The sequence below is a fragment of the Cyrtonyx montezumae genome, unplaced genomic scaffold (genome assembly GCF_038088225.1).
Source record: "Cyrtonyx montezumae isolate F1298 unplaced genomic scaffold, pur_monq_1.0 scaffold_25, whole genome shotgun sequence".
In the NCBI taxonomy this organism is placed as follows: Eukaryota; Metazoa; Chordata; class Aves; order Galliformes; family Odontophoridae; genus Cyrtonyx; species Cyrtonyx montezumae.
In genome coordinates, this window is record NW_027071992.1 from 13,004,892 (window position 1) to 13,149,070 (window position 144,179).

Sequence of the window (144,179 nt, forward strand, 5' to 3'; positions counted from 1 at the left end):
TGAGCAGCCACTTGGGCACCACGTTTCCTAGTCCAACTAGTGATGCCCATAATTCCCAGCCAATCCTCCTGGGGAGAAGTGGATGTTGTCACCACCTGTGTTGGTGAGCAGGAGGGACAAGAGCATCTGATGCTTCTCTTATCTATCCCCTGAGCTAAGTGTGGCTGTTTGCCACTGAAAGCAGGTGGTGCTAAGAAGCTGTTCTAGATCTTCCTTTTTAACTGCAAGTCAAGTGTCACCCATCTCATGGGGAATTACTGTGCAGCTTAGACAGTGAAGGTAGAGTGCCACTTTGTCTGACTACCACATTTAAGAGACACACAGAAGTTTGTGCATCTCCAGAACAAGCCCTGCAGCAATTTCATGCACAGAAAGACTTGACAGACAGAGCTCTGAGATGTCTGGGCAGACAAGTAGCTACAAAAATGTATATTACATATAATTATATATTTGAGGGTAAGAGTGTGGACACACACACATACGTATATATGCATATCTATATTGAAAATTAAAGGGACAAAAATTGAGCTGAAATGAATCTATATAAAAAGTGAAAAAAAAAACCAACCAAAACTAAACACTTTTTAGATGGATACACTCAAACTCACACACTCGTTTAAAATTTCATCTACACAAACCCAGCAGACTAGCTTATTTATATTCACAGCTACCTCAAGATAACACTGAAATTTATGAAGTAGAATGACAGATCTTATCTTAATATAATAGAAATACACTGCTGTGTATTTTTTTCATATAAAGATCATATATATCATACTTCATACAAACACACAAAATGGAGAAATATTTTAAAAAGTAGCAGATCAGAATATTTTTTTCAGCTATCTGCTGCAGTTTTGCTGAAAACTGACAAAAATTTCAAGTCTATCTTTGTCAGTCTCACTGTAAATTACGCAGTTCCAACTGTCATGTAATGTTTAAACTGCACAGAGAGTCTTTGGTGCTGAGCAGAAGGAAAACTTACCAAACCTTTTTCACACTGAACTTTCACATAATTGATAATGTGCTTCCTTATTCATTGAAATAATGTCCTAATCATAGAATATATCAGGATTAAAGATTATGAATGAAGTATGAAATTTGAAATGCTTTTCCTATGTTTTTTTTTTTTCCAAGGACTGAGTAATTCTTTTCGACGTGATGTATATATGTGCATCGCCTCAGTTATAGCTCTTCCCTAACCCTCAGAAACACAGCATGCTCATTTGTCCACTACATAAACAGTTTCAGTAACTCCAACACAAATCACATTGCAGAGGACTTAACTACATAATTAAAAATTTACAATATTGTAGTTTTTTCTCTTTGTGAAGCCCAGACCAAACTGATACCTGAACCTGGCAATGCTGAAATCAAGACAGGGCTTGAGATGGAATTATTCCACTGTGAGAAAAACTGCTCTTAGCAGAAATGGTCACCCTTTGGGTTTGGCTAACATCCAGCAGAGAGGTGCAAATCACAGCAGTAGTCTTGCAAGCCTTTACCAAGACTGCTAGCAGGGGCTACTCTTGTGTGTCAGCTTTATGCTTTGAAGCCACTAGGACTAACCACAATGTGTAAAATTGAAGGCACTGATAAATGCTGCAGGTTCAGTGACTGAGTTTGCAAAGTCAGCAAAGTGACCATCTCCCTGAAGAGAGCCCTAGCACTGATGGCAGCAGACAGCCCATCACCTAGACTTAGGGCTGATTTGATTCAGGGAGGACTTGTTTTTGTACCAATAGTTTTGATGTGGGTTGCACTGTCCAAATCTGAAGAAGGCCACTGATGCCGACCATCCTGATTACTCTACCTGCCTGTGCCCACCTGCAGGTTCTTGTCTGTCCCAGTGTAGTTTGCCTGTGGTTGCTCTTCCATGTCAGAAACAGAGGTGAAGAAGCACTTCTGACAAGACAGCCTGCCACTCATCAAAGAGGAGGAGATGAAGGCAAGTGCCGTTTCTTCAGTTTCATAAAGAAATCATAAAAGCTGGTGATTGCTCTGTGTGGAATTTCTGAGCATCTTTCTCTTTAATTCTGAGCAAAATATTTGTTATGGTTTACTGGAAGCTAGTGATAAAACCAGGGAAGGTCTTCTCCTCTCTGCTGCTGGGAAGTCCTTAGCATGTCAGTGACAACAGCTATAAATCATTGGCATTGACCACTCACCACTGTACTGCCTTGTAAAATCTGAATAAGAATATTCAATACAGAATACAAGATTCTAAATAAGAAGATGCAGATTGTATAAATAAAATGTAAACAGAACAGAAACAAAGAAGTTTGAAAACCTGCAATTCTGAGCTCTTTTCTGTTTTCCACTAACTCAAAAAAAAAAAAAAAAAAATACCATGCATACCCTATGTCTATATAAGAATATATGTACATATACATACATACACATATTAATGCTATATAATACATGCAAACCAGGCAAGAGTTTCCTTGTCATTAAATCTGTGAGAGAATATAGTACAGATATACAACCTTCATAATAACCAGAACATTCTTTTGCTCCCACATTATGATATTATGTCAACCCAAAGCTAGCACTGAGTGACTGTCCATGTCCTTCAGAAAAATGCAATAATCTCTCTCACTGTTGTTTGTTACTATTAGACAATTAAGCATTTAAAAGATCTGTTACAGAATCTGTACGTGCAGTTTTTGAGATTCCTTTTGAGAAAAGGGATTGCAGACTAAAAGACAGTGTATTTTATCATTGATTTTTAATGTTTTATTTTTTGATTTTGATGCTTCCAAACTTGTCCAAATAAGATAATGAAATCCGCAATAAGCCTGAATTTAAATTGTTGAGTTAGTTTATAATTCTTTTTCATGTAAGTGATTAATATTCTTAATGATGGACTGTGAGAAGCCCCTGGTCTCAGATGCTGCATTGACAAAGAATGGAACTATCCCCAGATATAACTTCCACAACTGTTTAAAAGAAAAAAAGAAAGTTTTTATTTTGAAAGGGAGCAGGTTAGGCCACACTTGAGGAGCATTAAGACATTTTCTGTGGAGGAAAGTGCCAAGAGAAAGAGAAGCCAGAACCTTAGCCTTCTCTGATGGCAGCTCAGAATGATCCTAGCCTGCAGAAGAGTAAAGAAACACACAACTCATAGGTGCAACTCCTCACATAAATACTAGAAGCAACAAGAAAGAATTAACAGGTCTGATCTTGATTGCTCTCTACACACAGCTATCATCTCCTTCATTTCATACATGTTTGGATATTACAAGGACAAAAAAATTGGGAATGAAACAGATAATCCTTCAGCTCTGCATACACCTCTGGTACTGGCACCAAAAGAAAGAAATGGAGGCTAAAACATTAACATATTCAACCCAGCAATTGCATTTTTGTGCTCTTAGTTCAGGTTGTCAAGATCATACAAGACTGCAAATATGAACATGAAATGACTCACCATCACCATCTGCTGAGGTGCAACCACTTTCCCCAAAAGTGGTATGAAGAAACAACGTGAAAATGCTCAATACCATACCCATCCGTGTCATTCTGAGCACACTGCATGTGTGCAGGACGTGTGTATGTGAAATCCTCACTCACTGACTTTATACGAGATGCAGAACAAACCCATTGCTTGATAAAGAGACCGCAGGCAAGGGAAATGTAAACATGCTGGCAAGGATGACTAGTGGCAGAGAGCAGGAAACCAGAGAGAAGATAGTTGCAGAGCTTTTACTTTGAAACACATTTCCCACTTCAAAATTAAGGACCTTCTGGATCAGTCCCATTGAACACACTGATGAAATCCAGTGGGTCAAGAGCAAGCCCCTTGGACCATGCTCTTATTCAAGCTAGTGGGACTTTTGCTGCTGATTTTCCTGAGAAGATGGTTCAGACCACACAGCTGCTTTCCTCTCAAAGGAGATACACAGGTCCAAGAGAGAAAAATCTTCTATCTATGAAATATTAATTATAATTACTGGTTTATATTCATCAAGTATTGGTGAGGTGATCCTGCTCCTCTACTCTGGGCTGGTGAGGCATCACCTGCAGTACTGCATCCAGATGTGGAGTCCTCAGTACAGGAGGGGCACAGACCTGTTGAGAGTGCATCCAGAGGAGGGCGACAGGATTGTTCCATGGGTGGAACACCCCTCCTACAAAGACAGGCTGAGAGAGTTGAGGCTGTTCATCCTGGAGAAGAGAAGGCTGCAAGGTGACCTGACAGCAGCCTTTCAGTGTCTAAAGGGAAGCTACAGAAAGGAAGGGGCCAGACTCTTCAGGTGATAGAACATGGGGAAATGGCTTCAAGCTAAAAGAGACTAGACTTAGGTTGGATATAAAGAAAAAGACTTCTACAGTGAGGGTAGTAAGGCACTGTTGCCCAAAGATGTGTTTGATGTCCTGTCCCTGGAGACTTTCAAAGTAAGTCTGAATCAGGCCCTGGGAAACCTGATCTAGCAGTGCATGTCCCTATCCATTGCAAAGGAGCTGAACTAGATGATTTTTAAAGGTCCCTTCCACCCCTAAGGATTCTATGATTCTATGATTCTAAGGCCCGAATAAGGCAATGTTGGACAAAAAAAGTTGTGATTTACAGGTTTAATTCTGTAAAATCCTGTTCTGAGAACAAAAGTGGCATATCACAATTTTTTTAGGCTTTTGACATAGCAAAGGCAGAAAAAAAGGAGACGGAGTTGGGGTCAGATATTTTCTTTGCTCACTTTCTCTGCATGTATACACCAACATACTCTGGTATGTACTGCATACAGTATTTAGTTGATTGATGTGACTAGCTAGAAATGAGCAGAAGACCTGAAAGAAGAGAGCAAGCTCCAGCTCAGCACTGGCTGCACCAAAAAACCCCTTCATACTGTAGACATGAAGGAAACTGAGGGCTAAATTGGTAACAATGCCCAAGCAAACTGAAAAGTCATAATACAATAAAAAGTGCAACATACAACCCACAGTGGTTTTTGCATTTCATTTTCAAAGAATTTAAACTACTCACCAAAACGGCGAAAATTCAACTCTCATGTCTAGACCAGTGTGCCTTTCAGCTGGGTGTTAAGGCCTATCCTCCGGTGTAGCTCCCTACCCTAGGCATGGGCTCTCTAGTTTCGTTTTAATGGGAAGAAATGGCCTCTTTTGATGAGGCATTCAAAAGACAAAATTAAATCCTCTAAACACATTAAGTTCTCTCCACTGAACATAAAAAGAATCCAAGGTGATGAGGAGGTAAACATCTACTACTTAGATGTCCATGATCCATCCCACTCACCGGCACAGGAGGGATCTGCCAGGCTGCAGCTACTTCTTGTACAAAGCAGAACCAGAGCTAGAAGAAGGGACATGGAGCCACTGGAAATGGAGTCTTCTTGGCCTAACCAGGCCCACTCAAGAGGGGTCTACAGAGTTATTTGGGGAACTTCTTCATTCCTGCTGTTTCACCTCAAGAAATATGCCCCTTCAGTGGTCCCAAGCTTATTTCGAATGCGTTTTCAACTAGAAATATCAATAAAGGAGGGCTTCCCTGGGCAAATTGATTGCTGTCCAGAAATGACACCTTTTCACTTTAAATTTGTCTTGTTTATAATTGAGTGGGCTATCACTTCGATCATTTTTTTTCTTTTTTCCTGTTTCAGCTGAAGCAAACTAAAAGAAAAAGACTTTTCAGAAATAATATTTTAGCTGAACCTCAGACAATCTTATTAGCAGAGCTGTGCTGCTGAGGGGATTTCCATGTTGTCATAGCTGCATTTTGTCTGGGTGGGGAAACAAGGGACCACAATGAAAAGAAAAAAAAATAAATCTAGTATAAAAACAAAAAAACAAAACAAAACAAAAAAAACAGAAGCAAAAGTACATTTTGTTTTACTTCTCAGTCTCTGCTTCAAAAAAGCATTTGATTTCTAAGAAGTATTTGAATCCATCAGTCTCACTTTGGTGTCTTTCTCTAATGTACTGGAAATAGGAAATCAAATTTGTGAGAGTCCGTATTTTAGAGTAGCTGAAGTGTTAATACTCAAAGGACTGAAAGGAGATTGAAAGGAGAATTAAACTTTTCTTGCTATGAATTTACACTGCTACAAATTTACTCTGCATCTACCTCCTAGTTCAGTCTCAGCAAGAAAGAAAAATAACTTTTCCTAAATCTAGGCTTAACATTTGAGCAGAGGGATATATTTGTTTATTCTGTTGGAACAGTATTAGGCCCTCTGAAAAGCTGTTGGATCAGGAAAACACTAAATTTTATAAAAAAAAACAACAGTTTAAGGTAATAACCATTTAAACAAGTAAGACTTTTGATGTCACAGTAAGAATGTACCAGTCCTTCCCAGTGGTGTGCCAGTAATCACTGAGTCTCAACACTGAGTTTTTGAGTTATCCTAAGCATTCTGACATTTTTGGCTATAAACAAAATCCAGCATATAATCCCAGTGTGGAAGGAATTTTTCCTGTGTCCTGTGGTTCGTAAGTGCATGCAGTCATGCAGTTCCCCCTGACTGCTACAGGTGATCTTGTAACTTCCTGTGCTACTGCTTGCCTTTCAGCTAGTGATTATGACTAATCAAGCAAGTCATTTACAAATTTTCACTTTTTATATAACTTGTTCACCCATTTTTATTACATTGAGGATGCAATGCCTGTTTAAATTCTGTTTCAGCTTCAGAAAAAAAAAAAGAGAGGAGATTTCTGAATTTTACTTTTTTTTTTTTTTTTTTGAGTGTCATAATTTTACCATCTACCCATTTCAAACATATCAGTTCAAAGAAATCTGTCAGCATGTGCATATGCCAAGTTAAATGAGTCCTTCAGACACATCTCAGTATGGGCACAGGTCATATAGACAGTGACAGTCAGAAGATACAGGCATCCTTGTGAGCGAAGAGTTCATTTTGTGTGTTCTAGTCAGATATTTTTGTGTAAAATCACAATTCAGATTGGGTTTGGGAGGGCATACTTTTCCTGTTAATAAGATTTGTCAGAAGTTATTGGGTTTCTTGGCTCTCTCTATGGCAAAGGACACGTGTTTTTTTCAGTTCCCTAGGCTAATAAATTATGTAATTCCATTACAGAACAAGAGTGCTGGTCCCTCTGCCACACCTGATCAGACCTGCTCTGCCTTGCAGCTCAAGTAGATGGTGGGATGGGGAAAAGGATAGCACAATATCTTTTCCCTTCAGTGAGTCACAGGTGCTAATTCAAGACAGATTTTTGACACATATTTAGGCCCATCCTCTTTCAAGATAGTATTTAAACTTGTGCATAAATTCAACATGCTTGTAAAACTTCTTCAGCACTTTTAAAAGATCTGCTACAGGCTTGTTTTTTCTTTTTTCTTTTTTTTCTTTTTTTTTTTTTTAAGATGATTATCAACAGGAAAAAATTGGGGAATTCATGCTCTGAAACAAAATTTTCTGAATTCAATAAATACATAATCCATGTGCCAACAAATAACCATACATGTAAATTACACTTATGGATTGCTGAAGACTATAACACATGGTTATTATTATTTTGTTTTTGCTGTTCGGAAAGAGTTTGGTAAAGCTGAAGTGAGAATAAAGCAGACTCTTTCTAGATGTAGTAATTATTTACTGAAGTATAATTCAGGTTTTTTTTTCTTTTCTTACCAGATTTGCTCAAAAGTAGAAACATCCAACCAGCTTCAGCAGTGTAGGAGGACTTTTACATGAGAAATTTAGATTTTTTTATTGTTGCTTCTTGACATTTCTCATTCTGACCTGCTTTGAGGAACTTCTCTTTTGCCTCGGGATTATTTTTCTTGGTACTTTGCTCATCCAGGAGCAGGAGCATGTGGGAGTTGTTTTTGTTTAAGGCAACATCAACATGCACAAAAAGACTTGAAGCCTCAGAGGAAGAAAAAGCTTATGTATATATGTTAGATAAGAAACCAGTTCTGGCAAGAATTAAATTCTGAAATTGAATGTAGTTGCTCTGGAGGATGTTTTGCTTCCTCCATCACCAAATTACTTTGATGAGATTTAGAATAAAATGACCGGTGCAGTTAAAAATACTTAGTCCAATCCCACATTGTCCTGAAAAAAAGAGCAAAGAGCATAAAATTTTCAATTTTCACTTCCTTTGTCTTCAATGTATTGATGCTTGAAATTATTGCTTTAAATTTACTACCAGAGAACTAATAAATTTATTAACAAAGGAGCCCTGTGATACTGAAAGAAGAATAAAGGAAAATAAGAAAAATATTACTAGGTGAGGTGCAAAACAGTAGTGACAGGTGTACACTTCAGTCAGGCTTTCAAATATGAGGCCAGCCCCTAAAGCTATGGGAAGGGCTAAGAATAGTTTTTATATTCCCCATTTTTGACAAATACAGCAACAACAGTAACAAGAACAGACCTACTTTTGGGCTTCCTTTGCTTGCCTTCAAGTTTCTATGTATGCCTTTAGGGAATGCTGTGAAAAAAAAATTCATCTGTTTACTACACCAACCTGAATTAAAGCACAGTTAAAGAAATGAAATCTTGGATTGCCTTTACATTATTTTCTCTAAGTCTGAAAGAAATATATGAAGTATTGCCAAACATAATGTTCACTCAAACCAAGTTTTCTCTACAAAAATTTTTGAACACAGTGTTGGGAAAAATACACGCAGTTTCAATGACAAATAATGTTGAATGCATTTTAATTCTGCAAAATACATTAACCATATTCCTGAAAATTTGAAATAAAATATGCTTCAAATCACAATTAGTTATAAGCATTTCCTTTATTTTTTAGTTCAAAAATCTGAACTATTAAAAAGTGACTTGGATTTGGCTAAATATGCTTTTTAGGCATATAATAACTGCAGCTATGGCTGTTTTTGATACTTAATATTTAGCCACAGAGTTTCTGCATGCTGATCCCATTCCACAAATAAAAGACAAAGGGATGTAGGAAGCTCCATGTCAAAGTGTGACTAGACCATGACACAAACCTGAACTCTTTTCTGCTGTCTGAGGGAGCTCTGCACATAGGTACAATGCAGAACATATCCTTTGGAAGTTACACCTTCTTGTAACTTTGGAGGTGACTACAGCTGCAGTATTGCAAAGCATTTTCCTTGCTGAAAATGCAGGTCAGGTGAAGAAGCAGCTTTTTGTTTGTTGTTTGGCTTGCTGGGCAATAATGAGCTAACATGCAAAAACACTTTGTGGACAGGGAAGATGCACATGCTTCAGGGAGAACTGGCTACTTGCAGCCCCTTAACCCACAGTGGTTTTGCTCTTTCCTCTCAGATCCTGCAACAGCTCCAGACTGCACTCTGTCTTTCCTATGGCCTTCTACCTGCATACAGTGCTGATTTCTCTCCACTAAAATAGCTGCAGGAAAGCTGGATATGTGCTAGATCTTATCAATTGCCAGCGAGATGGAAGGCCTACAGAGGGATCTGAACAGGCTGGACTGATGGGCTCTGAGCTTCAATAAGAAGCCTGGTTCAGCGCTTTTGTAACAGCAGCTCCATGCAACACTACAAGACTAAGTCAGAATGGCTGGAAAGCTGCATGGAGGAAAAGGATTTGGTGTTATTAGTCAACAGCCAGGTGATCACAAGTCAGCAGTAGCTAAGAAAACCAATGGCGTCCTGGCTTGTACCAGCAATTATGTAGTCAGCAGGAGCAGGGAGGATGCAGTCACTCTGTACTTGGCACTGGTAAGATCTCATCTTGAGTGCTGAGTTCTGCTTTGGGCTTCAGATTACTAGAAAGACACTGAGGTCCTGTGGAGCATGTCCAAAGAATGGCAGTGAAGCTGGGAAGTGTCTGGAGAGCAAATCTTAGTAGGAGCAGATGAGGGAACTGGGATTGTTTAGACTAGAGAAGAGAAGGATCAAGGGATATGTTATTACTCCTTATAACTATTATAAAGAATGCTGTAACGAGCTGGGTTTTGGCCTCTTTTCACAGTAACTAATGATAGGATGAGGTAATAGGCTTATGTTGCTCAAGGGGATGTTCAGGTTGGACATTAGGAAAAGCTTCTCCTCAGAAAGAGTGGTAATGCTTTTAATCAGGCTGCCCAAGGAGGTGATGGAGTCATTGTCCCTGGAGGTTTCCACTAAAAGTGAAGATGTAGCAATTAAGGACATAGTTTAGTGGGCATGGTGATTATCAATTTGTGATTGAACTAGATGATCTTAAAGGTCCAACCTTAATAATTCTGTGCTTATATGATTAGCAGATTAACATTAAATACTGTAGTCTGGATTTATAAACGGGGCACTGAATTTTTTATAAAAGGCAAAATTTTGTCTTAGATTTCACTCCACATGGGTAAAAGGAAGAAGTGTTGCTTTAGAAGTCCAGATGAAGGGAAAATGCCATAGACACATCATAAATCTGTTAAATTCACAAACCTGTGCTAAGGCTTCATGTGAATGTTTAGAAAAGCTGGTGAAAAGCAATAAACAAAGGATTGCTTACAGGCTGTGGAAGTTGCCCAACCTTTCAATGACCTTGGCCTGAGGTGGAGTTTGAAACAAAACATGAAAACAAGCATATCTCCTCCCCTGGTTTCACTTTCAATGGAAAACACTACAGGCTGAGTTTCTCAGTGTGAGATAAAACTGGGAGCTCTTGGCCTCAAAATGTTGATATTCACAACTAGAATGTGCCAACAGTGCCAACCTGCACTGAATCACCTTGGCTGGGGAAGAAAGCTGTTGGAAAAAAGAGAAAGAGAAAAGAAAAATAAGGAGGGAAACAAACATTTGAATCCTGAATAAACAAAGAGGAAAAACAACAGGTTCTGAAATGCGCATATGTTTCAAACTGAGATTCAAGAAGGAAAAAGTTTCAGTAAGAAACTAAGTGCAAGTAGAGTAGAAAATATAATGGTGGCTTGAGGTCACTATTAGCAGGCTACTACCAAATGATACACTGCAATAGTCCTGGAAAGAAATATAAAAATTCAGCAGACAATCTTAGCTCAAAAAGATAAAATTCAGTCCTTTTTCTAAGGAGTCTCCTTTGGCAGGGGGGTTGAACTAGATGATCTCTAGAGGTTTCTTGCAACTCCTACAATTCTGAGGTTCTGTATGGAACCATGTACATCTACCTAGGATCAATACTATGAAGCAGTGCCCATTGTTTCCCTTCATGGTCAAGCCAAAAGTAGCACCCACAAAGCACTTCTCTGAAGGGGACAGTGATGAAAACCAAGCGAGTCTGATGGTTTGGGCTCTCTGCCCACATGACTGACAAGAAGAGAGGAGTCAGCACATCCAAAGAAGATGTCAGCATCTTGGTGTCTGCATCTTTCAGACCCTCCTTTCATGTGACACAGTGCCGTCCCTCACTCCCTGAAGCCTTCCAACGTGATCAGATCTTTACTTGGGTAATTCAGGACTTAAGCATTTATATTTTCTTACTTGATTGTTCCCATTCCCTGTATGTTTCATTTCCCTGCAAGTCTATCAGTAGAATTTACCAAAGTATTCTCTAAAGACTTAAACACACTTGAAGAAAAATCAGGAGAAAGTTCATCTATTTGATATTATAACCACTGAAAAACAAGATAGCATCATAATCCACAATCATAGATACACCCAGGATTATTATGTTAATGTATATGGTGCAATATTATAATTCTCTGTGCAGACTTATTCATATTTATAACATCAACAAAAGTTTTCCATTACTTGTCAGTGCTTTACATTTGCTTCTTCCACCAAAAACTTATTTTGCAGGCTAAAGTATTCATCATTTCTTTATATTTGATGTGAAGAAACCCTTGGAGGGACAAGCAAGGGTCTTGCATTGCAAATGTTATTAGAATTGTAACTTTGCCCTTCCTCAGCTGTTACATTTAAATTTCTCAGCTTTCAAATTGCATAGACAATGTTTTTCAAAATTGAACCTTTCAGTTTAGCTCCCACTCTAAGGTAAGATTTTTGAACTACAGAAGTGACTGAGGAGAAAAGATGACTGGAATGACTCTGTGACTGGAAAGCTTTGGAAAATCCCATCATAAACATTTTGTTAATTAGTATTTAGCTTGATTTTCACAGCTCTTCAGCATCTTACATAGATCTCTTAGAAGCTGATAATTACTTCTAAATATTTTTCTGTATATTTGGGTACCTAAAAATTGATTTCTGATTTTAAGGAGTTATTTTAGAAGACTGTCCATAGTTTTTTCTGTGGAATAGTGTACACCAAGGTGTTGCTCTAAATAGTGTTATTCTCATCTCACAGCCTCTTTGCTCAGCTCCTGGGTTACATGTGACAGTTTTACTGATCACTTGTAATTCTCTCAACAATGGTGAGAAATTGAATGTATAACACTTTACAGAAACGCCCTGTACTGTAAGTGGTCTTGCGCTGACTCTTTAGAGACTTAGACTATGTAAGAGGAATGCTGATTTTATTCTGAATTCTTTTGAAAGAATTTGAAAAGCAATAGCCAATAAACTATTTCTGTCTGTTTTCGTTTAAGTGCTGACATTGCTAAGTGCATATTTATGGGCATTCATGGTATGGACAGGGTTGTAGTCAGTCCATGCTAGCAATCCTCTACCCAGCGCAAGTTGGCTGCACAGTTTCACTTTGTCTGTTGTATGTACCTTAAGCCTCACAGCAAAGAAGATGTAGACATGATCCCAAACTTGCTTTGCAAAAACAAAGCAAGTAGAACCATTGTATTTACAACACACTGAACTGAGATTTTAGATAACAAAACCCACAAACCTTATTTTTTGAGATAAGGAAGCCCACTTAGCAGTGTGAACTGTGAATCCTGCCAGGAGCCTGGCAACTCAGATCTCAGCCACCTATTCCTTTCATTTGTACATCAGATTCAATGAGCTGAAATGGCTCAGAAGTGGAGTTGGACAGTTATCATGGTGGGTTATGGAATAAGATTGGAAAAAATGTCAATGTTTTACCAGAACTGCATTTTTTTGGAGTAATTTCTACTTCTGCCACACTGTATACTTAACGAAGGCAACCTCACTTGCAGTAATTAGTAGTTGGAATGAATGAATGAATGAATGAGTGAGTGAATGAATGAATGAATGAATGAATGAATGAATGAATGAATGAATACACCTTTTCACTGAAGAAATAATAGATGTCCCAAACGCAAGTGGTAGCTCATGAACCATAATCTTACACTGAATAACAAATATAATAACAAAACCTTTCATTTCTGCTCACTTTTGAAACCATATGAAGTCTTTACCAAAAATTCAACTTCTTAACCTTATGAAATTTGGATTTCCACTTTTATCTCAGCTTCACTCTATTTTCCCTAAAATTGTTCACTTGTGTAAAATGAAAACATGGTCTGTGGATTTTAGTTATGCAGCTGAGGAGAGCATCAATGGATGTAGTGCAGGAACCATAGCATGAGTCAGAGCAGGACATTGTCTCTGCCACAGATATGCAGCTCTTGGTCCTCTATAGTTATGTTGAGTCTGTCCCATGTTCCTCTGCTATCTAACAGTGGTTTACATTGTCACAGAAGTGGTATTCTAACAAACACATGCAGAATCTTGAAGTTTCCTGGCAGTCGACTTATACACACATGCAAACAAGAAAATGGTTCAGATAGGAAGCTATCAAAAAACTGTGTTTTCCTGTTTACAGAGCACAGTCAATACCAATCACTTGAAAAATTTATCATATAAAAATATTAAAATGTTGTTACAACTATAAAAATTACAAAGTTAATGTGAGTAGAATACTTGAAATTTTCTGTTCTAGTGTAAGCACACTCAGCTACTGAAACAGAGGGTTCAGTGATAGCGATCAGCAAAGAAGATAACAGACGAAGGACTACAGAGAGTTAAACCACTTGAACTGGTTGGAACTAGTTATGTAGTTAAGCTAGAAAGCCTCAGAACAGAGATTTTGGATGCAGGAGATTGATAACTTATTTGTCAAAGCTGTTTCTCATGCTCAGGGTAGTGGGATGCTGCAACACTGGGATTTTGTCATGGGCTTTGGTGAGAAGCAGACTCATCTAGCTTTCTTTTTCTCTTTGTGTATTATTAACCAATAGTTGTAGGAGCAATATTTGTTTTATGTAAATATTTGAAGGTGTTTTTTTTTTATAGTTCCTACAAACATCTGTACCTGGATGTGATGGCAATTATTATTAATGTATGAACCAGAACATGTGTTACTCATTTCCCTCTCATTTTATCCACTTGCGTAAAAAGGAATGTATGTGTCCCATGCAAATTATTAAATGTGCATAGGACTGAAACACAAAATTGAAAACTGCTAATTCAAAGTGAAAATGGAGTTTATGAATCATAAGTTCTTTTCCATGTCTTTGGATAAGTTTATGATTGACTGGCAAAAATGAAATTGGCTACGTTTTTATGAAAACTTATTTGAAAATAATAATCTCAGTAACTACATAATAGTGATGGATCTTAGAACTCTGCTAATATTTGTCATGAAGCTTATTCTGAAAGCCTTTCATCTACAGTAAACCCACAAAAAACTAGAGCCTCCAAACCAGCTGCAGGAATTTACTACTTCTGAAAATATAGTCAATGACAGCTATTTCAGATGACAAGCTCCAGTTGATTTCCTCAAATAGCACATAACATCTTTTATGCAGTTTCCTATCTTCAGAGATACAGAAATACATGTTACTGTGTTTTGTTACACCTCTTTTGAACTCATCACTTGATAAACTGCTTTGTTCTGTAAATATAAACAAGGATACTTCTGAAAACACATTTACTAGTGTAGATTTTTTAGTTATCCTGATGATGCGCAAGTGGTTCACTTAGGTGTGGGCGCAGTGTGACACTTTTGCTTGTGGTTATGTTTAGAGCTGTTTCATCTAATGAGCTACTGAGCTAATGAGCATGCAGGCAACCTGCTGCTGATAGTTCACAATGGGAATGAATGACTGTGGTCTACGTGTTTCTCATAGTTCAGCACTACACATTTATTTAATTGCATATGAAGAGAAATTTCTCTTTTGAAGTAGTTTCAAAGGTAAAAATGCACTATCGCATGCTTGGCAGGATACAAAATCTCCTCCCTTCCCTTCCCCTCTCCTCCCCTCCCCTCCCCTCCCTTCCCCTCTAGACACTTTCTTCCAAATGTACTAAGTTGGAAAATCTAACTGACATGTGCAATGCAGACTAATTCTTCAGAACTCACTTGTCATTTCTTTACATTTTTATGCAAATTTTCCTAAGAACCAGGTGTCAGGCTGCTTTGTCTCTATTCACCTGTCCTGGAGATATTGGACTGAAATGGAAGAGAAATGTTTGAAGATTAGTGCTCAGAATTAACATTCCCAGTACTACAGAGATACAGAATGTGTAGCAAAACCAGTAATATTTAAGTGCCAAAGTCAGGCAAGGTATATTTACAATGGTTTTGAAAGCTTGGGAGAGAACAGTTTGAGAACTGCACATCAGACCTGCCACTCTTCTGACTTGCTGGATATGTTCTGTGCCCTCTCTATGGCCACCGTAATGAGCTCTCATATGACACCCATCCACGCTGCACTGTGGGACAATGCCAAAATAATATCTAGAGATTTATGAATGCAATTACAATAATTCTGATTCTCCACAGTTTTCCAACACAATATCAGTTGCTATTTCATCTTTAGATGCCACTTCATGCTGCAAAGGATAGTAGCTGGAAGTATTGCAAGATGTATCTCTAAGGTCATGATCCAGAGATACTGCTCTGATGGGCAGTTGCACAAAACTCTTTGAACTGAAAAAACGCAAAGGTATCATGTGACTCCTGGAACAGATTTATGCTCAAGTGTGATGCATTGTGGAGGCAGCTCTTGAGAGATTAATCCTGAGCATCTTGATTGCCAGCCAGCCTGTGTTTACCACCAGGTCAGGATGGTCTTTGGCCTTTATTTAGCAGTATAGACACAATCTGTGTGTCTTTCTGCTGCCCTGGAGTAGGACTCAACCTCTTCTTCAGTGCAGTGTCTGAGATATGACAGCTTCTGTTTCTGTCCTTCCCCATCTTTTTCTCCCACTGATATTCCTCAGGAGCACTACTCACTAGTTTTGCTCAAAATGCTATCTGTAAGTAATGCTGTAAGTATGGAACAGCAGCAGGATTGAAGAAAACAAAAATAATGGCTTCCCCCTGCAATGGCAGTATCACTTTTCAAATAGTCTTCTAAACTGAAGGGGCTACTGAACCTAGCTTCATGTTCCAGACCTCCAGAATAAGTTACAGACACAATGCAGAAAGAGAGGAAATAAAGGAAAACTTGCTTTGGAACCAAGAAGGTAAAAAAAAAAAAAAAAAAAAAGGTCCTAATTAATGCAGTTGACTTTGCATTTGAAAACACAGATTACATGAATACACTGAAAATGTCCTCCAGCACTGCAACAGACTCAAAATATCTTTGCCATCTTTTGGGAAAAAACTGACCTTATATGGATATTTTAAACACTGTTTAAACAGCAAGTAGAAACACAGTGTTTAAAGCATTTGTGTTAAATTCAAATATGTCATTATATCTGAGTCGCTGCTGCTTCAGCAATTACTGAGACATAAGCATCATTCATTTTGTCTGTCTCAAAAGTTTTCACATCACCTTACTCTCACACAAGCATGATTATCAGGTTAATGCAAGGACCTTTTCACCATAGTAATGGATGATCTAAATTAGGTCACTCTTGTATTTATGGGTGTACTGGGAAGTGTAACATACTCAAATCAGATTAGGTCAGCCTGCAACGTCCTCCTTGCCAAAACATGCCTCTAGAGCAAAAGATACAAGGTCTGTTGAAAAATAAATGGAGAAAGCTAGAACAGGGAACGTGCCACAACATGTTTCGCAACAGTATCTAAATTTGGCCATTACAAATGGAAGGAAGAAAATACCTTTTCAATACTCCTCTCCTTAGACAATGTAATATTATTTTTATCCCATACCCCAGTATTGTGCATCTCCTCTCCAATACTAATTATCTATTCTATTTCTGTTGGATGTCCAGCTGAATACATTTGTTAAATTAGCCAGATGAAAATTAGTAAAGATATATTGTCTGCTTACAATATAGAATTTGAAGTTTTTCATCTCTAATTTTGTATAAGTATTCCCATCTTTTAGCTGTCTACTTTTCATGTTCATGCACTCTTGGGCTAAGGAGGAACAATATCAACATATATTGGAAGTTTTTTCTAAGGTATAAAGTTTCTTCCCCAACTAAACTTGATGCTTTTGTTTCCTGAAACTACTTAAACTGCATTTATTGGGCATTTATGCTATACCATGTAACATCTCTAATAACACAGTACCGCTAGAATAAGATTGATTTAGTATCTTGCAAATTCAAACTATTAATTCCCTATAAAGGTTCATAAAATATAAATGTATGATAAGATTAATATTTTGTCACTTCATGGTAGAAAAAATGTGAGATTCATCCCATAGCATCAAGCTATTTAATATAAATGTCCCTCATGCCTGCAATAGAAATGAACAATATTTTTCCCAACCTTCTGAAATTCTTCCTGACTTCTGCTATGAGAACCATCTGAGCTAAAAGCCTAATCATTTGCACTTGCCTGAGCTAAAAACCTAGTTGGACGCAATGGCTTAACACAGGATAACCTTCTTCATTAACCTAACACCATAACAATGTTATCTCGAAAACCTCTGGTAAAATATTTTTCAAAATATTGTGCAACTCCTGTAAAGAAAATCCGGTTCTGTTTGATCTAATGTAAGAACTTTCAAACCTGTACTAGATGAGAATAATTTTGTATTTCAAAATATAGAACAGGTGAGTAAGTCCATCCAGTTCTGGTATCAGCTCTTGCCTCTGCATTTAAAACCACCAATAAATAATGCGGATCTGAAAAACCCATTTAAAGCACCTAAGTCTGCTTAACAGCTAAGCTATCCTCTAAGACTGAGAGTGCTTAGCCTGCTAATATTGCAAGCATAAAACCAACAAGAGTCACAAGCTTTGTGTTTCATAACTAAGCCTCCAAGAACACTGATGTGCTCATGACCAACTCTAAATATCAAGGGGATTGAATTAAGCTGCTAGAAGATAGCGCGTTTCCCAAACTCTCGCCACGTCCAAAAGAGCACAGTTGGTGTCAGTAGCACATTTTAAAGTAAACGGGGTCCAGTGTAATAATGTCTCAGTGGTTATTTTAATCTGCTGCTTTGTTTCCAAACTGCATACCTTTTTTTTTTTAAATGACCTCTTCTACTCTAAAACAACATATCAGAAAGTTTTGTTAGTGGTTTATTTATGAGAAGATGAGAGAATTGTGAATATTAAATCATAACTGATTCATAGACAGGTTAGCATTAGGCAAACTGTAGATGTGGCCAAATACCCAGGATGACTGACTCCCAAACATGAACTCAGTAATGTAAAAGAATGCCCACATAGACATAGGTGGAGATGCACCAAAACTGCAGATCATTTGTTTTCTTATAAGTGAAAGACTGAGAAAATATTTGGTTATTGCATCTAGTTTCCAAAAGAAATAAGATTTTTCAGCTTAGAACACAAAGTGAGTGAGTGGGCACTAGAATCTGAAGGTAGAAATCTGAAGAGGGAGTACATATTTTTAATATTGAGAGTATTTAGCTATTAGTATAAATTAGTACATGATGTAAACTTTGTCCTAGGTGTATGGACACATGGACACTTCTAAAACCATCAATAAGAATTATTTATTTTAAATTCAATAATTTACTTTTTGTTGGTCACTTCAGGGTGAAATCTCTTGTAATCCAAAGGTAAAATCTCCTTATGTATGCTAGGCTTAGTTTGAGACCAGTAACACAGTCCACTGACTTTAATATAGGCAAAAAATCATCCTATGTATATAAATGCACAAAAACAAACTGAATGTAAGAAACAATCTTTGATTTTATCTGAGTATCAGCTTTTTTTTTTTTTTTTTTTGAGTTTGTCATCATTTTGTTCCTTACCTTACCATTGTTTTTGTTGTTTGTATGTTCAGATGTGGGTAGTGGTATAGAAGAGGAAATCTGTTTCTTACTTCTAATTCATCTGTTTCTGAGAAGCAACCCTAGCCCTTCCTTTGTTCAACTTTGGATTGTTTAAGGAGCTGCTTGTTTTAATGATTTGTGCTTACAAATGAACTTGGCAAGAAAGAAGAAAGATTTTCTCTTTTCCTTCACTCCTGATTCAAGAAAGAGCTACCCACGTTAGAATAGTTTACTGGAGGAAAAGAGAAGGTTGTTTTAGTTATTGAGTAGCCTAAGTAATTCAGGCAAAAAATACTCTATGGGCTAAGCCTCAGAGAGTTCATGTAATTCAAGAGATTTTCAAAGGAAGTGGTAAGGGAGTAAAAAAAAAAGCCAAATAGGCTGAGGTACTGAAGAAGTATTTCTTCTAAAATAAAAGTTAATTCTTGCTAAATGAGATAGGGAAAAAAAGAAAAAAAAAAAAAGAAGAAGAAGGAGAGTTAAACATTTATCTAAAAACCTTGAATATATTCTTTGAGATTCCAGATAATTCTAAGCTGATAACATCTGTTATATGATGCAAGAACAAAAAAGATGAGAGGCATTTTTTCAGAAAACTGATTTTTGTCTCCTAGGAATGCATACCTGCTGCAATACATGATATGAAGTTCAGGTGCTCTAAATTTAGTGATGGCACTACAGTAAAATACCAGCCTCAGTAGCAGAAGGACTGCTTCTAGTGCCTAAATTAACCTACTTACTGCCAGCTTTGACACCTCTGTATTACATTTCACTTGACAAAGTAGACGTATCTTTATTAAAGAGCCCTAACCACAAGACTATCCTTCTTCCCTTTCAGACTTCCTCCTAGAAACAATGTAAATGATATGCCCAGTATTAAAAAAAAAAAAAAAATTAATTAAAAAAACAGAATTCATTGTGTCTCTATTATTTATTATGAGGCTCAAAAGGAAAATACAATTCTAAATCAAGTCCAACATGTAATACTTGATCTTAAGCTGTCACAGTAAAACAGTTCTGCTGTTTAATTCATTCAAGGGTACTCAAAAAACTGACCTATGTCACCATGTGATCTTTCTCAATTACTTTTGAACAAGAAGTTCCAATCAACAGGATGCTGGCAAGGGTTATCTCAATTTTCAAGTGCGGAAGACCCAGGCAATGACAGGCCTATCAATTTCACTACAGAGCATGGTAAAATCAAGGAGAAAATTGTTCTAGAATTTGAAAAAGTCCTGAAAGATAATGCAGTCATTATTCTGAGCCAACATAGGTTTACAAGGGGAAAGCCTTATTACACAGTATAAATTTTCTGAAGGAGTAAGTGCTAGATTCCGAATCTGTTACTCTACAAACCCTGGCTATATGTACAGACTGGGGGATGAGAGGCTGGAAAACAGCCCCATGGAAAGTGATTTGGGGTCCTGGCTGATGGCAAATTCAGCCTGAGCCAGCAGTGTTCCCCTCAGTAAAAAGGGCTTGGAATTCATACAGATTTCAGAACTTTTTTTTAAAATGCTGGCAACAATTATTTGATTTTTGTAGGCATTGCTATTTGTATTAATCAATAAGAAAGTAAAATAATAATTATGCACTGATGAAATTAAATACTGTTTCTTTAGACTTAGCAATGATCTAGAACAGCTCCTATGATCTGTCTTAAGGCAAAACTGGAAAACAGACAAGCCTTGAAGAACATGGCCTCTTACTTCAGAACACCACCATTTTGCCTATGTAATTTTGTGTTTCTGGCAAGCTCCTTTCAGCTTTGCATAGGCCTTTGCTTCCTTACTTGCTCAGTTACTGCTGTTCCAGACTTTGTGGCCTTCCGAACTGTTTTAGGCACTCTGTACCTTTGTTAAATCTATCTGCACAGAACCAGCTGTCCTTGCTGCAGAAAATCACCGTCATGCTTAAACTACGGAAGAGTAAGCTGGGATCCTGGCAATCCATTGCCCAAGTTTGCTGCAGACAAAGATGTTCTGGCACTCTCCTTCTGTTCCTCAGCTGCCTGTGTGCAACCAGTGAAGCTGGTTAAGAAGTACTTAATGTATTTCTTGTTTTCCTGGTCATTCATTAAGAGCCTCTTCTTACCTCCCCTGTAGAGATTTCTACCCAGCAATTCCAGATACTTTTTACTCTGTGAATGAACCTATTTCTCCCTTTTCAAATTCACCAATTTTTATCTTATTTTATTTTTTATTTTTTGCTACTGCTACTAAGATATAGCGTCCATGAAATTCTTCAGAGGATCAGATTGTGAGTTTAACAGTTAAAATGCTGCAAATAAATATAATATCAAATCAAGCATGGAGTGTCATTTGCTGGAAAATGAACAGTTCATAATTAAGATATAATTAAACTTCAGGAGATAATTTACAATTATCTATTATTCCAACTGTTTCAGAGAATTTTAAAATTATGTATAGAATATTCAAATTTCAGGAATTTTCCCCTACAATTATGTTTGCAAAATGAATGCTTCCAGACAAAATGTATGAAATGTTTCTAAGTATTTCTAAGTTCTGAATCAACCTAACCATAGAGTGCATCTATGACAAGGTTGAAATTTAAATCTAGCATACATTTAAAATTGACATTAGAAAATAACTTTTCTGCTTTACAGTGGTGCTACCTGAAGATAGCCAGTCATACCTGTTTACTTTTTCTTTCTTCTCATTTGTGCTCATGAGATAAGCAATAACACTTGATAGAGCTCTTATCTATTTTTATACTCAGGAGAACTATTTATTAAGAGAGAATTAGTTTCGCTTGTGTGACGTCAATCAAGTCAGTGATTTTACATATTACATCTGAAAATAATAAATTTAACGTTACAGAATAATTCAGAAGGATCATCAAGAGGTCAAATAGTCCAGTCTCCTATTCAAGTATCATCATCATGAGGTCAGCCCAGCTTCCTCGGGGCTTTCTGCAATCAGGCATTGAAAACTTCCAGGAACACAGTTTGCAAAACCTGTCTTGGCAACCTGTTCTGCAGCAGGACTGTCATCACGAGAAAAAGTTTCTTCTGTCTGCTCAGAATGAGTCATGTTTCAAATTGTGTCCATTATCTCTTGTCCACAGTGAAGACTGACTTAGTCTCCTTGATAACTGTCACAGGTGTTTTATAACTGCTATCTGATTCCCTCAAAGGCTTTTCTCCTCTAGGCTGAACAAACCCAATTTCTTCACACTCTCATCTCCTGGAAAGTGGTCAATCCCTCAAACCTCTTGGTGGCCCTCCACTGAACCCTCTACTGTTTGATGATGTATTTCCTGTGTTTGGAGGCCCAAAACTGGACACAGTATTCTGGAGGTGACAAGTGTTAATTGTCTAATGGGAGTGATTATTCTCAATTTACTATGTATGTTCTTGTTCATACAGGTCAAGGTGCTGTTGGCTTCTGATGTCTGGGCATGCTGACTTATTCTCTGCTTTCTGTCCATGAAGATTTTGAGGTCCTTTCCAGCAGAGATGCTCCCCAGCTAGTAACCACTCAGTGTTTATCAGTGCTAGAGGTTACTCCTTCCAAAGGCATAGCCTTTTGCCTCTGTCCTTGAAAATACAGGGATAGCCACTGAAAACATGCCAAACTACAGAATCTTTGTTGTAGATAATACTTAAAAATAAAGGAAATAAAACATTTTATATTATGGTATCAAAGGGAGTTTGTAAAATCAGAAATGAAATAAAATTCATTTTAATTATGATTGTGCATATTTGCCATAGAGTCTGTTGGAGATAACAAAGGCAGTACTAAAGCTGGTAATTTGTACTAATAAATTGAATGACTTCTTTTGATTTTTTTTTAATTGCTGTCGCTTAAGTTTCATAACAATAATATTTCTTACCAACGTGGTATGCTTGATTTTCATTAATGAGATTATATCTATCATTCTGTGCCCCTTTCAATGGTTATGAGAACTTTGGCAGGCTACTGACATCAAGAAAATTCAGTGTAGCTAAGAGGCTTTTCACCAAATGGCTTGCTTAACTTGTGAAGAATATGAAAAGAAAACAAATGGTGAACCTCATGTTCAGTGGAAATTTTGAGGTATGGACCACAGAGCAGATTGAGGAACTTGTTAGTATGGTGGCAAAGTGACATCATGTAGCCACATTTTAAAGTAAGTAAAATGCTGTTTTTTTAAAGATTCTGGTTACTTGTAGAATATTTCTACTCTTGTGCCAGACTGCTTCCTGAGAGATGTGCCTCGAGGGCTTTTTTTCTTGCAGTCTGGAATCATTACTGAATGATATGTTGAGACAGATTTTTACAGTGAGTTTTCATGCCAATAAGTGTTAAGAGAATACCTAAGTCAGCGGTATTTTCTAGTTAGCTGATTTTTTTGAAGGGACATATTTACAAGGATGAAAAGTAAGTAATTTTAATTGTGATAAGAATATTGTTAATACAAACTCTCTTGCATCTTTTCTAAGACAGGCTACCCATTTCATTTTCTAAGCGAAATGAAGGAGTAAAGGAAATAAAATAGTAAAAGACAGAAAATACGTTAAAAGAAAACACAGTCAAAGACAGGACCAAACAAATTATATACAATCAATTCAAAGCTGAACTAGTTTTTCAGGTTTTTGGGTTTTTTTAATTCTAATTTATTAATATTAAAAGTGGAGTTATTTCTTATCTCAATTTCCATCACAACATAGATTTAAAAGGATTATTCATCTTGACTTTGTGGCTCTGTGATGAAGAATTCACCATGACATTTAGCTAGTTCCTTCAACCCTTAAACTTTCCTGCGAAAAAGCTGTGCTGTTTTGAAGCCTAAAATTCCAGCCATTGAATCTTGCTATGCCTTTGTATACTGGAATGAAGACACTTTACATGGATCTAAGTGGAAGCCTGATCCCTTTTCCTTTGTTGAAGCAAAAATATTAAGTTCCTTGAATTTTCTGATACAAAACATGATTTGCCATTGTTCCTGTGATTCTTCTCTGAGTGCTTATGAGTTTTCAACATCGTGCTTGAAGCACAGATACCATAATATGATACAACTCCACTGCCAAGTTTGAATGCATTGCTACTCATCCTTCCCCCTTTATAAGTACAACCACCTCTTTTATGCTCTGAGCCCTGTGGTTATGGAGGGAACTCCAAGTGTAACGAATATCCACTGTGACACTCGATTGTAATAAAGTAATATCCATTAAGAGAAATAATCAGAGTCTACACTCTTTGCTTTTAAAACTATGATTTTGCTTTAACCATACGTACTGTATTACACTTGCATTGTTTTATAATTTGTCATGCAATCCACTTCACTTTCTATTATTCATCACTAATTCAAAACTCATGCATACTCTCAAGTTTTATCAGCAATAATTCTTTGTTCTATTTCAGGCCACCGATAAAGCATATAGTGTATGACAAAATAGTGACCCTGTGAGAATCCTAACTGAAAGAGCAATTTACGATTTCTACTAGCTGATGTTCCTTCCTAACTCATTGGTAGCTACAGATCTTGGGAAAGCCTTTCTGAAAAGAATATATTTCTGTTTTTACATGGAGAACTTTAGTACATAAATCTAGAATTTAACACTTAGTAATTGAACCTAGCTTTTATTAAAGAGACTAGATATAGAACAAAAGCAAAAAAAAAGACTCAAAGTTCTCTGCCTGGGGCAGAGAACTGCACTATGATTTTTTTAATATTCATATAGTAGTTTTCACTGAGAAAAAAGACAAAATCTTGTGTGAGTGAGTATATATATGTAATATTTCAAGAATATTGGGGATAAAAAACAATGAAAAATTGATTGAGTTATATGTGCTATGAAAATAATTTTAAAAAGCAGATTAATTTGTATGCATCATGCAGCTTGTTGTCGTAGGTAAAACGAGGATGTTGAGGTTTCAACATGGTTTGCGGAGGCACAGCAGGGTTATATCTGTTTCTAAGATTGTACTTAGCTACAATGTGCCTGTGTGGTTAGCACAAAACATGTAGACTGAAGAGATACAACATTATTTGCCTGAAGTGTAAGCTTTATGAGTTCTATTCTGAATTTGTGTATCACGGATTCTTTGATCTGCTGCAGTAGTCTATCAAGTTTCCTTTCAAAATTTGACTGAAATCAACAACAAAAAAAAATGAGCTTACCATTGGCATCAGGAAGTTTTACAATTCTAACAAAACACATTATTTTATCTTTACAGAAAGCAGAACGTATTTTAGGGGTTAGTCTGCTAGACACTGTCTAACTATGCCAGTTTCTCTTTTTGTTGCATCCTGCTATTACTTTGTACATAATTATTTTATAGTTCAAGCAGAAACTTTAGTCATCTAGGAATATCAAGACACAGTATGCAAATACTATATTGTGTCAAGCATACTTGGCTAAAAATTGATGAATAATTAATAAAAATGTAAAATTGTTCTGTACAGAGAGCTTTCCTCAACAAAGGTTTGTGGTTCCTTACAAGCTAGCTGTCTTCAGTTGGATGATTTGTATTCTTAGAGAGCATCGTTTGTTTCAGTACTTTGTTGAATCAAACCAAAGAAAGGAAGCTTTAAATGTTTGGTATGCTTGTTACTAGGATGCTGCCAAAATGCAGATAAAAGTATCCCAGAATGACGAAGCAGTGTTCTGCTATGAGTGGGCATTTTGAAGTGTCTACTTATTAATCATGTTTCTAAGCAAATCATAGAATATAGAATACAAAAATTTAGGCAGTTGTCAGATTGTAAACTATGCAAACAGCCCCAGAGCAACTTTCAACAGAGTGACAACCAGAGTCTGAGTGGATGTAGAAAAAAAATAACACAACTTCAGCAGTAAGTAAGGAGGTTTAACTAAGTTTAAACATGACACCATGCTGTGGCTGTCCCCTGCCCTGTGCCATCATGGCAGCAGCTCCTCCCTACTGAGCAGCCTGGGTGCACACTTATTTCTCTCTAGAGCCAAACTTCACCATGTGACTGGCACAGCCTGTGCTTAAAACAGGATGCAGGGAAGGTGCAGTGAAGTGTCAGCCAAGATGATGTCAAATAATTGTATGCATTTTGATACACTGGCTAAACAGCCCTGTGAACAGTGAAAAATATTAGTTATGCTTTCAATTCTGATGAAGGAGTTTCAGAACAGGTTTCCAAATTGCTGAACATCAATCAAATTATATATCTTATGAGGGCTGCTACGAAAATAATGTCTCCTATTTTATTATGCTGACCCATAGTGTCAGAGGCAGATGTTGATGCAAAGGCTAGATAAAAAACAATTGTCATCTCTGCTATCAAAAAGCACTACGCTTCCATGTACATCACGTTCTTCTGGTGATTTATTGTGATGTGAAAGAAGACCATGTTTTCATTTACTTTTTTTTTTTTTTTAATAGAATTGACACCTTTAAAAAAATTAAAGAAAAATATTTATTTAAACAATATATACATTAACAAAATTTGGACATATACACTAGCTCACAAGAATATGATGTATATTATTCTTCTACCATTTCAGTAAACACAGTCACCTCTGTTTATGTTCAGAAACCAGTTTTATTTTATTTGAAACGTCTATCATGTTGTTTAATACAAAATAGCATATTTATTTCCCTGTTTTCAACATTTTTATTGTTTCTGGTTGTTGTGCTCTTTTTTGTGTGTTTTTTTTTAATTATTTTTTTATTTGAACTAAATATATAAATGTGTAATTGCTACAGGATTTTACTCTTGCTACAGTAAATGAATGAATCTTTTCAATGGAAAATAAAAGTAGAGATCAAGCACTCATTCGCTGCATACACAAAAAATGTATTCTTTTATAAACCACAGTTTTTCATACATTGTTGTCTTTTCAGGTAGTTTTCTCATCAATTGAATGTGCTTGTTCATCTCCTTGAAGAAAGATTAATATCCTAAGAAAAGGAAAACAAAAAGTTAAAAAGGATCATTTGATGTAAAAGCCTGATCCGTCTTAAAAATTCAGATAATAGTGCCTGTCAAGCAAGAATTAGCAGTGGCTAAGAGTCCAAGAAAAAAATAACTTCAGTGAAAACATATTACTATAAATTATACATTTCCTAGCTAACATGAAATGTCTTCCCACTTTCCAGCACTATCCTTCAGCTTTAGCACTAGGTATGCTCAACATGCTTGTGAAAAAATAACGATACAGTGGCAACTGCATGAAGAACATTCTTCATGGCAAACTCTAGAAGAGTAAATGATGCCTCCTTCATATCACTGAGATGATGCCTTCATGTTATCCACATAATACTGCTGGTTCTGGGTTTTATGAAACTTAAGTATATTAAAACAGTTCTCAAAGTAAGCAGAGATCTTAAGGATTTCCTTGTACTTATCACTGAAGAGTGATGTAAATACTTTTTGAACATGGAATATTTGTTGTTTGAACCAGAAATATCTTTCACAACACAATGAGATGAAATTTTCAATAAAGATTCTTCTTATACATTCATATTTCAAAATGATCATAGGAACATAGAATTGTTTGAGTTGGAAGTGACATATAAAGTCCACCTAGTGCAACCCCTCTGCAATGAACAGGGACACCTAACTCTCAATCAGGTGCTCACATATCAAAGAAATACAATAAAATAAGTAACTGCAACTTGTGGAAAAACACACATCTACCTGTAGACATTATAGACTTACACGCATTATGGCATTTTTTTTAATGCACTGAATTCACAGATTCACAAAATAACAGAACTGTAGGGGTTGGAAGGGACCTCCAGAGATCATGGAGTCCAACCCCCTGCCAAAGCAGCTCCCTAGCCCAGGTTGCACAGGTAGGCGTCCATGCGGGTCTGGAACGTCTCCAGAGAAGGAGACTCCACCACCTCTCTGGGCAGCCCGTGCCAGTGCTGTCACTGCACTGTGAAGCAGTTCCTTTGTATAATGATGTGGAACTTACTATGCCCAAGTTTATGGCTGTTTCCCCTTGCCCTGTCCCCACAGACTGCTGAAAAGAGTTTGACCACATCCCTTTGACTCTCACATTTAAGATATTTATAAACATTAATAAGATCACCTCTCGTTTTTCCTTTTTAATTTCTCACTTCAATAGTAAACAAGCAATTTGTAATTTAAAAAGCTAACATTCTGAATGTTCACACCAAATATTAATAGTGATAATTTAAAGTGATAAAATAAATTTTTCAAATTTTATTTGAGAAAGTTATTGTTGTCAGTAAGTACATTTTTCCATTACAGTAATAATTTGTATTCAGGATTTCTATAAAATAAATAAGTTTAAATTAAAATACATATTCCAGTATGTATTTTGTGCCAATTTTTAAAGATAGAGCTCTTTTTTTTCCAGAGCATGAACTGCCTGTATTAAATGATGTCTCATTTTACTTGCTATTTATGAGGAGCATTCCACTAAATACCAAAGAACTGAAATAAAGGATAAATTTTGCCAGTCCTTTGTTTTAGAAGGTAGGGCTAACATTCATCTTTGACTCTAAGAAGTACTGGATTTTAAGAAGGCCTACTTCTGTACACTGAGTCAGAAAAAAACGTTTCAATTTCAGTTGACAAAAGCAAATGTTAGCAAATGGAACCTGCAGCAAGCTTGCTATCAGCTATTATCACTACCACACAAAGCAGATGATGATCTCAGTAAACCATAGTGCTGCTGGCATGATTATGAGTTTTTTAAATATAAGGCATAAGCATATATTCTTGTAAAAAATAAGCTTGAGAAAGCTACTGCTAATCATCATGGAACAAATTATTTATCTAGTAATTTCCAGTACTGCTGCTGTGTTCATGTGTGTGGGAAGTGAAAATCTATGCTCTAGCAATGCCACAGAAATACAGTTAAAGTCAGTAAAAAAGTAAGAATGATATAATCAAAAATTATAATTTGATGCAGAACAGAGATTGATAGAACAGCATTTAAGCAGAAAGTTTCCTCTGGACAGATCTAATTTATGTAACTACCAGTTTTGCAAAGGAAATCAGAATTGAATAACTTCAAAACGCTAGTGAAGTAGTTCCCCCATGGTTTTACTAGGGCTGTATAAGAGGAAGTAAACATCATTTTTCTGTTACATTAACAAATATATTTAGCACTATTATGTCAGAAATGTGATATTTTTCATGCATATTTTGCATTTCTACTGGTATTTTTGATGGAATACATGATCAAAAGAAGTTTAACATAGGTCTCTTATTTAGACTAGGTATTTAAATAGTGTTAAACATCTCATTGTGCACTGGGACATTTAAAACACCACATGAAAAAGGTTTCTCAAGTTTCCTAAGTATTACAGCTGCTGCCTACACACAATGATTCAGCAACACTTTTCCTCTAAAGCCCTAAGTATTGACTATGAACTATATGCTGTGCCTTGTAAGACTTAACTGAAAGAGTTTGCATGAACTCTGTGTAAGACAGGACATGTTTTTACACTGTGAAATAATATGTTGAGTTCTGAATCATGTTGAGTTCTCTCACATTAAATGAATGCTGTGAATATAAGCAGGATTTTTTAATAATTGCCCAGCTTACAATTGAATGTTTGTTAGAAATATTTACTATACATCATAAGAAATCCTAACCCAATGGAACTCCAGTTGAAGTTAATATCTAGGCAGTGTCACTGAAATGATTAACTAAAGTAAAAAAAACAGCAGTTAAAATATGATAAGTAATTTGGAAGCCTAAAGCCTAAAACAGGATCCTCTATCAAATGCATTCTGAAACTAGACGTACAGAAATACAGCACGGTCTCCCAGCTTTCAAATTTAGGTTTATTTATTTATTTTTAAATGCAACTAGTGATAACTATACTATTCAGGAGTTGAAAGAAGAATAATAAAATGTAACATAGCATTAAATACCTAAAAGTGTTGAAATTACCAAACAATGTTTCTCCATTTAATTTTCAAACTACATTGTTATCCTCAGTAATGATAAGAATGTAGATTACTGAAAATAATACATTAATTAAAGCATTAAGAATTGTAGATTATATTACAGACTACTTAATTTATTGCAATTGATCCTTGCTCACAGGAAGGCTGTCATTATGCAGATTGTTGCCAGCCCACTGATACACAAATTGAAACAACAAATTCACTTCAGAAGACAGCTACATATCTCACCTTCAGATAATATTCTTTTTCAGAGATCCTATTGGTTAGAACTGAACAGGTCATCAGAAGGACAAAGGAATCTGGTGTTCCAACACAATTTTTACCAATTATAAGCTAAATATTTGATTTATATTTTTCAGCAGAACATTTCCACTGTTTATGACCGAAGTAGTAGAAGCATTTGGACTTTAGAAACCACACCCTATCTTTGCTATATTTATCTTCTAAAAGATCTCAAAATAACAGCACTGTGGTTGGATTTCCATTTTATAGAGATTTTTATAGTCTTGGGAGATTTTTGAATTTCTAAAACGTAATTGATGCTAAGAATATTGTTTTGTTATATTGGAATTGTGTAAAGACTGAAAACGTTACCAAGTATAGTTACACAAATTGTCAGAGGAAAACTACTTCTGAAGTACATGTGCTTTTGACCAGAATCCTTTCCTATATGAAAGAGTGGCCACTGGCTCCCTATGTATGTTTTCTGGTGCATATAACTATTTGGTGTAAAGTTGAGTAAGAGCTTACGGTCTTTAAGTCTTCACTACTAAGTCAGAATTTGAAAGTAAGACTGAAAAATGGTGATTACATGCATAAAATAGCAGTCAGTATTTATCAGTGCAGTCAAGGAACATAATTTTGTCTTCTTAATCATAGAAACTATGGAATACTATATCTGAGGTGATCTCAGTATCAACGCTTACAAGAGGAAATTCTAAGCATAACAAATACTAAAGCTCTTCATCCTCTAACTATCAAGTCAGGAGACACAAGCATCAAGTGAGTATCATATCAACAAAAAAAGGTATTATTTAAATGATCCCAATATCAAATAAAAAAGCTGTGAAAATTACTTTTGGCTGGAGTATGAACTCTGAAAGCCCAGCTACTGATCAGATTGATGTATGGTGGTTCTCACAGACAGTGACAAATTTTATAATTATTCTGCCTTGAATACATCCTACCAGGCACAAATAACTTAGGTTACTGATGGTAGCTAATAAACTTTAAATGTATACTACAAGTCACCCTTTAGTCACTATAAAATAGTTTCTTCTTAAAGTGGTTCTAGAAATCTTGGTTAAAAGTAAACACTGTGCTCTTGATATTCAGTTTCTTGTTTGTGTGAAGGTTTTCAAAAATAATTCCCCTCCTTGTAAATAGCAGTGTATACACATACAGCATTACTCATTTTACAGCCTTGTTACATTTTATTTTTGGTTGTGTAGTGGGTTTTTTTTGTTGTTTTTTTTTTCTTTTTATGGAGAGACTGCAGTATGTTGAGTGTTACTAAGTCAGTGAGGTGTTTATGTAAAGAGTAGTTGTTGAGACAGATCACGTAATGAACAAAGAGATCATTCCAGAAATGCTGTGGCCTATGAGAAATTCAGTGAACTTGGAAAATAGTTCAAATTAGGAAACGTATGCACAATTAAATCAAAAGGGCCAGGGAAAGTAGAAAGGGAAGTAGAGTGGGTAAAGATGTTTCTATCTAAGATGCATTCTATCTTCCCACTTAGGCTGACACTCTTTGGTTGGGTGGGTTGGGTGGGCCCTCTGAGCAACCAGATGTAGTGGAAGGTATACCTGTCTATGGCAGGGAAACTGTAACTAAACAGTCTTCAAGGTTCCTCCCAATTCAAATCATTCGGTGATTCTATGATGATTCTATGATTCTTTCAGCACACTCTTTGATGGACAAAATTTTCATGTCTAATCTACTTGTCTGATCTACAATCTGTTATGTTGTATATCTGGTCCACAATGCAAATTGGCAGTATATAAATTAATTACATTTCTAGGATAATGCAAATTTCTATTTGACTACCTAGGAAGTCCATAGTTCTTGAAGTCAGTACTTACATGAAGTTTGTACCCTTGGTACTTCTTAATCAAATCTTGAATGAAACAGTGCTTCAAAAGGAGTTCAACTGGAAGAGGTGTCAGATCTTCATTGCCTAGTTCTTTGTATATTCTTGTGAAATGCTTGAAGAAAAAAAGAAGTATCTGTTGAATTTATTAGGTAAGTGCTTAAAAAAACATCTGAGGAAAAGCAAAAAGATTACAAGAGGCATTTCTGTAGCATACAATGTAAGGTACAAAACATCTGTTGAGTCACCATCCTACCTTATCATAACTGCCTTCCGTCTCCAGCCTACTAAATCTATGATAATCTTCATCCCTACTTCCTCCATCGTGAAACACTTTGAGCAGAGTTGCCAGTGAAACTGCTCCTTCACCTCTGTAATTCAAGGATTCATTTTCATCTTCTTCTATTTTGGTATAAGGAAAAGTCTAAGAAAAAAAGAACAAACTAACATGAAGTGATAATCTGTCAGTAAGATGTGATTCATTTAGGAGTCAGTTGGTTATATATCCACACTTCCAAAACTTTCGTTTTGCAGAATAAAAATCATCAACATATGTAAAATCATTCACTGAACTATAAGATGAAGGAACTGATACTGAAAATGTAGAAATATCTATAACACTGACATTAGTAGAAATTGAATAATCAGCTCTTTCCAGGAATCTCAACAATGTTCCTCTGAGAAATTAATATTTTCCAAAACAACACAACATAGTAGTACTTAATAGATACAATAAACAATATTTACAACACTCTACCAAGAACTTTGTATTTATGTGCAGAGCGAAATTGTTAATTCATAGAATCTAAGAATCATAGAATCATTGAGGCTGGAAAAGATCTTCAAGATCATTAAGTTCAACCATCAGCTTAACTTACCAAGTTTCCATCACTAAACCATATAACTTAGTTCCCATGTATATACGTCTCTTAAATAGTTCCAGGAATACATATTCCTCTGCTTCCTTGGGCTGCCTGTTCCAATTTCTGACCACCCTTTTTGTGAAGAAATTCTTCCTAACATCCAATTAACTTCCCATAGTGCAAATAGAGATAATTTATATGTCATATCTCTTGCCACCTGATAAAAGAGACTGACCCCAACCTTGCTGCAGCCTCCAATCCAGTAGTTGTAGATAGCAATGAGGTCTCTCCCCAGTGTCCTTTCATCCAACACCTTTTCCCTCATACATGCCATCTTTTTTAGCTAATCTCTTTATTAGCTTCACTGTTTTTCTCTGCACATGCTTGAGTAACTCCTTGCCCTTCCTGTAGTGAAGGGCCCTAAACTAAACACAGTACAAGCAATTAGTTGTCTTCGTGGTAACGTTAGAGGTGGCCAAACTGAAGAAAAGAAAAGAAAAAAGCACACCACTCTAGAGATTTCTGAGCATAAAGATAAGAAAGGACCTCACAAAGGTCACTTTGTCTAGGTTAGTTCATTCTGCATAGGATAACCACTAATTTTTTCTTATTATTGCAAAGGACAGAGTGCTGAGTTTCCGCCATATTATATATCTTAGCCTTTGATGCATTCTTTATTTTTTACAGTACAGAAGGAGAAATTACTGAGCCAGCTTTTTAATACTTAGTGGAGAATATAAAAACATCTGCTCTTACGTATAGCGCTTCCACTCAATCATTTACATTTCACGAAGTATCTACACAAGCCAAATAGTAACCTTTTTTAGACTGAAAAGCTAAGCATTTGAAGTCAGTACAAGTGACTGAAATCTCTAATATGTGTTTTGTCTGTTCTCATCTCATTTATATTATTAATTTTTTTTAGGCAACTACCAATCAAGAGTCACTAAAATCTTAGTACAAAATGAGAAAAAGAGAGGGACAAATTAAAAAAGTTGTCTTTGTGTGTTGGTTTGCAAGCTGGGAATGAATCAGGCAGCTCCTTATGTTCTACTGATGAATATTCCACTGATAATATGTACTGGATTTCCAGTGGAAGAAGGTAGTCTGGAGATTTAGATACCATGTAAGCAACCACTGGAAGATGATAGTTTAGTTTCATATTTTTAAGATGAATGTTATTTTGGATGTCTTCAGGGATTAAGCTTTTCTATTTTATAGAGATTATCTGAATCAAAGCTGACACAAAACCAATTCAGAATTTACTTTTTGCCCCCTTGTGGTTCTTGAAAATCCTACATGAAATGCTGGCTGTACTGAAGCTAGTGGTTTAAACTCTCATTCCCTTTGGAGAAGCAGTTTTATAAATTCAGGTTATTTCTTCAGTATTGAACAGGATTGTAAAGGGCACACATATGAAATTTACGTACATAAAATGTGGGGTATTGATTGATGCTTGGCTGAACATGAGCCAGCAGTGTGCCCAGGTGGCTGACATCTTGGCTTGCATCAGAGATGGTGTTGCCAGCAGGAACAGAGAGGCGATTGTCCCCCTGTGCTCTGTGCTGGTGGGGCTGCACCTTGAGTGCTGTGTCCAGTTTTGGGCCCATCACTGCAGGAAAGGCATTGAAGCCCTGGAGTGTGTGCGGGGGAAGTGGGGGCAGGGCTGGAGGGAGGTCTGGAGCACGGTCTCTTCCACCAGTGACATGGTCAAAGAATCCTTTGACACACAGGTGATGTGCAGTTAGTTAAGAGAAGTCCCAACAAGACAGTATCAAAACAAACAAAAAAAAACACAGAGAAGAGGTTGTGTTGTTTTATATCCAGTGACACAAGATCTAGAACTTTCCACTGGAATATAGAATCCTAAGTTCCTAGAATCATTGAATCATGGAATAACAGAATCACTAAGATTGGAAAAATCTAAGATCATCCAGTCCAACCGTTCACCAACACTTCTCCACTACCATGTCCCTTACTACCACCTCTAAACATTTATTGAACACCTCCAAAGACAATGACTAATCACCTCCCTGGGCAGCCCATTCCAGTGCCTGACCATTCTCCTGGAGAGGCAATTTTTCCAAACTGAGCCTCCTATGATGCAACTTGAGATCATTCCCCCGGTCCTATTGCTACTTATGCAGGAGAAGAGGCCACCACCTACCTTACCACAATCACTGTTCAGGTAGCTGCTGAGATCAATAACGTCTCCCCCGAGCATCTTCTTCTCCAGACTAACCAATCCCAGTTCCCTCAGACACTTCTCATAAGACCTATGCTCCAGACCCTACATGAGCTTCACTGCCCTTCTCTGGACATGTTCCAGAGCCTCAATATCTTTCTGGTAGTGAGGGGCCTAAAACTGAACAGAATACTCAAGGTGTACCCTCACCAGTGCTGAGTACAGAGCGACAATCACTTCTCTGCTCTGGCTGGCAACACGATTTCTGATACAATTCAGGATGCCATTGGCCTTCTTGGCCACCTGGACACACTGCTGGCTCATGTTTAGATGAGCACTGACCAACATTCTCAGGTCTATTTTTTCCACAGTCTTCCAGCCAATCTGCACAAGACTGCACAAGACAAGTGCTGCCTGGGGTAGTTGTGGCCAAAGTGTAGGACCTGGCACTTGATCTTGTTGAACCTCATCCCGTTGGCCTAAGCTCAGCAATCCAGCCTGCTCAGATCCCTTTACAGGGCCTTGCTAGCCCCCAGTAGATCGACACTTCCTCCCAACTTGGTGTCATCTGCAAACTTACTTGCACTCAATCCCTTCATCCAGGTCATCAGTAAAGATTCTGAACAGGACTGGCCCCAGTATCAAACTCTGGGGAACACCACTTATGGCCAGTCATGAGCTGGATGTGACTCCATTCACCACCACTCTCTGGGCCTGGCCCTCCAGCTGGTTCCAGCCAGCAAAGAGTATACCTGTCCAAGCCAGGGGCTTCCAGCTTCTTCAGGAGAATACTGTGGGAGACAGCATCAAACACTTTGCTGAATACTAGGTAGACTGCATCAACAGCTTTTCTCTCATCCACCAGCCAGGTCACTCAATCATAGAAAGAAATCAGGTTGGTCAAGCAGGACCCACCTTTCATGAACCCATGCTATCTGGGCTTGATCCCCCAATGTCCTGCACATGCCGTGTGATCTCCCTCAAGATTATCTGCTCCATAAACTTTTCCTTGCACTAACTACAGGCTGACAGGCCTGTAGTTCCCCAGATCCTCCTTACAACCTTCTTCTAGATGGGAGTCACACTAGCAAGTCTCCAATCCTCTGGGACATTCGTAGTTGACCATGAACACTGATAGATGGTATAAAGCAGCATGGCAATCACCTCTACTAGATCCCTCCACACCCTTGGGTGCATCCCTTCTGGCCCCATGGTCTTGAGACAGTCCAGGTGGAGTAGAACATCTATAGATAGTTTCACCTGAATAGTACGGGGAGGTTATTCTGTTCTCCATCCCAGACTTCCAAGTCAGAGGGTGGTAGAGTACCCCAAGGATAACTGGTCTCACTTCTAAAGACAGGTGTAAAGTGAAAAAGACTTACTCATATTCAGATTCACTCACTGACAGTTTTAAAAATTCTACTGCCTCCCTCTCACTCTAGTCAATTGGAACTAATGAAATATTTTATTATCTAAAGGACTGAGTTTTTTCCAAGGTGTGTACAGATATGCATTGTAGGCTTCAGAAAGTGTACCATATTTCAGTAACATGTAGGTGATGCATACAGTGCAGTAATGGCAGTCCTGAGTCCTTAAAAAATGGTAACAGAATAACATGCTCCATAAACAATAACAATGTTCAAAAGCTCATTTTCACTTGACATGACAATACATTCATCATGGCTCTAAAAACAATTTAAAACATATTTAATGTTAAATTGATTTACACACAAACTGGAAAAACAGAAAATAATAACGAAAGTGTATGTACTTTTAAATGTCCCAAAGAAATATATAGTGGGAAAGAAAGTAAGAATGGTAATGAAATCAGTTTCTGTATCTCCCGATGACAACATCATAAGTCACATCATAGTCTTATTCCTTCGGAGTCATAGCTGGACCTAATTGTCTAAGATTAGGTAAAAAAAATGTTCTCAGTTCATCTTTGCAATGGGCAGTTACCAGGAAACATCTTAAATTCATGTTATTATTTAACAAGCAAAATTTAAGACTTCAGGAAGAATACTTCTAAGTATTATTTATTGAAGTTTGTGGGAATATATTCAGAGTTCCCAGGAGTTCCCTGCTTATGAGGGTAGGAGCTATTCTCATTACAAATATTTACAGAAATGTAACTAATCAGTGATTTGCAAGCACCACTATATATGTATATAAATATGTATAATTTTATTATAGTATTTTACCTCACATAAAAGAGAAGTTTCTTCTTTTCTGTGAATATATGTTCCAGTAGCTACACTAAGTGCTCTGTAAACACCTTCAATAGGATCAGAGTGGGAAGCAAAATAAAGTAGCATCTCAGAATAGTTGAGCAGTGCAGGACTTCTTCCAGTATCAGCAAATAAACTGAAGAAAAACTGTAAAAGGACAGAAATACATTAATTTCTGCAAGTGACACTTCATCAAATACTAATCACAGGCTGTACAGAAAAATTGAAATTAAAACTGCTGAATGTTGATAGTATTCTTAAAGACGTGCTTAAACTGAGATAAATCAAACTTTTTTCTCAAGTGAGAACTTTCAGAAAACAAGGAAGAAATTCACAAAATGTGATATCATGACAAATTAGCTGAAAACCTATTAGCTACATTCAAATTATAACTACACTTCCACAGGTATGTCTTTGAGCTTAGACAGAAGTTTTTATCATTTGTCTCTTATTCTTTACAAAGCTGGTCACTGTGTAGTGAAATTAATGCAGTTCAACAGAAAACAGGAATTCTGAATTCTGTGTTTTAGAATACTGAAGGATAATTCATGGATTCCTGTTCCTCCCTTCTACATTTCTTATTACATTTTTATACATGGAAATCAGATTCTGAAGCACCATCACCTGACCTCAAAAGCCACTCAAGTATTGCTGCAATTATGAAAGAATAGACCCAAGAAAGAACTGTAGAATCCTGGGGTGCATTAAAAGGAGCATGGCCAGCAGGTTGAGAGAGGTGACCCTCCCCCTCTACTCTGCCCTGGTCAGACCTCACCTGAAGTACTGCAACCAGTTCTGGTACAAAAAAGACAGGGATCTCCTGGAGAAAGTCCAGCAGAGGGCCACAGAGATGATTAATGGCCTGGAGCACATTTCTTATGGGAAAAGGCTGAGAGACCTGGTGTCATGGTTTTGTGGTTTTTGTTGTGTTGTTGATATTCCACATCATGACATCATGTGGTATGTTGGGAGTTGAAGAATTAATGCTCCAGCTCCGTGGATCATTGATAGTTATGAATATACCTGTCTCAGAAGAGAAGAACTACATTCCCCAGAGGACTGTGCGATGTTTTGTATTTTTACATGTTTCTGCCCAGAGGGAAAGATAAAAACTGCAGTCATGGGACACTCTCTTCCCTTTGGGATGGACTCAGCAGTGGGTGCTCGCTGCCGTCCGCCTTCAGCGTTAGCGTAAGGCCTTCAGTTTATTGGACACTCTCTCTTGCTCATTTTATTTAATTTATTAGCTTCAATTCCAATTATATTGTATTACGTTGTGTTATTTTGCTTTCTGATATCTATTTAGTAAATTAGCTTTCCTCCTCAAATTGTTGCCACTGTTTTGTTTCTAGGCCCATCTCCCTTTTCCCTTTTCCCTTTCCCCCTTCCCCTTTCCTGGGGCGTGGGTCCGTGGGTCCCCCGCACCAATCATCACAGAACTGGACCGAACCTGCCCGTAAACCATTGACACCTGGGTCTGTTCAGCCTTGAGAAAAGAAGACTCAGAGGTGATCTTATCAATGATAAAATATTATTTATAAAACATCTTAAGTGTGAGAGTCAAAAAGACATGGCCAACCTCTTTTCAGCGATCTGTGGGGACAGGACAAGGGGAACTGGACACAAACTGAAGCATAGGAAGCTTCACACATATATGCACGGGAACCTCTTCACAGTGCAGTGACGGAGCACTGCAAGTGAACAGGCTGCACAGAGAGGTGGTGGAACAGGCTGCACAGAGAGGTGGTGGAGTCTCCTTCTCTGGGTATGTTCACGCCTGGACGCCTACCTGTGCAACCTGGGCTAGGGAGCTGCTTTGGCAGGAGGACTGGACTCCATGATCTCCAGAAGTCTTCTCCAAACCCTACAATTCTGTGATTCTGTGATTCCTGTGAATCCCAGAATCCCATAATTCCTTGTGTTGAAAATTACCTCAAGGATTATCAAGTTCCAACCCATTGCCACAGGCAGGGTTGCCACTTGCTAGATCTAGTACTAGAGCAGGTTGCCCAGGGCCCCATTCAACCTGGCCTTGAACACCTCCAGAGATACAGCATCCACAACCCCTCTGGGCAACCTCAGAAAGGAGTTCTAACAGCTAGTGGTTTCTTCCAAATGGCTATGTTTCTAAACTTACTTTCAAGAGTTGCCCTAGCCTATCAAAACACAAATGTTTTGTGCAGTCTTCTGTCATGTTTAGATCTTCATTTCCCTTAAACCATAAGCCAACCTAAAAAAAAAAAAAAAAAAAAAGTCATTTATTTTCATATATTACAATAAAACAGTCTTCATGCTCTAAAAATTTTGAGACAATACAAGGGCTACTCTGAAAGTAATGCCTTCTACTTTATTATGCTGGCACAGAATGTCAGAGGCAGATACTCAGTTATTTTTATTTGCCGTGTAACAGATGGCAGCATAGGGGGCAGTCTGACAGAACTGTGTCTGACATGGACATATGTATGTAGCAAAGGTGTGTCAGTGAATTCCTCTATGCAGAAAAAAATGGCACTCATTGACTTCTATCAGCACCTGCTGAATGTTTATGGAGACGAAACAGTGGATGTGAGTACAGTGAGGGCTAAGTGGTGCTTAGCAGCAATGGTGACAGTAACACATTCTGAACAGTCATGCAGATTTTTATGAGTGTAACATGCCAAGCTCTTATTCATTGCTGCAAGAGTGCATATCTAATGGTAGCAACTACATCGAAAAACAGTATTTAATAGCTGAGAATTTGCTCTATCAAATAGTGTTATTGTGCTCCTTGCATCTGAAGCAGTTTCCATGGAAATAAATAGGAGGTGTTATTTTCATTGTGCTCTACGTATATGCTGGATTTAATCAAGCTGAATTTGTTACTAATTTACAATGATATCAAACAAAGTAGCTCTTTCAACTTATTATGGATAATTTCAGAACTATTGAAAGTGGAGTGGCATAGATGTGACACTACGTTCTTGAAAACTGTGAAAATGAATAAGGTAGTTGTAAAGAAACTTCAATGAGATCCTACCTTCTAAAATGGGATGGCCAGAACCAGACCATCTGCAAAAAAACTCACTTGCTCATTACTGAATCTTGTTAAATCAAGCTAGAAATGGGCAAAGAATGTCACAGTAAGGTCAATTGAGTTCCATCACCTTGGGATGTTCTCTAGTGCTACATAGTGTACTAGTAGAAGTGCAGATACTGAGACACCTCAAATTCCCCATGGAAGTCTCTTCCTGTTATCTTCACTGCATGTTGCTTGCCATTGTTCTTTGTTTAGACAGTAAAATAAAATTAATAAATCAAAGTTTCATGAAATTTTGCTTGCATGTAAGTCTCAGTATTAAAGCAGAGTCAAGTTCATTTTCACTTTTATCGATCGATGTTATCCTAAAATAGTGTAATCAGTGTAATCCTTGTTTTGTTTAAGGTGCTAAAACAGGATTTTCAAATCATTGTAAATCTTATGAACCATAGGTACTAAAACAAAGGTGCAACAGTCTTTCAGTGTTGACATTGTTAACATATTGTGATGAAGATATGTATTTTACTACCTACATTCTTTTCCATAGTTCAGATTAATTACTAAAATCTTGTTTATACAAAATATTGCACTATTATTTTTATGTGCTTTTTTTACAAAGCATGGCAGTGAAGGAAAAAAAATCAAGAGTTTTTAAGATTTTTTTCTGCTTATTCTCCATGCAAGGTAGTAGAGAAAACTGAGCAAATCAACAGCAAGAAAGTAAATTTTTTGTTGCTTCTGAGATCCTTTTCTAGAAATAAAGCAGATGGTAGATGATGTGCCTATGAGGTGGTTGAATAACTATTTTTCTTACTCTGCTATTGTTCTATCCTTATTTTTATGGACTGCACTGACTCATTAACACTCTAGTGCAGCATGTTCTACAGAACATGAATCATTTTTTTCAAGCATGAATTTATGAGAAAATGGCATTAGTAATGACCTAGTGAAATTTGACATTAATTGCTCTAAATTGATATTAAAAATTGCAATAAAAGCAATTCATATGTTCACAATAAATTAGCGGGCTAAATTTTACTTAAATCCAAAATATACTGTTACTGTTCTTTTAATGACAGTATACACAATAATCCCATATTATCCCTTGGAATTAAATAGTGCCAGTTAGTAGTAGTGACAATTCATAGCAGTTAGAATGGTTATTGAGCAATTTCTTTAGAATGTGAATTATTTTCACTTGAAATTAATTTATGCCTCAAAGAGGAAATGGAAATAAAAAGTAAGCTTTATTACTCTGATTAGTGTACCTGCAATATATGGATAAGTCAGATGTCTGGCCCTTGATTCCCTGAAGAATATTTTCACCATACATCACCCTCAAATAGCAAAACATGTTTTCAGGCTGAATGTTTGAGTGCGAAAAAACCTTACAATACATTATTTTACCCAAAGAGATTAACAATAGAATATTATTGAGAAAATAATTATAACCTGCATATAGTTTTCCAGTGTAACAAAGCCTGATCCATCTACATCAACTGACATAAAGTCATGGAGGGTCTTGAGAAGCTGTGTCACAGATGGCACTGGCCAAGGCTGTGCTGCTGATAACATGAATCTGCGCCAGTCAATCAGTTCTGTGTTCGTTGTAAATGAATTTGTCAGATTTTGTATCTATAAAAATGAAATAATAAATATTGTCATATATACATGCATAAGCACACATAAACATGTAAGGTTCTGCAGCAAGATTTCAAAGATCTATAATGGTTTGGGAGTTCTTTCTACTTTATCCTTGCCCACATAGTGCAGCTACACCAATAAATCTATGAAAATTACAGCTTATAGTGACTTTACATTGCGCAAGCACAACCATAATTCTACTTAGTAATAACATTTTATATATATATATATTATAAAAAACGAAAGAGCCTTTGTATAGTAGAAACACTGATGTTCCCTCACTGCCTTCAAGTACATGTGCATGATGTCCTCATGAGAAGCATCTGAGGTTCACTCCAAACCCTTGGAACAATATTTCCCTCAAACATGAACGTATTAAGTGACTACCTCCCACTTCTCCCTGTACAGTGATGCATGGAGGTAAGAAATCTGTCACAGTTTATTTTTTGCATTATTGATCCAGTGTGAACCTACAACGTGCCTCTCTACAACTTTCTGCTCCATATAAATATGTCTTTGTCAAATGTCTGGTTTGCTCCAGGCTGAAGTTCCACAAGAAGAAAATGTATTTATAGGGATTAGAGCCTTAGGCAATGCAGACTGAGTCAATTTTATTGTGTAGATGCCATCTGCCTACTATTGGCAGATATAACACTGCTTTCTATAATTTGAAACCTTATGTGCAATTCTATTGTCACCCACTGAATAGATGAAATGGTGAGTTCCGTTCAGTACAGCTTGTGCAGAATAAACATATGCAGTAGTCTATGCTTCATTTGTTTCATTTAGCATAGAAATTATTGCTTTCCCTATAAATGTACAAGTCTCCTTTTAAAGCCATGCTACTAAGAAAACTCTGTAAAGGTAAATCCAATTATTAAAAAAAAACAACACTTATAAGCACTAACTGTTATTAAGGAATAGAGAACATCAAGATACATGTACAAGTGCTCTATTATCAAACTGAATGTTTGACTCATATTTTCCCCTTATAATTGATTTCCTGTATTAAGGTTAGATTTTTTACATACCGAGGATATTAGTGTCTAGTTTTCACAAAAATCAGCAATTTTAAAGTGGTTTACTCATGCAATTCATCTGCGTGAAGAATATTTGAATGAAGCTCTTTCCCCATCTGAAGTCCAGTTAAGATCTTAATGTGAATTGTGACTTTGTCTCAGAAATAATTGTCAAAATATGCTAAAACTAGCATATATTAGTTTTTAATCTCATATGCTTACCAGCAACATCTCAAAGTAAAATTAGCCAATGACTTCTGTGATGAAAGATTAGGAAAGACTGAACTACAATTTTTCATATTTCTAAATCTGAAAATCTTGGATAAGTAAGTTTAAGGTCATGCAGCTCCAAAGTTCATTCGCCAATCTTGGAATAAAGAACATAAACCATCTTACTTTAACATCTGTAAGTGAATTTTCCATGGTTTCAAAGGAATTGAAGTGATATGAAAATTGTAAATAATTTTGATGTATAAAAGCATTTCATTACCGTCTCACTGACTTCTAGAATCTTTCTCTAAAGAAATATAAGATTTTTAAGGAAGAACTGATAATAATGCATAATTGACTTTGTCAGAGGAAGACGAATGCTGCATTTTCTACGCGAATAGATCTGTTGAAATGAAAGTAGTTAACTTACATCTGGAAGTGTTAGGTTCATCCATGCATTGGGAAGGTAATTTGTTCCAAGATTTGAATTAATCAGATCTATAAAAATTTCAATAAATACTTCCTTGTGTATAAAACCTAATAAAATAAAAGTTAATATAAGAATTATTTTTGCAATTTAAACAGCCTCCTTTTGCTAAAGGGAACCTATTTTTTATTTTAATGACCACATGGGAAACTTATTTGTTCTGCAAACATGAGTTAAAAAAAAAAAAAGAAATAAGTTTCTAGTGTTTGTTTTTTGTTTTTGTTTTTTTATTTCTTCTGGAAGGGAGCTCATGTACACATTCTGTAGCTTAGATATATTCATCTTTGAAGTGAAAGAGTAAAGAGAAAATTTTTGAGTTACCTATTTTGAGAAAGTAGACCTTTTTAAAATCTTTTGACTTAGGATACCTACTGAAACACAGTGGATTGTTGATTTATGTATTTTAAGGTGACCAGAAACTTGCTGTAAAGGACCAACAGAAAGCACTTTCTAAGTTCTGTGGGGTGTGCTTGTTATAGCTTAAACACTTCCAGAGCAAGGCCATCACCATGACAACAAGTCAAAGGCGGGTATCAGAAACTATGATATCCTGTTCTCTCATAGGTTAGTCCTGCTTTGCAGACAGACCAGCCTACCCTTCCTGCAGGAAAGTTTTGGCTGTAAAATTTATTTTTGACAAACTTGTTAGTGTGAGCTCCCGTGTTTATGACTTGACACGGAACATCTGCAAACATAGGAAACACAGCTGTGAAATGTAACACTCTTAGAAAAAAATACTGCACTCAGAGATACCTGTTAGGAGAATACTAAGAACACAGTCTTGAAAATATAAAAAGCCTGTAATAAAATACATTTTTATCTTACCTTTAGGTGCCACTTGTAGAAAATGTTTATGAAGTGTGTTAAGTTGTGAAATAGTTAGAATACTATCAGAAGTCTCTACTAGTGGAACTTGTGGAGGAACACAATCAGGAATCACTTTTACATCACTATTGATGAAGAAATCTGTGTCTTCTAAATTCATTTCGTACTGAATTTTGCTAGAACATTCAATATAATGCCGTCCTACCTCAATCAGCTTTTCAACACTGAAAAAATTTAAATGCAGAAAATAATTATTTTTCATTGAGAATATTAACAGATTCATTTTTTAATGTGTTTATGCTCTGAAGCAAGAATTACAAATCCTTTGTGACTTCAGGACTCAGCAAAATTGCTGTCCTCCTCTGGTAGCAAGAAGTTTCAAGACTGCTAAGAAATTTAGGCAGATGCTAGCCATAGAAGAGAGCTGATAGAAAAATATGAAATGTTTATACTTTTTTTATTAAATTTCACATCCATGTTCCTTTAGGTTCCATCCTGTAGGATCCCAATACCTTGCCCTCTGCTCTGCCAATAAATAAATACTGGATAGAATACTTTCCAAAGTAACGTTCTGGAGGGGCACATGGACTCCTATTAAAAATGTAATGGCATGCTCTTATTGTTCATCAGTTGCTATCTTTGTGTAAGTCTTTCGGTGTTGTTGTTGTTATCTACGGCCATTGTTGTCATCAGGAGAGCCAACAGAACAAACCAGCACATAGAGCTCTGCTTCTTTGAGTCTGTTGGAGCTTTCACATCCTATATTCCTTCTCTTTGTCATGGACCTGCCTTGGTGTACCATCTAGCACTGTACCAAGAGGGCCTAAGGGTCATATAGTGGCCCCAAGGGTATTTTAATCACTAGGACAGAAAAATAGCCAAGATTATGATTATTTTTTTCAATCAACCTTGAAGTATTTTTGAGAAATGTTACACATGGTGGTAATAACAGCAGCTAGATGTTTCTGGTATATGTAAAGCACATAAAACAAACAAACAAACAAAAAAACTCCCACAATCTACAACCCATAGTGGCAGAACCCACTGATACTGTTAACAAACAGAATATCCAGGTGTCTGTTGATGCTCATAAATCTGCTAAATCCTTAATGTGGAAAAGCAGAAGAAATACTCATACCTCTAGTATAGTTGGCAGAAGCTGTTAATCATCCAAGAAAGACATTATTACTATTCAGCTATTTAAGTTAAAATTAAATTCTAGCTCATGAAATGAAACTATTATCTTCTAGATACATTTTGCACAATGTCTGTTTCTATATTGACATCTTTAATAACCCTTAAATTAAAAAATATATTTCTATTCAAAATTGGATAGATATTACCTGGATATTTCTGCTAGGAACCTCGCTGCAAGCCACTTTTCCATATCTCTATAAGCTTCTTCTGCTTTCAGTGTCAACTCTTCAACAAATGCTAATGCTTTTTCTTTTATAAGTTTTAGCCGAGTTTTTGTGGCTTTCTCTGTTAAAATATTGTTATTATTATAAGCAATTACTATTTATAAAATTTTGAAGAAGACAGTTTTAAGCATCTGAAGTTTACAACAATAATCTGCATTTATTCAGCTAAAAATTTCTTTAGGATCTCAGAATTTGAATAACTAAATTTTCAGAATATCCTAGTTGCACCACATGTTCTACAAAAGTGTGTATTCTATAAGCATTAGAATTCACAAGGTAAAAAGAATCTTGATAAAACTAATGTCGAGCTTCAGGGTATCTTTAATCACATGTGACATCAAACTAAATAAATGCTACATGGCAGTGAGATCTAGAAGTTTAATGGTGTGGATGTATCATGTTACAGATACATTTTAAAGAAAACATTTCAAAGTCGTTATATATTTTAATCATGATAAAAATATTTTCTTCTTTCTTTTTCTTTCTGCTAACTTCTAGTTGTTTAAAATCAAGCTCATTGTTTGTTTGTTTCTTGAGGCTTCCTGCACACATTTTATACTCTAAATCTCAGGTTGAAGAAGAGTGATTGGCTACTGAGCACTAAGAAAGAAAATAATCTCTACCAAGATTATGTGGAGTATTTTCATCAATTTTTTTAAAAATACTGAGAATATCAAAATTCAGAATGTGAGGAACTGATAGCCTCTCACTGAGACATTAATTTAGAAAATGAGTAGAAGGTACAATGTCCAAGGAGAAAAGGATATCAAGTGGATGAAAACACAGCTTACTAATGTATTGACAGAGACATGAAACAGGCACTGAAAGGCATTAAGAGCCTTAGGAAGAGAAGAGTAAGAGTACCAGAAGCTATATATTATTATCAACCTTGAAAATAAGCAATTTCAATGTTGAACTTTGTATTAATAAGTATTTAACCTTCTATTCTGCAGAAACTTGACTATCACAATACCTTAAATTAGAAAGAATTGTCACCACTAGATAGAAACATACCCTCATGTTTCAGGGCAGCAAAGTATTCTTGCTGTATTTTAAGTGTCAGTTCCCGATTCTTCAGTTCAGAGGTTGAAGGAACTGGACTTTCTTCAGCCACAGGTGAAACAGAATGAGGTCCTGCAGAAAAAGAGACTACCTCAAAATCTTTGGACTTTGATGGTAAATTTGTGTCTGCAGTCAGGCACTCACAAGATATTTCTGAAATGTTACTTTCCATCTTACCTTTTAAGCATACAAATACAAGGCTACTTAGATGTCTTACGTTAACGTAACACCTAGATTTCTTCAAATCTGATTTATATTTGCAAGACATGCTAAAACTGCAAAAAACTACTCCAACATCTGCCTCTGTTTTAAAAATAGCTAAACAACACAACAAAACATATTCCTGAATATCATTACTGAATGCATGTATGTAGGTCTCTGTTGTGAATCAAAATATATCCTTTGAGCTTAACATCTACCAGTTTATAAGAACCATAAACAAGCTTATTCTGAGTGATAGCTGTTCCTTCTGCAGTGGATCTTGTTTTAAACTACGCAGCTATGCACAGATCTGAAACAAGTATTATTTTATCATGTTGCTTCTAGAAGTTGCATTAAATTATGCATGAAAGACTACATACCAACTTTCAAAGTTCTGTTTTGAATATTAACTCCTAGATAATAGCAAAAATATTACATATAATTAAAGAAACCGAGCGGTCATTCAGTGGCTTCTGCATTCCTTTATCACCATCAGTTTTTCATGCTTTTGTATCACATTCAACATTTCAAAGAAGAAATTAAATGCAAATTAAATGTCATAGGTTATCCCTTTCCAGATGACTGTCACATCTACACTTCAGTAATCTCAAGCAGTCCTATAACAGAGTCAGTATTTCAAATACCTTTCTTTTTGGTAGGTGACTTGGGAGATTTTTGGGGTTTTTTGGCATTTTTCCCAGATTTGCCAGACTTTGTCTGAGAAGACTTCAGTCCTTCTTTCACTTCTAGCTGCTTTTCTTCTTTCTTTATCTCCTTCAGCTCTTCAGCTCTTACCTTTACACCATATTCACAGTCAAATAGATGTTATCAATACTATGCAATCATTGTTTTAAATAGCCTAAATTTACTGCAACTACTTGCTATGACATACACATATAAATAAGAAATATTTTAAGTAATGAATTGGTATTGTTCTGATTATTTATCAAAAATAAAATTGTACAGGAAAAATTCAACTGAAGAAAAAAGTGTGAAATGTAAGAATCGGATCTGAAATTTAAGAATGTAAGCAAAGGAACAATACAGTTACACCGTAAGAGTGTAAAAGTCTATGTGTCTAAAAATGACCAAAACAGACAAACAAACAAACAAAAAAATATATTGGAACCAACCACTTGATAAGCAACAAAATTTACTTTTAATTATGTATAAAAGAGAACGTAACCACAGCTTTTGAAGTTGTGAAAGTTTTGAGTAAAAGCTGCATCCCATGATTAAACATGTTCTCCTTATATTTCTATTGAGGAATAAGGTAAAACATTCAATAATGAAAAAGCACATATATAGAGCCAAAATTCAATGTATTTGAAAGGCTGCAGAATGAAAGGGTTTATTGTAAAAACAATATAGAAATGCAAAGATGAGGTTAACTTGAGGCATACTCATTGCTAGTTGAAAACTCTTCTGTGATTCAGTAATAGAGGTGAAACTTTGTAAAGGCTGTGTGTTAGGCTACATGTATGCTGAATGGAAGGCCTTGACTATCTTAGCCATATATATTTATTTTAAAAAAATAATCCTACCATTTCTGATACTGCTGTTACAGCTTTCTGCCATGTATCAGAAATAAGATTTTCATTTTTCACAGAAGTGACCAATACATTTTCAGAATTCTCATCCTTAGCACTCTTCAGTTGAAATCCCTTGTTTTTTGACTTTGCAATATCTGTTTCCGGTGAAGGTAGTTTATAAGAAACCAGAGGCATCCTGAAAAATAAAATATAAGGCATAAATCATAAATCCACCTTATAAAGAGGTAATTTATATGTACAGTGGAGAATAGGTCAAGAGAATGAGAATGCTATTTTCAATATTTGCAGTAATAACAGAAAAGAGGATGAATTTACCTTACGACCAAAAGTGGTAAAATTTGTGGATGACAGGAAAATTGGCTAGTTTAAAGACAGAAGCTAAGGATTAATAGAATATGGATAAAACTATGTCAAATGGAAGTGTGATTCGATTATATATTCCAAATAAGATGGAAGTATAACCTCATTACTTTCTAAATGAACTGTAGGTATCAAAAAAAGGTGTTACTATTGACAGCATTTCTGATATTTTGAAATTATTTAATGGTATTCCTTACCCTTAATACAGAATTCAGTTCAGTGAGCCTTTCTAGGCTGTTCTGATTTATATTTGTTATTACCTGAATCATTTAATTATGTTTGTTTGTGCGAATTTAAAGCCTGTTGATGTTCTAAAATACTATTTCTCTTCATTATGTGATAATTATGCTGAAAGCTGCCAGCAGTACAGAGGGAAGTAGGAAATATTTCTATAGCAAATTTATTTCTAAGGCAGCTTTTAAAATGCTTTATAATTCAGAGATCTACTAGTGAAAATGATGAGGGTAATTCAAGATCAGTCATTTAACTGTGATCACTATTTAAACAATCTTATTTCTATAACCTTTGAAATATACCCACATTTATTTCAACATATTAGCACGAAGCTATGAGTGCATGATAATCATTTATATTTGTATAATTTAATAATGTATTTCTACCTTCTTGATTCATTCTGAACTTCTTTCTGCTCTTCATTAATAATACCTAGCAATGGGAGTCTAGTGAAACCTCGTTTGTCCTCTTCTGGGATTTTTCCTTCCATTGCTCCATAATAGTCTTGAAGAAGCCCTTTTGTATCTTGGAAACGATCCAGTTCAACCTCAGTAAGAAAGGACAGAAAGAATGAAATTCAAAACAAGTTCTATTACATTGTTAAACATATGATGGCAAAAGCAATTCCAAATAATAAGAGTTACAGCGAGAACAACAAACAACTACATTTGTTTGAATTTTTATAGCATATTTAATGCATATTTTTTCATGCATCCAATTGATTTGATTTCTTGATTTCACACAAGTGTTTCTAAGGATAATAAAAATCTTGTTAGAATAAGAAATTTTTTTTACAATAAATAATGTTTGATACATTAAATTTAAACATAATGCATTTGGATTTATATTTATTTCTATACTAGTAAGTATACCAGTACCAAAAAAATATAGACATTGCTCTGTTTGAAATAATTATAATCATTAGTGACATAAAATAAGAAGAGTTAAGTGATGGAGAAAACAATGTAAAAAGCCATACAGTTTATCCTGGTCAAATAAATCAACAGGCTTTAAAGAGCTAAGTATCTTGAAGATATTTTTCTGCGAATTCTCTCAGGAGAAATCAAGTCAGATTCAGAAAACATTTAACACCTGTCATGTTTTGATTTATTGATACAGACAAGTGTTAGCTTCTAACTGTCAAAACAGTACCAAATATTCATGGGAAAATGCACAAAACCACATTCACAAAACAAAGAATAAAATCTTTGTGGTGTAAAACAGCTTTTATCCATAAGCTAAGGAGAAAATATCTTCTGTTATGACAATGCACAGAGAAAGGTGGAAAGTAATTTGATTTAACCTTGCTAAAGTTATGACATTCTTAAGAGGAATTTGTACAAATCTATTGTTTATAGAGTAACAGAATCATTTAACTTCCCACAGAAAAACCCACAGAAGGAGAGCTTAAAACTGAGGAAGTCCATTTTTGACTGTTTCTCAAACCATAACTTTTAGTTTTCATTTTTAGTTTTGTAGCTCTAGTGTTAATTATTAATTATTTAATTTTTGTAATGTGTACTAGCTTATGAAATTTTTTTAAAAAGTAGGGGCCTTTTTGGGAGGCAAAATATAAATATTATATATTTTTAATAACTTATCTTCTCTAACAGCTCTTTGGCCACTGATTTAAACCCAGTGATTATTTTACTTTTGCTTATTTATGCATCTATTTTAAGACAAAATTTTTAATAGATAATCATATAAAAAGCCTGATTACAGGATAGTAAATGATTATTTGATATTTAGATGTTTATTTTTTTATCCAGTGGCCTTAGTCTTCATTTATGGCATTATTTAGGCTCCTTTAAAATTGATTTTAAAATAGAGTTAATAATTCTCATGCTATTGCAGATGAATGTACGACAGATTTTATTTAGACTACTCCAACATTCATGTGAGGTAAAAGAGTGGTTTCCTTGTTTGATAAACCTGTAAAAATAAGACAGACTTAAAGGCCATAGAGGTTAGGCCTGACTTTTCAGCCAAATTAGCATAACATGTAATGTGTTCCAAACAGTTTTTTAATTGCCTTCTTTAAAGCTGCACAAACTTTCACAATAAGGTCACCTCATTTACAGACCTGTCCATTCCATTCCAATCCTATGTCCAATTTACGCACCTACAATGACAGACACAGGGAAATACATCTTTCTTTACTTCAGGAACTGAAGTAATTCATGGTCTGGCTCAATGAGAGGAAAGGCTTAATGTGGGGAAAGAGAGATCCAATAAAGTGAAGGTGGTTTCATGAAAAAATTACTCGTGAGATATTTTAATGGATTTTCTCAAGAATAAAACAAGCATAATTATCTCAAAAAAATTCTTGCAATATATATATATTTTAACTTTTGGTAACATTTCAAGCTATAACTGATAAGACTGTTTGATTTGGGAAACACAAGCCAACCTTAGCAGAAGGTAGGTCTGCAACAGCAGTAAATTTTGTAATCCAGAAAAAAGAGCTGATGTAAATATGACTGCAGAAGTATAAACAGTTCTAACACCTGTTACAAAACTCAGAAAATTCACCCGACTGATAAAACTGAAAGAACAGCACTCTCCATTACAGATTGAAAATACATGACAGTAGAGAACAGTAATTGTATTCTTCTTAAAGTGTTCTGCCTTTAAAACGGTTAAACACATGGAATGCAATCTATTCCTCATCTCTTGACTAAATGTTTCTAGTCATTCTAGGTTAGAAGCATGAGCATTTGCTCATCTAATTCTTGATCCCTGACATACTCAGAGCCAAACACATGACACTCCTCTGAGGCTTACTGTCTTACAAATCTAATTCATTTTCTCCTTCCAGTGCAGACTCCACAGTAGACCCCTGCACCATACCTGCATAAGTGAAAGAAAATGGTTTATTGCGATCCCATTGTGATCTCGCAACCAGCCATCATTCATTATATCAGTACATTCCTGCTCTGCTTCTTCCCTTCTTTTATCACAGATATCCCAGAGAAGATCTCTTAAGTCCTAAAATACAAAATAAAATATGAGAAATAACTGAAAAAAACTGTAAATACATTTTTTACTATTTAAAACTATATTATTTGCCTGTGCATTAGACATATTCTCATTTAATGTAGGCTTTTATTTTTTTTAATTGTTGTAAATGTCAAAGCCTGGTCCAAGACTTACTTGATTGTAAGTAAGTAAGAGAAATGACAGAAAGCAGCTTTACAAATGTGGCAGACAAAAGTGTCCATACATCTGTGATAAATATATAGGATAGAGTTAGGCTGCATTGCTTTCCCCACATAGCTATCTAAGCTAGACAAAGAATTAGAATACAAATAGCTATCAATACCAGCAACTTAAGTGGTTTGAAACCTGCAATATAAGAATGGGGATGTGCAATACAAACAATTCTAAGAAAATTATGTCACAGTTTAAACCTTCTGTTTACAAGGCTCCATTACATTTTTGTTTTAACATGGACAGTACTTCACGACTAAGTGCTTTTCAGCTAGTAACTATTTCTGACAACACCACTGTGGCTCACTGTCAGCACTGACAACACTGTCTGTGGCTCACTGTCAGCACTGAGAACCTAGTAAGAAAATATAATACACACAGGCCCTGTTCCCACTGCTAACTATGCATGGAAGTGGCATGACAGTCCTCTGTTTAATAAGAGGAGACAAGAAAAGAGGAATATTATTAAATGCAGTGGTATGATTAGAAGAAGTCTCTTGGCCTCTAAGCATTCTCTAGCTTACCTGATCTGTTCTGGAATAAAGAGAAAAGGTCTTCCAAGCTACTGCCCCTACTATGATGAGGTTATGCATCAGGCAATAAGTAATTCTACATTCACCAGGTCTTGGTCTCAGTCTAAAAGGCCAGATCATTTTTCTCCCGGTGTGTCCAAAGTTCTCTGTTGGACAAGAGCCACAGGGGTAGTGGCAAATTAAGAGTCCTTGAGCTACAGTACAAATCAGTGTCATAGACAGAAGGAAGCCAAAAAGGAGGCTATCAGATATTCGGAGTTGTCCCACACTGTAGGACACATACATAAGGATCTACTGATTAAAAAGATGTAAGAACAGAATTTATATGTTTTATGGATACAAATTGGAGCATAGCTCCTTCTAGATCCTAAGACATGTAATGAGAAGCATTTTCTTCTTTGTCCTCATCTTACTCAGGTCTGTTACTGATTTACTGCAAGCAGTGCAGAAAGATGGAAAGTTAGGTGGTGTGCTATCTTCTTCAGGGAGAGGATGAACGCGTTTTATGTATTTCTTTTCTGCTCTCGTTGTTTCTCCTCCTTGAAAAATGAAGCAGCTTCTCCAGCCTTATTTCCTTGTACTCCGGATGAGGGAAAATGGATGCACATGCTACCCTCAATTGGAACAAGGGATGTAGTGGGTTTCATTGACTGACTATGTTAGTTGATAGTAATGTAGTGAAAAGAAAGTGGGAGAAATACCTAAAAGATAGTTTAACAGAAATTTTATCCATAGTGATTCTGTAATGAGTTTAGATGACAAAGCCTTGCATGTCAAAGCCTTGGTCTTTAGACACTTGGGGGATTTTTCAAACATGACAAGATGGGCTGTATTTTACACTATCCATTTTGAGACACAGAAATTTGGTGTTTTGGTTTCACAGCTTGTATGGTGTTTCAGCAAGATGACATAGGTGAACAGTCTTGGAAAGCTGAAAAGTTTGAGAAAAAGCATTCCATAGGTTTGACAGATTTCAATTGTTCTGATTTCCCCTCTCTCCTTTTCTAATATCAAGGAAGGATGGATGACAGAATTCTCACATTGGAAGAGATACAATGGTCAAGCTTAAAGGCACAGAGGAAGCACCATCTTCACATTCACCAAGGATTTGGGATCCACAAGTACCAGAAGGAGTAATTTGGAAACAGAGCTCCAGATAATCATACATATAAACATGTATATCAGAAATTGCCTTACTGGCAAAAAAAAAAAAAAAAAAAAAAAAAGAGGAGAAATACTTGTTCTTCAAATGCTTGTTCTATGGAGTGCCAGAATACTACAATATTCTAGGTAATTACCTAAAGAAAAAAGCAAGGCATAAGTAAGATATGCCCAAAAATACAGAGGAATAGTTGTGAAGAATCCTCTTTGTATAACTGAGAGATAAATAGTATAAGAGACAACGCAAAAATAAAAAAAAATTAGTAAATAATAATATCATGTTACCACCAAGATTGTATATAGTCAATTAATACTTTAAGACGTGCTATTTCCTCTTAAATTTACTTACAGTTACTCTTTGGTGTAGTTCTGCTTTTGTTTCCTCATCTTCCCGCAAGTCATCAGAAATTGAATTAAAATCTGATTGCCACTGGGATACAAACTCTTGCTTAAAATCTGGACGCTTTAAATAATCTTGGAAATTTTTTCTGTAAATTATGGTAAAACTAATGTTACAAGACAGACAAAATGCCAGAGGAAAAATATAAAATATGGATATTGAAATACTAATGAAATACCATATAAAATATGGATATTGAAATACTGTTTCTACTCACCTAATATCTGCTAAGTAATGTATCATAGAGTACTGTTCGTCCCTTAGGCATCTAAGTATAGTTTTGACAGTATTCACATACACATTTTCTACCACTTCCCAATAAGGTACTAAAAAATCAGGTATCTCCTGTGAATATTTTTAAAAACAACAAAATTAATACATTTCTCAGCAACTCATTTAGATGTATCATTAGCAAATTTAAGAATATTTCATGATATCATACTACTGACTTGTATCGTTACGTATTCATTTTGCTTTAGAACCATTTTCAGCTAATTATAAACACTGTTATTATGTTTTTATGATTTTTGTTGTATTATTGATATTCCACATCATAACATCATGTGGTGTAAAACCGTAACGACTGTACCAACAAACAGGTTACCTGGTGCATTTCTTTGAAAAAAATATGGCAGCATACAAAATGATTGGGAAGTTCCCCCAAAATACTGCTGATATCTGCGTTTTTTGATACATTCATAAATTTAGCAAAGAAGGATCAGTAGTTAGGCTCTACACAACTGTTTAAACTAGTAACATTTTGAAGTGACTGTCAAATGTTTCAAAAGCAAAATTTTACTAACCGACCATCAAAAAAAAGCTAAAATAGTCCATGGCAAGTGGAAAACCAACAAGTTGAGTTGCAGAATTTAGATACTCAGAAAGAGATTCATAGCATAAGCCAGTGAACTCCAGTCACAAAGTCAAAACTGGTAAATATAAGGAATAGAAATACAGAACAAAATACAAAGCATCAATAAGAATCTTTCAAATCTTTATCTCAGTTACTGCATGCAATCCCATGTCCACATCCAAAAAAGTCAGTAAAACTGGAACAGACAGGCCTAAAGGCAAAAGTCATGACTGAATATACTGAACTGTTTCTGCATGAGTAGAGCTAAACATTATGTCTGGTTTACAAAGCAACACTAAGGCAAAATGAAGAAAGGGTATGTGATAGATGCTTGTAACATCACAAATATCTTCATAGGGTGAATACAGAATTATTATTCATTGAATCTCACAATACAAGAACTTAGGATCATCCAGTGAACTAAGTAAACAGATTTGAAGCAAAGTGTTAGTATTATTATTATTTTTGCTTCACAAATAGCATAATTATAAAGGCTATATTATGCTGACTATGAAGTAAATTACTTTCAAAAAAAAGCAAATAGACAATCATTGAACAAAATCCTGTTGAGATTTACTAAAATCAAAGATGTACATTTAACTTATCTCCGGAATCCCATAACTTTCACTTTACTAGGAGATAGAAAGATGTCCTGGAGCATATTAGAGGAAAGTATCCAGGGCAAAATATCAGTGCACACTTCTGCCATTCTTACATTCTTTCTCCAGGACCAGTGGCTATCCATTGTCAAAGACAAGAACCTCAGTAGATGGGTCATGACCTAAGACCGGTAAGTAAGTCTGTGCTCATATTTCTTATATTAGAAAGCATTTTTATTTTGGCCTTTGTTTGCTATTCTTCAACACCACTGCAAGTTAATAAAAGCCAATGACAATTTTCAGGCATGTTTCTTATATATTTTGGTAGTGAAAGCTGTTTGTATTACCAGGTATTTATTATAAAGCGCTAGTACATTTTTTACTGAAAAAATATTTAAGAAAATAATGTGCAGAGAAAAAAAGTTTGGGTAGAATACGTACAAAACACTAAGACAAATGTATACTTTGATATCTAAGAATATAATGAATTAACGTACCTTGGGAAGTGGCTCATCTACATAAATACATTCATCTGTGGTTGGTTTAATCAGTGGTGGTGTCACAGAAATAGGAGAAAGGAAATCTTGAGGTGTGACTGGCAAAGCCTTTTCTTCTGGTGATTTTTCTTGTACAGACCCTGGTATACAAACATACTATTGTACCTCCATACATATTTTAAATATCAGTAAACAGGAATAAGACATCTGTGACAAATTCAGACTAACAAAATGATTCGGATTTTCATTATTTGAGTATTTAGAACATTAGAACATATGCTGATCAAATATGTGACGTCATAGTTATAAATCTGTTTCCAGTTACGTTGTATTTTGCAGGATTGTTAACTTTTTCAAAACCATCTCTGTGAGAGAAACAGTAACAAAATGATTTAGTATGATTATACAAAACATTTTTTACCAGGTAAAGCAAGGTTATTGGTATTTATACAATTCTGAGATTCATTAGAGCTATACTGATTTCAAGGACTCTACTTAATTAATGAACATTTGTAAGCACTTAATGTTTTCCATGTGAGATTCGAGAAAGAATAATGTGAAGGACACATCAAGTCTTTCTTCTAAAATTCCTGAAGAAAAGAAAATAGTTATTAAAAATTTAATCCAGGTTTACTTGATTCAACTGTTTCTTCGGGATTAACCTTTTTTCCTTTTTAAACAATTATATTGTGTGGGGTTGTATGCATGTAAGATAAGTGTATGGATTAAGAGGAAATGCAATAAGATGCATTGAGTTATCCATGTTTTTACACTTACAATAAATGAACATATGTTGAAAATTGCAAATTATCCTTCCTATTCTGTCATTACACTATCCAACACAGTGCAGATCCTAGCTGTAATAATTAAATCTGGAAGAAATGACTGAATTTAGTAATTCTTTACATTAGTGAATTTAAATATATCCAACTCACAGTTTAAAATACTTTAAAATATTTCTTCCAGTTATCCTTGTAGCTGTGTGAAATTGGTTCATATTCTGTGTAAAGGTAAAAACATGACAGCAAATTTCAAAATTCCAGTGCAGTTATCACTAACTCATAAATTCCAAAAATCTTGCAGGAATAGTGAAAATGGCTAGTGTTTCCACATAGTTTTATATTTTAATTATTAGTGTTATCTATAAAAAGCTAAGTCTTTCCTTATTGAACTGTAAAATGTAGGAAAGGAAAAACTTACTTTTCTGCTTTTTGTCAATTTCTTCGATCAGAATTTCCTTTACAGTTTTGCACATAATACTTTCTTCTGTCTCTGCATTGACTTTCACTACAGTATTTTGATGGACTGAAAGCCAGTTCTCTAATTTTGGCCATGTGTCTTGGAAGCCTGAAATTCTGCAAAAAATCATATTAATAAATGTATACCCCTAAAATAGAACTACTGAAGTAACTACAAAAAAATAAAATATTTTCCCAAAATAAACAGAAGAAAGGCCACAATATCTAACTCAACACTAAAGCAAATCCAGGCAATACTTACGAATATATTCAAGTTTACGTCCACATCAACTCACTCAGAGTAAGAAAATAGTTCTTACCCTTTCTTATCACAAGATAAGCCTATGTTTTCTTGCATCACAACAAAAATGACAACCAACAATATAATAGTATAAAATAGTTAATATTATCAAATATTTAAAAGCTAAAGGTGCTGCTCTTGATTTTTCTCTATATGTAAAATTAAATATATTATAAAAAAAATAATAGAATATATAAAACTACAAGAGCTGCTCTGATATACATAGATAGATAGACAGACAGATAGATGTAGAAATACTTTATTTTTTCAATTCATATCTGGAAAAAAATTTTCCTTGAAAAACTACCTTGGAAAAGCAAAATGTAAGAATTCCTAACTTCCAGGATTCTTTACATTGCACCAAAAGTCTAAACACCCCTTAAAGATCCAGTCAGAGAAATTCTAAAGGAAAATCTTAACATAAGGCATCCCAGTGCAATCATAGACCACATATGAACTTCAGATTAATTAGATGCCTAAACATGTGGCTGAAGTTAACTTTTTTGTACTTAATATAGCATACCTATGCAGAATCTGATCTCTTACTAAGTCTATCTTCTGTTCTACAATTTTAGCATCTGAATTTTGATTGTTGTCCTCCTGTTCCATTTGAGAGGGCTTTGATCTATCTGTTGTGTGGAAAACAGCATATATGAGCATACACTGAAAAAACAGCTGTTGTACCTAAATAAGATAATTACTTTAAAAGAAAGATTCTAGCTTTCCTTGATCTTACATCCCTTCGTTTAAAAATTTAAAAGCTTCCCAAAGGAATGGAAAGAATAGAAATAAATCAGAGAAATACAACATAGAGACGGGTAAGGACTTGGACACCTCTGTTTGAACGCTAACTCAGTTATAATGGTAACATTTCCTGCTGGACCCCTTGCAGTTATAGAAATCTGTGGTTGTAGAGATGTGATGGGTAGACTATTTCAGGCATACTCCTAGGGTTTTAAGGTGTTTCTGTTTTTTTCCAGTCTAGCCTGAATCTTCGAAGTAACTACTCCTTTCCAAAACAGCAATGCATAGATATACCACTGTATCTGAAGACAAAGTATTCTCTATCTCATATTCTCAAGATTAAAAAAAAACAAACAAACAAAAAAACAACCTCTATTGGAAATAAGCAAATCTGTATAACTTTCTGATGTTTTTATTGTTCCTTTGCCTCTTTCTATCACCACAAGACATCCTAAGAAAGAAATTCTTTTTAGGATTCCTCAGACAATATCATGTATTATCACATCTTCAAAGTTTTTTTATCACAAAAGGTCTTAAAACAAACATAAATATTAGTGTCCATACATTTATCTTGATGGTATAGTTAGCAAAACCTATATCTATTTTGTCTTGTCTTCATTCCTACCAATCCATAAAAGCTAAAGATAAACAAGGTTTAATTCAACCCATGTGCTATGCAAGTGCAGCAGTGAAAACAGTGAAGAGTAACCTCTCTATAATCAGGACAATATGGGAAATATTTGTGAAATGAACTTCTATTTTCTTAAGATGAAAGAGAGCAATGAAAAATAAGTAGTCTAGAAATAAAACAGCCACCAAAAAGCCTTTGTTGCTTTTGCTATTTTTGTCCAAAATCAACTATTTTTGGTTTTCACTGCTTAAGATAAGAAATGCAGTAATCAGTGGGAAATTAATGTTGGCATATCTCAGCAAATGAAAGTTATCACATCCTTTTATTTACCCTTTTTTGTCTCTTTCCAAATGTATCTCCTGGAGAAAAACATTATTTGGACATGCTCACACTTGGAATGAGTCATATTTCTGCATCTGCTGTTAAGTTACACTTTTCCCAACTGTTGCTTTATACAGTAGTTAACACTAGCAACTATGCTGCTTCAGCTTTGGTGAAATTTCAGGACAAAAAAAATGAACCCAAAAACACACATGAATTTGCACACCAATAATCAGCCTTTGACTGAAACAATATAAGTATTCAGGATAACATGGAAGAATTCAAGATGATAATGCAAAATTAATGGATGAGATAATGTGAGATACAAAGAAACTGAAAAATAAAGCTGCTTTGCTCCAATTCATATAATGTAAGGTTAAAACTGTTAAATACAAGTAAAACCTGAAATAATGCTTGGGATTAATGTGTTATTTATTATTAATGTATTATTCAGTCATATATTTTTAGACAAGTTAACAAAGTTAGAAGAGGTCTTACAAATCAAAGAAGAGTAAAAAAATAAAAATCCAACTTCATAATTACAAAAAAATCGACAAATATTGGTATTTTAAATTAAAATACACATTGCTAACATACTGCAAAGTACTCTCTATTCTGAAGTTCCCATATTTATAACAATCTTTATATTCCCCTTACATCAACATGTGCTTTTTACTAGCTTTGTTTAAATAAATATAGAAACTTACGCTTCAACCTAGCCACGCGTTTTAGTACTGTGGTGTCTGAAATAGCCAATAGTACAACAACGTCAAATGCAGGTAAGGAAACAGTAGGCTCATTAGACATCATAGGATTTGTAACAAGTTTGGGCTTTCCACAGTTCACATATTGTGGCTCCATTTCATCTGGATCATTCCCTGTGTAGGCTTTTTCAAATAGCTTTGCCTGATTAACTGTCATCGGAAATCCATCCAGAATCCATCCCTTCTCTGGCGGTGTTTGTCTAAAATTAAATGAAAAATGACATTTGTAGAAAAAATTGATAACATAAAATTAAACCTTAGGAAGAGCTCATCCTAATAGTCTTTCATTCTCCATTCAGTACATTAGATATTATGATGAACTCAGAATATAACAGACAGCATCATGATCAATATAGTGCAACAATGGATTTTATACCAGAAAAATGCAACAAATATAGAAATTATACCAAATATAACCAAACAAAACTTGCTTCTTGATAGAGTTTTCTAGAAGTCTGTATACAGACTCTGATCAGAGATGTAATTTTACTGTTTTCAAAAAGTGCTAACTTCTGCACTGAAGAAACAAGTAGTAAAAAACATTTTATAACATTAAAGTGCTAATGGGAGTAAATATAACTTAAATGACATTCATGTGGGAACATAAGAGCTAATTGCATATGAGGATATTTGAGACAATTTTCTATAATGTAAGGATAGACAAAAACAAGTAACTTAACTGCTGAAATATGGATGTTTAGATAATGAATCTCACATTAAACCTAGAAAAAAAATACTAGTACTTTCTGAGTAGTTGAAAACTGATACACAAAATGTAGACATTACTTACATCTAATGACTATGTGACAGTTGTTTATCTTTTTACTTCCTGCCAGCAGTGTACAATAATCCCTGAAAGATTTAAGGCTAAATTCTACTTTAAAATGAGCATTAACTAACTTCACTGATCAGTCCCACTTTCCCAGAAGCACACTCAAATATCCCAACAATGTACTGACTCATGAGAAATGGCTAAGTCTGGTCCTAAAAAAAAAAAAGACAATTACATTCTAAATAACTGAGGGGAAAAAAAACTATATAATTCCATACTTAATGGCTTCCAATAGGATGTCAACAAGTAATTCATCAGTAATACTTTTTCCTTTCTTCAACAGTTTCTGTGATGCAGCACCAAGCTGGGCACGTACAGACAGCTGTGGAAAAGTGCAGTTAAACGAACACATAAGAACCAAAAGCTCATGACTTTGACAACACTCACAGTTAAAATGAACATGATTACACAATGCTTGTTCTGAAAGCAGGGCCTCCTATTTTGTTATGCTGGTCCATGACAACAGAGGCATACAGAGGTGGTATGGCAATAGAGTTGGAACCTTCTCACCAGTATTCCATTACATTGTGTTGCCACGTGACAGATGGCAGCAGAGGGGGAGACTGACAAAATGGTACCTTGACATGGAAAGAAAGGCATGTGAAGCAAAGGTATGGAATTAAACTCCACCATGAGGAAAATAAGGCACCTAGTAACATTCACTGATGCTTGCTGTACATTTATGGAGTCCAAACAGTGTATGCAAGCACAGTGAGGCAGTGGAGGATGTTTCAGCAGTGGCAACAGCAACAGTAGGTGACCTTAAATGGTGCAGATTTTTACAAGCATGGCGTGCAGGAATTTGCTCTATTTAGTGTTATTGTGTTCTTTGTGTCCATTATTGCTTCTATGGAAATAAGTAGGAGGCATTACTTTTGGAGCAACCTATATATTTTACTTCTTCATTCTATGACTATATTTAGTCTTCATTGTGTTATTTATTCATATTTAATGTTTATTGTATGATCAATCTACTAGAAATAGTTTTAACTGATGTTAAAGAGACTTCATTCAACTGAAAACTTGTACCGAATGTCACTATACACAAGAAAAATTGCAGAAACAAGATGAAAAACAAAAGATTATGAAAGCCAAAAAAGAAAAAATTAAGTGTCCTTGTCCTAATGTTATTCTGATTTTCAGTACTCTGAGCACAGTGATGTTTTGACTTCTGACTGCTTAAGAAAATGGTCAAAGTTTTCTGTAGCAACATGTAACATCAATCAATATATAGGGATCTTATTTGAAGTACATTTCAGCCAAATAGACAAATAAATGCAGAGAGCACTGTAGATTCAATTATTTTTGAACATAAAGAAAATAAACCTTTTGATGTGTTTATTATTGGTGTGGCACCAGCAACATCCAGATCACATTTCTGCTAAGTCAGAAATTATTTAGAAAGTACCTTGTCTTACATAAATGTGAGATTAAACAAGAAGACACTTAAGTACAATTCTAGTTGTACAAATAGCTATAAATATACAGAGCAATAGATTTTTACAAAATCTCTTTTGATATTTCACACAGAAATTGCTTGCAGTAAGTTTAATAAATTAAAGGCAAATGGTGATGGAGTATCATTTTCTGTTGTTTAATGACAAGATTCTAAATAATGTTTTTACACTGTAGTAGTGAAAATGGACTACAAACCTTGGATATGTCATTCTCTTTGTGGTCTGATACAATTTCCTCATCAGATGGATGTGTTTTGACAGCATGATTATCTAAAATAGGTTCATTATAAAGTTTATCAATTCCACGTCTGTAATATTTCTTACCATAGCTAAATAATAAAAATACATGTCTTATTGTTCTCTGACCAAATCAAAACAGAAGGAATTTGCAATTCTTAGAATCATAGGATCATTGAAAAATTCAAGTTGGAAGCAACCTCTAGAGGTCAGGTTAACTTTTCAGTTAAAGCAGCATCAGCTGGAATGTCAGATGACATTACTCAAGTCTTTACCCAGTCTCGGAAATCTCCAGTGACAGAAACTACTGCTGTAGACAATCCGTTTCAGTGCTCTGAAACTCTGTGGGAAAAGATCTTTTCTTGCACATGGTCAAACCAGAACCTTTACAGGTATCTCCACAGCAAAATGAAGACTAGTGGAAACATGAGCCTGCTGCAGAATGGAACACAGGACTCAGTGGGAAAAAAAATAATATATGCAAAAAGACTGAGATACTTAATGCCTTCTCTCTCTTGGACCCTACAAGTACAACCTGCATTTAGGAATCTCAAGCCTTTGAGGTTAGCAGGGAAGACTGGAGGCCAATTGTCATAGAAGCAACTTTACAGAGTACAACTTTGACTGGAGAACAGCAAGCTCACTCTGGGCCAGAAATATGTCTTTGCAGTAAAGAAAGCTAGCAGCACCCTGGACTTTAATGTAGTAAACATTAAACAGCACTGCCATCAGAAGGTCGTACGTTCCCTATAATCAGCCCCAGTGAGACCATATATGCAATGTTGTGTCCAGCTCTGGGTTCCCCAGAGCAAGAAAGACCAGCACATCCAGCAAAAGGCCATAATGATTATTAAGGTGTTAGAATATCCAAAACACAAATTGGCTGAGAACTGGCATTGTTCCGCCTGGAGAAAGGAGTCCTGAGTGAAAACTTGTCAGTGTTTGTATAGACCTTAAGGGGGGAAGTAAAGATGGAGCCACAATTGTCTCAGTGATGCCAAGTAAAAAAAAAAAAAGGGTCAAGAAGCAATGTAACAAACTGAAACACATTGAATTTCATGTAAATGATAAAATATAAACTGTTTGGTGCATAGAAACTTGGAACAAGTTGCTCAATGAGACTGTTGAGTTTCCATCATTGAAGTTTAACACAGTGCTGAACAATATCTATTACTGAATCTGCCTTGAAAAGTGTTGGACAAGGTGACTTTCAGAGGTTACTTCCACCCTCAAACATTCTGTGACTCTGAGTTTAGTTGACTAAGCCCAGTATCAGTTCCTTTGCTATTAAGAAGTGTTGTAAAGAAAGGTAAAAGTGAGGAAAAGAGAGGGCTTGCCTTTCCTTCCTTTGAAAGGTGCTTTCAAGATGAAGCTTTCAACCTAGACCCTGTCTGTGTTTCATTTAGCTGCTTTGCAACCATGTTAGCACTTCTGACTCTGATCTACATTTGCTGACTCAACTTTCTACCTCAACCTCAGATTTACTGCATCAATAGACATCAACAGACAGAGTCTAATGCAGGTCACTGTCTTTGGATCTGATCCTTTAGTATGTTCACATTCTGTTGGTGAAGTACCTGACTTATTACTGTCACCTCATGCCTCACCTTCCTGTGTGGAGAAGAATGCTTCTGCTTCTCCCACACTCTAGGAATATGCAGAAACACAAAATTCACAACTATTCTGAAGACTCAGATGTCATGGATTATACTTCAAGTGGACAGGAGAAAGGGGAATGGTAATTTAAATGTAATAAGAATTAAATCATATGAAATTTAATTTAGATTTGTATATACATACACAAACAAATACCTTTGGTTCCATTAGTAAATGTTTCTGTTAGAAATTTCACTGATGATTCTGAGTTCTTTTGGACCTTTTATCAATTAAGAAAATAAATAGATTAGAAAGGAAACTACAGAATACAGGAAAACAAACCTGTAAATTGAAGATGAGCCTAGAAGTCTGACAAGAAAAAACTTAACTGTAAGTCTGAAATTGAGTAAGAAATCAAAACAATATGCTTTTTTCCTTATACACACTACTCTCTTTTCCATGTAAGACCAAAGCCAAAATTAACAAGAATTCCTACCTCGTTTTGTTTTGGAGAACTCTCTGCTTCCTGAGAAGTCAAGTTCTGTTCAGTTTTCATTTCATTATTAAGAAGAGCTTGGATGGCCTCCTGAACCAGAGTAGCAACAGATAGTACCTGAATATTGCAAACTAATACACACAAAAATAAGACAGCTTTGTAGTTTGAGCTGAGAATACATAGAGACTATTAATGAAATTAAAATAGTAATTGGAGGATAGCATCACTACATATGAAGGAATGCACAATTCCTTTTTTTTTTTTTACTTTTCATATAATCTGTTTCTACTGTTTCTTCTCTGCAGCCACTGCATAGTGTGCATTTACAATCTCAAAGATATCTCTTCAAGAACAAATGTCTTCAGAGAAATCAAAATAAATTTTAAATTTCTCAAGAAATTCAGAAGAAATACTCTAACAACACTATATAAGAGCTCAGTTGTTTTTAGTCTTATTTTGGAAGATAATGTATGAATGACTTGAAAGGAAGCTCAGTAAAATATCATTGCATATGAGCTTCAATGATTAGTAATGAAAAGATCTGTCCAAACTTCATTGAAAGAGACAAATTTAAGAACAATTAAACATTTTAAAGACTTCTAGGTGAAAAGTTAAACAAAATAGAACTCTTACCTTTTTCAAGAAACTTTGCACAGGTAGTTTTTCCACTGAAAAGTTTTCCCAAAATACATCCCTTGATGGGAAATGGAGGAACTACAGACGGTGAAGATCTGGGTTTTGAAGGATAGAAAATCTCCATCAGCCTATGAAGCACATGACCCAATATGTCATTATTAAGAGGAGATTTGTTCTCTCTGTCCTCTTCAGTTGGGCACCATTCCCCTGTCATATTCTGTATAAAGATAAATATATCAAACAGTTAGTCAATATACCTTGTCTTTCATCTTTCTCTATATAATTATATAAACAAATATTAAATAATCAGATATGAATGGTACTGAAATTAAAATATTTTTAAATAACAAATAAATAATTTAAATAATCACATCTGTCTTTAAAAGACAGAGCAGTTGTCCACAGGGTACTTGCCCTGACCTGCAAGTCCGGGACAGAGCGCATAATTTACCCACTGTGATCCAAGCAGAGATGGTCAGAGATGTACTCCTCCATCTGAACTGCCACAAGTCCATGGGACCAGATCCACCCAAGGGTGCTGAGGGAGCTGGCAGAGGTGATTGCTGAGCCACTTTCTGCCATCTATCAGCATTCCTGGTTATCTGGAGAGGTCCCACTAGATTGGAGGCTTGCCGATGTGACTCCCATCTACAAGAAAGGCCATAAGGAAGATCCGGGGAACTACAGGCCTGTCAGCTTGATCTATCAACCTAGACGAGGGGATTGAGTGTACCCTCAGTAAGTTTGCAGATGACACCAAGTTGGGAGGATGTGTCAATCTGCCTGAGGGTAGGGAGGCCCTTCAGAGGGATCTGGATAGGCTGAATAGCTGGGCTGAGCTCAATGGGATGAGGTTCAATAAGGCTAAGTGCCGGGCCCTGCACTTTGGCCACAATAACCCCATGCAATGCTATAGGCTTGGGGCAGAATGGCTTGAAGAGAGGAAAAGGACGTGGGGGTGTTGGTTGATGCTCGGCTTAACATGAGCCAGCAGTGTGCCCAGGTGGCCAAGAAGGCCAACAGCATCCTGGCCTGTATTAGAAATAGTGTAGCCAGCAGGAGCAGGGTGGTGATCATCCCCCTGTACTCAGCTCTGGTACGGCCGCACCTCGAGTACTGTGTTCAGTTTTGGGCCCCTCACTACACTACCCCTCACAGAAGGACATTGAGGCCCTGGAGCGTTTTCAGAGAAGGGCAACAAAACTGGTGAGGGGTCTGGAGCACAAGTCTTATAAGGAGCGGCTGAGGGAGCTGGCATTGTTTAGTCTGGAGAAGAGGAGGCTCAGAGGAGACCTTATTGCATTCTACCACTTCCTGAAGGGGGGTTATGGTGAGGAGGGGGTGGGCCTCTTCTTCCTGATAAATAATGACAGGATGAGAGGGAATGGCCACAATTTGCGCCAGGGAAGATTTAGATTAGATTTGAGGAAACATTTTTTTTCTGAAAGAGTGGTCAGGCACTGGAATGGCCTGCCGAGGGAGGTGGTTGAGGCACCATCCCTAGTGCCGTTCAAGAAGCGTTTAGATGAGGTGCTAAGGGATTTGATTCAGTAGTTCAGTGGGTAGGGATGGTGATAGGAGGAGGATGGTTGGACTAGATGATCTTGTAGGTCCTTTCCAACCTTATGAACCTATGAAATTAGAACCTTGTTAAAAGATGTAATTGACATAATCATTAGCTCTTACTGCTATTCACTAAGAACTAACTGAGTGATAAGTACTCCTACAATAATTTTTACAGATGTCTAGAATCATTTTTTAAAATCCCATAAACACAAAAAGTCATTTCACTAATACAACAGAATGAATAAGCTACACCCTTTTGGAATATAAGCCCATTATCCTAGCATTCAGCACTCTAACAAATGGACAGTATTATTGCTCAGTATCACATTCTTATCTTTGAAAATTTGTACAAAGTCTTAAAATACATTTATCTGCCTAATACACATTCAATACTGAAAATAAATCAAAAACAATACCCAACAAGACAGAGTCACAAGAACGTTACATGAAATACTAGAAGCTACCAGTTGAGTTAAAAGCGTGTAGCTTTTACTGACAATTGCAGTTGGACAAAGATGAGAACAGAAGGATATAGTCAGAAAAATTGAACACCTCTTTGGCCATGATATTATTGCATATATCCTGTAACATTAGGAAAGTACTATGAAGAAAATGTGCTGTTACTACTATAACAAGAATGTTTTAGTATGCAGGAAAATAGTAGCTCTGTTTCAGTTATTCTTTAATGGCATGACTGTAGACAGCTGCTTGCTAAATGTGTGGATTATTAATACTCCCGATTAGATTCTGGCTTGTTGGCTTATTTAGGGTGCACAATAAAGGGTTAAGAAACAAATTCAAATATACTTGTAAGGGAATTTCAACCTCCTTTTTTTTTTTTTTAAGAAAAAAAAGAGGAAAGAAATTCACAATTACGGTAGTTTAGAACAGCTACAGGTCACACAGCAAGCATCATCCTTGGAAAGCTTTGATTGCTGACCAGAAATTGCACTAAGCAACCTATTCAGAAGTCAGGTCCACTTTAAGCAAGAGGTTGAACTACATGACCACCAAATCCCTTTCAGTCTAAGCTATTCTTTCATTCTATAAATTAAATAATTAACTACCATGAACAGCAACATATACTTTCATTCAAAGTTCTACTGAAATATAATATTATGCATATTCATTTTCTGGGTAGAATATGTATTTTTTCTGAACTTGTAATCATAAGTTATACGTTGTCGTAGCATATATTCTACTGGCAATTTACTTTGAACACATATGCATTAGGTAAACTAATATCATGTAACTTACTCTAAATGAAAATATGACCTATGTATAATCAGTTAAAACCAGAAAAAATATTTCTGAGCCGTAAAATATCTTCTTAAAACATTTCAGTCAGTGTATTGCTTAATAAGTTGTGGAAAAGATCAGTTTAAAAAGAAATCAAACCCTTGTTCTATCTGAACTATTTTCCTTAAAAATTATGAGATGGATCAATTGTTTTTTAATTCTATCCAACCTGTAGTACAAATGAATTCTAAATAGGGTGGGTTTCTTATTTGAAGTACTCACCCTTCAAATTTTTTGCTTTTTTATCAGAAGATTGCTGGATCATACCTGTCCTTAGTTAAACTAGCTTACCTGCCAGAAACAAGTTTTCAGGTATCCAGGCCAGAGTTACCTAATTCCTGGTCAACACTCTCAAAGAAACCTGGAAATTACTTGATATTTTGTGTAATGCCTACTGTTATGTCTGGCGGGGTATTTTTTATGAATTGTATTTATTTATCAAGTGATTAGCCATCACTGATGTCGTGGCAGTTTCCAAATATTTCCACACTTGTTCTAATGTGGAATGCACAACAGACTGATAGAGCGTACTTTTGTTCTTCTGTTTTATCAAATATGTTTCTTTAATTCAGCATTCTAAATAAAAACTTATTATTCTTAAGACATGCCAGGTTGCCAATGTTGGGCTTTAATCTGAGGTGAAGAAATTATCATAAACATTGCTGTCATGGTTTTGTGGTTTTTGTTGCGCTGTTGATATTCCTTCCACATCATAACATCATGTAGTGCATTTGGAGTCCAGCTCCGTGGATCGATAGTTCTGGGTATACCTGTCTCAGAAGAGAGGAAGAACTACATTTCCCAGAGGACTGTGCGATGCTTTGCATTTTTATGTGTTCACGCTCAGAGGGAAAGATAAAAACTGTCTGCGGTCATGGGACACTCTCTTTCCTTTGGGATGGACTCAGCAGCGGGTGCTCACTGCCATCCGCCTTCAGCGTTAGCGTAAGGCCTTCGGTTTATCGGACACTCTCTCTTGCTCATTTTATTTGATTCATTTGCCTCAATTCCGAGTATATTGTATTATACTGTGTTACTTTGCTTTCTGATATCTTATTTAGTAAATCAGCTTTCCTCCTCAGATCATTGCTGCTGTTTTGTTCCAAGGCCCATCTCCCTTCTCTTTTTTTTCCCTTTCCCCCTTCCCTTTCCCCAGGGTGTGGGCCTGTGAGTCCCCCGCCTCAATTGTCAAGGTACCGGGTCAACCCATCCCGCAGACCGGTGACAACTGCCAGAATGTCCAGCCAATGCACTTTCATCAAGACAGAATACTGTGGAGGTATTAACTGTCCACTTAGGTTTTCAGGTGACTTGAGTGTGGATTGGTGCTAACCATTTAACACAAATCACAAGGTATCATCTTTTGGTGAATACACATTCAGAAATGCGTAAGACTAATAACATCTGGGAAAAAAATAAGTACATGAATGTACGTTTGAAATAGACTGGTACTGAAAGAGACTTTAAATGTGTTAATAAATGTTTAACACTGTCAGTGGCCTTATATTGAAAGACTACTGAGATTCTGCAATAAAAATGATAATACAACTAAAAAAAATCAACATTCTTTCTTTCCCTGCTTTTTTTTTTTCCCACACCCAAAGAGACTGAATATGAAGGTATAATATGTGAGTTGATATGGTATAAACAAGTAGCTTATAATTAATAAGAAAAACATTTTAACCAAAGATATTCAGCTGTAAGGCATTTACCACAATCTCTAACAAAAATTCAGACTCATTGCAAAAAAAAAGTGTATCAGCTGGTTCAGGGAGTGGGTAACAGCAACAACATCCCATGATTATAGTTTCCCAAAAAGTCAAAAGAGAAGTATATTTGGATTACAGTTAAACAGATTTTTGGAAAATACTGGTGGTATGTTTTTTTTTTCCCCAAAGAAACCATCAGTAGTAATGTAATTTGGACAATATTATACAATAGTTTTTAATTATAACAGGGCAATATTCACCCTTCAATTTTCACTTCTGAAATTAAAAAAAATACATCTAACATGAAGTTGAAGAAAAGTTTTAAGGTATTTTGTATTCTAACAGAAGATTTACCAAAATATTAGCCATTTAAATCAATTTTTATAAAAGTTGCCATCTGAGAATAGATCACCGAAAACCAGTAATTCCTGTTAAAAAACTTTTATTCAAGATTACTGGAATTAAGAGTAACAGGTTTTATAACAGACAATGTATTTCTTACTACCTGTTTTTGCTTTCTTTCTCCCCCTGCATTTTCTAATGTGATAGCAGCAATCACACTTTCAAATTCCATTAGCTAAAATTGATTGCACTGCAATTTCCTTGCTTATCTTACACACTCAGTAAGTAAATACAAGTAATGTTATACATAAGCATTAAATTTTAAATGTTTTTAAATTGTAGCAGCTCTCTTTTGCTAACATACAGGATAGCCGTATATTTCCAATAGAACTTCATGTAGTGAAAAGAAAATGCATGTCAAATTCTGATGTCATAAATTAATGAAAGAACAAAACTGTAACATTACAACAACTTTTTTTACAATTATGAAGAGTCAAGGTATACTGTATTCCATTATGGCCTATCAGTTTCATGTACCTTGTAGTCACTATAATCTTTTTCATCTAACAGATCCATTTTACTCAACTCTTCAAGTTCTTCTGGGCTTGGTTCACTTGGCAAAGGTTTAATTGAGGCCTTTTCATATATTGATTTTCCATTAAAAAATAATTCCTTCCAATCAGAGATCAGTTTTAATGGAACTTTGCTGCAGTGGGAAACAAACAAACAAACAAAACTGAAGGCGTTCCAAAACAAAAATTAAAGTAGTTAAACATCTGAGAACAGTTACTAACAAGAATCACAATCATGAAATAGGAATATGATAAACTAGATAAAGTTTATAATGTTTTCTGTAATTACTACAGCTTTTTAGGGGGAAACTGTAAAAATACTTACCATGGTAGCTTACTTATATGACAACATTACGTTACTAAGTGTGTCATCATATGGTATTTAGCTAGCAGAGCTGTGTTATAACACTTTTGCTGTACCTAAATTAACTGCTCCAAAATGCTATTCTCTTCTGTGGGGTAAATCGTCCCCTCACCAAAAACCTATACAATTTTTTTTTTCTGGAAGCTAAAATTCATTCAGAATCGTATGAATAGTTAAAATCTTTATTTTTCTTTGCAAAGGGAAAATATTCATATGAAACAAGACAAACTGACAAATAGCATGCAGTAAAAAGTAATTAAAAAATTATTGCTATTTCTAAATGCAAACACAATACTGGCATTTTAGATGCTAAATCCTATAAACAACTGTTTAAATGTGACAAATGCTCAATATGTTCTATTTTGAATAGAATTCGAGTTTCCTTCTTTTTTAGTAATTACTGTAGATGTATAATAAAGCTTTAAATAACCTATTTGTGTTTAAAAATAACCTATTCGATTAAAATAATCGAATACATTCCATATGCACCATGCACAATGAAGTGCACAGAAACATTAACAAAACACACAAGTAGTGGCAGTAAACAGAGATATAAACTTAACACGCATATTTTGAAAAAATATTTCAGATATTTATATATTCTTTTTAGTACCAAAAGCAAATGTGACAAGCAAATGTTGACAACTAGCCTTCACTGGAGTAATGACTGTGTCACAAAAGGAATTCACACTATCTAGAGTGACTATTTCATCAAGTACTTACTGGGCCTAAATTTGGATAATTTCCATGAACTATAAACATATATAGTTCACAATACTACAACAGAGCCATGTGGAGGCTGCTTGTAGGACTCAGAATATTTTGGACTGAGCTGCTACTTTTAAAACAGCCCAGGTAGGCTGATGTATATTATGCAATTCATTCTGTTTACATAACATTGGGTAAGCATTCAGCCAGTGGAGCAACTTACTATGAGATTAGCACTTTTCAGCTTTTAACTTATAAAAAAGGAATTTCTTCATGTAAAAGGAAGTCAGTAGTTCCACAACTCATAGGAAATGAGGGCTCACTAGCTCAAGGATTCAAGTTAGTTGAATTTTCAAGGAATCAGGGCTTTAGCACTAATTTGCTCTGTATTACACATCAGTGAATCCTCACATGAAAGGAGTATAATCTTTTTCTCACATTAAGTAATTCAAGCTGTCATTCAAGATTTCTGAGTATCCACATGAAACATTACCAGTGCTTAAAACAGTATGAATCATTAATTCTAACAGCTACCTAACACGTTAGTTTTGCCTAACAGCTACCATACTCACCTGTTTGTCAATACTCGATATTCTCCTAGTTTTGTTGACAAATCCACAATTTGGTCAATCACATCCCAACATAGAGAATAATGCTTTTTATAACGAGCCTGAGCTCTTTCAACTGCCATTTTCTCATAAAGCTCTCTTTCCTTGACAATTTGTTCCTCACAATCAATTTTCTTTTGTTTTGCAAGAGCCTAGAATTTTTTAAAGAGTATATTGATATTGCAAGGAAAATCAAACTGCAAAAATGCACCATCCTAGATAAGAAAATAAACTTGCTCAGTTAAGGTAAAAAATGAAAACAGATCCTTACCAGAGATGAGACACTGAACATTAACATACAATTAAATATAAAAACTTCTATTTGTTATGTAAGTATTAGTCTTTTTACATTCTAACTAGGAAAACATAATGAAATTAGGGAAGTGTGTTACTTCTTTCATGATATACATTAAGATCATACTCAGATTTTAGGGGATAGAGAAACATGACAAGATGGTGTCTACTCTTCCTAAGAAACAACATAGATGAGTTAGTACAGGCTGAGTTTCACTGAAAACCATGCGGAATACTTAGAACATGTGACAAGCAGTTTAATTTAACAGATTCTGATCTGCAAAACATTTGAGATTATTGGTACCATTTAACCATTGAGAAAGATTTTTTTGTGCTGGTAGAAAATTATCAGTAATGCCTGTGATGGTGTACTTCTTTTGGCCAAGTACGTCCTTCAAGAAACACAGTAGATTCTGAATACATAGGAGCCCAGATGGATTGAAGGATTTAAAACTGGTAATTGGTTTTGGTAGGATCAAAGTAGCATTCCTACACATTATGATCTGCTAGGGCCACAGTACTTGGGAGTTTGTCACAGGATTATGAATTCTCCTTTATTATTATTATTTATCAACTCCAAGCCCAAAGGTAGAAATGAGCACTCATAAATGAAATTCTTTATTACCATCACTTGTCACAAAAGGATGTTACCAGATTACATTAAAGGAAATGCAATACATAATTCCTGAGACCAGTTTTGCTGTCGATTTGTCATTTCTGCCACTTCTGTAATATTGCCTCTTTGAAACTCTTTCAATCTCAGCACATAGAAATGTTGTCCTAAAGGTTAAAATTACTTCATAAGAAAAGATCGCAATTAAATGTTAAATTGCTCACTTCCAACCACTATGAACTTTGCAGTAACTTTAAACATAGTTGAAAGTGATGTATTAATCATCAGGTCACCCTGTCCCTAGAGAAAAACTAAATTCTAACAGCTGACAATGCAAATTCCACAGCTAGGTACTGTAAATCTCCCATAGTGACCCAGGGAATAAATCACTATTTACCGCCTCTCTGTCAAGAGCTTCCTGGAAATCTTTGAGTCGTCTTTCTTCATATTGTTTTTGCCTGAAAATTCTATTTTGTTTTAACACCTCTTTCTCATGTCGAACATGCATGAGTTGAACAGCAATCCTCCGCTCCTGTTGAGATTGTCTCATTAGCCTGTAAATAAGCTGCTCCTCCTGGTAAATCTCCTAGAATACATATTTATAAAAAACAGCATTAAGAACAGGTTACAAATTATTTCATGCACAAGTCATCACTATCTCATAGGAAAGTCACCCTTACGGTGAGGGTGACGGAGCACTGGCACAGCTGCACAGGGGGGTTGTGGAATCTCCTTCTCTGGAGAATTCAAGACCCGCCTGGACGCCTACCTGTGCCACCTGAGCTGCTTTGGCAGGGGGGGTGGACTCGATGATCTCTTGAGGTCCCTTCCAACCCCTATAATTCTATGATTCTATGATTCTATGAAACATGAATGAAGGAATATAACAGCACTTACTTGCTAATTTAATACATATGTTCAGAATAACTAATCTATTCACAGGTATTGTTTATGTAAAATGTACAAGAACTGTAGAAGTATACAAGTGAATTTTGAATCCATCTTACAGAGATACCAAGTACAAATACATTTGTTCAGAATAACTCAGTTGCAAGGAAATTGAAATATATTTCAAATAATTGCTTCTGAATGTAAAGACAGATCAATTCCTTGAATTAATAATTGGTTGTCATTTTGCTAATCCACACTTGGTCTCCATCTGTCCCTTCTCAGTCATACTCTGATAGACCCTTGATAAGCCTACTCTCCTACAGGTTTGAACTTTATTTTTTCTGTTGGGATTTAAGTAATTATGTCCTCCACTCTGAAGACAGGGAAACCGGGGAAACATTCCAAACACAGGAAAATACAAGTTCTCTGGGTAACAGTTTCAGAGTTATCAAGGTATACATAGAATGTCTTGCTTGATGTTTTAAAAAATCATTCTGAACCATCGCTTAAAGCATGACTGATGTACATCATGTGCTGTGAAGACTGTGGATTGTTAGTTTCCAAAGTTCCTGGTAAAACACGACAGTAAATTTTCTCTACTGCATTTCTTTCATACTGTAACTGGTATCTAATTGAAAGCTGAATGTAATCTATAGTAGCTTAACCCAACAAAAAGTTTTGTTCTGCTATCCTCACAGAACTATTTCTGACTTCTAATCAAAAGCATACTGCCAAATTCAATCCTATAGCAGAATTTCAGAAAAAAAAAAAAAACTTTGGATCCCCTCAAATTTTGTCTCAAAGAAAGAAAAATTGCTATGAATTTTTAAGTACAAATATAAGGACCTAAACTGGAAACTGATCTGAGGAGTTGAAATTAATCTTCTACAGAACAGATAAATAGGCTAAAGCCCTAATCTGTGAATCTCAGGCTTTAATTGCAGAGAGCTTCAACTGCATGCAAGATTATCTCCCAACAAAGACTGAAAAAAATGGTAGCTTAATTCATATGTAGTATTTGTACATTATGTACATTATGTTTTCATTATCAGCACATGTGCAACCCTAAAATGGAAAACAATTTTAGATGCATTTTGCATTTTCATACTCGTGCTATGTGACATTTCATACACTTCAGGTAATCAAATTATCCAATAGCATGGTCTACTGAATAGTGTATTCACCCATTTGTCTTCTATATTCATCAAATCCAAGCAACAAAGGACACGCGATGCTGCTGCAGTTCTATCCACTGCTTCTTCGGATTCAGTACTTCATTAAGATTCAAAAAAGAATAGAGGCTGTACAGACTTTTCTTCATTTGTTTCCCATAGTTATGGCCATTTATCCCCACCCACTGACTAGTCCATCAAGAAGTACTCCATCGGAGGAAGATGGATGTTTACATTCTAATTTATAGAGGACTGAAGAAGCCATCCTGAAGTGTGGCCCATCCATAATCTCTGTGATGCAAAGTACTGGCCCAATAAGAAATTAAAGAACCTTATTTACCAGAATACATTATTTATAAATGAAAAAGAAGATTCTTTGCTGTATGGGAACTGCTGAATCAAGGCCTGAACCACTGATTGGTCACCTGAGGTGAGCACTGAGTCAGCCATGGGGCCACAGGTGAAGGTGATATACCTGTGTGAGTGGAAGGGGTGGAGCCTGGTTCCACCTCTCCCAAACCCCATTTAAGGGCTGACCAACACCAGGGAAGGATCTCTTCTTGGAGATCTCTCCCATGTGGAGTCCCCTGTGAGCCTTGTCATCCTAAAGGTGAGCCATCTTCTCTTTTGTATTGTTTGTATACTGTTTATATAGAACTACTTAAAATATACCAACCCCTATACTATCTCTTTGTGGAGTACCATCCTTGGGAGTTATTTACCCCACATTTGCTAATTGGAGAGTAGAGAATTTTGATATTACTCTAAAGATTCAAATATTTTGACACATTTGAAGTAGACTTGAAAAGAGTCAGCAGGAAGTGGTCAAGGAATAAAAAATCTTGAAGATGCATTAAATCAAAGCTATAGATAAATTAGAAACATGGAATCATGGAATTGTCTAATTGGAAAAGATCTTCAAGATCGTGAAGACCAACTACCAGCCTGACCTAATACAACCCATCACTAAAAAAAGTTCATTAGGGGTACATCCAAACATTTGTTAATTATCTGCAGAGACAGCAACATTAGGATTCAGAACACCAAACATAATTTCAAAATGATTCTTATTGGATGGAAGAGTAAAGCATTGGTACCTTGCATACAAACAGTGACAGACCTAAGGCCAAAAATCTTCAAAATAGGAAAAAGACGACAAAATAAAAGTGGTAGTTTCATCTTTGTTCCTAATATTTTACATCTGCATCTCCACAGAGGGTTGTGATATGTCTGAAGAATTCATAAATATTGTAAATAAGACCTGTTAGGAATTATTTAAAAAAATCTAAAAAACAATGTATTTTTTTCTAAACCTACTTGTAACAACAGTGGCATCCAGTGGCTGAACATTAATGTTGTGTTTATGTTTCATGCTCATACATACATTACTGTGTCAAATTATTCTGTCTCTGTCTTTCTCAGTTTCGTTTAATCACAAATGAAACCATTCTGTCCTCTTGTATTGTCACAAGATTTATGACCAAATCTTATAACTTTGCATACATAAATCTTTTTGGTTGACAAGCAACAATCTAGTAAAAATTAACTTCCTCTCCCATTTCCTTCTTCTCAATATATAGCTGACAGTAACTTCCTGATAGCTTTTGAAATTCAAAGCAAAAATCTCAACAGAGTATTTTAAAATAATGAGTACTTTGAACAATAGTTTGTTGAAACAATGCAAATTAAAGATCCAGTTAAGATGAAACTGTATTACTCTCAAACATTTCCATTTCCTGCCTGTGAAAATCTGACTAGCATCATATACTCCACGGAGAGGAGCACCATGTAATTTTAAAGTATTCTTGCTCCCAGGCTCATACTTCTACTAGAGTTCACAGTGTACCAAGGCGCAAAAATTGGAACAGGATTCTTTTGGAAGAGATTTATAGGTATGGACATGAAAATTGTTGAAGCACTCTGAAGACATAAAATACATTCCACTATCAAATACATTAAATGCATGACTCTAGATGATCCGATCGCCTGTGTTCAAATTTTATGTACTATAATTAAAATTCTGACTTTGACTATAAGAAAACTACGATTTCAGCTTGAAAATCCTTTCTAGTTGAATATTTAAAGTATTTTTCTACTACTTTGTGTATTTTTTAATCTTTAACAAGAAAGAGAAGAAAGGAAGAAGGAAAGAAGGAAAGAGAAAGAAGGAAAGAAAATAACTCAGGTTATTTCTTACTTTCTTACTTCTCTAAATCAAGCAATATCTAATTTCTGAACTTCCAAAGAATTCCAGTTGGTTTCTTCTTCCTCTGATAACTCAAAACAAAAGTGACACTAAATAGACCCTTTTAGCTGGTCAGGCTACAGTTTTGGCCAACTGCTCCCTTATCTTTCCTTTTAATCCCTGAGTCTGTGATTGTTACTGTCCCTATATCAGCAGCAACTTAATTATCAGGAAGCTAGGGACACTATTGTTACATTTGCCCTGCTTTGGAGCCTTACAGGAGACTGTCTGGTAATAAGCATATTGCAGTACATCCTTCAGCTCAAACTGCAACTGGAGGTGGACCAGCCGTCTCACTAGGATAGCTCTGGCTCACTTTGCTGGCTAAAAGCTGTCTACCAAATGTCAGTGGTTATCAGAATCATTAGTCCAGGTTACTAGAGTTGTGCTGGGGCTGTGACAGCTGATTTCTTCATGACCTATGCGTATTAGCAAGAACATTATCTAGAATCTCTCTCCATGGGAGTTCAAAGATAGCGTGTGTGAATCGACTCTTAGTCTAACCCAGTTACAGGTGTTCTTAGCTTTTCACAGAAGTTTGCAAGAGATACTGAGAAGTACTGTGATTTCTACATGTCTATCCCAATGCGTGACAAGATTCAAATGTAACAGTCTTCAACAGACATTTTTTGACAGAGTAGAGACATCTTTCCAGGGCACACATTCTATTCTAAAATATGCCAAAAATCGTAGCTCTGATGTGGAAAATAAGCATTTTGTTTCGTCAAATCCTACTGCACAGCCATTTCAGAAGTCACCCAGTCCAGACATAAAAATATTACATTACATATTAGCAAATACAGGTTTTAAACTGAGTAATGTCATATCTGTTGTTTTTTTAATGAGTACTTTCTTCAGATCCCAGTAAACATAATGATAATCTCAAGTTCAACTCTTATTGTTTTGAGGAAAAGAGCAGGCAGATCTACAACTGATTTTTAATCATCTTAGCTCTGTTTTCATTTGAGGCTTCATGTTTTACAAGGACTCTTATTACATAAGAGTAGTAAGAAGGAATGGAAAACCTTTTCCCTTTCCTTTTTACAAGGGAAAGCAAAGCATAAAAGTTCTTTTTGGAGATAAACTGTATATACCACCTTTTCTACCTTGCAAATGTTATTAGACCCTCCAAAACAGTGTTGATTTGTATTTGTAAACAAATATTTAGGTTAGTAATTGTGCATGTGTTATATACTTCTCTCACCTGTTCTGTTTCATGTGCTATTAACTGTTCCATTAACATTTTGCGACGTCTCTTTTCTCGTTCTCTAGCAAACATATCTTCCTCCTTATGTTGCTGAATTTTTCTTACATACTCATCATTTGAATAAGAAGGTAACGGCTCAGTTGCTGTCTGTGCCGCAGTTTCTAGGCTTGTTTCTTGTAAATTCTGTGTTTGCAATGATCCTTGTATTTCACTGATAAAAAAAATTAAAGAGAAGTTCGCTTGCTTTATAGAACTTAACGGATTTTTAGAGGTATTTTCATGAAGTTGGGCACAAGTCTAACCTATGCACAACAGAATTATCTTGAACAGTGCAGTTCATAAGCATTGTTATTACTTTTTGACACCCTTGTGCACCCACCAATCACTGCTGATTCCAGAGGAGAGCTCCAGTCCTTACATATCCAACTGTCAATTAGTTAATGTGCCTAATATTTGATATAGAAAACAAATTCTGCACAAACACAAAATTAGTATGGTTTGCAAAATATCAAAGCAAGATACATTATTCTTTAAATATATCCATATATTCTGAGTGCACTTCCTCTCAGAGTTATTGATCAGGTTTTGTTTTAATACAGAAGTACTCACAGCAGTATACCATCATCTCAGAATATGCTATACGTATCACTAAAGGTGATAGAATGGCTATTAGAATTATTCACTAACAAATCAACATCTATATACATTTGTTGCTTACACAACAGAATATAAAGGAGAAAGTTTATTTTGAAATGTATGACCACATACATACGAAGGCTGTTCTGAACATAACACCTTCGATTTTATTATGTTGGCCCACAATGTCAGTGACAGATGTTGGCAATATTGCAGTGGAGGCTGAACCTTCCCACAAATATTCTGTTACATTTTGTGGCTGTATTACAGATGGCAGCAGAGGGGCAGTCTGACAAAATGGCATTTGACATGGAAATATGTATGAAAAAAAAGATGTAACTTAATTCCCCAATCTGGAAAAAAATTGCACTAATTGACATTCATCAATGTTTGCTTAACATTTATGGAGACCAAACAGTGGATGTAGGCACAGTGAGGCAGTGGGTGGTGCATTTCAGCAGTGGAGGCAGCAGGTCACTTCTGTTTATGTAGATTTTTACAAACACAGCATGCAGGCTCTTGTTGATCATTGGCAGAAATGCACACACATAAATGGTGGCAACTGCTGAAAAACAGCAGCTGAGAATTTACTCTATCTAATAGTGTTATTGTGCTCTTCATTTTCATTTCCACAAGAAGTAGGAGGCGTGGCTTTCGGAGTGACCTGTGTACATCCAAAACCAGACCCAATCCTCTGCACGTCTAACTGATGATACAGACTCAAGTGATAATAATGAACAGAGAACAAGAGACAGCACTTTGTGTCCTTTATTGCCACATATATGGCAAAAAGGACGGAAGGAAGGTTAAGCAATTCCTACAAAAATTATAAGTTAAAATACTGTAACAGCAGGAGCTGGAGCTTGAATAGCTGCAGGGCTAGCAAGAATATAGACAACGTCTCAAAGAAGAATCACAGTTTAAGCAAAGAAAGACCTTATATTTTCTTCAAATAGCTGTCTGCATAGATAGCAGGCACTTACGGTTAAGATCCTGCCTAAGATAAACAATCTAATACCCAAATATTACCTATCAGTGACTTGGCTGTGTACTGCAAGGGCATTTCCTAGCATGGTCTTCTCAAACTTGTTAATCTCCTTGTAAGTGTCCTAAAGAAATAACACAAAATTTAATGCTTCTTTTCTCTTCACAAAGTATCATAAGGGAACATCAACTATTCACAGATTAAATAATAGGGACTTCGTTTTGCATAAGGTTAATTCAATAGAAAAGTTTACACTGACAGTATATTAAGCATTAGACAGATAAAAAGCTGTTTCCTTCTCCTGCTTTCCATTTCCACATATTTACTCCCTTATACTAGCTATATCTATGTTCACCATACAAAATTCTGTTTTTGCAGCTCTCCATTTACAGGGTAACTCCAACTTACACTGGATTCCAGTAATTCATATAATTACCCCTAATCAGGGATTTTTGAAACAAGACATTCTGTGCCACGCTCTGCTTTAGATTTATTAACTTGAATTAATCCCTAATAATTATTAAATTAACTCTGTTTGTATGCTCTACATTTAAAACAATCTGTTCCTGTTTATTCGGTAGCAACTTTCACTTCCATCAAAACAAACTTTTCCTATGTAACAAATGTCAGAATCATATTTTGCCAAATTTTCACTGACTGAAGCTCCTTCATAATTTCAAGAGCTATATTAGGTGGAACAAGTGCAGAATTATTGTGTGAATGCTCTTAGAACAATAACTTTTTCCAAACTCATACAATTACTATTAAAACAAACAAACAAAAAAAAAAAAACAGTTACCTCCGCTTCTCTTTTCTTCTTTAGAAATTTTTTGGCTTCGTTAGCTTTTGAAGTGTGGCTTAGTGATGACTTTGGAACTTGAATAATGGCTGCTTGAATCCCAGCCATTATTTCATTTTGTCTTCTTCCTGTGCGATGCTGAATATTCAACATCATGTATTCAGATATTTGAGTTGAAGCAAAACATTTCATACACTCCTAATACACCATCTGTTTATCTATGAAGTGTAATTAATGTGACCCATAATAAAAAAAAAAATCATTGAAGTTAAAAAAAAACAGCTTGAGCAAATGATTTTTCTTTCTTAAGCTTGTTGTCTTCATTTTGTTTTAATGTACTAGTATCAGAAAATGGCACATCAATGCAGTTGGGCCAGATGATCTCTAAAAATCCCTTTCAATTGAACTATTCTCTATTCTATTCTAGTTACTCTCTTTGCATTAAGGAAGAGTGAAGTATAACAGAAGCTCATCTGTAAAGAAAAGCAGATTGTGTTCAATGCCTAAGAAGCATATAAGGGGTTGTATTAAATGCTACCCTTAGTCTAGAACCTATTTCAGGTTAGAATTCATGTCAGAAACTAAGAAACATGCATACTATTAGGTAATACTACCAATCAACACTGAGTCTCAGGTGATCGAGTAGTAAAAATTGCATGAGCTGCTAAATTGCACTATAGATATGTGTAGTGAAAACCAGAATTGTGTAGAAAAAGTGTTTCTCTATGGAGATCCAAAGAAGGTTAAAAAGTAAATATAAACTGTAACAGGATTTTTTATTATTTAAAAAATTTATTCTGATATTGCTCTTATTTTCTTACATAGATACAAGAAAATTCATTTTCTTTTTGAAATCTTTTTCTTGTAGTGGCAACAGAGCAGCTAAATAAACACAACTCTCTTTATCAGCTTCTCCATGTAAACAGATCTGAGGGGTCTGGCTGATGGCAAGTTGAATCTTAGTCAGCATTGTTCCTGGAGCCAAAGGGGCTGATTGTACCCTGGGGTGTCTCAGGCCCCACACCGCTACTGTGGCAAGGGGAGGGGTTGTCCCACTCTACTCTGCACTGTGTCGCCTCACCTCTAGCACTTGGTGCAGTTATGGGCATTGCAATACAAGAATATAAAACTATTAGAGAACATCCAAAGAAGGGCTAAGGTGATGGGGAAAGGTCATCATGCCTGAGGTCCCATGGTCTGTTCAGCACAGAGAAGAGGAGACAGGACAGGCCTCGTGGCGGCCTTGAGCCTCTTCATGAGAGCAGAGGGGAGAGTTGAGATCTCTGGTTACAGTAGCTGAAGATTAGTAAAAGGTTCTCCAACAAGTGGTCAGGGACTGGAGCTCCCCAGTACAGTGGTCAGAGTACCATGCTACCAGAGTTCAAGGAATGTTTAGACACCACTCTCAGACACAGGGTTTGGGTTGCCCTGTGTGGAGCCAGAAATTGAATTATGTGACCCTAGAAATCCGGATATTCTATCATTCTATGATTCTAGCCATATAAACTACATCTCACATTAATAAACTCCATTTCCATCATGTTTAAATACTCCTTAGCTTGACAGCCAGTTCTTCTATATAAAATACAGCTTGTACTTTGGATGTATGTTTCCATATGCTGAGATATTAATTCCTTTTCTTGACTAAATCAACAGAGCTACACACAGCTACATGGGCAGAGGCCTTCACTTCATGTCTTTTTCTTGATTCTTTTGTTAAAAAAAAAAAAATACACCACAAGTTTCTATTACAAAAACACCTTAAATACATCCAGCTGTGAAATCTGCATTCTGTCTTCAAATCTATCAAGATTTTTCATGCATGACAACATGCAAACACTCAGTATTAAGTATGTAATTTTTAAATACTGTTATTAAGAATCTTTTAACAATATGTTGGCTTTATATCTACATATGAGTGCTTATCAAGTGGATCCCCTTCATTATTATTTTTTTCATAAACGTAAGAGTGCAGAAGAGGGTTACATACATAACATTAGGAAAACACTTCTTCAGAAGACTCAGTAATATGTAAGCATTCACCTTTCCAGTGTCTTGGACTCTTTGTTCCTCTTGAAGCTTTAGAGATTTCTGTTGTTCTGAAATACGTACATGAGATGTTTTATCTTCTATTGCTTTAGGTTTCATTTCAAAATGCTCGTAAATCTGCTGTAGTTCCAAATCAGTATGGCGTGATGTTAAGGATTTCAAATGCTAGAATTAAATGTCACAACAATGGAGTCAGAAATAATAAGAAAAATAGTATTTAAATACAACAATTTTTCAGTAGTCATTTGAAACTCTTTTCCTGTGATAATGTACACAGAACATCTTGTAAACTTGGTTGAATATTTTTCAATGAAAGGACTAGTTCTATTGAGAACAAGGAGAACTGAACTTGAACAATGTCAAATGAAAATCCAAGAAATTCAACTTAAACATAAGTTTTTTTTGATGAAAATGGTGCTCAACAATTTGCCTAGAAACATTCTGAAGTCTCCATCTTCAGAGATTCTCAGAATTAAACTGGACAAGGTCCTGAGCAACCTGGCCTAGTTGACTCTGCTTAGAACATCAAGGTAGCAAGACTATGAATCCTCTACAGATCTCTTCCAACCTCAACTGCTCTATGATGAGCATTCAGAGTTTCCAGTTTCTTTCTTTAAGCTACCCATACAGGGTGAAGGGGTTCTTGGTTGTTTGGCGCTATCCCTGCTTTTGTCAGTGAATTTCATATTTGTAAACTATTTGCCAGGACATGTGTCAGAAAATACGTAGACATTTACTCAGCTGAATTTGATTCATGATATATAGTTTCTTAAAGATTGCTCATCCCAGTATAAAATTATGGTTTGAACATGCTGAACATTAGTGTTGAAGAGAAGAATGTCACTAACAGAATCTAATACTTATCTAAGATCTTCCTTTTAGATACTCTCTTTCCCATTTATTTTTTTCCTCTTTGTAGTATTCAGCATACAGTTTTTGGTCAGCTGGAGTCGAGTAGAAATTATGGGGAGATATGAATGAATGAGACCATTGTGGCACAAAGCTCGATATGGGCTAATTTTCCCTTCAGGAAACATTTATAACTAAGTATAATGCAGTCTGCAATCTGTACTGATCAAATAAATATAACAGCACTCACTGAACCATTACTCTAGCCTTTGCTGCTATTCATATTTGAAGGTTGGAAAAAGAAACAGAGAAGGTGACATGGAACAAGCCAAAACAAAGGAACACAGAACACATATTATCCTCACGAATCACTGATGAACCAGGTAATCCCAATTTCTATGTATGGCAAGCAATTTTGAACAGGAGATTTTTTAAAATGGGCAGGGAAATACATAACATGCTTGAGAGGCCCTTGTAAATGTGATGATTTTTTCCCCATAGATTTATATAAAATAGGCATAATTAGATACCTCTCGAAATAAAACATTTCCAGAAGACTTGAGCCTTGCAGGTGCTGCAGGTCTCATTGCTTCCATAGCTACTCCAGTGAGCTTTGTCTTTCTTTTCTTTTCTAAAGCAACGTACAATTCATATAAAAGCTTTTTTGCAGCTCCATGCTTTCCTATCATGATGTCAGAGGCCACGTTCGCATTATACTGTACTCCACACAGGTGAAATGTGGGCTCCAGGAGAGAAAAATTGTTAAGCATTGCATTTGCAGCCCTATGTGATTTAAAAAAAAAGTTAAAAAATCAAAATTTAAACATGCAATTCCAACTCACCGCAATAACCATGGTCATTACATTTATCTCATACCAGGACAGGAGGGGAAAGAAAAACACAGTGGACTGGACCGGATTGACATACTACACATTTCAGATTAGATTTTATACTGTAGTATCTACAAATGTAGGTCTCCTAGGCATAACTCTTGGAAAACAAATGGAAGACACACTGTGTTATATAAATCTTGATGTGTGCATGCAAAAAAAAAGCAGCACCTGACAGCAAAATCTTACTCCAAATTGTAGCTACCAAATTGTATATCACCCACAAAAATTTGAAGAATTACAAGAAAGTTTATGTATCAATCCACATGAGCTACAACTAGTCAAAATATAGAAAATTAAATCAAAAAATTAAGTAAAAAATGAAGCCTATATAATCTATCAACTTGCACAATGCCTTGATGACTTGGAAAATAAAGACTATGCTTCCAATGAGAAAAATTTATGTTTAAAACTGAAATGGTGGATTGCCGATTAATGTTTCACTTGCCATGCAGACTATCCTGTGGAAGTACTTGAGATCAGCAGATATACAGGCCAAAAAAAAAAAAAATTATTGATATTTCATAATTAACACATTTTCAAATTCAATCAGCAAATCACTGACAACTAGCTATGTCAGAACATTATGCTTTCCTGTTCTGTCACCTCACAGTAATTCATTTACATAAAGCAATAAGCTTTTAAAGCCAGTAGACTTGCAGCATAGATCTACAAAATGTTGAATTTTAATTTAAAGGCCTTCTGGTAATAGAGTTCACCATATCCCTAGAGGAAATAGACTTGGAGTTCATTATTCTCCCTATAAATACTTCTTGCCTTGCTTCTTGGTGAATCAAGTTTAACCCACCCGGTGTCCAATCACAAGTGGTGTTCCCCAGGGGTCAGTACTGGGCCAGCTTTGTTGAATATCTTTATTGACGATCTAGGTGAGGAGTTGGAGTGCACCCACGGTAAGTTTGCAGATGACACCAAGGTGGGAGGAAGTACTGATCTGACAGAGGGTAGGCTAGGTAGGCTGAATGGTTGGCGGAGGCCAATTGTATGAGTTTTAACAAGACCAAGTGCTGAGTCCTGCACTTTGATCACAAAATCCGAAGATAATTCTGAAGGAGAAACAAATATTTTGTCTAATTTCTGTAAGAAACATATTATCCACAAGTACTAACCTGCTCTGTGAGAACTGATTAAAGTTATCCTGAAGACCGTACTTGTGTAAAAGTTCTCCTAGGAGGTAGCCAGTAGAAAATTTTTCTGAAAGCAATCCTGGATCTGAGTTGTGTTTTTCCACAAAAAAAGAAGGTCATTAATGGAATTTGGACATTAATTTAAATAAAACTCATTATTATTTTTGTGACATAAGTATACAAGTATTTTAAGTTACAAATCTGCTTTCAGATAAGTTACTTTGCAGTGTGAGCTTCATTGTACTCACTTGACTCTCACTCACTGCTGCAGAGTAAACTTTGCCATGGTTGCCATTGAGACACTGGTAACTGAGTTGTACGTCTAATTTTTCTGCCAGTGAATGTATGAAGACAAGAGAACAGATCTTTTGCTTCTCTGTGGAAAGTCCCTCACACCTCACAGAGCAACGCTGCCCCAAAGCCAGCACCGCTCCTGCCCATCAAAACTAAGCACTGCCCTCCAAACTTATTAAACTACTTTAATTCTCTGGAGTCCTTATTAGCAGGTGAAGTTTTAGCTCCTCCTATCCACCGAGAACGACGGTGACTTAATGAGAACTGATTTCACCTCTAGAACCAGCATCCTGCACACGGGGAGCAGCCCCGGACGGGCGAGCTCGGTGGGAGATCGCCGCGATTTACCTCGCGTCCCTCGGCGAGATGAAAGCTCAGCCTTGCGGCATCCCCCGCGCAGGAAGCCAACTCCGCGGCCCCACAAGCCCCTGCCCCCTCCCGAGGCGGCGGGACTGCCACTCACCCACGCTCTGGGAGAGCTTCACCTCGTCGTTCAGCCACTCGCACAGAATCTCCGACATGACGGCCAACCGCGCGGAGCTCTAACTGCCGTCTCACACCGCGTCCCGTTGCCACAACGACGGCGTCAATGGGCATGCGCAGAGGAGGGGGACGGTGCCGCGCCCAACTACCCGCCCCTGCGGGAGGGCCGCGCATGCGCCGCAGGTGGGGCGGGGTCGCGGGTGTGGCCGGGGCGGAGAGACGAGGAGGAAGGTGAGCGCGCCGCGAGGAGGGGCGCGTGCCCGTTAGCGGAGCGCGGCCGTGAGGCGCTGAGCGCGGGGCGGGTGCGAGCTGAGGCGGGTGCAGCCGCGCTCCGGGGAGACTCGTGGCGGGGGGTGGTCCTCGATACAGGTGGTTGTCATCCCGCTGGGGGATCTCCTGCCGCTTGCTCCTCCCTCTGTCCGAGGCGGTGCACCCATCGCTACCTCCTCCTCCTACTCCTCCTCCTCCTCTTCCTATTCTTCCCTTGCGCGGCTGCGAGTCTTGCTTCTCTCTAATAGGTGTTGTGGGAACCGCTTCCCCGTTCCACTGAGCCGCCCGTGGCTGAGTTTCTTGTAGTGCTGGCCCGTGTGTTTCATGGGAGCAGGGGACTCTTAGGCTGAAAAACCGCCCTGGCAGGGGAAGGAAGTTAATCTGGGATCATTTCTACACATCGGATCGTACAACGGCAAAAACTACAGCGAAAGCACAATATGATTTGGGGGTAGGGGGCTGAGGAAATGCAAAACCTGAAAAGGCTGAAAAATAAAAAATAAAATAAAAAAAAAACGGTGCCAGCGTGAGCGAGTGCTGCACATTGACAGGGCTGTTTTTCTGCAGCAGCTCTTGTGTAAGGCGTTCGTGTGCCAGTACAGCTGCTCGTGCGCTGTGAGCGGAGCCAATCGCAGGCTCTGGGATTGCTTCGAGATGAGCTCCGTGCGCACGGCTTTTGAGCTGCCTCGCTTTTCGTGAGGTCATCTGGGTTTTAGTGACACACTGAGATACTTGGGATAGCGTTGGTGCTTTTTGGTGGAAGGCACGTTAGGAAAGGGAAGATCTACAGATCTATGCTGCTTCTCATAGGAGTTTAAATTCTGGTCTTCCATTAAAAAAATCTGAAGTTGATGTAATCAAGTTTTGGGTTGCCTTTCAGCACCATACAGAATCTTTAAGTGTTACTTAACCTAGAAAAAGTGGGAACAAGGAGATCTAAACAAAACATTTTTGAAAGCAGCAGTGATTGACAGCTGACATAACTTGGGATATTGTGGGTTTAGTATATCCAGAAGTGATTTGAGCAAGTCTCTGCACTTTTTGCAGAGGGTGTGCTTTAGATCAGAACAAGTTATTGGGTTGTCTTAAAGTAAATGTGTAACTAGGCAGTAGTTTATACCTTGAAAGGGTCATGGTAAAATTAGCCACAGGTGAATGAATTGAGCAATAGAAACTGTGAGAGGGGGAGCTTCTTTCGAAGTGGGAATCCTTTTGAAGCTACAAAGTTTCCTGTGTATTCTAAATTAAAAAATACCGACTCTTTAAGGGAAGTAGAAACCTTTTTTTTTTTTTAACCATGCTTGCATTTTTGAGTATCTGCCATCTGAGTGTGTTTCTGATATGTCAGAGAACAAAGAATGAATCTGGCTTAGCTTCATCATGGAATTCTTCCCTCAGCTCCAGAAATCAATGTATATATTTTGAATATACTTAACAGTCATCTGTGTTAAGTTCAGCATTTCTTTCTGTATAAACTCTGACCTTGAAGAGCTGGTACTTAATGTATCTCCAAGAAGTTTTATGGATCTTTTTCAAATCCTTTGTCATAATCAATGGATCACAAAAATAGCTTTTTATTCTTACTTTCTTCTGCTGGGATAGATGTAAAATCTTATTTAGATAAGTTAGTTTTGCAAAAAACATTGGAGAAAAAAAGTCAGTGGTGATTTGCTGTTTCATGTAGGGCTGTCTTAACAAATGAACAAATTAATGTATCTGTCTTACAGAATTCAGAGTAGTGATATAATGATGTAGTAATAAATTTTTACTTCATTCTTTCCCTGCTTTTAAGAACTTGGAAAGATGTCTGCGTTCTTCACTGTGAAAGCTGAGTCCACAGATTGTTTGAAGGAAAATACTTGCAGACAACAAATAAGGTAACTTTTTCCCTAATCCTTCATTTCCGGAAAACGCTGGAATTTTTTAACAAGATTGTTATTCATTTTGATTTCTCTTCAATTTTTACTTCTCTGCAAAGAACACCAGTGGGATTGTCCTGGAAATTCCAAACTGATTTTTCTGTAGGACACTGTTCATTGGTTAGTGTAGCTTTTAAACACTGATGCTGGGCTATAGAATGCATCTGAATTTTTAATAAATCATTATTTATTTCAAACGTCATGTATCCTCCTATGAACTTACTTTGAGAGAGAAGGGGATTGCTTGTAAGTTTTATCTATAATGGTGAGAGGAAACAGAAGGCTTCAAATAGCAATCTGCTGAATACAGAGAGAAATGAAGTGCCAGGGATAGTCTGCTACTTTTTATTCCTTTCAGCCTCTTGGACAAATCTGTTTGTATGAAGATATATATGAAGGTATTATAGGCTCTTTTTTTGTTAAAAACTAGGCTATTGTCAAGATTAATTTTTAGTCACATGGATGTAATAGTAATGTGTATAAATCATAAAAAGGTAAGACTCAGTTTTTAAAGTTATTGTCAAAAACATGATTTTTATCACAGGAGGCCAATTGAAAAATTTGGAAAGGTTCAAGATTCCTAACTAAAGAAGGAATTAGGAGGAATGATATCTTCTTTATACAGCGAAGGTTAGGAAAAGGCAAATAGAGAAATGCTTGGAATTCTTAAATTGCAGATGTGCATGACAGTGGAAGCATTAAACTGATGCAACGCAGTTTGATAATTTGTGTTCAGGAGTTTCCTTTTCTGCAAAAAAATTTTACATCATTAGAACGGTGTATAAATGGTTTATAGACACATTAAAATTTGGTAACATTGATGTTGTTGTTGGGTTGGTTTTTTTCATTATTTCTTTGCCATTACATTTTTTACCCACTTCACTATTTTGATGATTTTACTTTGCACATTATTTATTCCCTCTAGCACGATCAGATGATGAAATTCTCTGTAAGATGAGTTTTAACTACATTGTCCTTCTTTTCCTTGTGTCCTCTGTGCATCCTCCTGAGTATCTCTACCGAGGACAGAATAGGATGAAGTACTAAAGAAAGAGTTAGGAATTTTCACTATGTTGAAATTTATGCTTACAGCATGTTTCCACAACTGTTTGCTGGCTAAATCTCCAAGCTCATACTGACATTTAAAAGTTGTGACTCTGGAACCTTGTCCAGACTCCTTACCCTGGTTTTCTCTGTTACCACAAGGCAACAGCTAATTCAGACCAGATGTCTATTTAGTCCAGTCTCCTGTCTCTTACATTGATCAGTAACAAATTCTGGGAAAGAAATTAGGGAAAAGTATAGACTGAGACCTGTAGTTACTCCCTCCAGAACATTCTTCACCACCAATTGTGGCTGAATGATTTTCTACACCCACAATTAATTATTTCAAGGAATACATGCACACTGTGTTTAAATCTATGAAAATATTTAACATTGGTAGTGATCTGTGCTAAGGTGTTCTGTACCTTAGCCAAGCTTAAAATGAACAATTTGTTACTATGTGTTTGTGAAGTACATTGTCTTGTGTTTCATATCTGCATTCTGTGCTTTGCACTTTCAGTACTGCAGTAGTTCCATCATTCTTAAAAAAAAATAATAATGAACAGCTGAGTTGCAGGTTGATCTGATTTTTCAAGACCTTTCTTGTTTCCAACAGCTCTATGATTAAGAACTAAAAAATAGTACATGTGATCTTCTCTCTCTTCCACTGCATTAGGGCTCAGGACTTTCACTCTGTAGGAAAACCAAGGTTCATCAACTTTTAATGTGGTCTGATAGTTAGAACAAGGGGGAAGGGGCTTAAACTAAAAATGGAAATTTTAGGCTATACAGAGGAAATTTTTAACACAGAGGGTGATGGGGCACTGAAACAGGTTGCCCAGGGAAGTTGTGGAGGCCCTGTCTTGGGAGGCATTTTGTGGTTTAACACAGCAAGTGGCTAAGCATGACACGGTTGTTTGGTCACTTCCCCTACTTCCCAGTGAGATAGGGTAGAGAATCAAAAACAAAGTAGAACTTGTAAATTGAAATAACACTGTTTATTAAGATAAAGGACAGGTAAAGGATAATAGTTATCACTATATGTATGTATGTAAGTATGTGAATGTATGTAGTAAGTGATGCTCAGGAATTGCTCACCACTCACTATCTGATGCTCAGCTAACCCCAGAAGGAGCAGAAGAGAAAGAGGTGAACTCTTGTCCTCTTATAAACTCTCCTTCCACATGATGTAATGTGATATGGAATATTTCTTCGGCTAGTTTGTCATCTGTCTGATCCTGGCCCCTCCCAGCCCTTTGTTAATATGAGCTGAGAAACTGGAGCAGCCTTGGCTCCATACAACACTGTCTAGTGATAACTATAAACATCTGTGTGTTATCAACATTGTTTTTCTCTTTGAACCAAAACAGCATCATACCAGACGCTCTGAAGAAAACAATTCTGTCCCAGCTGAACCTGAGAAAAAGATCAGGTTGAAGGAGCCCCGGGCAGCCTGGCCAACTAGTTGGCAGCCCTGCTTTTGGCTGGGGAGTTGAAACTACATGATGTTTAAGGTCACTTCCAATCCATTCTATGATTCCTATGGCCTATACAGCTCTTTTTGGCTAAGAAGCAAATTTACTGTACAAGTATTGTAAAAATAAATAAATAAATAGAAGTCCCCTCTTTTAAGTTTTTGTGGCACAAACATTATGTTATTGTAGATACATACAGTGTGGATACATACAAGAAGAGAGGAGTATCGGATATTGGGGATTTCTCCCTGCTGGGAGCTCAACTCCCAGTATACCGGGCAGACTCTCAGAGAAGTCTGCTGCCTCTCTTGTGCTTGGATCTGCAAACAGATCTGTACTTATTACTGCTGCCTCTCTTGTGCTTGGATCTGCAAACAGATCTGTACTTATTACTGCTTTTCTGTTTGGGAGATGATGAATCAGTTACATGTAAATCAAAAGGGACTTCAGATCCTTGGTATGTCTGCTGAAGGAATCAAGGGTGCAAGTCATCTTCTCTGTTACCTTTAATGGATAAGCACGTTGTAAGAAACAGAAGGATCCAGTCTATAAACATCGGCTTCATTGCTGATACTGATGCCGTAATTTTGATGGGGTTTTTTTGGACAACAGGATGGTGTGCATGGCACTAGGCTTGCTGTCACCAGATGGCTTCCATCCCTCTCAAAGAGGGAAGAGGGTCCATGGGGAAAAGTTAGCAGGACTTTAGAATAGGTTTGTAAAAAAAGTGGGTGGGTAATAGTGAGCTGGCACATGATAAAGTGTGGGGCAGCATAGCCAGGCTAGAGAGGCAGGGTGTTAGTGGGGGCCCTCAACTTTCTGCCCTTAGATGTGCTGACAGTACTCAGCACACCTAAAATCTTACGACGATGATCCGGGGACCACTGAGGCAACAGGAGAGGGCGACAGGGAAACTCAAGGGAAATACTTCAAAAAAATTGAAAAGTTAACTTCCAAGAAAGCAACAAGGCCAGCTCCCTCACTGAAGTGCTTTTACACCAATAGACCCAGTTTGGTAAACAAACAGGAGGAGCAGGATCCACTATGCTACCTGAAAACCGTGATGTAGCTGCTGTGACTAAAACCTGGAGTGATGACTCCCATGACTGGAATGTGGCTATTTGTGCCTGCAAGCTGATTAGAAGGAGCAGGTAAGGAAGGAGGGGAAGAGGCATTGTCCTCTACAGCAAGAATGGAACAGATTGTGAAGAGATGTCCCTGAAAAATGGTCATGAGTAAGTCAGAAGTTTATGGATGAGAGAGACTGAGGCAACAAAGAGAGCCTGTGGTTGGTGCCTACAACAAATTATCTGATCAAGCAGAGCCTCTTGATGAAGCCTTCTTCTTCCAGCTCTGGGAAATGTGATCACAAGTTCTCATGCTGGGGAGCTTCAGCCTCTGTGACATCTGCTTGTAAAGTAGCCCTGGGAACTGCAGGGAAACCAAGAGGCTTCTCATATGCATGAAGGATAACTGTTTCAACCATATCGTAGCTCTGCCGGTGGGGATGCATTACTGGACCTGTTGCTCACCAGTGCAAACGAACTGATTAGTGGCATCAGGATTGGAGGCTGCCTGGGCTGTAGTGACCATGCAATGTTGGAGTTTATCTTCTTGAAGAATAAAGGAGAAAGAGTAAGCAGGATTCTACATTTTAGGAAAGCAAACTTACAGCTCTTCAGGGAGATAGTCTAGAAAACCACCTGGAAACTGTCCTCATAGACCAGGGAGCAGATTGGAGCTGGCAGATATTTAAGGAAGCTTTTCTTTGTGCAAAGGAACTCTTCATCTTCAGATGTAGGAAGCCAGGAGAGGAAAGCAAGAAACCAGCATGGCTGAACCAGGACCTTTAGATCAAACTGGAGAGCAAGAAAAAAATGCACAGGTAGTGGAAGCTGGGACAGATACTGCGGGGTGCATATAAGTATGCTGCTAGGCTGTGTAGGAATGGGATCAGGAAGGCCAAGGACCAACATAGACTTTGCAAGGAGTGCGAAGAACAAGAAAGACTTGTACGTTTACTAGAAGAGGAAAGTCTAAGAAGATGTACCCCTCATAGTGATAAAAACAGGCAGGCTGACAATAATGGACAAGGAGGCAGCTGAAATATTCAACAACTGCTTTGCCTCAGTCATCACTGGCTGCTCTTCACAGAGCCCTGAAGTGAGTGAGTTGGAAGATGGGGCCTAGGAAAGCAATGTCTGTCCCACTGTAAGTGAAGATCAGGTTCGTGACCACCTCAGGAGCCTGAACACCTGTAAATCATGACAAGGTCATGACAAGGTGCATCCCTGAGTTGTGAGGGAATTTAATCATATAGTCACCAAGTCACTCTCAATGATATTTGAAATGTCTTGGCAGTCAAGTGAAGTCCCTGGTGATGCTAGGATGACCCTGGGAACTGCTCACCTGGCAGCCTTACCTCCAGGGAAGGACATGGAACAGATCCTCTTGGAAGCAGTTCTAAGGCACATGGAAGACGGAGATGATACAAGACAACCAGCATGATTTCACCAAGGACAAGTGTTGCAAGCCAAAGCAGCCTGTGATTTGTTCTGCTGAACCCAGTCCCTCCAAATTAAGACTCAGAATGGAGTCAAGGTGTTGGTTGATCCAGAGTGCGCCTTTATTTATTAAAAGATGGGAGAGGAAGGGGAGGGAAGGGAAGGGGTCACTGCTGCAAATTATCATGATGTAATAAGGGCCCATCCTTCTTGTTCTACTGGGGTGGCTGAGGATATGGTGGAGCGTATGGGATTGGCAATACCTCTTACGCCATTGGATTGTTCCTTTTAATTGGACCAGTAGCTGTTGCCTGAAGAGTGTCTGGTAGCGCATGCTCTGAGCATGCCATATTGGCCACACTTTTCTCCCTTTCTTGGTGATCGTGGTTAGGGGTAGACCCAAGAGTACCTTAAGCAAGATGGTTTAAATCCTGAGTTCTTCATTGCACTTCAGCACAGCATGTGTTTGTTCTGCAACTTTCAGAAGTGTTACAGTGCAGCTTTTGTTCTGAGGCCTTCAGTGAGAATTCAGTGTTACAGTTCTGAATATTGTTGTCACAGAGTCTGAGCCAGAAGGAAACATGTCACTTTATTCCCACATTCCACCCAGTGGCTGACACTGCTTTTGTTATCAAGCCAGTATCGAGGTAGTCATTGGAGTGACTCCTCCACAGTGATGATGCATACATAGCATACATAGAATCATAAATGTACTTAAGAGTTGGAAGGGACCTTTCAAGGTCATCTAGTCCAACTCCCCTGCAATGAACAGGGACGTGCACAGCTAGATCAAGTTTCCCAGGATCTTATCCTGCCTTGCCTTGAAAGTCCCTGAAATGGGGCAGCAAATACATCACTAGGCAACTTGTACCAGTGCCTCACCACTACTGTAAAGGTTTTTTTCCTTATATGTAACTTAAATCAATCCTCTTCCATTTGGTCCATCTCCACAGATCCTGCTAAAGACTGTTCCCTTCTTTCCTGTAGCTCCCCATGGGGTACTGAAAGGCTGTTATCAGGTCCTCTCTGAGCCTTTTCTATGTTGAAGAGCCTCAGCCCTCTTAGCCTGTCTTCAAAGGGGAAATGTTCCATTCCATTCCATGGATCGATTTTTGGCCCTTCTCTAGATACACTCCCAACAGGTCTGTGTCTCTTCTGTACTGAGATCTTCACATCTGGACACAGTACTCTAGGTGAGGCTTCATCAGTGAAGAGTGGAGGGGCAGGATTACCTCCCTCCAGCTGCTGGCCATGCTTTTGATGCAGCCAGGATACAGTTGGGGTTTCTGGACTGCAAGGGCACATTGCTGGCTCATGTCCAGCTTCCCATCCACCAGTACTCCTAGGTCTTTTTTGTTGGGGCTGTGCTCAATCCTTTCAACCCCGAGTTTGTAATTGTAATGGGGGTTGCCTCGACCCAGGTGCAAGAACTTTCATTTGTCTTTGTTGAACCTCACGAGGTTCACCTAGGCCCACTTCTCAAGGCTGTTTAGGTCCCTCTGGATGGCCATCTGGTTGAACACATCCCAGAGCTTGACGTCCATCAGCAAACTTGCTGAGGGTGCACTTGACACCTCTGTTGATGTTATTGATGAAGATTTTAAAGAATATCAACCCCAGCACTGATCCCTGGGGGACACCACTCATCAACAATTTCCATCCAGACATTAAGATATTAAACACCACCCTCTGGACCTGATACTGCAGCCAATTCTAATTACATAAAACAGTCCACCTATCAAATCTATATCTTTCCAGTTTGGAGAGAAGGATGTTGTGTGGTACCATGCTAGAGACCATACAAGATAGAAGATGTAAGTGATTCTTCTCTTGTCCATTGTACAGAAAGAAAAGAGGAAGAAGAGACAAGCCTGTTTTATCATGCACTTCACTAGGCCATTGCCTAGTATTAGATAGCTAAATCCACCCACCAATGTTCTATGAGTTTGCATCAACTAGGCTTTCTGTCTTGTCTGTTCTCCCAAACACTAGAGGAAGTTAGCAAGCTAACTATCATCATCTTGCTTGAGTTGATCCATCAGTGATTTAGGACCCTTAATTTTCTCCTTTAATAGCTGAGAGCTGTCAGAAATACTGAAACAACAGATCCCCTCGAATTATTTGCTTCCATGATTGTGGCATTACAGCAAATAATCACAGTGCAGTTCTACAGTACAGCTGCACAGATTTCATAGTTCTTGGTTCATAGCAGTGACAGCTTGTGAAGCAGTGTTAATGGTTTTGGCAAGCATGCCGGCCAAGGCACTGAGCTGTTTGTGATTATGTACAGTCATTGCAGGTATGCGTACTAGTGAGAATGCATGTACTGCTACTTTAACACAAGGCAAGAGATTAACTTTGTCATTACAGTCACTCCCTAACATGAGGGTGTTTATCTGACATGGCATTTGATATGGTCATAGAGGGGAAGAGCTGCTGTTATTCTTCCAATGAGAAGGGGCCGCCACTGGAGTTTGCAGGTACATATGAATATGCTTCTCTTCACAAAGAAAGAACCATCCCTGAGGAAGAATGATACGGGTGTGATTAAAGGAGGCATTGCTCATATGATTACATTGCATATTAGTATTAATGAGGGTATGCTGTGGTGTGATGCAGTTTACTACTTGAAAACATTCCTCTGTTGAAGTAAAGTTAGCCAATCTAAAGGCAAGTGTTGCTGAAGTTATCTTTGTTGTCACCCTGCTCCAGATGGCCACCATGCCATAGGTGATATTAAAATAAAAGTGTTCAAAAAAAGAGCAGTTCTGGATTAATTCAGGGGAAACTGAAATACCTATCATGCACATGGTTAAAATTTCCAAAACACATTGTCCTCCTGCCTTTCAAAAGGCTGTAGTGTTCACTGCTTCACAAGCTAGCCACACCCATATGTTCTCCTCCAAGCTGGGATGATTCATCTAACGAACAGTTTCCCCATTTTGGGTCAATCCCAATAGGAATAGTATTCCCAATAGCGAGGTCATCTTGATTCTGTATGCAGGATTTCTCTGCTGGCGCATGTCCTCTTCATTCTGTAAAAGTAGAAGGAAACAAACACTCTTGATTCCCTTGGAAAGAGGTAGCAAGGTTAGTGATGGGAAACTATTTCAAAACTATTTTGTGTTCCTTCTTTGTTGCATCTTTGGCTAGCCAGATGCATAGGTTTATGGCTTCTGCAAGGTTCAGTGGGACCTTTCTTTTCATAGGTAAGTCTACAAGCACTGGCTGCCCAGGTGCATGTTGTATTTCTACCCAGCCTTTCAGTGTACTAGTCAGCTGTGGGCACCCATTTATCCCCCAGTAGTCTTTTACAGCCTTTACTGTGTCTGGTAGCTGATCATTCTACCCTGACTCTTGTAGTCGAGAAACCACTTTAACAAGCTATTTGACCTTTCAACTATCCTTTGGCTTGGGGATAATAAGTGGTGTGGAGTATCCACCATATCCCTTTCTATTTAGACCATTCTTGCACCATTTGGGCAGTGAAGTGTCTGACAGTATCATATCGTATAGTGATTGATTGTCTTAGGGTGGTGGTCAAATCATTCCTTCAACCCCTTCATATTTTCTGCAGTACTTGGGATACTTCCTCTGCATGAACAAGACCAGAAACTATTTCTGCTCTTACCAGTGTGTACTATTTGCCAACAGGCTTCCTGAATGGCCCTGCATAGTCCACCTGCTAGGCCTCCCACAACTCCTGATTTTCTCTAATAGGAAGGGGTGAGTACTTCAGAGGATATTCTCTGAATCAGAGATGAAGGCTGTCACATGCAGAAATCACCTTTTGATACTGCTCTCTGGTAACAGGCCATCCTTAACTTAAGACTTGGTTATATAGATTCAGTGCTACTGAGTGTCCTCTGTTCACATGTAGCCACTTGAGTAAATATACCCACTCGTCACTCATTCTTAGGGTTGGGCTAAAGGAGAGGGATTGTATCAGCGTATTCATCAAAAGAGACCCTTGTTAATTCATCCATCTCATTGTTTCACTTATGTGCAGAATCAGGCCCTGTCTGTTGGGCTGCCGCCCAGCCTACTTCAAATTCCTTAACCTGTGCAATGTCCAGGATATCCATTTTCTTCTCTTTCTGCCACACTGGGACTAAATTTGCCTCCTAAGCATTTTGTTTAAGGGAAGCCACTCAGTGCACCCCTTGAAGACTGCATAGGAATCAGTTTATACACACACCAGTTCAGTGCTGTCCCTTTTGCTCTTAAGTACCTCCTAAACTGCAGTTGACTCCCCAGCCTGGGCACTGCCCTCCCCTTCACTAACCGCTTTGTGCCTGGTTTCTATTTGCACTGCTACCACTCGGTATTTGCACACTTTCCCTTTGTGCCAGGAAGAGGCATCTGTAAACCAGACATTCCTCACTCCTTTCTGGAATGGAAGGGCTTCCTTTGTTGTAGAAGCAGTGATTTAGATTAAAGATTCCATATTAACAATCTCCTTAACAATGTTCCTGTAGTAAGTATCATAGCACCCTTTCTGTAACATTAAAGAGGTGAAAATAATAATCCAGTTGAAAATACCTCTTCCTTACTGTTTCAGATTGTGCTACTGCAGTGAGCAGAGATGTCTCTGCTAGCACTAACCTTAAGACCTTAAAGTGCCCACACAGAATTACTGACTGCTGTGAAATAGTTTGCCTCCTGGAACACTAATGTTACCACAGAGAGCCTCTTTTTCCAAAGGTAGTGTATCACCTTTCAGCATCCTTAAAGCTGCATGAAAAAAAAACTGATTGGTCTATCTGGGCAATCCAAGATTTTTAATTGATTTTAGTCCCATGTGGTACTAGCTACACACAGGTTCACCCTGGTACTTAGGTTTTGCTGCCCCTCTTATAAAGGAGTACCACAGCACATCTCTCCTACAGTTAGTACCAGCTATTCAGATGTTGCTGCCCTGCTCAAGGGGAGTACCGCAATGTAGAGAGGAAGAGGAAGGAACTTTTGATCAATTCAAGCACTGTATCCCAGGGTCTCGAGCCTGTCTTGCTTGGTTCAGCACCTTCAGAGTGGGAATGGTATCCTGTCTATAATGACAATTAAGCATTGCAAGCTGAAGCAATTTGCAATTCACTGTATTGATCCCAATCTCTCTGAATTGAGACTAAGAGTGTAGTAAAGGTGTTGACTGAGCCAGTGTGTGCTTTTTATTTATTAAAAAATATGAGAGTGAGGAGGATGACGTGGTACCCCAGAAGGACTTGACTCAGATAATGGGACTTAAATGGGTGACTAAAGGAGTCACCATCCCTGGAGGTACATAGGAATCATGTGGATGTGGTGCTTAGAGACATGGCTTGCTGGTGGACTTAGTAGCATAACTGGAGTTGATGATAACAGAATCAGAATCATAGAAAAGCTTAGATTGGAAGGGAGCATAAAGTCTATCGAACTCCAACCACCTTCTGTAGGCAGGGTTGCCAAACACTAAGTGAGGCACTTGACTGGGTACTAGACGAGGGTACCCGTGGCCCTGCACTTGATCACCTCAGGGGATGAGGCAACCACAGCTTCTCTGAGCAACTTTTTCTCATGACTCAGCATTCTCTTAAGTAAAAAATTTCCTCCTTAAACCATACTTAAATCTCCCCTCTTAGTTTAAAGCCAATTCCTGTCGTCATCACACTATTAGACTGTGTAAAGTATTGCTCTTACTTCTTATCATAAACTCCTTTAAAGTTCTCAGCCGAATCAGATCAGCTTTTCCTCAAATGAGTGGTCCTCCAGCCCTCTGGTCATCTACATGGCCCTTCTGTGGACCTGCTCCAAGAGCTCCACATCCTTCTTGTGCTGAGAGTACCAGACCTGCACACAGTACTTCAAGTGGGACCTCTCTCTGAATTGGAACTCAGAGTGAAATCAAGGTGTTGACTGAGCCAGAACATGCCTTTATTTAATAAAAGACATGAGAGTGAGGAGGATGACATGGTACTCCAGAAAGACTTGACTCAGATAATGGGACTTTTGTAAAAAATACTCTCATACTGGGCCAAAGACCACAGTGCCAAGTGGATGTATCATATCCTCTATCATGCACCAGCTTCTGGAAAAGTTCAACAGTAGAATGGATTGTTATAAAATATACTGAAAGCAATGAGTGGTGGAACATTCAACCACTGGGACAAATATTTAGCAGAAGTCACCTGGTTAGTCAACACCTGGGGATCTGCCAATCAAGATGGTCCTGCCCAATGCAGTTTCTTAGGTACAGTAGAAGGGGAAATGTTTCTGTAGTACGTATGAAGAATGTACTTTGCAAAATGCTTGCGCTATTCAGGCCACAGGCAAAGGTAGGCCCATCCATGGGATTGCTTTCGCTCTGAGGCCTGGATTTACTTGGTGGGTAATGCAAAGAAATAGGTGATGGATGCCAGGGAACTGCAGTTCTTGGGAGCTGTCTTCATTGCCATGTAGCATCCAGGAGGGAAGGAGGTGACAACAGCCTTCCTCTGGCTGTACCTCCAAATAGCAGCATTGTTAGAAGACATCTCTCTCTCTCTCTCTCCCATATGTTTGATTTATTAGCCATGATCTCTTCCACATTGTATTATCTCACATTTCTGTACTATATCTATGAAATTAGTTCATCTTTACCGCAGTTGATTTCCTCCTCATTTCTCCTCAGTTCTTTCCTGTCCTGGTGTTGTAGCTGTACGTGGCTCTTGGTCTTGTTCACCCTTGTTCACCCTTGTTCACCCTGTTCTTGCCTGTAAAATTATCTTGCAAGTTGCGAGCTAGTGTTTTCTTTTTTGAACAGTAATGCTATTATTTAGGTGGAAGTACCATCACATTTAAGAGGCAAGATAGCTCCTGCCACGAACATTACAATTTAGAATGTGAAATACAAGAATTCTGCTGTCTCAGTACAGGTCTTTTTCACTGCTGTTTGTCTTTTTGTTTCTTACTTCAATACTAAGATTCCTCTTCAGACGCAGACCTGAGTTTTGGAAATGTGTACATCAATGTCTTGATCGACACAGCTTCCAGAAGAGTGCATTGAAATGGCTTCCCTACTCACATGAACAATGGGATCAAGGTCTCTCTCTCCAGAGAGACCTCAATAGCCTCGGCAGTGGGCCCAGGTGTATATCATGATGTTCAACAAAGCCACATGCGAGGGACTGCACCCTATGCTACCACTGCATGCTGTAGAATAGAAGGATTGAGCACAGCTCCGTCAAAAAGGGCCTGGGGTACTGGTGGATGGGAATCTGGACATGAGCCAGCAATGTGCTCTTGCACCTCAGAAATCCAACCATATCCTGGACATCATGCAAAGCAGCATTGTCAGCAGGGTGAGGTATGTGATCCTGCCCCTCTTCTCTGCCCTGGAGAGACCTCACCTGGAATACTGCGTTCAGATGGGGAGTCCTCAGAATTGGAGAGACATGGACCTGTTGGTTTGTGTCCAGAAGAGTGCCACAAAAATGATCCAAGGGATGGAACACCTTTAAGAGGACAGGATGAGAGAGCTGCGGTTGTGCAGCCTGGAGAAGACATGGCTCTGAGGTGACCTGATAGTGGCCTTTCAGTATCTAAACGGGGTCTGTAAGAAATAAGGAGGCCTACTCTTTGTCAGGGCCTGCTGTGACGGGAGAAGGTATTAAATTAAAGGGGGAATATTTAGACTGGATATAATTTTTATTTTTTTAGTGCAGTGGTAAATGAAGCCCTGGAACAGGCTGCCCAGAGAGGTGATAGATGTGCCATCCTTGAAGACATTCGAGGTCAGACTGATCCAGCTCTGAGGAACCTAATCTAGCTGTAAATGTCCCAGTTCTTTGCAGAGAAGTTGGACTTGATGACCTTTAAAGGTTCCTTCCAACTCAAACAATTCCATGATTCTGTGATTCTAATGTGTTGGAATGAATTGCAGTTACTCTTTAAGCAACCTTGTAACAAGTGTGTCAACTCTGTTCAAATAGAGATGAGAATGTATGATGCAGTCTGAAAAACTGAAGTGTTCTGTTTTCAATAATATATTGTAATGGTTCTTTCTTTCCGTATTTTAGAGAAAATTATCATTGTGTAGGTTCATCTTTAGTGTAAGTAGGTTGCTGGGCAAGACTCAGCAAAGATTAAGAGCTGCAGAGAAGTTCATTATGAAGAAGACATAAGTGAAATGCTTACAGAGCAGATAGATATTATATCTAGCTTCTTTAAATTTTATTGTTATTTTCCAAACTGTTACCCAACTGAAGAAAAAGGTGATGTAGCCCATTATTCATAACTTACTTGTTGCATCGGCAACATGGTCTGTGCTAGTTCAGTTACAGCACTTACATATGTAAACTGAGGTCTTAAGAATTTTTCAGCTTTGAGTGAGAAACCAGTGTTTTCAGTGTGGTGTGTTTATCAGGATTCATCTACAGTAGATAGTGGTGTATAATATTGAATAATGTCAGAAATATATATACTGTCTTGTTTTGTTTGTTAAAAGAATTAGAGACTTGGTAGAATTGAAAGTTCTCAAAGAGATTCTGTGGCGTCAAAGTAGGTACTGTTTCTACTACATTCCAAAAGCAAGTGAATACTTAATGTGGTGTTACAAACCATCAAAACAGAAAAAGTTAAGACATAAGTAGAAGAAAATAAAATAAAAAGGTCATTAAAACCTGTTTGAATAATGGATGCATGTCTTAGTAGCCCATTAGATTATCAGAAAATTAGAGATTAATGTGTAGGTACAGATTTAAGTAAGTATATGAAGCAAAGGAATGGGAAATAAGGACCTATTTATTTTAGAGTCTCTGTGCTGTCACAGAATTCACTACCAATTTTTGAGCATTTTATTCGTAGTAATTTATTTTTTTTTTATTTCCAGTTTATTCTGTTTTATACTTATATGGTAAATTTTATACATCAGAAATGCAGAGAATCTAGGATGCTATTATTCCTTAGTAGGATACTTGGTATAGTTCAGAAAGGCAGTGTGCAAGGGATGAAACAAAATGAACATTAGAAGCTGTAACTGGATGAAGATTCATAAAGGACTGTGACTGGTACAGATGGCTAGCCCAGAAGCAAGTTCCATTAGTGTCACGGTTCCAGCCCAGTTCATCCTGGTTCAGTGACTAATAGGGCAGGGGGACCGAAGGTTCCAGGCCTCAAGAAAATGGGAAGAGAGACAGGGAAAACATAGGTAGGTGGGCCTAGAAACAAAACAGTGGCAGTGAGCTAAAGTAAAAAAAACTAATATCGTTACTGATAGTGGAATGTGAGGTGACGTAGTATAAAACAGTATAACTGAAATTGAAGCTAATAAATCAAATAAACAAGGGAGAATTTCCAAAAACCAGAGACCTTTCTAATGCTGTAGGGTGAGATGAGCACATGCTTCAGAGATGGGCAGAAAAAGGGTTACTCTCATGACTCCCAAAGAGTTTTGTCTTTCTCTCTGAATGGAAAAATGGAAATAGAACAGTGAAGACTTCTAGGAGCTGGAGTTCTCTTCTGAGACAGGTAGCCAGAAATATCAACATTCCATGGGACTGCAGCATTAACTTATTAATCACCTATGCACTACATGATGTTATGATGTGGAATACCAATAGCAAAAATCATAAAAACATGACATTCCACCCCTTATTCCACAACAATACATCATGCTTAATAAATTATCTCTATCCAGATGTACATATCTGTGTTAAAATGTGGCTAAAACTTAAATTTTGTGGTCATTTTTTCTGGTAATCATTCTTCTTTCCTACACAGGAGGTCGCTAAGTAGTAAATATGGTTCAAATGGTTTGTTTTTTGCCATGTGCAGTTGAATTCAATCTGTGCCACAGTGTTCTGTGAGATACAAATCGAGTTAATGAAACCAGACTTTTCCAGACAGTTGGAAATTTGTCATTTTATGAATGTATCACTGCAAGTACAATGGCTTATATTATCAGAATATGGTATATTCTGAATAGAATTTGAAATTCTTATAAGACCTAAACATTTTATGTTTCATTTTTATCTATTCCATAAATGCTCACTAATTGGGCACCACTTGTCTTAGGTTCTTTACTATAACTTTTGCCTTTAATTATTAAAGAATGTATGTCACATAACTGGGATCTTTTTTACTGCTACTGAATTCTTTTATAAATGGGAAAATTATTGTACCCTAACAGTTCTGTTCATTTCTGTTTTTAAGGTATAAAAGGAAGAATAGCATGTCTGTTCTGAAGTGGAAAGGGAATGCAAGTAAGCAAAATGTAACTTAAGTGATCTGGAATTTGGCTGGCATCTTTGCTCCTAATGCCAGTACTTAAAAGCCTTAGATACTTGTTCTTTCTCATGCTGAATGAGAACATTGGTCAAGCATACTGTATATTGGAAATCTTCTTGTTAGAACATAATGCTTTCACAGTCGTTCTTTATTCCACAGTTGTTAGCTAATTAGAGTAAAACTGAAGATGTAAATGATGAAAAAAAATTAAAGTGATGTTGATTTATCTAGATAAAGGAGAGACTGTGGACAAAAGTGCCGACTCTCTTTTTAATAATGAATTATGATGTATGACATCATAACACTAATGCAGAAAAACTAATTTTCAAAAGAAAAGATTTATATAGACTTCCTTTTCTATAGTAATGAATATCTTTTCATAAGGTAACCATTTATTTGATCTTAAGTCAGATAAATTTGCACTGAAGCTGATTTCAATAGAGGCTTTTTTCCTTTGAACATGACAGTTGCTAGCTACTGCAATATAGCTTTCTTTAACCATTTCTTTGTCTTACTGGTAAACAGTTTCTTTTTGACTACTTGTAGTTGAACTAGAATATTTGAATAAGAACAAACATTCATCCTTAAAATGGTGAAATTCTTTAAGTAAATTTTATTTAATACAGAATGATTGAATGCAGGCGCTAGTAAAAGATGCAAAAAATTCATCCAGATGTGCATGCTCTAGTTCTTTCAGTTTATTTCAAGGTATTTTACCTATTTTTATTATCTTGAGTAGTGATACAAAAATTAGCATTTTAAATAAATGACAGTAATTATAACTGTCATCATGGAACAAGAACTCCTATATTTTACTGATGAATCTATTCAAATCATACAATAGTAAAAAATGTTTTATATTCATAACAGTTGTTAAAAGTTCACTTCCCAGAGGGATGATAAACATCTGCTCCATCCCAGGGAAATAAAGTCTGAATAGGATTTAAAATCAAAAACAGTCAGAATCATTTCTGGAGTGTTATGTATGCACAAAACCAGATGGTGAATATACCAGCTTTAGAAAAACTGAAGGTAGACCAAGTATCTATTTCCTCAGTGTCTTGGGAAAACATTGATCTTGTATCCCCAAAGTTGCATTGTTATGCCTGTGTTCACATTGTGTATTCTTGCTTTAGTCTGAACCTTTGATCCACATTCTAAGTTATAAGTAATTTATATTTTACAATGTATTTTTGATGATCAGAGAACTAGAGAACCTGTCTTACAAAGAAAGAGTGAAGAAGCTACTCTTGTTCAGCCTGAAGAAGAGAAGGTTCTGGTGAAACTTCGTTGTGCACTTCCAGTACTTTAAAGAAGCTTGTGAACAGAAGGGAGATTGACTTTTTACACGGTTTGATATTGATAGGACAATGGGGACTGGCTTAAACCAAAACAGGGGAGATTTATGTTAGATATAAAGAGGAAATCACTCGAGGAAATCACTCAGACTGGTGTCACAATGGAGCAGGTTGCTCAGAGAGGTTGTAGATACCCTATTCCTAAAGGGAGTCAAGACCAGGTTTGCTGCGGCCCTGGACAGCTTAGTGGCTGGCACCTGTTCCCACAGCAATGGTTTGGAACTTGATGATCTGTATGATCCTTTCCAACCCAAGCAATTTTGTGATTCTATAATATTTTTCTATGATTTTTCAGGTCTGGGATGTCTGCCCTTGGGTTTCAAGTACTGCTTCTTCCCCTCAGGATCAGTTAATTTTCAGTATGTTCAGGCGTTTATTCAGAATGAATGTTCCTGAAGAAATTATTATTCACAAGTTCCTTTGTAGCATCACAGGAGCAACATTTGTGAGACTAAAACAGTACCTAATCTGGAATGCATAATTTTGTACCTGCCTCTTCTGAGATCCTGAGTTTGAAATAGCACTAGTTCAGGTATATTCTCAAGTAGACCTGTCTTCAGTGTCCGTAAAGAAGTGATACGCCACACCACCATTTCTTTGTTCTCACTGATAGCTTCTGGTAATAAAGCTTCTTCTGTCCTATCTCTTATTATACCTCTCCTGCTACTGTTAATTCTGTTCTACAATACTGAACACATATATACTCAGGCTGAACCATTCAAAACAGCTCTTTCAAATGCAGATACAGGGTTGGTTAGTTATGGATATTAAATGTTTTCTGACAGAGTAGAAGTGTAAGTAGTAGGTCAATTAAAGATTGTTGGTAGAATTCTTTTTTTTTTTTTTTAAAGTAATATTCAGTAGAGATTTTGAATATTATATTCAATATTATGCTAAGTGGAATAGAATTACTGCAATTTAATATATTATTTCATTGCTATTTTAAAATGAAATTAATCAAATTTTCTGTGCCCACTTGTTCTCTTACATGATAGATTATGAAATACATAAAGTCTTGGCTTATTCCATCTTATGATGAACGTAACTTTGGATGACAATAGAAAGTTATTTTTCTAAAGCTGATACCTTCTGCAGGCAGCAATATAATCTGCAAGCCTCAGTGTAATCATGTAGAGGAAGGGTAGTCATTATCCTCCGTTTAGAGAAAGGAAACCATTTTGCTATGCTTTGGTTATGTTTGGTTATGTTAGATTGGAAATCTCATTACTAGTAAAAATCGATGTTTGTGGTCATAGCAATCCCAAATCACCTTCAGGAGAGAAATAAAGGGTACTTATGGAAGTCAAACTGACCCACATCTATTTTATGGCACAAAGCTTTATAGAAACCTCTAAGATTCATCAAATTTATTTGTAGAGTACGTGTGGATATGCAAACATGTTTGTATAACATGCTTTTAAATATTCTAAGGAGATATCCTATGATTTTGGAAGGTATTTTCCAAAAATCAAATTTGAAATTTCAAATAACTTAAAAAAGTTAAGTTTTTTTTTTTCTTATTGCTGCAATATCATTTGCGTCCTATAGTTACTTATCTGAGTGAAAATAAATTAATTGCACTATTTTTTTAATGAATTCAAAATGTAATTCCCTTAATTCCTTCATGTTATAAATAAATATTTTTCAAATACAATCAGTTATAGAAATATGAGGTCTACTTTTAAAGTGATGCTTCCTATTTTATGATGTCGGCCCACAGTGTCAGAGCAGATCGTGGTGGTATGGCAGTAGCAACTGAACCTTCCCATGGCATTCCACTGTTTCGTTGCCATGCAACTGATGGCAGCAGGGGGGCAGTCTGACAGAAAGGAGTCTGATAGGAAGTTTGTACGAAACAAAAGTGCATCGCTGAATTCCTCTGTGTGTAAAAAATGGCACTGACATTCATTGGCAGTTGCTGGATGTTTATGGATCAAACAGCGGACATGAGCGCTGTGAGGTTGTGGATGGTATATTTCAGTAGTGGTGACAGCAACAATAGGTCAACTCCACTGGTGCAAATTTTTATGAACATGGCATGCAGACTCTTTTTCACTGCTGACAAAAATGAAAAGCAATGGCAGTGACTGTGTTGAAAATTAATGTTTCGTAGCTGAGAATTTGCTCACCAAATAGTGTTATTGTGCTATTTGTATCTGTTGCAGTTTTTGTGCAGGAAATAAATATGACGTATTGCTATCAGAGCAACCTACGTAGAACATTTGGGTTTTTAATTTCTCATTCATCAACTGGCTAGTGCCACAGTTTTACCAGTATCCCTGGTTCAGTTTTACATTTTGTGAGATAGATTCAGCTACATTGCTTGCCTTTTGCTGTTTCTTGATATTTACATAATTTGTTTCTTTTTTCCCAACCACTTCTGTATTGGTAAACGATTATTTATAACCTTTTTGAATACTATAAGTAGATATTTCCATCCTGTGTTTCAGGACATAGAACAGCATACCCAGTACTCAAAGACAGAGTAGAGGTGTGCAGTCCCCTCCCTATCCCTGCAGCCACCCTTCTATTGATGCAACCCAGGATGCTCTTTGCCAGCACATTGGTGGCTCATTTCCAGCTTTTCTTCTGTCAGGACCCCAGAGTCATTCTCCACATGGCTGCTTTCAAGAATTTTTCTTCCATTCTGTACTCATCTCTGGGACTATCTTTTTAAACGTCATTAGGTTCTCATGTGCCTGCTTGTCAAGCATGTCCAGTTCCCTCTGGATGGAATCCTTTTCTTCTGTAACGGCAGCTGCACCACTCAGCTTGATATCATTAGCAGAGTTGCTGAGGGTACACCTAAAGCCACTGTTCATGTCTCAGTAATGATCTTAAAAACTACTGGTCCCAAGAAAACCCCTTGGGATGCGCCACTTAACAGCACTCTCCTCCTCAACATGATGACAGTGACAGCAGCCCTCTGGTTACATCCATCCAACCAATTCCTTACCCGTCGCCGAATAATTTTCTCTTCAAGTCCACATCTCTCCAATTTAGAGATAAGGGTGTGTTGCTGGACGATTTCAAAAGCCTTTTGACATGGTAGATGATATCTGTTGCTCTTTTTGTCTACTTATTCTGTCACTCCATGATACAAAGCCTAAATTCTATTATATTTTTCTTTAACCAGTCTGTAAAACCTATTCTTTTTCACAATTTTTTCTGTTATAATGAGCATTGCATACACTTTGACAGTGTAAGAAAACTTTCATGAATTTCACCAATTTGATTTAGTATAGTTAGGATATGTTCACGGTAGAAAGAAGGGAATGTACGTCTTTAAGATTAGTGATTTTGCCCTAGTACTGTGACATCCAGACGGTCTTGTCACTAACAATCTGCTGATTTTCAACAGCTGGAATAGCGTATTTACATTTTAAAAAACAGTGTGTAAGATTTAGCTTTTTATAATCAAAGAAGTTAAGCTGAGGGCTCTAAAATATCATGTAAAATAACCGAGAAAGATGTAATTTCAAGCTTAAAAAAGCATGCCTTAGCTTATAAATTCAAGATACACAGAATTATGATGGCAAAGAGTTGGCTTACTGTACCTGGGTTTATGACAGTGTTCTCATTAACCAAAGATGTATGATAAACACTTTCTGTATCTTTATACAGTATGAAACGTGTGCTGTATTACTGGCACATTGGTAGCCTGTAAGTATTTCAACACCTGCAAGCTAGTAAATATGTAAAGCAGTAAGATAAAATCATTAATAAGCAGGTCCTAGATAGAGATTACAAAACCATTATTGAAGCAATTCTCATTAAAGAAGTTTTTTCTGGGTATTAAATGCTTTATAGAAGAAGAGTGCCACTTTCAGTCATGCAGGTAATGGCTAATAAATTTTTATATCCAAAAAGATTAGAGAGATAGTACCAATTAATTGTTTTGGAAAAAAAATAATAACAAACAAAAAAAAACCCACATCAGTTTGATCAGATTCTTAAGCATGGAGATGTGTACTTATAAACAAACAAACAAACAAACAAACAAAACCCAGTACACGTATCAAATAGGTGAAACAGAACTAATATAATAGTCTATTCATAACCAATAAGACAAGAGAGTGTTTTGAAATAGAATAGAGAAGCAAACTAGGCTGTTTGCTCAGCTGGAGAATGGTTATCTATTTCCATGTTCAATCCATAACATTTAAGTAATCTAAAAATCTAGTAGGTTTATGATTATGAGTAATTTTTGATGAAAAGATGACAAAGTTTACTTTTTGTATGTCCCAATCATATTTAAAACAATACACACACACTTAGAGGTCTAACTTAAGTGCATTTTTCAAGCCCTAGTAAGATGTGTATATATGCTGTTCTAGGTCCTGGCTAGAGTAGATATATAGTCATTTACTGACGAGATACAGTGCAGTCTACTTAAAGGATTTAGAAGAATGTACTGTGTTTTTCTTTAATATTTTGGTGTGAGCACTGTAATCACATCTTTTGATCTGAAGATTTATTTTCAATCAAATTGTAGGCTTTTTCATATATACAATTTTATTTAATATTTTCTACAATTTACTGGGTTATGTTTTTGTTGGTTTTTGTTTTTTTAATAAATTCAACATAAGCATAGTATGAAATAGATATTTTTTCTAACTTGTTGACTTGTGCCTTATTTATTCCACTTTTTAGTGGGTTCGTTTTATCCTTACTTTTTAAAGAACAATTAGGGTCAGGGATAGAAGATACTAGTCCTCACACTGAAATGCCAGCCTGCTAAGTCATTATGAACTAGTATGACTTGACATTATCAATACACTGGATCTCATTTTTGATAGGTGTGGTCCTTTGATGGCTTCTGTGTGTCTGTAAGTTTAAGTGGAGTAGAAGATTACAGGTTTTAATTTATACTTATTACCTGTAATTAGTATTTATTTTAGTCATGACTCAGAATTTCACTTGCACTTGCATTATGCTAGAAGAGCTGTTGATGCCTGGGAAAATGCATCACAAGAAGATTAAAATCCTAATTTCTAGTTTTTCTTAGTGTGGGTTTTGACTTTCAACAGTTTTCAGCAGCTCATCAGTTAGTACAAGTGAGGGCTAATTCTCTGTTCTAACCAGTGTAGGATAATAAGCTATCCACTTTCCTTAGTGTCCCTACCAAAATATGTTGCAGTCTGTCATTTAATTCACAGACAGTCCATGGTAATTATCACAGCTTAAACTCACATATGTAGGTTGTATTTGTTGCTCCCTGAGCTGTGCTGCTTTGCCAGTTTGCTTACCAAACAATCTTTTCCTTAGTTTCATCTTTAATGTTTATTACGATGTCAATCAAAATTCATTATTCTTTCTGCTGGATAATAGTGAGTGCCAATTTTTTTTTTACTCCAGGAATACCTTCCAAATATTTGATACCAGGCTGGCTTACAGCATTTAAAATTGATATTTAAAGCAGTATTCTTTATTTCAGTGTTAGATTGTAAGATGTTTTTCTTACAAGGAATAAAGCTATCAGTGCAATTACCAGTCTTATGCTCTCTTATCCTGTCTGTTCTTTTGTAGTATCTGTTTCATACTGTGATTCTTTCCAGAGCAGTGATTCTCAAACAGATTTTTCTTCACTGTACACCTCTTAACATATTACCTACATTTTTAATGATAAGTTATCATCTATTACCTCGAGACTATGTATTTATTTTGACCATTGTCAGACAAAGTGTTAAATTAAACGTTACTGTGAATAGATTCTGATTTTTTGTTTTGTTTTGTTTATGAACTACTGAGTTTCTTCAAGAATATGAGCTTTTTTCTCTATGCATAACATTAAATTATAGAAGTGGTGGTATGATTATTAAGATAAATGCATATCAGCATATAAGTGGTTTTTTTTTCTTGTTTTTTTTTTTTTTCCAAACATTGCTGGATCTCATACATAATTTTTTTTATTATATTTCAGAATAAACTTTAATGAGTACATCTGTTTTCATGCATACATGCACATACACTGGAAAACATATATAATTCATGTATGACCTGAACGTTCTGCAAGGGACAACAGACACAAACTGGGACATGGGAAGTTCCATTAAATGCACGGAAAACTTCTTACTGTGAGGATGGCAACAGGCTTTCCACAGAGGCTGTAAAGTCTCTCTCTGGCGATACTCAAAAGCCACCTGGATGTTTTTCTGTGCAATGCACTGTAGGGAACCTCCATTACCAGGTGGATTGGACTAGATGATCTCCAGTGCTCTTCTAATCCCTGCAATGCTCTGATTTTATGTAAGATTATCCCTTTGTGAATTAGTACAGTATTTGGTAAGTAAATATTAAACAGCAACAGCTCATTTAGTATCATTTGCTTAGAGTAAGAATGAGACACGTTTAGAAAAATGAAAAAGGAATCGACACTGTGCAGCTTACAGTTTCTTTTTTTGGCCCTGGAGGAAAATTTTCCTTTTATCTTCACTTTGATAATCATCATTGTCAAATAAGAACAGAGCATGAATTTTGGAAAAAGAAGATTTTTTAAGGACTGACATAAAAGTCTACTTGTTTATTTTTCAATTTTGTTTTTTAAAAATACTGTACTGGTATTGGGAAATAAATACATCCTCACTGTCTTTTCAGTATTTTAAGTTAGTAAGCTACTATGATAAATAATTTGGTACTGTGCAACTTATCTGTGTATAAGCAACAGTAACCAGATCAAATAGTTGATATAAACTTTGTAATAATTGATGCTATCTCTTGAATTCTTTTTTTTTTTCCTGAAGATTTTAAAATCACAGTAAACCTTGCTTGCTATAGACACAGACATAAAAAACATTAGCCTTTTCTGAATTCATAAGAAATTATATAGCTGTATTTATGTTATCCTCCTGAAAGTCTGAAAAGCAAAATTACTAATTTTTACTCACAAACCAAATGTGTATTTCCCACACCCCATGATCACTCCAATCACTGGAAGTCATATTGACCTGTACAAAGCTGTACTGGTTCCAAATGTAAAGATAAATAATTAAATTGTAAGTCAATGCAAATAATTTGTATTGACTCACAGATTATCTATCTGAACTCAGTAGCTGGTGAAGTTAATACTTAATGGTTACTGGAATTAGCCAGAGATCCAGTGCATTGAAGAAGATACCTTTGCAATTGAGAAGTCAAAGGCAAAATTGAAAGCAGAAAAACATAACAATGAAGATCTTAGTCCTGGTCTGAAGGACTAAGAGGTCCTGAGGTCTGGATTTTAATTTAATTTTAATTTTAAATTTAATTTAATTTAATTATTCTTTTATCTGTATTTTAAAGAGTTATATCAAAATATGGCTGCTTTATGTCCCTCCAACAGCTACCTCTGAAGACTTACAAAGCACCGTGGAGTGTCATCTAAATGATCTGTCATCTGAATGTACCAAGAGTCCGATTATAAAAAATGAAAGCCTTAATATGTGTATGCAAAATTGATTTTGGTGTATATGATGCATATAAAACCATAGATTTCTGTCTAGATTCAATTCTTCCTTTTGCTTCTGTAGGCAGTTTTTTTTTCTCTGCTTTTTTCTGTCCTAAGTCTACTTGGAGTAACAATAGAACCGTAAAGGGAACGTGAAACAATTATATTGTTTAACTAATTTTCTACAGCAATTTTAGTACAAATTATTGATATGCTAATCATATAAATAATGATCTATAGATAATGACAATTGCTGTTCATATACTAACTAGGCTAAAGCTTTGTACAAGCTAATATTAGATCTTATTCATATTAGATTTAAGCCCTTAATTGAATGTCATTATAGATTTGCTTATGAAACAAACAGCTGCTCCTTGTCCATTAGCTATGTTAGTCTGCCATTTGAAGAGGAGTAAGCTTGATGCATCTTTATCAAGTGTTTTCTAATTTACCTTATTTTGCCTGTATTTTATATCTTACAGTGCACCTGGCCCGAGTTTTCTAGAGCTTATTGTTATTCTGATGAAGCTTTTCATCTAACTACATTAATAATATTACTTTTTTCCATCCATTTGGCTTTCCTCCCTGAGCTCAAGATGGTGCATATTAATTGTAAAATCTCAATCAGAACAATAGGTATACTCCGCAAGCAGCATTCTTAAAAATGTTGCAACAAATGAGTTAAATGAAGTTGAGTGCACTAGAAAGTTCTCTAACAAGTTGCTGATAGATGCAGTTTTAAGCATTTTGCAAAAATATTTATTGAGATATTCAACAGTAGATTTTGAGAGCTGATGAAATTGACTGTAAGCATGGCCTTGGTAGAGGGAGCTATAAAGGAAGCTTCCATGAGACAAGTTTTTCATAGAAATTTATATTTTCCTTCTCTATTTTTTGTAGAGAAGGAGAACAGAACTGTAAGGCAGAAGAGTTGATTAACCTTTTGTTCTTTAGCTGTGAACATAAAAATTATTTCTTTGTATACCATCTCACTGGAGAGTTTTTAGGTGGCTTTGTGAAAAGCACGATTACTATGAAATACAGTTGAATCCCTACAAATCCCTGCATTTTTTTTCCTCAGAGAAATGATGATATTGATGACTAAAAGTTTTTCACATATAATCACAAATGCTTCAGTTAGCCCTTGATAGTGAATTCTGAGGTGTGTAAGAATCACAGAATCACAGAATCATAGGGGTTGGGAGGGACCTCAAGAGACCATCAAGTCCAACCCCCCTGCCAAAGCAGCTCCCTAGCCCAGGTTGCACAGGTAGGCGTCCAGGCGGGTCTTGAATATCTCCAGAGAAGGAGACTCCACCACCCCCCTGTGCAGCTGTGCCACTGCTCCGTCACCCTCACCATAAAAAAGTTCTTGAGCACATTTGTGCGGAACCTCTGCATGAATAAGATTGTAAGATTGTACTGTCTTTGAAACCAGAATGAAATAAATTGTCCATCTTTGTATTTGAGGATGGAATCATTGCATTCATATTTAGGTCACAAATTATAAACCAAATAATGGCATTTTGTGGATGAATTACTCAGGTGATCACTACAAGTGTGTGACTGGGACAGAAATTTGTCTGATATCAATCAGAATGACATTGCTTAACTAAGAAGCTCAACCTTCAAATAGACTGGCTGAGTCATAGTTTTATTTCCCAGGGTAATAGAAGGCCCAAGATGTGTTCTGGCAAGTCTTCAGTTGACAGAACAAATTGAGCACATGTTGCAGCAACCAAGAATGGTAAATATGGTATTTTGTACAATTGACAACGAAGTGATCTGAAGAGCAGCTTACTCCTTTTCTCCTTCTTTGGGATTTTGCATTACAGAATCACAGAATTCTTTGAGCCGGAAGGGACTTTCAGAGGTCAGCTAGTCCAACTACCCTGCAGTGAACACAGACATCTGCAGCTAGATCAGGTTGCTCAGAGCTACTCCAGTCTGATTTTGAATATCTTCAAGGCCAGGGCATCCTCCACATCTGTGGGTAACCTGTTCCAGTGCTTCACTACCCAATAAATCATAAAAATCATTTTTCTCATATCTGACCTAAATCTCCCCTCTTTTAGCCTGAAAACATCTCTCCTTGTCCTATCACAGCAGGCCTTGATGAAGAGCCAATCTTCTTCTTTATTATATCTCCACTTTAGGTACTGAAAGGTCACTGTCAGGTCTCCCTGAAGCCTTCCTGGGGAGAATAGCTCCAGCTCTCATCCTATCTTCATATGGAAGGTGCACAATTTCCTTTGGATCATTTTTGTAGCCCACCTTGGAAGGAACACCAACAGGTACAAGTCACTGATCCAGCAGGTGTTCAAGAAATGTTTATATGTTGTACTGAGGGAGTGGGTTTAATGGGAAATGCTGGTCATAATGTTGATGCTTGGACTGGATGATATTAGAGGTCTTTTCCAATCTTGGTGATTCCATGATTCTATGATTCTGTGTCTCTCCTGTACTGAAAAACCCCATCTGAACGCAGTACTCCAGGTGAGGTCTCACCAGTGCAGGGTAAGGGCAGGATCACATCCCTCACCCTGCTGTCAACACTGCTTTGCATGCAGTTCAGGATACAGTTGGCTTTCTGAGGTGCAAGAGCACATTGCTGGCTCATGTCCAGATTACCATCCACCAGTACCCCAGGCCCTTTTTGATGGAGCTGTGCTCAATCCTTCGATTCTCCAGCATGCAATGGTAGTGCAGGTTGCAGTCCCTTGCACATGGCTTTGTTGAACCTCTTGATATACACCTGGGCCCACTGCTCAGGCTATCTAGGTCTCTCTAGATGGCATCTCATCCCTCAAATGTGTCAACTGCACCACACAGCTTGGTGTCATCCAATACTTGTTGAGGGTACACTTGATGCCACTGTTGATGTAAGTAAAAATAGTAAAGAGAACTGGTCCAAGTGCTGACCTGTGAGGAATACCATTCAACACTGATCACCACCCTGACATTAGGGCATCGACCACCACTCTCTGGGTACCAGTTTCTTATCCCTCAAGCAGTCCACATATGAAAGGATGCTTTGAGGACTGTGTCAAAGGTCCCAGTGAAGGCCTGGTAGATGACATCATTGGCTCTTCCCTTGTCATCTGATGCAGTTATGCCATTGTAGAAGGCCATTGGGTTGCTCATGCTGATTGTTTCATATCACCTCTCTGTCTTCTCTGTGCCTTAGAGTAGCTTCCAGTCGGATCTGTCCCATGATCTTCCCTGGCACAGAAGTGAGCTTGTAATTCCCTGGACCATCATTTCTACCACTCAAGCAGACAGGTGGATGTGACAGTGCCTTTTTTTCAGTTACTGAGGGGTTTCACCTGACTGCCATGACTTCAGTTACCATAGAGAATGGCTTGGCGACTACATCAGCTGATTATTATATCCTTTTCTGTTAAAATGATCCGTTTGTCCCCTAAGAGAGCCATCCCTAGATCCAGCAAAAGAATCCTCATGATAGGGAAGCCATTTCAATGCACTCTTCTGGAAGCTGTGTCGATCAAGACATTGATGTACACATTTCCAAAACTCAGGTCTGCATCTGAAGAGGAATCTTAGTATTGAATGAAGTAAGAAACAAAAAGACAAACAGCGGTGAAAAAGACCTGTACTGAGACAGCAGAATTCTTGTATTTCACATTCTAAATTGTAATGTTCGTGGCAGGAGCTATCTTGCCTCTTAAATGTGATGGTACTTCCACCTAAATAATAGCATTACTGTTCAAAAAAGAAAACACTAGCTTGCAACATGCAAGATAATTTTACAGGCAAGAACAGGGTGAACAAGGGTGACAAGACCAAGAGCCACGTACAGCTACAACACCAGGACAGGAAAGAACTGAGGAGAAATGAGGAGGAAGTCAACTGCTTTTCCCATTCTTTTGATGCAGCCCAGGATACTATTGTGTTTCTGGGTTACAGCTGCACACTGCTGGCTCAATATCAAGTTTTTCATCCATGACAGCTCTGAATTCCTTTTAAGCAGGGCTGCCCTTAATTTAACCTGAAAGAAATTTTGATATTACTGGTTAGCAGAGGGAAATGAATTACTGGTGAGTTGCACTGGTTGTCTTTGCACAATGAAAAGATGGACTGTACTAAAGTCATTTGCAGTTAGTAGACTTGTTCATTACAGACTAATTATTCTAGGAAAAGAACAGAATATCATCTAAAGTACTTATTTTAAACTATTTTTCATTTTTGCTGTAGGTTCTTGGTGCAACTACGGGAAAACTTCTGACCAACAAAATAATATTCAGTGATTTAAATAATTATCAAGCTACTTGCTATTTTTTCTTAACATTTCTTGAATTAAAGGAACTGTACAGATCAACCGTTTTCTGAACAATAAAGTATATTATTTTCATTCTTCTGTTTAGTATCATTTATTTTGTCAGACTTCTTTCTTGAATATGTTTTCTCTAATGTTTCTTAGAGTGTATTCAGATACTACAGCATCTGGTAAAAAAGGGCTGATGGAATTGATGTATACAATATGGTACATGGCTTGGATTTCCACACACTGGATGCAGCATAACTAACCTCAAGATAACGTCGCCCCTCCTTTTGTTTGTTTGTTTGTTTGTTTGTTTGTTTGTTTTAAATTATAAGCACTGATAATGTTATGAAGATAATTTTTTGGCATAGAATTTCTAGTCTCAATGACTTATCTATATGATCAATTCTGAAATATAAAATATATAACAAGAATGTAATACTTTAGAAACTTTTCATTTCTTAGTAGGAAATATCTACAGATTTAATACATAATTTTTAATACCATTTTCTGTTCATAATGTTTTCTAAATTCATTGTATTCTTTCAAAAGCAGATACAGTACATTGTCACCCTTTAAAGACTACATACGAGATTTCATGTAGATTTTAATCCTATGTTTGTGTCCATAGGCATGTTGAAATTTTTCAAATTTAAAAGGCCATGTTCCACTACTGAATGCTGAAAGGGTTTGAGATTCTTCTAGCACTGTTTCTTGAAGATTTATTTTACTGTGAGAAAGGTGACATCAAAAGATAACACTAGATATCTGTGTTTCTGTATAAAATATACTGGCCACATCTTAAAATTTTGTTATTTTAATGGAAAGAGATCAGTTATGTAACATCTCTATGAGTATGCAATCAAAAAGAAATGACTTGTGAAAATTCTCAGCAAGCCATGTAGAGACCAGCAGGTAGTTAAACAAAAATTACCACTGCAAGACAATTAAGGTTAGTGGAAATTACTTTCATGTCTCAATATTGTTATTGTAATAAAGGATAATTGTGATACAGAAATTGAAAATGTAGTTGCAGTGATTGAAAACTTGTATGATGGATACTTGAAGATGCTAGCAGTTTGAATTATTTAATTTTGCTCTTGGACTTAACGGTAATTGCCTTAACACACGGCAAGGAACCATTAAGTACAATAATGAGAAAAATCTGTCACCACCACTTCAAAAAACGCACTCTGTAATGCTGAAAGCTATATCCATTTTTAGGAGAAATAGAAAATGTTCTTTCTGATTTTACTACCTGTATTACTGATCACTTTTTAACCAGGGCTTAGCTCTCCTTTCAGGTACTGCAGGCTGGAGGAATCCACAGAGTCCTTAAACGAGTGTGAATTTCTATTCCTGCCCAAGCTGCTGACTGTGTGACATGATGTAAGTCCTTTAACCATTTTGTGTTTTTTTTCATCGTAGGTGATGCAAGTTTAGTTTTCTGTATTTTTATGACTACTTTGATGAATTTGATCAGATATGATTTAGATTAGATTCCCTGCCAATCACGATGAGAATCTAATTTTTAAAAGGAGGGTAATTCAGTAAAGTTGTTTTGAAAAAATGTATATATCAGTTGAAAACTTACTTCTGTACTTTTTCAGCTATTCATTAAATTTGAAAAACATTCACAAAAAATGCACCTCACATATATCTATGTGAGACTATTACTGCTTATTTTTCTTATAGTTTTAGTCAATGATTTTAGAATGATTTGAGCAATTAATATATATATACCTGTTTAACAAGTAAAACTACTGCTGTTAGCTGTAGTTTTATAATCTTGCTGTGTGATTTATTGTGTTTCAAATCATTTAGTTCATTTTGAAGCTGATGGATTATGACTTCAGTGTCATAAATGAGAGAAGAAACAATCCTCTGTGTAAATCAAGAATCCCTAGCAAATTTTATTTCATTATCTATGTTAACACAATAGTTACAGAGGATCTACACTGTAAATAGGATGTCAGCAAAGAAGTTGTTTTTCACAGGTACGTGTTACAGTTTCACAGAATGTGTCACATTCATTACAGAGTTAAGGAAATGGATAATGGAATTTTCAGAGGAGTTTGTCAGTGAGCTGTGGTGGTAGGACTCAGTCTGCAGTAAACAGGATGTAATTACCTAGTTTAAATATGAAGTAATAGGAATGAATTGGGAATTCTGAGTAGCTCATACTTAAAAGAGATCTTCATAGATTTTTTGTATTGCCACAACATGTTTTAAAAGAACCATTCTCTTCAGATCCTGATTGTGGTGAAATAACATTTATGATCAGTATAATATTTTATTTGTACCATATTTTTGTATTGTTTTTCATATATTTAACATTAATATAAATGCATTTTATTATCATTGTATCATAGTAGCTCCTAGAGTGATTGTAAACATGAACTACCATGTTTTTACATCTTGTTAAAAATGAACTAACCCAGAGACATTTCAAATCCATTAACTATGAGTTCAAGCAATAGTCTTCTTTTCTTACTGAAGTTTTGTTCCATTTGAACTAAAATGACTTAGACACCTCTCCATGAATACCTAGTGTGTAGCTCCAATTCAACAGAATAAAACAAAACTCTTTCTCCAGTCCTATATCTCTATCCTGTTTCTTGAACTGATACTGGTAGAGAACACTGTCAGCTGCATCTGTCACACACAACTGTAGCCTGGGTATCATCTTCAGTCCATTTTTGTTCCAATCAAAATTACTGAATTTGCCAGTGCAGGATGGGCTACAGCATTCTGTGAAATCTGCCAGTGCACAAGAAAAGATTTGTAACAGCTGTGGAAAGATAGCTGAAAGTCTGCCAATACAAAGTTCTACTGTCAGCATTATGTCAACTAATTTAGAACAGTAAAGTAATTTTAAACATTACCTATTCTATGCACTGGGGGGCCTGTAAAAGTTTTGTCAAATAGGAGAGTTTACCTGGCCAGATTTATTGTATTTTTTTTCTTATACTTTCTAAGGAGTGTTTCTGAAATAGAAACTTCTTTATTAAGCTAGAGAACTGGTTTTCTCTTGCTTTGCCATTCATCTTAATTACTATAAAGACATTTTTCTGAAGTTTGAAAAATGTAACTGTTTCATGTGTATTTATCTAAAATATTTCTGCACTGTGTAGTTTGTTGCTATCTCACTTCCATATACATCTTTAAACTGGTTCTGAAATTTTCACTTCAAGCATTGCAATTTCACCATCTCTGCCTCCTTCCCACTTTCCCTTTCTGTCATAGAGTCACAGAATGGTGTGGGTTTGAAGTGACATTAAAGATCATCCAGTTCAAAATCCCTGCTTTGAGCAGGGTTGCCTTCACACTAGCTCAGGCTGCCTAGGGTCCTCGTTAGCCCAGCCCTGAACATGTCCATGACTGGGGCACCACAGCTCTCTGGGCAGCCTTTGTCAGTGCCACACCACCCTCTGAGTGAAGAATTTTTTCCTAGCACCTCATATAAATCTCCTCTTTTTAAATTTAAAGGATTCCCCTTTGTCCTATCACTATCAGACCATATAAAAAGACTTTCTCCCTCTTGTTTATAAGCTCTCTTTAAATACAGAAAGGCCACAAGGAGGTTTCCCTGGAGCTTTCTCCAGGCTGGACAAGTCCAGATCCATCTGCCTTTCTCCAACCCTTTGATCACCCTCATGGCTCTTCTTTGAACCCACTCCAACAGCCTTATGTCCTTCCTGTGCTGAGTGTCCAGTCCTTGTTTCGATCTTCCAGATCAGGCTTCATGAAGGCAGAGCAGAAGGGGGTGGTCCCCTCCCTGTCCCTGCTGCCACCCCTTTGGTGATGCAGCCCAGGCTTTCCATTGGCTTTCTGGGTTGCAAGTGCACTCTGTTGGCTCATGTACAACTTTTTATCCACCAGAAATGGCTAAATCCTGCCTGTTTACCCGTTACTGACCCATTATACCCATAATTATTGTCCACTTGTTAAATTTTCAATTTTTTTTTGTCTTTTCCTCTTCATGGTAATTTACATAAACTTTCTGTAATCCCTTATATCATATCACTTCATATGCGACTTTGATATTCTAGCTACAAATAATTCATTTTGGTTAATCAAGGTTTTTTCTGAGATCACTTCCTGTAATATTGACCACCAGCATTGTTGTTTCCCATTTTTATTTATCCATTCTGGCCTTCTACCACAGATTTTCACTTGGTGTGTATGAAACTAAAATTTTAATCCCAAAATCTACATCTAACCATTCAGAACAAATCCACTACCTAGAGAACATCTGAAACTTTAATCTATGAAGTGTGGTAGAGGATTTCAAATCACAGCTTGCAGCGTCTTGAATTTATGACCTAGTATAGGTATACTCATCACACACTGACCATACCTTTCCATGGTGTTCTTAAATTTTATCTATTTTGTTTTCTACTCCCAACTATATATTTTAAAATATTTATTTATTGTTACTATATATTTTCAAGTAATGCGAGTAGCTTCACAGATCAGCAGTAATACAATCCCGTCTACCTTTTGCATGTCTCTCAGTTACTCTGGAATATTTTTAGGATAAATATAATAGACTGAGTAGTTCTATTGATACATAGCAGCAGTAATGCCCCTCAGAAGAAGACAGGAAAAATTAATCCTGTGAAATCTTCATGTTCCAGGCTATCTCAGAATTGTTATGTTTATTTTACTAGATGTGATTAAACTGATAAATTGTTACTAAATAAAACCTTTGGCTTATGAAATAATGGAGCATTTCTGGCTTCTACTTCTGCAATCATGCATTCATGGCTTTAAATTTTTTCTTTATTTCTCATTTTCAAATTCCATCGGACTCCTTTTGTTTGAGGTTTCTGAAGGGATTCTGCTGTTAGTATTGTTTCCATTGCCTGAAGAGGTTAGATTTTATATTCAGTCTACATTCACTAGAGATTGGTTAATCCTGCTATTCACAGTGATAAGGCATTACTTTATTGACAGGTAGTTGCTGGATCATGACAACATCCCAAACTTTAAAGTCAGAAAGGTTTTGCCACATGAAACTTCCTTGTTTGTACATACGTTAGTAAATTGCACAGTACCAGGGAATTTCTCCCCTTTCACTGGATGTCAGTTCTCAGTGCTGTTTCCTTGTTAATATAAGGGGAAATAGTTTTGTCAAGGACATTGCTAAAAATTTTCAAAGTCTGGCAGTTCATACATATTGTGGATTACTCTCAGTTGTCATTTGCTTGAGGAAAAGCTGTTGTAGAAGATAATAGACTTTAATAAATAGAACTTGTTCTGCCCTATGGCAGTTAGTCTGAGTCTCAGACAATTGTATTGCTCACAGTTAATTTATGACAACAGCTGTAAACTCCAAGTAGCAAGTTTACATGCCTTGCTAAGCTCAGAACTCAGAAGACAGTTTTTAGGTGTTCCTGCATTACACTGAAGCTAAGCATGGGGTTGTAGAATTTTCATGCATTTATTATTCTTTGAAGTGGAATATATCACCTAGAAAATCATTCAAAAGTTTTGCAGCCTGGAAAAGTTAGTTCAGTGCATGATTTCCAACAATGCTGAAATTGTGTGCCTCATTTCTGTGCTGAATTTTTCTACCTACAACCTCTAATCAGAAGACCTAATCATACATCCGCCTTGGTAATCTATTGCTCCACTTCCCATAGAACTGGTAATACTGTTTGCAGCAGTTGTATGTATTTACACCTGTCAGTTTCAGCTCATCTATAAGGTTTCCCAGAAAATTTGATCTGGGAGAATTTCCAATCATGGGTAAGAGCTGCAGGAAAATTTGGAATTTATTAGGGAAAATGACAAGTTAACCAAGGTTACTGTGTCATGTAACCAATAAACACACTGTGAGCATTTATGAATCAGATAGCCTCTCTCTAATTAAGTGATAATAAAACAGAAAGGAAATTCACCAGGTCACTTTTCCTAATGCATTAGCCATTTCAGCAAAGAAAGCAGATAAGTGATTTTAACAGTGAGTCATTATACTGATATTGTTGGATGACAGATACCCTAACTGCATCAGTTGGAAGGATAGTTGGCTATTTCACTTGAAATGTGAGGTGAGGCTTATAAATGTGGTATGATTTGCATGGCCTTGCATGATCTTAGATATGTGTAAAAACTGGAACAATAATTTGTTGAGAGCAGCTGTGTGGAGAAGGACTTGGGGATTCTGGTGGGTAAAAAGCTTGATGCTAGCCAGCAGTGTGTGCTTACAGCTCAGACAACTGTATCCTGAGTTACATCAAAAGAGGGGATCATTCCGTGGATACATAAGTGATTGGATGGCCACAGCCAGAGGATTCTGATCAATGGTGGAGGTTGGTGACAAGTGGCATGCTCCAGGAGCCAGTCTTGGGACTGGTGCTCTTCAGCACCTTTATCAACAACCTAGACTGTGGAATTGAGTGTGTACTCTCAGTATGTTTGTTGACAACACCAAGCTGAATGGTGCAGTTGGCAAAGGAAGGGATTCAATCCAGAGGGGCCTGGTCAGTCTTGAAAAGTGAGCCTACAGCACAAAAAGATGTGAAGCTTTCCTTCCAGAGGAGGCCACAAAGGTGTTCAGTGGGCTGAAACACCTCTCCTACAAAAAAAAGCTGAAGGAGCTGGGCTTGTTTAGCTTGAAGAACAGAAGGGTTCAGGGGAAATTTGCAGACTTCCTGTTCTCAAAGGGAGCTTTTGAACAGGAGAGAGACCAACTTTTTTCACAGGCAAATAGTGGCAGAAAAAGAATTTAAACTAGAAGAGGAGATTTAGATTTGACATAAGGAGGAAACTTTACCCACAGTGTTGTGAGGCCCTGGCACTGCTGCACAGAGAAGCTGTGGATGCCCCATCCCTGGAAGCAGCCAGGGCTGGGATGGATGAAGCCCTGGGCATCCTGATCTGGTGGGTGGCAACCAGCCCATGGCAGGGAGTTGGACCTAGACAATCTTTAAATGTCCCTTCCAATTCAAGTCACTCTATGATTCTATGTTTCTCAGCTTCAGAGACAGTTAACTGGGTATAATGTATGTCAGTCACTTTTTGAAGAAATATTTTAAACTCTTTATAATTCTCTACCTTTTTGCAATGTTGTTTGGCGTATGTCCACTTTTCAGGTTATTACTGCATTTTTGTATATACATTTCCGAATTCTGTCTACATACCACATTTCAAGCTGATGATTAATTCTTACTTTCATATAGCATGCAAATGACATGTCTTGAATAAAAAATGTCCTTAAACTGTGAGCTTGCCAAGACAAGAATTGTTATGGCTCCGGAGCTTCAGAAGTGTACATCCCATGTGGGCAATGGGTTTGTAGGTATGTGATAGCAAATGGTTTAACAAGAATAGAAGAAATACAACATTAGGAAGTTTTTCACTGGTTTTATTTATTGTCTACAATGTCTTGTAAAAAATAGCATTGAATAATAGATTTTCAGCTGGGCCATACCCTAAACCTGGACATCACATGTGGCTTCGGATGCTGTGGCAACTGCAGCTGTGTTGTCAAGGAAACAGCCTTGTGCTCAGTAGGCAAAACCAATGAGGATTTAGCTAGGCTATATTATAGCTAAGCCTCTGTGACCTTATCAGGGAGCAACAAGATCTGTCTGTTCTTCACTGTGCAGGTGTCCCTCAGGAGTGAGGGAGATATGCACAGGCAAAAACATACATGCAGTAAATCTAATTTAAATGTCAGACCGGGATTATTCAAACAAGTGAATGTATTTCCCAGTTAGATGGATTAAAAGACTCTACTTGTGTAAGTAAAACGTTGATATAAAATAAAACTAGATATTATGACAGAAAGTAATGTGACATGCTTTTCTGATAGCTACAAAATAAGGAAGAGATTAATTGACATATGATGAACTTTAGAAATCTTTTCAGTCTTTGTTATAGCTTTGTAATCAGCCTAAAATTACACAGAAGTGCACCATTATTAAAAATATTAATTTCCCAGTGTTAAGAAACATTGCAAATAGAACACTGAGATATAGAATAGTTTTCAGCAGCTTCAAGCACAGTGTTCTTCTTTAGTACTAAGAATTAATTGATATATGTGTCACTGAAGTAAACTCATACTCCAGCATGCACGTGTTATTTCATCCCAGCACTTTGTATCTAAAAGAATGAAAGTTTAAATGGAACTAAGATAAATAGATGCAAGACAAAAAGAATTAACAGCTTTTTGCTGGACTGGGAGGGAAGTTTAGACACAAAGCGTTTATTAAATTGTTCACAGAAGTTAATTAGTGTTTGCTTAAACTTTAAAATATTTTTCTTTTTTGTTTGTTTGTTTTGAAGGAGGGAGGGAAGGAAGGAAAACAGAGTGTTCCACTTTAGATGAGGCTTTATAATAAGAATAGAGATTGACTTGCATTTTCCTTGATTTGTCAGAATCTCCAGTTTATCGTGCTTATCTGTTTTACATCGTCACATAGCATCAAAGGTGATTGAATGCCTTTTTTAATTAGCACTATGTTTAAACTGTTTAACTGTTTTTATTAATCATTGTGTTTTCTGGTTTCAGTATTTCTTTTGGTGTTTAACACGTTTTTTGTTTGTTTGTTTAAATAGTACTGTTCATTTATCTATAGATTATGCCAGATGAACCTTTTTCAGCAGTGATACTGCGCAGTATTTTGTACTGAACAGAGAGGGGCTGAAGCAAACTGTCACAAGATGGATCTGATTATCACAGAGATTTTACTTCTAACATCTAATTATTTGTTTTCTTTCTTTACATCTCTTATCCTACAGTGAGTTTAATCTAAACCTACCCAAGTCAGTGAATTTTGTCAGTTTTGAAGCTTCTTCTCATGTAGCCCTCTCCTTTATTTTCAGTGAAGGTACTGCTTCTTCATTTCTTTATTTTTTCAAATATCCATTTGTTTGGTTTTGTATTTTTTTCATCCCAGAATTACTGGTTTTACCATTTCTTTTGTGTTACTGAAAAAAAACCTGTGTATAAGATAATTCATGTTAAATAAAGAAGTTCAGACATTTTGCAGCATGTTTAAGGATGTTGAAAATTACTTCATTGCTTTATTTCCAAGATGGTTGCTAATGACTTAGTAAGATTTTATAGCAAAACATTAGGGAAAGAAGTGAAGTAAATAAGGAAGTGAAGAATTGACTATTTCTGTGAGCCAAATGTGACGTAATTCTTGTGAAAAATGTGCAACGGGAAAGGAAGAAATGAGATTGTACTTGATTCTAAACCGTTCTGAAATCAGAGTTGTTAGAATACATGCAACAGTTAGCTTTAGAAATTGTGCATTAAGTCTTTGGAGAAAAATCCACTTTGATAAAAATGTTCAGAGAAACATACTTTAACTGTGACAATGAAAGCATTAGAAAATGTATTGTGTCTGCCAAAAGGTTTGTCATTGCTCTTTCTTCTTTCCTTATTCATGTTTTATTTTCAATTTACAAGTGGCTTTCTATCACAGTGTTTCATACTCTCATCTTTCTGTTTATTGTTATTCTGAAGGTTAGAGAGCTGGATTCTTTTTCTACTTTGTATCTTCTAGATCTTTTTCCCCTCCGTGCATTTTTCCTAATTTTAAACAAATACTTCAATCTGTATTCAGCTTTGGTCATTTTCCTTTGCTTTTCAATCACTTAAATCCACGCTTTATTAATTAGCATGGCTTCTGTAAAGTGTTTGATATGAATGAAATTGATTTTCTAATCTTGAGCTAACTAGTGTAACCGATCTTTTACTAATAGCAATAAATTGAAGCTGCTTCTGTGAACTAAGTGCTCTAACATTGTGTCAGTGATCTACTGCAACAAAATCTGCTATTTTGCTACTTGATCAGTCAATATTCCATCCTTAACAATTGGTAGAGAAGCAGCAGTCTTCATATTCATGGACAGGTAGGCAGATCAGGTTTTCCCTGATTTGTAGAGTGAGTTAGACTCGTCCAGGACATGTCGTTCGTCTTGTACATGTGCCGTGCAGCCAATCTGTTTGTGAATAACAAAGCTAGTGTATTTCTGATTCTATAGATTTACAGCAGGCCATCGGTGTCTGTCCCAAAATCAGGTGTCCAGGTGTTCCAACTTGTATAGTATCTTCCACATGAAAAATACAATTCTCTTATTCCATTTTTAATTACATGTGTAACTTTAGTCCATCTATTCTAAATGCCTTGTACCGAGGAGATGTAATTTATGCTTTTAAATACAGGCATGAATTGAGGAGTATTTACTAGAAACATATTAACATGAAATTTAATTAGATTAGATTTATTAGATTAATTATGCTTTATCTGTCAGAAGGAAATGAGGACTAGATCTAGAGTAGTCTTTTATCTTACATAGTTATTTACAGTGCTGAAGTATGGAAGAATAGTTTTACTAAATTACAGTGTTCATACTTGACCTATACAGTACATTGACATAAAGACTCCATTAAAAATGGAAGACCTCAAGTGTTGGGACTGCTATTGCCAAAAAGTTAAACAGAAAATTGCTGCTTTAACAGCAATTAATAAATGAGTATAACAAGTGCAAGTGAACTGAATTTCTTCTGACTTTTTTGAATGTGAATGGAAATCGTACCAATCCCCATAGGTTTTGGTAAATTAATTCCGTTGTTATGAGTTTCATTGTTTATAGGAATAAATTGTGTATTATATTATTTTTGTACTGTACTGCAATATTTTGAAGTTGGTGCACTGTTGATAAAGCATGTATTACTAAACTGCACTTCAGATGTTTGGTTATTTTTTGTTTGTTTTTCATTCTCTCTCTCCTTTACTTTCTGTCCTGACTTACACATTTAAATGTAGATTTACCAGGCGGGTAGCTTAGTAGCCATAGATTGCTTTCTGAATAGGTTTTGAGGAATGAAACATTCAAACCTAAACACACTTTAAGGTGTTTAGGCTGTTTTTTTCCTTTTGCTTTTTTTTGTGTGTTTGTTTGTTTCTATCTTATGATGAATGTTGTATACTTTTCCATATTATTAATTGAAGCAAATGCAAAAGATGCACATTTTCCATTCCTGATTTTATTTAAAGCATCAGGTTTTCAGTTTAGTGTTTTAGAAGTTAAGTCTAGTCAATTATTAATAGAAAAATTTGAGGAACCGGGCTCTACTGATTTGCTAATATTCTTTAATGACTGCTATTTCCAGTCCACAGTCTAGATAAAACCCAAGTACACTGAGGGATGCAGCAGCAGTAATGCTCATCTTGTTAAGAGGCCTTCAGCTTTGCTGGGAAGAACACACAGAGGATCTTTTTTTCTCACCAACTCTGTTTGTTAAGGGTATTAATGGGCCTGCATCCAAGAAGATGATTACTTCAGTGCTTGTTGCTTGGGATTTAGACTCAAAAACATGGTTGCTAACACAAAACTGCTTGGCTTCCTTAGGAGGTATTAAAGTCTTTTCAGACAAGAGAACATAGAAATTGCTGCACCACATCAAAGCTGTGGTTCAGTTTATTCAGCCTGTGATCAGAGTTGATAACATATTCTTCATAGAAAAGGCAGTATGCTGCAATTACAGATCAGTCAGCTTAATAAAGAAAGCCTCATGCTAGCTTCTCCCAGTCACTCCTTGTGAGGCTTGATTTGAATGTAAACACTGTTGATTTGGATGAAGAAATAAAGGAAAGGTAAGAGTTACTTTGCAGTGTTACTGGGTAAAGGAGAACAGTAAGACCAATAGAAGGAAGAGGAAAGGCAGAAAGACTGAAAGAATGCCAATAGCACAAAGAGCCGAATAGTCAATACCAGTCAGATACTGCCTGAACAAGAGTGGTAATATGGGACAAAATTCAGAACATAGCTTTAGAGCTGCATCAGACCCTGATAATAAGCAAGACTGGAGAAAAGTTTTTATTAATTATTTCTTTTTACAATTATAAATTTTCAGTTTTTCAGTTTCTGAGTAATAGTAGATCAATTTGTTTGTTGTTTTATATGCCCTCCTACAAATGACCACTTTCTAAATTAAGAGTCCAGGCAGGTTTTTGTTTTGTTTTGTTTTGTTTTGTTTTCATTTTGTATCATAGGTTTTTATATCTTTCCTTAAACTTTCAGCACTAATTTGAAATTCCTGTCTGATCTTCATTCTTTTTTTTTTTTTTTTTTTTTTTGTCTGTGTGTGATTCTTAGAACCAAAATAGGTGTTGGTAGTACAGCTATGCCTTCGATTCCTATAGTCTGTCTGAACACTGATAATATTCTCTTCCATTCTAATTCTCACACATTGCTTTTGTTTAAGCATTTGAGCTACTTTGGATATTGAGAGGAAGGTCTGCTTTCTCAATAGGTTGGTTTGACTGTAAGTTTAATATCTGCATAGGTAATTTATGCTTTCATCATCTGGGTTTGCCAATGTGATTTTCCAAGTGAAAACTGTATCCATGTTCTTAGATGTATCGCAGAGCTCAAGAATGATTTGCATATCTCCTGTGCTGGAGCTTGTGGAGGTAAAAGTGGAGGTTCTTGCTGTTAGCTCAATTAGTCATTTGTTGCTCCCAGTACATTCCTTTTTGCTTGAGATAGTAAGGTGGAATGTTATATTTACTTCTCTTTCCATTGCAACTGAAACAGGTTTTTATTATGTTTTTTCAGAATCTGTCATTCAGCTTTTAATTAAATGACAAGGTTACAAGCTCCCTCTCTCTCAAAGCAGTGTCTTTAATGGAGGAATGTGTTGTCACAATTAGGCAGTAATTCTTTCATACAGTGGTCCCTTTAGTGAGAAAGCTGGCCTATTCTTGATTTCTTTATGATTGAAGAGTTACAGTCCCCTTTTTACTCAGACAATGTTAAATTTCCTGTCTTATGATACAGGGTGTTTTTTTACAAGGCAGCACACTGTTAAATGGGGCACATTCATTAACTGCAAGTTAAATATTTCCCTTGAACTCCTTCAAGTAGTTTTCAATTTACTTATCTTTTAAGTACTCTAAAATTCTAGTTATATGCAGGTTTCAGCAGAATCCAGCAAAAATCATTATTTACTTTACTTGGTTTTGCTTGTACCAGACACAAGCAGTCTTCCGCAATTTTAACATATGGTTTTCCTTAAAATCCTTTTGTAGAACATGTAGTCCCATTTCGGCTACAACAATAATCTGATACTGGTGAGAACAGTTATTAACTTAGAACAAATAATTACAAGGTTGTTAGATTATAACAAGAAATAACAGGTATGCCATTGCTGTTTTGCTGATATTATGAGTTCAGCATAAGCCTGTAATATAGTTTGGCATGTCTATTTTGCTTCTTTACATTTTCTAACAAGGTTCTTTTAGTTCATCATTCTATGGGCATTCTGGAACTGATTTTGCACCACACAGAAGTAGGTTATTTTGGGATTGGTGGTCCTCAAGTAGCTTCCTGATCATTTCCACTACATAAGAGATACTTCAGCCTGAAAGCATTCGCCAAGAAAACATCTGCCTTAACATGCTACAATTAGGAATCAGCTTTAGGAGAGGTCCATTTTTAGAAAACAGTTCAAATGCTGAAAATATGGATTTTCTCATGTACTTTCTGGGATTTTGATTCCTTTTCACCTAAGTGCCAAAAAGAGCATACTATTTATATCCAATTAAACATTATATTGCTATGCAACTTCAAGCATTATCTGGCCTACTGGGTGTTGAGAAGATATTTTAAATTTCTTGCTTTGGATTTTCAACTGTTTTGAGTCAGCATAAATCACTTCTATTAGCAGCTAACCTGTTCTTTGGCTTAAAAACAGACTTATAAAAAAGCATGCCTGTTTGTGGAAGATACTGAAATGAAAAAAATTATGCTTACTCTGACATGAAAAGGGATATTTAATAAAATAATCCTTTTTTTTTATTTTTTACAAATGCACTATTAATTGTTCTCTTTGTATTAGCTTTTGTACAGATACGCTTGTCATATTAATCCCATTCCCTTGTTCAATTACAAAATATTTCTACTTCCTAACTTTTCTGTTTCTGTCACCTGAAATAATGTGCCCTGTACATCTGTGGAGTTTGTGAGCAAAGGTAGCGCTCCATTTTTTTTATATTTACTCAGGCAACCAGTAGTCATACATATAACTTCCTTTGTGACAGTTTCATTTCCTACCTGCATCTCATCTCAGTTCCTTCTTGCACTGTTGTTTGTCCTTATCTCTCTTTAGTTCCATGGATTACCTGTAAATTATTTGTGTGAACTCTCTTCTGGAAACACAGTGACAGATGTAACAATTCAAATCTTGATATAGATGCAGAAAGGATGTGCAGCACTATTAAACTGATATTAATGTACACACAATGTTTAGACACAATATATATTCAGTATGAAGCAATAGCAAAAGCAGAAGCTGTAAGAGTGATATAACTAAATCTTGGAATACCTGTGAACCTTTAGCTTCATGATTTGTTATTTTTTTAGGATACTGCAAGAGTCATTGTTTTCATAAAATTGTCTCTTTTACTGTTATTGATGTGCATTTTTCCTTTGTTGCTGTGACTGTTCTATTCTGCAGTTTTTCCCATGGTGAACTGGATTCATTTGCAATGTTGTCAGACTGCAAATAAGTGAGAAATAGAATTAGTACCTCGCCTGTAGTCAGGGAAAAAGAGGAGGGATACACATACACTAATGAGCTGCTTTGGACAACACTGGAATTGAGGGTGAATTTCTACACTAGTAATTGAGTTGCTTTGGCGATGTGTTCTTTCAAAACTATTTAGTATTTTTCATTTACTCTTGGCAGTTTTTTACAGTTAATTTTGTTATTTTGTTCCACACCTTCCACTGGTACATACCTTTGAAACACATTTTCCATTACCCATGATAAGAAAGCTCCTACTTTTACTGAAAATCTCTTGTTGTGCTATTGAAGTAAGGCACTTACAAGGAGATAATATCTAAAATTCCCCTTTTGATTTCTTTTTAATAATCCACCTCATTTTAATGTAATTTCCTTGCTTGAAATTCAATCCTGAGAGGGGTACATCTGTTTGTGTGTTCTTGCTGGGTTATTCTTTTATTTTTTTTTTATTTTTTTATTTTTTTTACTTGCAATTTGCCCATCACTTCCCAGGAATGTGATAAATGCAGTTGCAGATTAGCTCCTTAGTAATATCATTTTGATCAAAACCTGTACTTTTCGGAGGACTCACTCAAGCTACTGGATTTCCTGACTGGAGTCTCTGAAATAACCCATTCATTATATTTGTTTTTGTTTTACCTCAGCAATGCACTCCTGTACAATTTATCAGGTTTACATTACCATTTACTTCTCGTTCTCAAATTTCCTGAGCTTCCAGGGTATGTCACAGTCACTGACATCATCCCTGTTCCACTCTCAGTATTACAGTCTTAAAATGCCTGTGCTTGCCTATTTACGTGTAGAATCCCTATTCTAATCCCAATCCTGATCCTGTTTTCCTTATCAAGACATTTATCTCATTTGAATCAGCTATTCCAGCAGCTAATACTACTTCTGTGCTGGAGAAAGCAACTGTTTTTCCCATTTTCTATGCTGCACCATGTCATTCCACTTTTTTTTCTTCAATATTTTTCTGTGTTGTTTCTTATTAACCTAATTTAAAACCAGTTGATCTGTTCCTTCCATTTGACTTTTTTTCATTTTTGCTTTCACGTGTTTTCAGGCATCTTATAGTAATTCTTAATTTTCCATGCCCTTTTAAAATGAGATTTTTTTGTTAATTAATAAACTCAATTCTTTGTTATCTACGAAGCAATGCAGGAAGTATTTTCTTCTAGTTGCTTTGCTTGCATATTTGCCAGTGCAATATAAACTGCAGGATACTGATCCAAAATTGAGGACTATTTCTGAGGCAAAATTAGCCTATATTTGATACAGTAAGATGAAAAATAAAGCAGAGAAAAAACAGACAAACAGAGAAAGAAGGGAAGAAGAAAGTAAGAACAGAATTATAAAGTTTGAGTGGAGAAACACAAGGATATGAAGTATGAAATGTTTATAGATTGATGTAAGTTTTGCAGGAGGAAGTTTCAATTTTCATTAAACACAATAGGAGCAAATTAATTTATTATTGTAATAATGGATGCACTAAAACAATGGAATAACAAACATAAGTATGCAATAGATCATAAACAGCTCTACATTTTCTCTTGATATGTTGAGTTACTCTGCAGTTTCATGAAACTGAGGAGACTCAAAAGAATAACTTTCTGAATGTTAAATAATGAAAGCACTGCATAGAAACTGAGAGGCAAATGCAGGATTTATTTCCTAACTATTCACTAATTTCCTGCTGTTATCATCCTCTGATTTTCTATGTATCGTAGCAGTAATTTATTCTCTGAGAGTGCCAGACTATTTATATGAAGCAGTACAGTAATTTTCAGACTCAGTCCAATTTAGCATGCTTACATTATTTTAGATCTGAAATAATGGCAACCACAGTCACTAAATTGTTATTTTAAACTCAGATAATTTGGGAAGAACATTTAGAATTCAGTCTGCTCTTGGATGAATGAAAACCAGCATTTCCATTAGCTTCCTTCTAAACAGCATTCCTTGGCTTGATTATAGCCTTCCAGAAATTATTTTGCTTTGATTTCTTTGTTTGAGTGCAAAGGATAGAGCATTAAGAGAAGGACTTTTGGTTTTGTTTCGTGGTCTGCTTTGTAATGGAAGAAAAATATAAACAAAGCAGTAGGCCCTCAGAGGTACAAAAAATTGACAGTGAAATCTAAAAAAAAAAACTACAAAATTGTGTTGCATCCAGTTAAGGATTAAGAACCCCTACTTTTATGAAAAACAATTTATGTAACGACACATATACAGTGATTCACATATACAAGTTCATATGACATTACTGTAATTAAAAAGCCAACATTTCTGTTCTAATGCACTAGAATTTTATTCTAATTGCTTCCAAAGGAAGAAAAATTAACAGGTTGCTAGCATCTTCAATTTGTCCATCTTTCACAGAAGATTGTAGCCTATAATTAATAAGAAAATTGTATTGTTGCTTTATCTTTTAAAACTTTTAAATGCAGATTTCCACATAGGAAAAAAAAAAACAAAACAAGTCTTCTTGTCTAAAGGAGAAACAAAAAGCAGAAAAATTAAAAAACTAAAACATTGTTCCAGTTCTAGAATTAAATAGAATTAAAATAGTTCTCTCCTCTCTACATTCTTCATTCCTGTTTTGTTTTCTCTTCATAGGTATAAATGACCCACCTAGGCCTTATTGACATAGAAAGTTAGACTGCAAGCTGTGAGTATTTCTACACATCAGTAAGATGCTTTTAAGAATTTAAAATGGATGAATAGCTGAAGCAGTATTAAATTTATAAAAGGTGTCATGGATGCTATTTTACTGCAAGCAGCTACATTAGTAGAATGAAATGATTCTTTGTCATAAAAAAAAATCAGCTATGATTAGAGGACAAGTTTTTTTTGTGGGTTTTTTTTTTTCAGATTAGGAAGGCAAACTTCAGTACATTGTATGCCTGCTGCTAGAAGCTGTTATATTTGGTTACAACTAGTAAATACTAGTAGACATTAACTTTCTGACTGGTTCTGACCTCCGTGCTTGTTGAGCTCCTTCTCCTCCTAAGCATATCATTATGAACTTCAGTCCATCTCATCTTCTCCCAGACTCCAAATCATAGCAAACAGGACTACCCTTTTCCCCCAGTAATACACATTCTATACGTACTAGTTTATGAAGTAGAACTGAACAGAGTATGAAAGTTGCCCAAAATTATCAATAAAGGTTAGTGGCAATAATGTTTATTTCAATTGAGCATGTGGGGTAGATGTTATATACTCATAATGTTTTTGTTTTCTTACTTTACTAATATTATTATCCCAGTGAGTATAATCCTCAATACAATATAAAGTAAGAAGAATAGTTAAATTATTGTACAATCCAATATTGCCCTGCAGTGATTTCAGTAATTTTCGTTTGAAATTCCCTTTCTGTCTTCAATGTCCTTTTAAGATTTTCACATAAATAATAAAAGGGTGGTAGGTTTTATATACTTATCCATTCTCAGTCATTTTTGTTGAAATAAATTCTAACCTCATGTCTCATTCAGACTTTATGTCCAAGTGCTAAGTTTATCAAGATGAGTAGGAATTTCCCATTATTTTTCAGTTGATTTGAGGGCAGTGGAATCTCATGAAAAAGGGGTTTGTATCCTACTCAGACATGAATGAAATCTACAGACTCTGAAAACAGGCCCTTTACAGAGCATTTGCAGTTGTCTGTGGGGCTGGTCCTCTCTCTGTATATTTTTTCTGATTTTTCTTTTTTGCTGTTCGTCTTTCATACCTTCTCGATTGTTACAGTTACTGCAGTTCTTCTAAGTGTGGATACTTAGAACAGCTTGTGTAGATTCCCTGTTGAAAGTCAGTGAAGAAATAACTGCTTCTCAGATTTGCCTTGTCCTTCAATACATATCTAAAACAGGTAAGATGAGTCACAGTCTTTAAGTCTGTTTCTGTTCAGTGACTGTATAGGGATACCAATACAGTTCAGAAACAAATTTAGATAAAGGCATGTGGTTAAAGTGGAGTACTGATTAGTCATTCTGAAAGTATTGTCTCTTGCACACAGTCTATTCAAAGTTCATCATGTTTAAACTCATTAAAAAGGGAACATTATTTCCTTGTTCCCAGAAGGGCAAGTTATGATGACCTTTCCAGCTTGTATTTTACTTTACAGAGCTGAATTACCTGTAGTACTTCCATGATTACTTTTTTCAACTACAGGATTTGATAAATATTAATATTCTCATTTTTATGTTTATTTAGCAGAAATTCTTTTGCCTTATTTTCTCTTTCTCAATAGATACTAATACATCCTGAAACTTCGATGCAGATCACAGATGAAATAAACGAACAGTCTACTACCTCTTGAAAACATGCTATACAAGGCATAGATACATGAAGTAGGCATGTGTAGGCACATTAATGACTTTCCAGTGCAGAATGGGAACTCCCTATCCTATTTTCTTTTCCCAGTTTTATCCACATATATGCTTACCTTGAACCATTATGCATTTATTTGATCACAGAAGCATAACTAACTCACTGCAATGTCAGGAAAATAACTTGAGAGAATCAGAAGCTATATATGTCATTAAATATTTAATCTTGAGATCACATTTATGCTGTATACTGGACAGTGAGGCAGGGTAGGAAAATGTGTGGAGGGTAGGAAGGAAGGAGCAAGAGAGAAAAGAGAAAATGAGAAAACAAGACATCACCCTTTCAGCACTATCAAACTTTTAATTTGTTGAACTGTTATCTCATTTATTACGGCAAATCTTTAATAGTTAGAATAATTGAAAAGCAGTTTTGGTGCCAGGATGAATAACTGTGCCTTAGCTCACCTGAATTCTTATTTCAGCTGTAATTTATGAGCATTTACATCCATTTTAAATGCCTCTAAATTTGCATCCTATGTTTTTAGGTAATTTAAATGAATCGATGCAGGTTGAGAGGGATTCTGGGTATCCTGATCTCATGGTTGGCAATTAATTAAATAGTTTTTCAATTATGAAAACTTAGAGTGAATTAAGTAGGAGTGTTAGTTTCATGCCTTTACTTTTGTTTATCCATTAGTAAACTTCAATATAAACTGCCTAACTGTACTTATGAGAAATTTATGAATAGATGTGAAAATACAAAAAAAAAAAAACAAAAAAACCTATATATATAAAAAAACTATCAAATAAATCATAATATGTAGTTATATTATTCTTAATATGTATTTTTTAGGTCCAAGTGATTTATAAAATCACTGTGTCTGAGATGCTGCAGTTACAGGGACTTAACTGCTTCCTGCAGTATTTAAAAATGTTGTACTGAAATATAAAAATGTGGATTAAGGAAAAAGCTAAGAGAGAAAGAAAATAAGGAAACAATAAGAGAAACATTTACAATAGTCATCATCTAGGTAGGCCTGTAGTATTTTCTTAGCAAATTATTTTAGTTTGTTCCTGGCTATTCCGCTTCAAATGACTTGGTCCTTTCAGAAAAATCAAAAGTATAAAAACCTTCACTCAGTGATGTCAACTTTTTTTGTAACATACGGATAAGTCAAAGATCTCAGGCTCCAAGTTGATCACTAACATTACAAAATCTGTAAGAGATAACTAAAACTCAATGGAAATATTTTCCTGTGATTATGATGTCTTACAGAGAATTTTATTTTTGAAAGAATATGATTGTAAAACTGTTTCTGTTACTTTTTTGGGAGGGTTTTTATGTTTGATATTAAACTCTCTAAATGTCAGCAAATAAATAAATATTTCTGATCACAACCATGGAAAAACAAAAACAGTTCTTTCCCACAAAGTGCCCAGTTTACATGGAAAATTTATTTTACATTTTATACTTCATTTTTTTCCACTTGTCTTCCACTGTGGTCCACTTTTGGATTAACTTATTGATAGAATGATAGAATGGCTTAGGTTGAAAGAGATCTTGAAGATCATCTAGCTCCAAAACTCCTGCCATTGGCAGGATTGCCCCCCACCAGCTTAGGCTGCCCAGGGCCCCATCCAAGCTGACCCTGAATGCCTGCAGGGATGAGGGACCCACAGCTGCTCTGGGCAAACTGTACTAGTGCCTTACCATTCTCTGAATAAAAAATTTCTTCCTAACATCTAACCTAAATCTCCTCTCTTTTAGTTTAAAGACATTGTCCCTTGTCTTCACTGAACTGATTAAAAAGTCATTCCCCCTCCTGTTCATAAGCTCCTTTCAAGTACTAGAATGAGATCTGCCTAAGAACCTTCTTTTTTCCAGGATGACCAAGCCCAGCTCCCTCTTCCTTTCTTCACAGGAGAGGTGCTGCAGCCCTCTGGGCATCCACGTGGCCTTCCTCTCAGCACATTCCAACAGCTTCACATCTTGTGCTGGATGCACAGTACTCCAGATGGGGCAAAGCAGAGTGGGAAAACAATCCCTTTTCTCTTCATGCTGCCAGCCCTCTTTCGGACGCTGTTGACCTTTCAGGCTGCAAGCACACACTGCTGGCTTAAATCCAGCTTTTCATCCACCAAAACCCTCAAGTCTTTCTCTGCAGGGATGCTCTCAATGAGTTTTTTTCTCCCAGTCTACTCATCTCTGGGATTGCCTTTTTAAACCTCATTAGGTTCTAGTGTTTCGATTGGTCAAGTGTGTCCAGATCCCTCTGGATAGCTATTGTGCCAACCGCACCATTCAGTTTGGTGTCATCAGCAAACTTGCTGAGGGTACTATCTATGTCATTGATGTCCACGACAGACCCCAGAGAAACACCAACTTGTGACCAACCTCCAACTGGACATAGAGCTGTTAGTAAAAACTGTCTGGCTATGACCTCCAACCAATTCTTTATCTACCTAGAACTCCAGCCTTCACATCCATATCTCTCCAATTTAGAGGTAAGGATGTGTTGTGTGAACATATCATAGGCCTTGCACAAGTACAGGTAGATGACATCAGTTGCCCTTTCTTTGTCCATCAATGCCATCACTCTATCATAGAAGGTGACCAGGTGGGTCAGGCATGATCTGCCCATGTTGAGGCGGTGCTGGCTTTCTCAGATCACCTCCTCATCGAACGTGTGCCATAACACCTCTTCCAGGATGATCCATTCCATGATATTCCCAGGCACAGGCATGAGGTTCACCTGTAGTTCCTCAGGTCTTCTTTCATTTTCTTGAATATAAGAGAGATATTTCCATTTTTCCAGTCAGCAGGGACACCACCTGACAGACACAATTTTTCAAATATGGTGGAGAGCAATTTGGACACTAGATCAGCAAGTTCCTACAGAATCCTGGGATATATGTTGTCCAGCCCCATGGGCTTGTACACATTCAGTCTCATGAGATGATCTCAAACTTGTTCTGCTCTTACACTGGTAGGAATTTTGCTCCCCTGACCCCCACTAAGAAGTTTAGGGACAAGAGGCATGAAAAGCTAGATTGGCTGTGAAAACTAAGGCAAAGAACTTGTTAAGTAGCCTTCTCCACATCTGAGAATGCCAACTGTATTCATCCATTTCTTTTTTGGCGTGACTTCAGTAGGTTAGCAGTAATTTGGACAAATTTGTTACCTTTACAAAGAAATACCTTTTTTTTGCAGCTTGTAGAGAACATGGGATTTACATCTACTGCTAGATCTATGCAGAGGCTTTTAGTTGAACAAGGTTTTTTAGCACATCAAATTTGATTAAAGATGTGCATTTGTAATTTCTCATTGAAGGTTTATCATAAGTGAAAAAAATAGATAATGAAAAAAAGGTATGCTGTAGTGACTGTATGTCGTTGCAAAGTCCTAAAAATTATTTTCAGGTATCGAAGAATGTATCTTTTATTTCTGATACTCTCTCTGGGCCCTGTGAATGATAGAGACAGTGTAGAAGTAATATATGTATTTTTCAATGTAACGAATGTTTAGAGTAGATGAGGCTTTGATCTGCAAAATGCAATCTTGTTCATTCTGCCTTAGCCTTTTGTCCTGTAATTTCTGCATTCATCAGTGGTCTGTCTCTGTAAATTAACAGAAAATTTGGTTGCAGTGATACTAACAAAGTAGTGCTGTTTTAAACTGATTTCACTTTTGATCTATCCAGAAACCATATGTATGTTATCTAATTCATGGAAAACATCTTTATTTTAGTCAGTTGTGAAAGAAATGAATGAATCGATTAATCAGAACCAAAAAATTAGTAGAAGAGGGAAAACAAAGAAAATAGCCCTTGTCTAGGACTGAAAAGGAAGTCAGGGACATGTCAATTCTTTCTGTTTCATTTAAGCTCTTTTCACTGATTTTATTTTTTCTCCTCAAAGCAAGTACATTTTGTTTTATTTTTTAAATTAAAGAATGTATAGAAATGAAATATTTAAAGAGATAAGTGCATGTAGTGTTAATTTATTTGCATAATTAGAAATACACAATAATCTTAAAGTTGGTTGAAATTTACTGTGACAGAATATATCCGTTCTGAGAAACCCTTCTGCTTCAATGTCTTTGCTGTAAAGAGACTAGTTATTAATGCAGAAAAGAGATTTTCCTGTTTCTCTCATCTTACAGCACAGCACTACTTGATTTCCAACAATTACAATTAGGATTGATGGAATTAAGTGTTTGAACATCAGGAGGTTCTGTGTGGGGATGAGGGCTACGTAGGATAAGGCCTCAGGCCTATTGGGAGTGCAGGAGATACTTAACAGGCAATTCATTGTATGTCAATTCCTAGTTCTAAATCAGTCCTAGTTAGAGATGCCTGGACAGTGACAGAAGAATGTCGAGGTTGGGGGAGGGAAGTCAGGGGCTGATCCCAGCAGCTTCACACAAACCTTCTTAATGATGGCTTAGAGCTATGATGTCTTTGCAGTCCAGAGGTCACATCATCCAACCTTTCATAGATTCTTCCATCCCTGAGATTTTTCCATCCAAGGGTCTACTTTTTAGGTCCTAGCTCTTTCATCTATATCCATGGTTTTGACAGTTTCATATTTGATATATTCACAACCCTACTGATTACTGGGACATAGTGTATGGTGTATTACATTTATTAATTCTGTATATTATGTTCTTCATAGGTTTAAAATTATTTGAACCTGCCTGCTCAGAACTTGAAAAGGCCTTGGCAAAAATTCCAGCTTTGACAGATGTTTTAGAAAATATGACCAAGCTGCACCTTACCTGTCTGCATTAAAATGCTGAAATAGAAAAATCTGACAAGAGTTAAAACAAAATTAGCCCAGGGGTTTCTGTCACGAGTTTTCATCTGTAAATTATATTCTCTGCAAAACTAGCTTTACAGAAAAAGCTGATGGGCCTGCATCTTGTTTCTGGTATGACAGGAAAATGAAAGTGCCAGCAGAGTTTTCTCCATTAGAGCTACTGAATATCTTTCGTGCATAGGAGCTATGCTTTGTGGCTATTTCTGTGATCCAGACCTACTTAGGTTTAGTGCAATAAGTGAGATGACGATCCAGTCAGATAGACTTAAATAATGGAACTTGAACATTACATACAAGGAAGAGTGACGAAGAAGGAAGCCTGATAAATCCTTAGTGCACAGTCTGGATCATGGAGGGCGTACATATATTTATAAACAAACTTCTGCTTAGAGAAATGAGCTTATCATACAAAAAAGTAAGCAGATAGTAAATTTTACATAAAATTCTAGAGTTTAACATTTAATTTTAATTATATCATTTCATGATTAATTGAAATTAAATTTTAAAGTTATGTACATTGATGAGAAAATGTTTGCATGCAGACAATCTTGAATAAGCATCAGTAACTGCTGATGGCTTATTTATGTCTGGTTCAAAGACTGTAACTGTCTGGTTTTTTATTTTGATTATCAAGATCACAACTCTAGTGTCTCTTCCAAAAGAACACATCTTCTAATCTTAATAATCAAATGTAAGTGAAAACTGTTATGCATTGAAAGTTATGAATTAAAAACTCATGTTAATTGGTGTTGTGTTTCTTGATCATTCAAGACAAAGGATGTTATTTTTTTGAAGAAAGGAGGATAATTAGGCATACAGAATGGCTTTTTAGGCTTTGTTAGGTAGGGTTTTTGAGAACAGTGAGAGCTGGAAGGTTGCAGTCCTTCAATCCAGAAGTTTATTTTGGTTCACTCAACCACTGAACCCATTTGTGGATGTCAAATCCTTTGTCAAAGCTGTCACTATAGGTGTTGAGTAATTGCACAGCCAGTGACCTAAGGTTGGTCAATAATGTAATGGACAAAACTTACTTAGAACTGTGCAAAACTAACCTGGATGTATAAACCTTGTTAACAAGATTTCCTATCTACTCTCCAAATATCTGGGAGTCTGAAGACCTTGAAAAATAGGTAATTAGGTAATTCAGAAGTAGGTTCAGCTTTTCATTGTTGTGAGTGTACTCACAAGCTGGTTGTCTTCCTCACCTTGTATAATTTTCCCAGTTACTTGTTGGTAGTGTTTTCACTTGTTTCAGCAATTGTTCACTACCCTGAACTATTACACTTTTTTTTTTTTCTCTCTGCCTTAAGAATTCATAAATTGTTATGGCAGCCATACTTCTTTTGTTTTGGTATCTTTTGCATTCTGTCTAGGTTCCACTAGCTGACAGTTGCTTGGTCTACACCATGCCAGATGGCAAAGCCAGTATTTGCTGAACTGGCATTTTTATCCAAATAAAGATGGCTTTTTAAAAGTTTTTCCTCCACTAAGACAGACTTTTCAAGGTACACGTATCTTTAACCTTTTAAGTAATCTTACTGAAACCAAAGCTCCTTGGTGTTCATCTTAATTAGTTAATACGTCTTAAATGACATGTTGTCTAGCACACATCAGCTAATGCCTGGGTCTGGGATTCTTTAAAAGTCATAAGCTTTGCTAATGTCAAAAGACAACAAAATTTCTTTAAATTCCTTGGCTTTCATTGTCTAATCTTATGTGGTATCATGATTTCCAAGTATCATATGAGACTGCCTGCAATTGTATCTCTGTTCTATCTGTAAGAAAAGAACTTCTAAATTCCATAATAAATCATCATATTTATAAAAATCTTTAAAAATATGTTGAAACTCATCTCTTAGAGGTACAATGATGCAGGCAGAGAATTTCAGATACCAATGATTTCAATACTGCAAGTGTTAATGCTGATACTTCTGCAAGTATTTGGCATTTGCTACAGGCGTTCCTGTTACTTTATTTAACAGCATTATGGAGTACATAGATAACAAGTGGGCTGTTTCAGAAAGCATGATTTCTTCTGAGAGAAATTCATCAATCTTTCATTAAGTAATTGTAAATAGGTATTATTTGGTCATTCCTAGGAAATTGTTTCGGTGTGTGGAATGAAAAGTTCTGAAAGAAGCTGAAGATGGCTTCAATGGCATACTCCATTGTTGCTTATAATGATGTAGTAGTTTTAGGCTACCAATGTTACTTAAATTGTAAATGATACCAGAAATATTCTGATGTAAAGTTCTTTTATGATACACATACGTGTGCGTGTTTGCATTCATACTGTATTCACTGTATGTCTTGTGCACAGATCATTCTGTAATCAGATTATTAGCTCTATCGTCTTAGAGTACTATCTAATCTGTGAGTATTCCCTTAATCCCATTCCTGTAGAATGCACACAATATGGCAAAAGCAGTAATGAACATTAGGTTTAAGGAATAGTTGCTTCCCCTTCACCCCACCTCTCCAGCTTTAGAATTGAAGAGACTTTACTTGAGGAAGGGCAAGT

At 36.5% G+C, this 144,179-nt stretch overlaps 2 protein-coding genes across 2 annotated transcripts in view; both read right to left on the bottom strand.

Annotated features, from left to right (window-relative positions):
- Positions 1-3,548, bottom strand: part of IL7R (interleukin 7 receptor) — a 13,303-nt gene extending 9,755 nt beyond the window's left edge. Inside the window, exon 1 of the mRNA XM_065739964.1 lies at positions 3,431-3,548. Coding sequence (XP_065596036.1) covers positions 3,431-3,521 — 91 coding nt within the window. The 5' untranslated portion in view covers positions 3,522-3,548. The remainder of the gene's footprint in view (positions 1-3,430) is intronic.
- A 22,932-nt stretch (positions 3,549-26,480) lies between these two features.
- Positions 26,481-87,486, bottom strand: SPEF2 (sperm flagellar 2). The gene is made up of 35 exons (XM_065739712.1): positions 87,422-87,486; positions 86,647-86,749; positions 85,160-85,412; positions 83,775-83,945; positions 81,732-81,869; positions 80,977-81,056; positions 79,309-79,522; positions 74,194-74,382; positions 72,854-73,041; positions 71,175-71,343; positions 65,719-65,938; positions 65,086-65,216; positions 64,806-64,869; positions 62,953-63,026; positions 61,518-61,621; positions 60,407-60,667; positions 58,531-58,632; positions 57,669-57,823; positions 56,469-56,608; positions 54,737-54,864; positions 54,469-54,607; positions 52,066-52,203; positions 49,602-49,762; positions 48,613-48,796; positions 47,713-47,863; positions 46,820-46,939; positions 45,728-45,866; positions 44,385-44,608; positions 43,503-43,609; positions 41,652-41,834; positions 39,321-39,413; positions 37,157-37,330; positions 32,161-32,328; positions 31,897-32,019; positions 26,481-26,816 (listed from the first exon to the last, which is right to left on the bottom strand). The coding sequence occupies exons 1-35, from the start codon at positions 87,477-87,479 to the stop codon at positions 26,790-26,792; spliced, it is 5,073 nt and encodes a 1,690-aa protein (XP_065595784.1). The 5' UTR covers positions 87,480-87,486; the 3' UTR covers positions 26,481-26,789.
- Positions 87,487-144,179: the final 56,693 nt, after the last annotated feature.

Coding starts and splice junctions, on each gene's coding strand:
- SPEF2 (XM_065739712.1), bottom strand. CDS start 87,479: ATGTCGGAGATTCTGTGCGAGTGGCTGAACGACGAGGTGAAGCTCTCC. Junction 86,750..87,421: donor GAAGCTCTCCCAGAGCGTGG/GTGAGTGGCAGT, acceptor AACACAACTCAG/ATCCAGGATTGCTTTCAGAA. Junction 57,824..58,530: donor AGAGATCAGATTCTGCATAG/GTATGCTATATT, acceptor GATTTTTTGCAG/AATTTCAGGCTTCCAAGACA.